Source organism: Muscardinus avellanarius (assembly GCF_963383645.1).
Source record: "Muscardinus avellanarius genome assembly, chromosome: 3".
Taxonomy (NCBI): Eukaryota; Metazoa; Chordata; class Mammalia; order Rodentia; family Gliridae; genus Muscardinus; species Muscardinus avellanarius.
Window position 1 is genome coordinate 40,235,029 of NC_137788.1, and position 112,770 is coordinate 40,347,798.

Below are 112,770 nucleotides of genomic sequence, written 5' to 3' on the forward strand. Positions count from 1 at the left end.
ACTGGGGGAGTCTGAAATAAAACGGAGAGTCAGAGTGCTTCACTGGTTAACCACAGTGTCTCCGTACCCAAGAATGGACCTTATAACTTAAAAGGAAGGGGAGGAGAACAGGGGTCATTCCTTGTCTGCACAGGACTGTTTTCAAGGCCCCACAGAAGGACTAGGACATGAAAAGGGCTTTCCAGGAGCCACCGTGACAGCCTCTCGCATGACAGGATGGGGCCCTGGGATATCTTCCCTCTGACTTCAAAAGCAGAGCCCGATAGGAGAGGGCTGGGGTGACTTAAGGTAGAATGACAGATACATAGAACTCCTGTGTGGTTTGTTCCAGGGCCTTAGAGTCAGAAAACCATATCCTACCATCTGGACTGACACTAGAGATAAACAAGGGGCAGTGGTGCACACTACAAAAGCATTCTTCACTTTATAAAAGGACTTATAGTAGTTATTCCTTTAAAAGGTGAAGGATAAGGATCCCATTTACAAAACTTCCATGTAGGACTGTTGGAGGGGGCACTCCTATGGCATTAAGCCAGCCTTCCACACACACCCTGGGTGACCGAAAACTGCACAGTCAAGGGTATCTAAAGTTCTGCTTGGTGAGTGTGCATGTTTGGGCCTCAGCCAGGGCCTTGTCTCCAGATGCATCCATCCCCCATCCCCTAGAGGTGGGGCTGTGTCCTGGGTCATATTCAGACCTAAAGATTCCACCTGTGACTTAATTTTAAAAAATTCCAAACACAAATAATTCATAGGAGTGTGTGCTCAATTCTGAAGAAAGACAAGACCATCAGCAAACAGCTACGTCTCGGCAGAGCCTGCCCTCTAAGCATGTAGGAGGATGCACAGGGGCTGCACAGCTCCTTCCAGCACCAACACGCGCCCTATCTGGCCTTTGCTCCCTGGCATGAACAGTGACATGCAGGAGTCGAAGCTCACGTGCCCAAAATAGCTCCTGCTCAGTTTTACTCTAATATCATTTCCCTTTCTCCGTCTTTACACAAAACCCAACAGGACATGCAGAAGGCTATAGACTTCATCCCTACAGCCACAGGATGGGAAGGTGAGTTTCAGTGGGAAAAAAGCAAGAGCTCTGATTCCCAGGGTTAGAAGTAAGGGCTACTGGGTTTCCTGACCCTCTGGCCCAGCTGGTCGAGAGCAGGCTGTCCCCTGGCTATCTTCTCCAGCCAGGCCCTGAAGAAGGCACCTTGAGGCTGTGACTCTTCACAGAGGCTGGCATGCTGGATGGATCAATGGGGACCTGGGTGTAGACAGGGCTCAAGAAATGGGCAGCTATTGGGTACCTATATATCTGGACAGAAGCAGCCACAGAAGCCATCCCAGCCATCTCAGGAGGGGCTAAAGGCGAGGCAGAGGTTGCTGTGTGCCTCAGGAGACAGCCAACTCCAGGTCTCAGCAGACAGGGCTCCCAATGCCAGGCCAAAAGCAATGGCAACTGAGCTTCTCTCTTGGGAAGTCTTGGGGCTTGGGGCAGGGGGAAGACCGTGCCATCTTCAGAAAAAGTACCTACCACTTTACTCCATTTTCCTGGTCTCCTACTGAGTCAGGAAACAGAAAAGCCACCCCAGGGTCAGTTAAGGTTTCCCAAAGTTCAGACCGCAAGGGAAGTTCAAGTCCATTGCTCTGCTTCTCTCCCACCTGCCTGGAAGCCCACCATCCCAGCAACCTGGGGTCCTCTCCCAGCTGGTCCTGGGTGGCCCCAGACCCATCACCGGGGGCCAGCTCCATCAGTGGCAGGCAGCAGGGCAGGGTGGAGGCTGCGGGCTGTGTGCTTGGGTGCAGGCTCCTCCGTGTAGCTGTCCGGGCTGGCCGCTCCATCCAAGGAGCTGCCGCAGCTGGAGTTGGGGGAAAGCACGTCTTGCAGGAGGTCATCCGGAGGAGCGCCCACCCCCACCCCGCCCCCGCCCGCCCCCACCACGGGGTCCTTGACGGGCTTGGCCCGCTGGGTGCCCTCCTCCTCCTGGTCATTGAGCAACTTGGCTAGGAAGTTGATGTACTTCATGGCCAGGCGGAGGATCTCATTCTTGCTGAGCTTCTTGTCAGGGGGATGCGTGGGGATCAGCTTGCGGAGCTCAGCAAACGCCCCGTTCACATTCTGCTGCCGCCATCGCTCCCGGCTGTTGGTGAAGATCCGCCGCACGACTTTGGTGTGAGGACCTGGAGGGTAGGTAGGAGGATGCAAGTTAGGAGAACATGCCAGAGCCCCCAAAGGACTCTCCCTCCACTGGGAGGCCTAGAACAGCTTCTTCCCCTTTTCTTGAAAGATACTTGGCCCATGCAGCACATCTAAGACCTATGTCACCTCCTCTCAGCTCTTTCTTGGACCCTCCGGATCCATCTGGTTAATCCCTATGGCCCTACCGCTCCTTTGTCCCGTCACTCTTGATCATTATGTTTGTTTCTCTGCTTGGCACCTTCTTTGGGCAACAGTTGAGCACAGGGACCATACACCATTCATGTATGGTGCAAGAGCATTATGCAGGGAGGCAGACTTGAGCCAGTCTCTCTGAGTTCAACTCCTGAATTCTCACTAGACGAGTCCTCTGGGAAAGGCCCTCTAACTCCCTGCCTTAGCTTCCTCATCTAAGATGGAAAGAGTACTAGTAAGTACAGTCCTAAGACTGTTACATGGCTCTGTGCCTCACCCAGGTGAAGTACTCAGGACAATGCCTGCCCCAGTGTAAACATTCAGTTAGTATCTGTTCATTAACTTGTTACTAACCACCTCGGCACTAAGGAATAATGATGGACAAAGCGAACACAGTCCCTGCCCTCATGGGGCCTACATGATAGTGGGGATGAAAAGTGACGAACAGGAAGCAGGGGGAGAAAAAGCTACAAGGCCGAGTTAAGGCGGCTGGAGAAGGCCTTTCTGAGAAGTGGCATTTATAAAGCAGAGCCAGCCAGGCACAGGGAGAGTAGAGGAAGAGCGACCAAGCTGGGGGAACGGCATGGGCAAAAGCCCGTAGGTGGAAAGGGACTGAGCTATCCTGGCTGGAGTAGTGGGCACAGGACCTCAGTCGGCAGGGTCCAGATCCCACAGCGTCCTGCAGTTAAGTGTAGGATTCATTCTAGGTGTCATGGAAAGCACAGAGTAGGGGCTTAGCACATGTTTCCTGAGTGACCAACCATGGTGGCAGGTGGTGGGCAAGGCAGAGAGCGCACAGCCCTATGGGCTGGCTCCCTGCCTGAGGAGAGGGGAGCGAAATGACAGCCCTGCACAGCCAAGGCTCCAGGAAGGCTTCCGATGACTGCCTCCGTCTACCCACATCGACAGTGCATTGATTAAAGCCCAGCCCAGCTGTCCTGAGCACCCTGGTCCCAAGGCTTTAGAGCAGTGACGGACACCAGCATACACACAGGGGATACTGTGTACGCAAAGAACTGTGCTAAATGCTCAAGTCTGGCCTGAAATTCCCAAAGCCAGGGACGACAGAGGAGAGAGCTGCCAAGGGTCCTGCAAGGACACTGCCTCGCTCCCGCTCCCCACACAGCAGCCCCAGGATGCTCCGTACACTGAACCCTGGGAGTTTCATTTGCCCGCTTCTAGCAACCACTGGATCCAGACCTCAAAATGAATAAACTTGAGAAGAGAGGGGGAAAGGAAGGTAGAGGCCAACCCCTCACCTAAGTCCCACTGCTCACCTTACAGTTAGGCAGGCAGGCCAGGATGGAGGCAGGCCCTGCCTCGTGCTCAGCCTGGATCCAGCTCATCCAGGCGGACACTTGATGCTCAGGGTCCCATTTGTCACTCTCTTGCATGCACATGTGCATACATACTCCACGTTATTCCTGGGGAAGCTCGCTGGGCGCCTGCCCTGCCCTGCCCACAGTGCCTAGGAAACCGTCTTTTCAAACCCCATGGGCCCAGTCCAGCTGATTCTTTGCTAAAGGCTAGATACAGGCTGGGAAAATATGGCACACCTTCTGGGCAGTCCTCCCTGGGCTGCCTCAGAAGAAATAAATTGTTGTCCTGGAGCCTCCGGGCCAGGCGGAGGGAGTCAATTGTAACATAGGGAGGACTAGTCCTGACACCATGGCTAATGTAGTGAGCACCCTCGAGTGGGGGAGGAGGGCATTATGACTGCTGTCACTGCTAGAGCTAGACAGACTGGGTGTGGGGAGGCTAGACACATTCCAAAGCTTAAGACCAGTACTCTGAGGACGGCTGAGAACTCAGCTATATGACTTTAAGCAGGCTGCTTAATTTCTGTAAGCCTCAAAGCAAGCCCAGTGATGTTGATCTCCTGGGCATGCTTTGAGGTTTAAAGAAAAATTAGGCACATGTAGCTGGCCTGGTAGTATGCACCTGGAAACCCAGTACTTAGGAGGCTGAGGCAGGAGGATCACTGGTTTGAGGCTAGCCTTAGCAATTTAGTGAGAACCTTGGTGACTTAGCAAGACCCCGTTTCAAAAATAAAAAATAAGCCAGGCGTGGTGGTACACACTTGTAATCCCTGTACTTGGGAGGCTGAGACAGGAGGATTTCAGGTTTGTGGCCAGCCTCTGAAACTAAGTGAGGCCTTGTTTCAAAATAAAAGAATAAAATAGGGCTGGGGGTATAGCTCAGAGGTAGAATGCCCCTGGGCTCCATCGCCAGTATAAATACACAGTACAAAATAAATAAATAAACAAATAAATAAATATAAAATTAAAAAGCTGGGTGTGGTAGCACACACTTGTAATCCCAGTATTTGAGAGGCTAAGACAGGAGGATCACAAGTTCGAGGCCAGTCTCAGCAACTTGTAAAGCCCTCCATAACTTAATGAGACCCTGGGTTGGTTGGTTGGTTGGTTGGTTTTGTAAGACTAGCATTCTAGCTCTGTGCTACACCCCCAGCCTTATTTTTTATTCTTTATTGTAAATAAAGAATTAAAAATAAGGGTTTCATCGAGTTGCAAAGGACCTCACTAAGTAGGTGAGGCTGTCCACGAACCATGATCCTCCTGTCTCAGCCTCCCAAATGCTGGGATTACAAGCGTGCGCCACTACGCTGGGCTGAAACCCTGTTTTAAAATAAAGAAGAAAATATAGGGTTGGGGGTGTAGCCTGAAGGTAGAATGCCCCTGGGTTTAATCCTTAGTTTTGCAAAAAATTAAAAAATAAAAATAAAAAGAGCTGGGGTATATCTCAGAGATAGAGCCTCCCCACCCCCTGGGGTTCAATCCCCCAGTACCAAAAGAAAAAGAAAAAGAAATAGAGGAAGCACACAAAGTCCACACATAGTGGGTATCCAATAAAAGGTAGCAGTTGTTGCTATCACCTGCCTCCTTCCCTCCCTTTGCCTGAGGACTTTGGCAAAGTGCTGGTGCTAGGAGTACAGTCCTGAATAAGACAGACAAAGTCCCAGAGTTGAGGAGGCCACTGCCTTGATGAAAGCGGGCTTACTGTGTCCCCAGAACCCCTCCACAGCTACCAGACAGGCACAGGAAGAGGAGGAGGAGAGGAGGAGAGGGCAGGGGTAAGAACTCACGCGCCTTCAGCACCTGCCCCAGCCAGGCCCTAAAACCTTGACCTCATGGTTCTCCTGACCAACTGGGAGGAGGCCACTATTATCCTCATTTTACACATGAGGAAACTGCGGTCCAGAAATATTCAGCCACAGGAACCCACAGCAAGTCCTGACTCCAGAGTGTGTATCTAGAGTAAAAGGTCCGCTCCTATGGACTTGTCTTTGTTCAGTCTCTTATTTCAAGATTCCATGGACATGTCCTGGACTCCCATACCCAGCCCTTCACCGGCCGGTCAGCCTGTTCCTCTCTGGATCTTTCCTATTTCCTGAGTCTGTTCACCCCTTAGCATCCTCTGCCTCTCTCCTGCCTGCACAGAATAGGTGGTACATACACTGGTAACATTTATGGGTAGTGATTTCCCTATATTTCTGCACTCCCCCAAACCCCATCGGTCTCATCTGCCTCCTTCCTGGGCTGGTCTTGCCTACTCCCTGTTTGGTACCCCCACCTCCCCAGACTCTCTGATCCAACAGCACCCATTACCCTTCCCTCTTGGTTCTACATGCCTGCACCCCAGGAAAGTTGGGCTTTTGAGGTTTATTCTGTCATCAGACTCCAGCCTGCCTCTCTCCAGAACCCCACAGAGGGCTCTGCCCCTGAAGCTGAAGCTACACACACACACACACACACACACACAATGTGAGCCCCAGTGACTTGCTCAAGACCCTCCGCTCTGAAGAGCTGGCTCTCCCAGAGGAGGAGGGCAGGGCTTCTTCAAATCTCCCCACTCACCTAGCTCTTTCCCAAAGTTCAAGGCCAAACAATATTCAGGTAACTAGCTCACAGTAACAGTGCTAAGGCCACTCTGGAGAAATCAGGGGCCCGAGCAGGAAATCTGGATCTCAGCTCAAAATGTGGAGAAGAAAGTGGGGTACAGGGGACAATACAGAGACCTGGGAGGAGGCCCTTGAAGGTGAGATTCCAGGCCAGAGCAGACTCCAGACTGGTGTGGGGAGAGGCAGAGACTCCCTGAAGGTGGGGGTTGGAGTCGGTGCCCCCCCACTGCTCCCTGTTGGAGTCTTAGGAATAGAGCCTAGAGTGGGAGCCTAGCTTTGGGCCAAGTGCCAGTATGCGTCCCTCTCCCGCGGCCCCTAGCCCCAGGACTAGGAATGTGATCCTCCCAGCCTCTGGGGCGACTTCACCTGGTCCCAGCTCCTTCCAGGGCAAAGGGCTTTGGCAGTTTGAAGTTCCAAGGTCCTGTCCACCTATGGGAGAGCCTACCTAGGCTGGATGTTCCCTCCTGCAGAGGATGCTAACCAGGAAGAGGGGCAGGAGTGGAAGCAGGCAGACTCACCATCTGTAATCTCCATCTCATAGGGGGAGGGCCTCCTCTTCACCCGGTTGTTGTTGGTGAACATAGGAAAGGCATCAGGCTCTCCGAAGAACCCACTGTGGAGAAAGAGACTCCTTAGGGATCCTTCCCCACATGTCCCGAGCCCACCACCACCTGGAAGGGAACCCGGCTCCCTAACACTTGAATTTGATAGGAGAATCTCACACACACACACACACACACACACACACACACACACACCAACAACAACAACAACTCAGTCCTGGGGCAACCAAAGAAAGGAGGAGCCTCATTCTATCTCTCTATCATCTATATTCAGCAGGGAAAACATGGAGCAAAAACAAAAATGATCACACACACACACACACACACACACACACACACACACCAAAGACACCTCCCCCCAAAAAGCATGCACCATGCAGACCGCTCCCCCTCCCAAACAGGTGCCCAGAGCGGCAGACCTGGCGTTCACACTCCAGCCCACAGTGGGGCTTGGTCCCCGCGCACCAGGACCCCCGACTCCACCTCGCACGCGCCCCGGGCTCTCCACCCGCCCACGGAGGCGTCCTCACCCGCGGCCGCCCTCCAGCTCCCTGCCCCGGCCCCCAGCTCCACCCTGCCTCTCCCGTGCTCGGGCAGGGACGCTGTGCCCTCGCCCCGGCAGACCCAGCCAGGCCCGGCCAGGGCAGGGGCGCCACAGGAGCGCGCCCTCGGCGCCACCCTCGCCTCTGCAGCTTCCAGAACGACTCCGCACCGTCCACCAGCCGCAGACCCCGGCTGGGCTCCGGGCGGAGCCCCGGCAGCGCCCGCCCCGCACCCCGGCCGCGCTCACCTGCCCAGCGAGGCCAGCGGCTGGCCCAGGCTGTAGAGCAGCGCGCGGCCGGGGCCGGGGGCGGCCAGCGCGGGCGGGCTCAGCGGCACCATGCGGCCGTCGGCCGGCAGCTCGGCGGGCGCGGGCGGCCTGCACAGCTCGGTGGTGGGCACCCGGTGGCGCGCTTCGGCCGCCGCGTCGCGGCCCTTTAAGTCCCTGGCGGCGCCGCCCCCCCCGGGGCCGCCCAGCTCGATGACCGGGGGCTCCGCGGCCGCCGCGCGGCTCGTCTCCTTGGCGACGCCGTTGAGCAGGACCAGGTGCGGGGGCGCCATGCGGGCCTCGGCCGCGTCCCGTCCCTCGAGCGGGGGGTCACTGCTCGGCGCCTCGCTCGGCGGCCGCTCCGTCATCCTGCGGGCAGACAGACAGACAGACGGGCGGACGCCGCTCCCCGCCGGCCGCGCGGGAAAGGGGGTCCAAAGGACGGAGTGGGGGCCAAAGGACGAGGTGGGGAAAGACCGCACACACATCAGAAGAAAAGAAAGACGGATGGCGAAAGGAAGGCCGGAGGGAATGAAAGGAGGAAGGAAGTGTTCAGAGGGGAGAAAGAAAGAGCGACCGGCCCCTGCCCCCCTCCCGCCGCAGAGAAGGGGAGGAAACGCAGCCGACCCTGCCCTCCCGCCCCGCTTTTGGTTTGGGCGAGGAATCTGTCAGGCTGCGTTGGGGTGCTGGGAACCACCCTCCACCTCTCAGCAACCCCCTACCCCAGCCACCGCCACGCACAGGGCCCCGAAGGCGCCCGCCAGGGCCGGCAGAAATAACCCAGAGCCACCAGCCCCACTCCCGACGCCGCCTTCACCGGGCTGGGCCGGGCGGCGGTGCCGCGGAGCCCTGTTCTGTGGCCTGCTGAATTACTCCCGTCTAGACCCGCAGAAGAGAGGTCCCTTCGGGAAGGAAGATGGTTGGTTGTGGCACTACAGCCGGGATACCCTCCAGCCTATTCTGTTAAGCCACACTCAGAGGTGAGGTCAGTTCTGGCACCGTGGGTGAGGTGGTACAGAGCCCAGACACACACAAAGTGTTCCTGAGCTCGGTGGGGGCCGGGCTCCCCTCCAGAAGCCGAGGAGGTGTCTAGAAGACCCTTGAACTCTTCCCATCCCTCTCCCTCCATCTTGTGTTTTCTGGAAGATGGAACTCTGATCCCACTTTGCACTGTCCTCCTATACGTATCCCAGAACCAGAAACTCCTTTTCTCCCCCACTACCATATCCCAAGGCGACCACAGCCCCTGCACTTCCCACGACTGTGTCAGGGTTTTCCTTCACCCAGATGGAGCCAGATCCCAGCAAGAATCAAAGCAGAAAACCATGAGACTCAGGATCCAGGCTTTGGAGATGCTGATGAGTTGTTTAATAAAAAAAATAAAAATGAATCAACTCAACGGTCTTCATAAATTGTCCCAAACAAGATTTCTGCTCTCAAAATTTACATAATTAGGGTACTTTAAAGCAGAAAATAAATATACAAAAATCTAATTCAGCTCAAAAACATCTAATCATGCCTAGCAGCCAGCAGCCGTTGAGGTCCCATTTTGCCACTGCAGTGCTCTGGCCCTCTCATCCCAGGAAACATCCCTTCTTCCCCAGAAGGTCCTCAGCCTCTACCCCACACCCCGCTGGCAGAGGCTGAGATGCAGGTGTACGCCTGTACTGGGTCTACCGGTCCTTACCTGGAAATGACAAAATTTCCCACGACTTGGTGTACACAAGCTGCAAAGGCAGTGAATCTGCAATGTTTCATTGAAAGTGAGTTTACAATTACAGAGTAGACAAAAGGCCTGCGTCCACAGAATCCCACTGGAAATGCACCAGAAATAAACCAGCCCCTGATGAACTACACAAACCAGAGGTGCTGCTCCCTAGTTCACGGCCATGCACCCAGCATGGCACTTGCTTCTGAGTGACACATGGTGTGCACCACGACCCCCAAGTTCAAGCTCTCTTATGACAAATGGGCACCCTCCATTCATTCTGCCCCACAGCAGAAGCAAAGGGGAACACATATTCCAGCTGAGTTTACCCCAGACAGAATTACTCTCTCCAGATGCCTATAAATATCCATATCTTCAAGGCTTCCTAGGAGAAACATAGATAGGGAGGAGGCCTGTGGCATAGCTCTCCTTGCCTTTCCCCCAGACCTCGGGAAAACCCAACCAGCTCTTCTGAGCCCAGGATTATCCCAGCCAGCGGTCCCCACCCAGCAAAAGGCAACTGGAGAATTCCCAGGCACCTATGGTTGTCAGCAATTAAATTGCATTTCTTGGCTTCAGTTAAGAATACTGCAAGGAAAGCCTGAGTGGTTTTTGTTTATTTGGGGAGGATGACGAACGGGGAGGTTTAGGACTGAGTAGCACAAGATTATCTGACCATCCAAACTCCCCTCTTTGTGTAGCAGAGACCCAGCTTGTAACTCCCAACACACGACCCTCACTCCCTGCTGCCAAATCGTCAGAGTATTTCCATGTGAGTCTGAAGGAGAGGACCCCAGAAGCTCCTTCCTGGGGCCAAGAAAGGGGCCTTGCAGCAGCTCCATCCCCGACTCCCAGCATGGGGAATTTCTTAGCCAAAGCAGCCTCCACCTTGGACTGGCCTTGGGTCTCTTCCACCCATACCGGCAGGACACTCTGTGAAAGCCCCAAGCCCACTCCAGAACCAAATCCCACAGTGAACAGCATCCCCTTGCTGCCAGTGTTACTGGAGGGGTGTTATAGCACAGCACAGCCTGCCCTAGGCCTCAGGATCCCAGCCGGGACTCTGCTAGCCAGGACCGCCTGGGCCTTCTTCCTGCTGGAGCTCCTGCACTACCCGGATATAGCCGCAACAAAGTTATGGGCCTTGTGAAACGTCCACAGAACCCAATGGGAGCTGCGGGAAGACTTAGTCCAACCAGCTGGCTTTACCAGAGGCCGGAAAAAGGAAAGGACCCTACTAGAAGCCCCAGGCAGCCAGCAGCAGTCAAATCCTGAATTCCCAAACCTGGGTTGGTCCTATCCTGGCCTGCCCCAATCTATGACCAGGTTTCTCTCCGTCCTAAACCTCCCCCATCCCAAGCAGGAACCCCAAAGCTTTCACCCAACGCAGCCTCCCTACTCCCTCAAAAAAAAAAAAAAAAAAAAAAAAAAAAAAAAAAAAAAAAACTTAAAACTCACCTGGGGCATATTTAGAGAGACTGGCCCCTCTGAATAGGACCTCCACTGCTCCGCGCCGGAGAGGGATGGAGGTTGGGACCGTGTCTTTGCTTTCTCCCTTTCTTGCCGAGAGAACAGCAGTTAGTTAGGCTGCAGCGTGGTCCTGGGCGGTCTGCCGCGCCCAATGCGAGTTTCCAGGAATGGTGGGGGTGGAGAGAAAAAGGGAGGGCGAGAGGGAGGGCGAGAAAGAAATGGGGGTCAACGATGGCTGGGAATTACCGCTTATACCCCTCCACCCCGCCAATAGCCCAGGGAATCTTAAACTGCTTTTACCCCCAACCTGCAGGTGCTTGGAGTCTCCCCCACTCCCCTAAAATTGAACCCTACACCTGACCAATCAGGAATAACGATTTAGTCCAACAACAACCACCCCTCCCCGGCAGGCTGCCCAGAACATTTTCGAACCCTCCGACTGGAATCCGTTTAGGTTCAGTATGGCTGAGTTTGTTTTCTAAGCGCCGACACGTCTACACCAAACCGAGCCAGGCCAGGCTGAAACCCCGGCGCTGTAGTCCCGGGCGTGGGGAGGGTGGTGGGGAAGAAAACCAGTCTCCAGGCCCCTGTCCGTGGGCAGAACCTCGGACCTGCACCCACACAGTCTTCTTCTAACCTCTGTATACCCACCTCCAGCCCAAATCGAAACCAGAACCCATTCCAAGTACTTCCCCGCAGGAATAATAGATGGGGGGGGGGTTATCTGATCAATTCAGGTCCCTTCTTTTCCGCCTACTGATGAAAGAAAAAGGAAGAAGAACGGAAAAGAAAGAAGAAATAAGTAAGCACGGAAAGAAAGGGAGAGAGAAATAAAGGGGGTCAGCTCTTCACCTTCCTTTCTACCCCCCTATAAAACAATTTTTCGATTTTTTTGGGTTTAGACCGGCAGAATGGGGAGTGGATTCTAATAATTTGCTGCATGAAGAAACAAAGTAAAAGGGGAGGGTAAAACAAACCCGATACGGCTTCCAAGGGTGTAGCTGGATTTAATGATTTAATTTGCTTTTATTTTTTTCTCCCGGTGGATTTTGTTAAATTTGTTTTGCCTAAATCTTTATGATTGTACATCGAAGTCTTGGATTAACTGCGAAGGCTTCCTTCCTTTTGCCGCAGATTTGGTGGAAACAGAGAATTAATTCTTCCCTGGCTTTCGATCCAATGCGGGAGATTTTCTTTCTCCTCTTCTAATCCAAATGGAGGGAGGTGAGGGGGGAAAGGGGGGGGGCACCCGGGGAACCCATCCCTTCCCAGTGTGTTAGTTCGGGGTCAGTATTTGCTTTATGACCAAATCTGTCCGACCCTCTCCATTTTTCTCTCCTTTCCCCAAAACCGCTGCTTGAAAACAGTGCTGGGGGGGGGGGGGGGACTGCGCTTTGTTCTCCCTCCAGAGAAGCTAAAGGGGCAGGATGCTGCACTTTGGGACGATTATTTTAATTAAAGCAGATGTTAATTAATGGCGATGGCCGTGATGAAGATGATGATCCTGTCGATCACAATAACCAGCGAAACAAAACCCTTTCTTCTTGGCGGCACCGACCGGTCCTCTAAGGGGCCGGAGCTCGGCCGCGTCCCCACCCGGGCCCGGAGCCGCGGGGATGTGGCTCCCCCGAGGCGGGGTGCGGAGGGAAGGGGGCCCCCAGGTGAGCCCCAGGGCCCCTCCGCGCCGCGCGAGGCCGGGGAAAGGCGTCCATTGTCCTCGCGCGGCCTCTCCCGACCCCCGCGGCCGCGTCCGCGAAACTGACCAGAAGTGGGCGAAGCGGGTCGCGGCTCCCCGCGCAGCCCCGGGCCCCGCGCTGCCGAGGGCGGCCCGTCCCGGCCCGCGCCGGCTCCCGAGTGCATCACAATATGGAATAAAATGTGGAATCCGCTCCCCGCCCCCGACCGACGTCCCGCCAGCGCTCGCCCCCTCCCGCGCCGGCGATCCCCGAGTGCACCTCTGCAGGACCGTGCGGCCCCCGAGGGCGCGGCCGGCCGGCGCCCGGGACCCCCGCCCCGCGCCCCCAGCCCCGCACCGCCGGAGCCCGCACCCTCCCGCCACGCACACGCACACGCACACGCGCACGAGCCCACCGCGTGCACACGAGCGCGGAGAAGACACGAAAAGCAACCACCGCCTCGCGCGTTTCTGTATATTGCGTAAGGAAAAAGGGGAAGGAAGGGAGTCTCCGAGGGCGGGGGCGCCGCGGACGAGGCCCCCCCAGGCCCGACCCCGAGGGAGCGGGCGCCGAGGCGCTGCGGCGGGCGGGGGGCACCGGAGGAAACGCGCGAGCGATTCCCCGGGAGGCGGCAGGTGGCTTCTCCCCTAGAGAAAGGCCCGAGTGCTCACGTTTTGGCCGGGGGGGCGCGTGTGGCCATCTTGAGGCCGCCGCGCTGCAGCCCCCGCCCGCGCCCTAATCCCGCGCACGTCCCGGCCTCGTTAGCATGGCCGAGGCGCGCCTGGCCGCGTGCGCCGCCGAGATAAGGCACCGCCGCGGGCCCGCCCGCCCCCGATAAGCGCCTCGGCCATTATGGGCCAAATGATTCATTTTAATTTGGCAATTTAACCGGAGGGGAGTGGGGACTGGTTGCGCGGCGCTGGGACCGGCTCCGGAATGTGCGGCGGAGAGACCCCGGCGCGCAGTCAGGACCGGGTGGCCCAGCCCCCTTCCTCATCCCGGACCTCTGAGCCACCCGGCTCCCCACCTCTCAGCCACCCGGCTCCCCACCTCTCAGCCACCTAGCCCTCCACAACCGCACTCAAGCCCTGGGTCTGCCAGACACTTTTCTTCTGTGACTCTCACCCCACACTCTGTCCTCCGAAGGCCACCCTGACACCGCACCATCACCCACACCCTTTCTTCCTTCACTCATTCTCCTTTGTGTGTCCTAAACAGCCACATTTCAAAAGGGGGGGGGGGGATTTCTCTTATCTTAGAAAGACCCCCAGCTGCCCCTGCCTGTCCCCCCACCCCTTTCTGTCTAAAATGGAGTTGGTAGCTCAACCCAAAAGGTCTCTATGGGGGCTAAAGTGATGTCAATAAAGGGATTAAAATATCCATTCTGTCTGGTTTCAAACTGAGCCCAGAGTCCACAGCCCTCCCTCCCCCCTAATTTTTTTTTTTTTTACAACTAAGGTTGAGCTAAGGCCTTGCACATGCTAGGTAAGTGCTGTACCACTGAGCTACACCCCAGACTCTAAAGATGCATATATACAAGTATATATACACAGGTACCACTGAGCTACATCCTCAGCCCTATTTTGCTTTTAATTTTGAAACAGAGTCTCACCAAGTTGCTGAGGGCCTTGCTAGGTTGCTACAGCTGTTCTGAACCTGGGATCCTCCTATCTCATCTACCCAATTACAGTCTGGCGGCCCCCACATCCACCAAATTTTAATAAACATTTTACTCTTGCTACTGAAGTACTGTTGTAAACTACTTTTCAAATACTATTTAATTTTCATAAGCAATCCTGAGGAGCTGGTAAGGAAATGGAAGCTCGGGGAGTAAAAGTAACTTTCCTGATGTTACATTTTTACATTTTTAGTGAGTGGTGGAGCCTAGATTTGAAAGAGCTCCTCCCCCCCCCCCCAGCTCCTGTGAAGCAGGATGGCAGAAAGGGGCTGGAATGGGGGAGTCGGGCCAGCGCAGGGACCAAGGTGGGTACTCTGGGTAGGCATCTGCGTCCGCTGGCTGGCGACTGCAGCTCAGGCCATGGGGACAAATGGGTTCATTCTTTCATGGTGGAGTGGGAAGAACTTAGCCACCAGTTTTAGCCATTTAGCTCTGAACTTTTGTTTTCCTCATCAGTAAAACAGGAAGACAACTTCTACCTTACAGAACTTAGAGGATAAATAAAATGCCATTTAAAAGGAAAGGTGTGCTGGGCGTGGTGGCGCACTCTTGTAATCCCCGCGCTTGGGAGGCAGACAGGAAGATCGTGCAGGTTCGGCAGGTTCCAAGCTGGCTTAGGAGACTCTGTTTCCAAATAAAAATGTAAAAATAGGTCTGAGAGTGTAGCCCCAAGGTAGAAGGGCTTCCAGGAACCCCAGTACCACCAAAAAAGGAAAGGTGTAACCTGGCGTGGTGATGCACACCTGTAATCCCAGTACTTGGGAGGCGGAGACAGGAAAATCGCAGTTTTGAAGCCATCTTCAGCAATTAAAAAAAAAAAAAAAACACCCTGTTTCAAAGAAAAATACCTCCAGAGCTGAGATGTAGCTCAGACACAAAAGACTCCTGGGCTTCACCCTCAATACCAAATAAATAAATAAATAAATAAATAAATAAATAAATAAGATGATCCCAGATGATGCCCTTCCTAGGCATCTGTACGGCTCCCTGAGAAAGCACAGATGATTCAGTGAAGCCCCTTTTGCTCCTCTGTGTTTTCTGATGGAAGGCTGTTATGTGCATCCAGGTAACTTTCATGCAATCCCATGGTGGAGGGCTACCTGTGTCCTGGAAAGAATCTAGTCCCCACCCGCACCCCCACCATAAAGCCCTGCTCAGCCACATCACTCAATAGAATGAGATCCAGGTGACTATGAGTTTGAACCCCAGCTCTGCCTCTCCTGGGCTGTGGGACCCTTTGGTAAATCGTTTTATCTATTCTCCTGCAGGAACAGGCTAGCCTGTGTGTGTGTGTGTGTGTGTGTGTGTGTGTGTGTGTGTGTGTGTGTGTGTCCCAGCCCAGGGCTGCTTTCTGGGAAAATGAAGCCTGGGTCAAGGGCTGAAGTGGAAGGAATAGAGAAAAGTTGAGTCGTGGATGGAGCAAGCCTGTGGACAATCGAAGGATTTTTTTTTAAGTTTTGTTTGCTTTAAGGGTGTAGAGTTCTATATAGTATCAGGTTTGCGTTTCTCTAGAAAGCTCTTGGCTGCAATGTGGAGTGTAGGGATGGGAAGAATGCTGGGTATGAAGATGGCATAAGCCGGGCGTGGTGGCGCACGCTTGTAATTCCAGTACTTGGGAGGCTGAGACAGGAGGGTCGTGGTTCATGGACAGCCTCAGCTATATAGTGAAGCCCTCAGCAACCCAGTGAGACCCTGTTTCAAAATAAAGAATAAAAAAAAAAATAGGGCTGAGGGTGTGGCTCGGAGGTAGAATTCCCCTGAGTTCCAGCTCCAGTAATGCAAAAAGAAAAAGAAAAAATGTGGGGGTGGGGGTTGAAAGGTGAGTCTGGGAATCTTGGGTTCCTGTTATTAAAGGCTTGATTTATACAAAAACACTGTCAGGCCAGGCGGCTGTCCCCCAGGTGCAGAGTAGGGAGGGTATCTGGAGGCCTAGGAGCTGGGGAATGGATTATGCCCTTGCTGTGAACTTGTTTTAAATGTATTTGAATTTAAATGCCGTCTAGGAGCCTGAAGACTGTTGAACTGTTTCAAGGGACATGAAATGACCGCACTCCACCTCCAAGGCCCGTGGTGGAGGAACACGAGTGGAAAGGCTTTGTCAACCCTACGCAGGCGTGCCCAGCGTCTGTCCGGGGCAAGGAGGCGCCTCACCACGGTCTCTTCCACTGACTCCTCTCCCTGGTCGTCCATGAAGCTCCAGATTCTGACAGTCTGTCAGCCTTCGGACCTCTTCCCCAACCCTCCTGGGGCTGCCTGGGGCTGGGGGCTGTGACGTCTACACCCTTCCCCTCCCCAGTTTCCGACGGTGGGTGGAAAAACGGAAACTTAGCACTAAGCCCGGCGCCGCCCGAAATAGCATCTGGTGCCTGTCGGTCAGCGCGTTGTCCGAGCGTCCACGAGAGGGTGCCGGCCTGGCCAGGAAATGCCACCCCTCCTCCACCCGCCCAGCGGGGGCCTCAGTCTGGCAGGAAACCCAGAGCGCCCTGGGGGAGGCAGGGGGAGGGAGGTTGGAACGGCCAGTCCGGTGTCTGGTCCTGGGGTTCAGAGCGAGGGTGCAGATCAGCCTAGGTGGGCTCTGGCCTGAGCCCGGTGCTCTCTTCCCCCACCCCAAAGCGAGGCTTTTCCATTTTTCCCAGCGTTTCTGTCTAGCCTGTCTCTGATAGTGGGTGATCTCTGAGCATGCCCTCTATGATGAAGAGCTGTGTCCGCACTCTGATTGATGGGGGGGGGGGTTCCAATACATTTATATAGTGTTACTAATTGCCTAAACACTACTACATCCTATCAATTTAATGAATCTTACTTGCAACCCAATCTGGTAGGAGCTCCTAGGACCTCCGCTCTGTAGTAGCACTGAGAGCACTGAGAGGTTGTGCCACTCGCAGAGAAGGCCCAGCTGGTAGGTGGGAGGCAGAATTCACCCCTGGGGCAGTCTTGCTTCAGGCCCTGGTGCTTCGAGGGCCAGAGCACTTACAATATAGGCCTAGGTAGGCAGGCCCACCTCAGCGGCCGCTCCCTCCTGCTCCCCTGCTGGCCTGCAGAGTGACTCAAAGCAAGTTACGCAGTCGGTTGCTGGGTTTCCCTTCCTGTCTTTAGAAGGGAGGTGATAACCATCCTCCTGTCATATTAGTGCTTATAAGAACGATTGTTCATCGTAAAAACTTCATTTTGAGGACATGACACTCTTTCCTCCTTCCACTTCCGTGTGTGTGACTTTTCTTTCTTGTCTCTATCTCCTTTGCCCTAAAAGAATTTCTGCACCATCAGTGAAGCCCACAATTCCACGTGTGAGAGTAATTCTTGTGCTTTCAGGCCCCAGCCCTGCGCCAGTTTTTCAGGTATGGGAAGAACCTCACTCTAATTCGTGATTCTCAAAGAGGATCCTCAGTATCCTCCTCTGGGAAAAACCAGTTCTCAGCTGTGGTGGCACACATCTGTAATCCCACTACTCAGGAGGCTGAGATGGGACGATTGCAGCTTCGAGGCCAGCTCAGCAATTTAGCAAGACTTTGTTTCAAAATAAAAAGTAAAATAGGGCTGGGGTTGTGACTTGGAGGTAGGATGCCCCTGGGTTCAACCCTCAGTACCAAAAAGAAAGAAAAAAGAAAAGAATAAGCGAGCTAGCTGCTGGGCCCACCCCAGGCCCACTCAGTCAGAGACCTGAGGGGGAGGCCAGCAGTCTGCTCTCCCCAGCATTCCAGGTGATTTCTGCTGTGTGTGCAAATTTGAGAACCACTGCTCTAGTTGGCGAACTCCATCTATGGCAAAGGCCAAGGTAAAATAATTGGATGTGCTTTCTACTGTTTCAGAGCTCTTTCCTTTCCCCAGCCCAGACTTCTTCCAGAAGCACGCAGAAAACCAAAGCTGCACCCCACCCAGTGGAAAGGTAGTGCCTCAGCTTGTCAGAGCAGAGAACCTCAACACCTCTGCCCCCAATGGTTTTCCTCCCAGAGCTGTTAAGAGAGAAACAGAATATGTGCACAGCCACCAGCTCACTGGCTAGCAAATACTGTGGTCACCAGCACAGGGCCCTGGCCCCGGGGGCACGCCTGTGGCGACACATGCCTGTAATTCCAATGCTTGGGAGGCTAAGGCAGGAGGATGAGAGATTTGAGGCCAGCCTCAGCAACTTAGCCAGACTGTGTTTCAGAATAAAAAATAAATTGGGCTGAAAGGGTAGCTCAGTGGTTGAATGCCCCTGGATTTGATTCCCTGTAGCACAAAATAAATAAATAAAAATAAAAGATAGTGGATGGAGCCCAAGGGGGCATCAGGGGACTGCATGCCCCATGATTCAGCCTCTTTCTATGGCCTGTTCCCGCACAGTAACCCTACTGGGGTTCTGGTGTGACCCCGCTGTGCAGGTGAGGAAACGGGCGGGTTTTGCCCAGCCACTCAGCTGGTGTACACCCAAGCCAGCCTGGCCCCTGTGTCCATTCCATCCCTGCTGGCTGTTAGAAACTACCTGTTAATCTGGGGGACTACATCAGTGCCTTGATGTAGTGCTTTGGATTGCATCATGACCCATTAAATCTTTCATGACCCTCAAGAAGATAAACGATCAAAAATTTCATGAAAAGATGCTCAAGTTTGCATGAGAGAAATGCAAATTAAAACCAAAGTGAGCCAAGCATGGTGGCGCACACTTGTAATCCCCGCACTTGGGAGGCTGAAACAGGAGGATCGCACAGGTTCGAGGCCAGCCTTGGCTACTTAGTGAGGCTCTCAGCAAATTAGTGAGACCCTGTTTCCAAATAAAGTATATTTAAAAAAAAATAGGTCTAGCCGGGCGTGGTGGCGCACGCTTGTAATCCCCGCACTTGGGAGGCAGAGACAGGAGGATCGCGCAGGTTCGAAGTCAGCCGCGCGAGCTGGCTTAGGAGACCCTGTTTCCAAATATAAAATGTAAAAATAGGTCTGGGAGTGTAGCCCGGAGGTAGAAGGGCTTCCAGGAACCCCAGTACCACCACCACCAAAAAAAAAAAAAAATAGGTCTAGGAGTATAGCCCAGAGGCAGAAAGCCCCTGGGTTCCACCCTCAGTACCACCAAAAAACAAACAAATAAAAAACAAAATGAGCTTTCATAAGCACTCATTAAAATGGTTAAGATTTAGCCAGGTGTAGTGACATACACTTATAATCCCAGTAGTTGGGAGGCTGAGACAGGAGAATCACAGGTTTGAGGGCAGCTGCAGCAATATAGCAAGACTCTCAGAAACCTAGGGAGAACCCTGTTTCAAAGTTAAAAAAAAAAATCAGAGCTGGGGGTGTAGCTCAGAGGTAGAAACACCCCTCCTTGTGTTCAGACTCTAGTACCAAAAACAAAAGAAGGTAAATATTTAAAAGATGAGCGGGGCGTGGTGGCGCACGCTTGTAATCCCAGCATTCCGGAGACTGAGACAGGAGGATTGCGGTTCGTAGACAGAGACCCTGTTTTAAAATAAAGAACAAAAAATAAGGCAGGGGGTGTAGCTCAGAAGTCAAATGCCCCTGGATTCCATCCCCAGACCTGCAAAAATAAATAAATAAAATAAAAGATGAGGGGTGTAGCCGGGCATGGTGGCGCACGCTTGTAATCCCAGCATTTAGGAAGCAGATACAAGAGGATCACCATTCGCGGACAGCCTCAGCTACCCCTTAGTGAGGCCCTCTGCAACTCAGTGAGACCGTGTTTTAAAATAAAGAATAAAAAATAGGGCTGGGGGTGTAGCTCGGAGGTAGAATGCCCCTGGGTTCTGTCCGCAGTATTGCAATAAATAAATAAATAAAAGGTAAATAAAAGATGAGGGTTGTAGCTCAGAGGTAGAATGGCCCTGGGTTCATTTCCCAGTACCACCAAAAAAAAAAAAAAAAAAAAAAAAAAAAGATGAGCAGGGTGTGGAGGTACACACTTATAATTCCATTACTTGAGGATCCGAGACAGGAGGATCGCAGGTTCTCGGCCAGCCTCAGCTACTTAGGCCCTCCAACTTGTTTCAAAATAAAGAACAAAAATAGAGCTAGGAGTGTGACTTGGAGGTAGAATGCCCCTGGGTTCAATCCCTAGTACTGAAAAAAAAAAATAAAGACTGACAATACCAAGTATTAATGAGGATGTGGATCGATTCGAATTCTTGTATTTGATGAGGAAATGCAAAAATTATTCAATTCCCTTGGAGAACTCTTTGGCAGCTCCTTATATACATACAGCTCATGAAGATACATATATACATACAGTTGAAAAATATCCACAAGAAATCTTGTATGTGAGTATTCATAGTAGCTTTATTCATAATAGAAAAAGTAAACATACTTTAAATCTCTCAAAAGATGAATAGATAAACAAATTGTGGTATGTTTGTGCAATAAAAAAGATGAGGCAATAAAAAAGGAACAAACTACAAGAATATATACATCCCCAATAATATAGAATAATCTAAAAAACATAATCAGTGGAAGAGGGCAGAAGCAAAGAGTACAGTGGCTCTGTACTAGAAGGGCTCCAGTCAGGGGAGGTGGTGGAGGAAACGTGTATATATATACATAAGGGGATTGAACCAGGGACATTCTGCCTCTGAGATACACTCTCAGCCTTTTATTTTTTATTTTGAAACAGGGACACACTAAGTTGCTGAGGTTTTTGCTAAGCTGCCGGGCTGGCCTTGAACTAGTGATCCTCTTAGCTCAGCCTTCCAAGTACTGGGATTTTGGGTGTATGCCACTGCACCAGGCTCTAAAATTAGCATATTGTATTGTACACCCGCCATGCCTCAATAAAGTTGGCTATAGACCTTCTTGTGGCCCTGCTCCAACCTAACTTTGTGGGAGAACCCCTCTCTGATCAACCTGTCCTGCCCTGCGTGGATTTCCTCTCCTTGCTCCCTCGATTGTCCACCCTGGAGCTGCAGATCCAGACTCCTCAGGGCCAGGCACCGGGCAGGAGGAAAGAGCTGGGGATATGAGAAGAACTGAACTGATGCCCTGGAAGAGCGGCAGGGACCTCCGCCAGGAAGCAGGGGCACTTCTTGCTCTGACCCCGGTGTCCCCTCTGCCACAGGGATGGGTGGGGCCCAGGGCAACTCTCCCTTATCTCTTATCATCTCGCCTGCTCTGCGGCTCACCTCAGCTCTATCTTAAGCTCACCTCAGCTCTATCTTAAGCTCACCTCAGCTCTATCTTAAGCTCGCACTACTCTTTTTTTGCTTGCTTGATAAATCCGCTGCTCTTTCCTGCCTCTGGCCCTGTCTCTCTGTCTGGTCTGTAATCTGTCTCTCATCCTGCCACCTTCCTCCTTTCTGTCTTCTGCTCAGGCTCCCAGTGAGAGCCCTGGTTCCACAGAGGCACCCAGGAAACAAGCATCCTGATTCTCTTGGTGCATTTCTCACAGACTGAGAAAAACATAAGCTGGTCTGTCGATGTCTCTGTGGGGTAGGGGAAAAGGGGAAATGAAAATGAGGGTAGGAGGGAAGGTGTTTTGTTTGTTTTTAAAGAAAGCACCATTAAGGAGACACAGATGCATTAGGCCAACCGGACTCTGCCAGACAGCTGGGTCACCAGGAAAAGCTGTGGTAAGCAGCCTGGGCATCCAGCCCAGAACCTCTGGCGGGACAGAGCCTCAGGGTGGAGAAGGATGCAAGGGGATCAGGCGGCCTGCCCTCAACTACTTCTCTGGGCTCGGGTTCCTCGCCTCTAAAATAGTGGTAAATAGAACACATTGTGAGACATAATAACGAGCTTAGCACGGAGCCTAGCAGCATTTGGTAGGTAGAAGCGATTAGTTTTCATTATGAGCCTCCACCCCGCTTTAGCCCTGTACTCAGGCCTAGGGATACTAAGATGGAAGGGACAGAGGCGAAAGTGAAGAATTACAGAGCAGCTTGATATATGTTCTTCTAGACAGGGCGGTGCATAGTGCTCTGGGAATCCAAGAGAGCTGAGGGGTATGCGTGTGTGCGTGTGCGTGTGTGTGTGTGGTGGGGCAGTGATTGCCCTGACAGGGAACAATCGCACAAGGCCTTACCAAACTGGTGTCCTCTGCTTTAGACTGTGAGGAGCAGGGCAGGCAGTAGGAAGAGCAGCAGTGAGAGCAAGGCCCAGTGGTGGGGAGCAGAGGGCACACCTGGGCATCCCATTCCTTTTTTTTTTTTTTTTTTTTTTTTGTGGTACTGGGGATGGAACCCAGTACCACAGTACTCAGAGCCCAGGGGAACTGCCCTCAGGGAGCTGAGGCTCCTGCCTGCTACAGGCTTAGGCGAGTCAAAAGGAATGGGATGCCACCCTTTAGGAGGCTGAGACAGGAGGATCCAAGTTCACAGACAGCCTTAGCTATTTAGTGAGGCCCTTTGCAACTCAGTAAGACCCTGTTTCAAAATAAAGAATAAAGCCAGGCATGGTGGCGCACGCTTGTAATCACTGTGCTTGGGAGGCTGAGACAGTAGGATCGCACGGGTTCAAAGCCACCCTCAGCTACTTAGTGAGGCTTTCAGCAACTTAGTGAGACCCTGTTTCCAAATAAAATATTTTTTAAAAAATCTGGGAGTAGAGCCCAGAGGTAGAAAGCCTCTGGGTTCCACCCCCAGTACCACCAAAAAAAAAAAAAAAAAAAAAAAAAAAGCATGTACAAAGGCCTTTGGTGGCATGTCGTGGGTAGACATTTTGCTTCTCCCAGGTGAGTTCCTTCATATGTTGTTCCCCAGGCGCTGGGGGAATTGGACCCTGCTGAACTGGAAGTTGGAGGAAGGGGTAGGTTGAATGCCAAGTGAGCCTCCTTGGGGCAGAGGGAACCAAGGACTTTGGTGGCTCTGGAACTCCTAGTGCTGCAGAAACTCCTGTTCCCTTACACATCCCCTCAACATGGTGCTAACCACATTTATCTGGGTGTCTGTGTACCCTTCCAAGACCCTTCAAGACAGGGACCATGTCTCTGGTTTGTCTTTACCCCAGTGTGTACGCACTGTGAACGCATGTTGAAGAAATCGGAGGGCCAGGATGGAGCTGCAGAGAAAACTGGAGGAAGAAGAACTGGCTGGCTCTCCCTCTCCTAGCGTGAAAGCGCATCCTGTATGGCCTGGGAGAGAGATGGTTTCAAGATCACATATGTCGTGAGTAGCAACACCTTCCTGGAACAGCTGGAAGAGGCCTCAAAAGAGGCTGGAGGTCTCCTCATCTCCACAGGTAGCCTCTGTGCCAGGCAGGAAGTGGAGGAGGGCACGCAGGGGCTGGTAGAGTCCCAGCACAGACCCTCCAGGGTCCTTAGGGGCCCAAGACGAGTCACTCATCAGAAGAGACTCAGATTGGTGGCGCACACTCATAATCTCAGTACTTGGGAGGCTGAGACTGGAGGATTGAAGGTTTTCAGAGATCCCCCTGCAAATTAGACCTTTTTATTTTTTAAAGAAAAAAGGGAGATAGATAGAGGGGTGTAGCTCAGAGGTAGACTACCTACTCCTGGGTTCCCAGGGGAGGAGGAGGAGCTCCCAACATGAGCTCTGAGCTCAACAGGCCTGAGCTCAGCTTCTGACTTTACCACCCACGTCACTGGCGTGACCCCGGGACCTTCACCGGGTCCCCATTGTCTCACGGGGTAATCCCAACATGAGGCTCAGGTTAAGAACTTGGGCTCTGGAGCCCATGGCCAGGGTTGAATCCTGGCTCTGTGTATTGGCTGTGTGACCTTGAGGTAAATAGCTCCATGTCCCTGTTCCTATTTTCTGTTCTACAAAGTGGGGGATGATAGTATGCACTTCATGGAGCTGTTGCATGGAGTGAGTGAGCTAACAAGTGTAACGAGCTTAGAACACACAGGTGTGTCAGGGAGGGCGCACCTGCTCTTACATTGCTGCGCTGTTCTGAGGAGATGCGTGCATCTACACAGTAGCGCTTTCCTCTATGACTCCAAGGAACCACAGTGCACCAGCAAAACTACTGGCCCCATGGCAGTCAGTTTCTGGCCTTCAAAAAGGCCTCTAAGAACAGTCGCATCATCCCTCCCTCAATCTCATCCTCTCCCCACTGACCTGAGCCAGGACTTTGTTGCCGGTTGTGGGTCTTTTCATCTGCCTTTGTCCCCGTTCTCTGTACTTGTCTATGGTGCCTGTCTGTGAAGCTGCGTGTTTGTTTACCACGAAGGGCTGCTGGGAAGTCCAAATAGATACTGAGTAGGGTCTGACCACTGGTAGATGATAAGATTCTGCACATGGGTGCTCAGGTGTGCATAGATGCACGCCTGTGACAGCAGGGTCTAGCAGTGCCCTCTCGTTCTTCCTGGTGCTCCCCAGGGTCGGGCACGAAGCCCCTAATGCAGCGGGGTGTGCGGCTGAACGTCTCCCTTGTGGCTCTCGTATGGTCCCTGCCCCTCAAAGAGCTTCTTAGTCATGGGTACCCATCACCAACATACAAACTGATTGTGATGAATTCTCTCAGAGGACAAGAAGAGGCTATGGAATTCAAAGAAGGAAAATACTCCTCCCACTCGAAGACTCCAGGAGCATTTTGCACAGCAGGGAGGGAGCATTTGAGCTGGGTTTTGAAGGGCTTTGAACCTGTGAAGTTTGGAGGCCAAGGGAGCAAAATGAGTAAAGGCAAGAAGGCTGGAAACTGCGTGTGTGAACTGGGGTTTCTTTCCTTTGCGCCTGGGTTGGATTGCCCCATTTTTGACTTGCTGACTCAAATTCCATGGCAGATGCTTTAGTGTGCTCTGGGAGGCTGAAGTCCTGAGTTCCAGGCCCAATAATGCGAGCTGAAGCAAATCCCTTCTCTTCTTTGGCCTGTCCTTACATGTACAACGAGGACCAACGATTTTCTGAGGTCCCTGCAGCTCTAACACCCTTGGATGCCTGATGTCATCTTTTCTGTTGTTTTTAATTAGTGCCCCCTGCTCTCACAGCCCCAGACCTCCCATGAAGAGACAGGACACAGAGCTTTCCCCAAATCCATCCTTTTCCTGGAGTTCAGCCTCCGACCAGGAAGTAGGAAAACAGGATTTCCTCTGAGGCTGTTAACGTGACCCAGGCAGTTCCGGTTAGAGGAGGGGAGAGGAAGAGATAGGGAGGCCAGGCTAACTCTGAAGCACCTTTTCATGTGTTTTGCTTTTCTTCCATATGGACTTAAGCTCTTTAAAAATAGAACATATAATTAATTCAGAGCTGGAGAAAGACATGCTGGTTTCCCTTTAAACAGAAATAATTTAGCCAGGCGTGGTGGCGCAAGCTTGTCATCCCAGCGTTAGGGAGGCTGAGACCGGAGGATAACGGTTCGCGGACAGCCTCAGCTACTTAGTGAGGCTCTCTGCAACTCAGTGAGACCCGGTTTCAAAATAAAGAATAAAAAATAGGGCAGGGGATGTAGCTTGGAGGTCAAATGCCCCTGGGTTCCATCCCCAGACCCACAAAAATAAAAATAAATAAATAATTTCTTAACATTTTTGTGGGGAGAACAGAATTCCCTTTTTCCATTGTGAATATCAAAAAGTAGGGAAATCTTTTCCTCATCTATGGCCGTGGAAATTCTTCAAGATCTTTCAAGTCCTAACTCAAAGCTCTCTTGTAGCAAGCCTGTGTTTCCTGTGGACAAACCACTGTTCACACTCTACTATGAAACTATCACTTTATACAATCATGGCATGTCAGAGATACACAGGAGATCCCTTTATTTCTTTTACTGGGGGTCCTGAGGATTGAGCCCAGGGGTAATCTACCTCCAAGCTGCACCCCTGATTCTACTTTTAAAGTTTTTTTTTTTTTTTTTTTTTTTTTAGTACTGGGGATGGAACCCAGGAGCATTCTACTTCTGAGCTACACCCCCAGCCCTATTTTTTATTCTTTATTTTGAAATAGGGTCTCTCTGAGTTGCAAAGGGCCTCACTAAGTAGTAGCTGAGGCTGTCTTCAAACTGTGATCCTCGTCTCAGCCTCCCAAATGATGGGATTACAAGAGTGCGCCACCACGCTCGGCTTTTTTATTTTGAAACAGGGTCTCATTTAGTTGTTGAGAATCTTGCTAAGTTGCTGAGGTTGGCCTTGAACCCGTGATCCTCCTGTCTCAGCCTCCTAAGTACTAGAGTTACAGGCATGTGCTACCATGCCCAGCCCCTTGCCTTAAATATTGGGAAACTAAAGCCCATGACTTGTCCAGTGTTGGAGTTAGGGGCACAGTGATGAGAACCCAGGTGTCGCTGCCTCCTAACTCAGTGGACTTTTCCGTGTGTTTTCTCTTTCCTCACTGGTTCCCTGTCACTTCCAGGACATTCTCAAAATAACAAAATATAATAATAAAATATTCCTCTCAGCTTCTCTTCTGTTCCCACATTTATGCAGTCTTACTATTGGAGCTCATCTGACTGTATTGCTAGCTAGCGTTTGCATGTCTCCTCACATTGAACTGAGCTTCTGCAAAGCCTGGTTGTCTTATCATCTTCTGCTCAGTGCCCAGTGAGATCAACACGCTATACCTGTTGGGTAACTAGGTGTAAAAAGGGTGCTGGCTGGTGTGGGGAGGAAGGTGGAGGGAGTGGCTGCTACTGGGCCAGAGGCTATGGAAGGACACTAGGCCAGTGTCCTGGGCATTAGTGCTGTGTGAGTTTGGCCCAGTTGTACTTTGTTTCGTCACCTGTAGACGGGCTAATTATGCCTGCCATGCCCATGTCAGTAGTGTTTGCTGTGAAGATTATATACTATGAGGGAAAGCACTCTGAAAAGTGTGAAACAGGCTGCAGATGCGGGACATGACCGTGACGTATGTAGGCATAATGGCTCTCAGTTGTTTGGGGAGGCCAGGAGAGGCCCTGCCCTCATGAGCCAGGCCTCGGAAACAAGGGCGAAGAGAGCTTGTTTTTCTCATTGTCCGGAGCTCTTATGGTACTTAGTACTAGCTTGCCACTAGGTAGTTATGGAAAAGAACCCTTCATTGTTAACAGAGCTGGGGTTACCCCCTTCAGGAAATACTATTAGTGAATATTGTTTTTGTGCTTTCAGCTAAAGGGCAAGAGACTTCTTTATAAAAAGAAAATGAGGTGGCTTGGAGGACAGTGTAGTATTTAAAGACAGCACTAGCTATAGTATTTGAAATCATCCACTCAACTCCAGATATTTTCCTGCAGAAAGCTCTTCCTGAGTTCTTCGGCCTGAGAGGCTTTCTTCTCAGGGGCTTCATAAGACCTCCAGCTCTGGAGTTATAATTGAGCTTGAATCTGGCACTAGATCACATGGGAACCTTCCTTTAGGATAAGACTTAGCAGCTGGGGTTGGCCAGGAGGCTTAAACTAACAGACGTGTGAGGTGCTCAGCACAGTGCCCTTGTGAACACAGGATAAGCCAAAAATAGGTGGAAGTTATCGTGATTCCACTTCTGTGGTTCGGTTGTCTGGATCACTCATTTTGGCTTTTCATTTTATATTCTTAACTGTTGCGACTATTTTCCCTAAAATTTTCACAGCCTTTATAAGGTCTAATATGTTTATATCTACTTCTGTGGGGTTTAGAGCAGGACACACGAGCTGGAATAATTTCAATTGGCCAGTAAAGTTGAGTGAGGGCTAGCTGAAGGAGGGGAGGGGTAGGTGGCCAACTGGCCAGGACTCAGACTCATGGGTTTATTTCTCAGAAGCTTCATCATTGCTCTATTCCATTTGAAGTAGCACTCATCTATCTTATAAACAGGGACTAGATGACAGAAATTCAGAGAAACATCACTTGAGAGGTAAACGTCAGTCTGTAATTCAGCTTTCCCAGTACTAGTGCTCTTTCCAAAGATGCCTATAAAAAGGCTATCATATACCAGGCGTGGTGGCGCACGCTTGTAATCCCGGCATTTGGGAGGCTGAGACTGGAGGATCGTGGTTTGCGGGCAGCCTCAGCTACTTAGTGAAGCCCTCTGCAACTTAGTGAGACCCTATTTCAAAATAAGGAATAAAAAATAGGGCAGGGGATGTAGCTCGGAGGCCGAATACCCCTGAGTTCCATCCCCAGACCTGCAAAAAAAAAAACAAACAAACAAAAAAAAAAGGCTATCATAACTAACTTCCTATAGCAATACTCTTAGAACTTTCTAGAGTAGGTTTTATTGACAGTCCCTTCTTTTGACATGCCTAGGTAAAACAGACACCTTTTGTTGAATTAATCTGTAGTTGAAGTTTGATCTCCAAACTGTTTCAACATCTTATCAGATATGTGGCAACAAGTGATCACATTTTGCTTAAAAAGCCCCCGGTTTTTGTTTTGTTTTTCAGTACTAGGGATGGAACCCTACCTCTGAGCTACACTCCCAGCCCTATTCTTTTTTCCTTCTTTCTTTTTTTTCTCGGTACTAGGGATGGAACACAGGGGCACTGTACCTCCAAGCTACACCCCCAGCCCTATTTTTTTTTTTTTTAGTATTTTTATTTTTATATTTTTTAAACTTTTTAAAAAAATTTATTTTATTGAAAGTAAATGTTATACATTTGATCTGTATTTGGTGCCCCCCCCCGTTTCCCTTTCCCCCTCCTGATACTTAATACCCCTTAATACCCAGGCTAACCTTGCTATATTCGTACTTTTACACCTATTTGGAAACAGCCGCTCATCAATCAAGTTCAGCCTCCTTCCTCTCTTAGTTTTCCATTCAAACTTTGCTGAGATTTCCCTTCCATTACCTGGAGTCCATCTGGTATCCCCAATGCTCACTTGTTTGGGCATATTAGAGGAAACATATGTCCCTTCTCTTTCTGTGTTTGGCTGATCTCACTTAACATAATGCTTTCCAGCACTTTCCATCTTCTTATGAATGACGTGATTTTGTTCTTCTTTATAGCTGAATAGAATTCCATTGTGTGTATTTCCCATAACTTTACAAACCATTCATCTGTTGATGGGGGCCTAGGTTGTTTCCAAATTTTGGCTATTACAAATTGTGCTGCTATGAACATAGGTATGCATATGTTGCTGTAGTTCTCTGTTTTCAACCCCTTTGGAAAAATATCCAGGAGTGGTAAAGCTGGATCATATGGTGGATCTATTCCCATTTTTCTAAGGAATCTCCACACAGATCTCCATAGTGGCTGAACTAGTTTGCACTCCCACCAACAATGTAAAAGAGTTCCTCTTTCCCCACATCCTCGCCAACATTTATTATTGTTTGATTTCTTTATGCTTGCCAATCTGACTGGGGTTAGATGGAATCTCAGTGTAGTTTTGATTTGCATCTCCCTGATGGCTAATGATGAAGAACATCTTTTCATGAATCTATTGGCCATTTGTATCTCTTCTTTTGTACAGTGTCTATTCAATTCGATTGCCCATTTCTTGATTGGGTTGTTTGTTTTGCTAGTGTAGAGTCTTTTGAGCTCTTTGTAAATTCTGGATATTAGCCCCCTATTGGAGTGGTGACTGGTAAAGACCTCCCATTCTGTAGGCTTCCTCTTTAGGTTCTTGATGGTTTCCTTTGACGAGAAGCTTTTTAGTTTGATGCTATCCCACTTGTTGATTCTTGCTTTAATTTCCTGAGCTTTGGAGGTTTTATTGAGAAAGTTACTGCCTGTGCCTATATGTTGTAGTGATGAGCCTATGTTCTTCTCTAATAACTTCACAGTCTCTGGTCTGATTTCTAAGTCTTTGATCCATCTTGAGTTGATTCCTGTGCATGGTGAGATATAGGGGTTTAGTTCCATCTTTCTACAAATGGACAGCCAGTTCTCCCAGCACCATTTGTTTGAAGTGGCTGTCTTTTCTCCAGCGTATGAGTTTGGCCCCTTTGTCAAAGATTGATTGTAGGTATGTGGATTTGTTTCTGTATCTTCTATTCTCTTCCACTGGTCAGTGTACTTGTTATTGTGCCAGTACCATGCTGTTTCTATTACTATTGATCTATAGTATAGTTCGAAGTCTGGGATTGTGATGCCTCCTGCATGATTCTTGTTGCTGAGAATTGCTTTGGCTATTCTGGGTCTTTTCTTTCTCCATATAAAGTTCTATTTTTTCTTAGTATTTTTATTTTTATTCTGGGGTTCCTGGACACCCTTCTACCTTCGGGCTACACGCCCAGACCTATTTTTACACTTTTTAAATTTGGAAACAGGGTCTCCTAAGCCAGCACGCGCGGCTGGCTTCGAACCTGCGCGATCCTCCTGTCTCTGCCTCCCAAGCGCGGGGATTTTAATCGTGCGCCAACACGCCCAGCTAGTCTTTTTATTTTTGAAACAGGGTCTCACTGAGTTGCAAAGAGCCTTAGCTATGAGCTGCGATCCTCCAATCTCAGCCTCCTGAATGGTGAGATTACAAGCATGTTCCACCACATCTGCTCCAGCCCTATTTTTTATTCTTTATTTTGAAACAGGGTTTCACTGAGTTGCAAAGGACCTCACTAAATAGCTGAGGCTGGCAGAGAACTGAGATCAGCCTGTCTCAGCTTCCCCAGTACTAGGATTACAAGTGTGTGGCACCACACCCAGCTTCCAGGTTCATTTTTATTGTGTAGAGAGAGCTTCTTGTTTAGTATAGAATGTATAGAACATATAGGGTTCCCAGCAATAAAGGTAAAATAGCTGACAATGCTGTCAGTTAATTCACTAACATTATTTTTCTTTATTTTGAAGCAGGGTCTCACTAAGTTGTGGAGGGCCTAAGTGGCTGAGGCTGGCTGTGAACCTGCCATCCTCCTGTCTCAGCCTCCCAAGTACTGGGATTACAAGTGTGTGCCACCATGCCCGTCTAACATTGTTTTTTCAACAGTGTGCAATACAAATGATACTTACACTCACTTCTTGGGTGAAATACTAAGGGCCACTGTTAAACAGAGCACACTTGAAAGTGGCATTGACAATTCTGTTCCTTTTCTCCAGTGAAACATGCAAGTGGATTTTTTGCTATTATTAAAATGACTAAAGCTTCAAATGAGGCACATGGAAACATAAGGAAAGATATCATAAAGATTTACATATCTCAGCCAGGCATGGTGGCGCACACTTGTAATCCCAGCATTTGGGAGGCTGAGACCCGAGGATCGTGGTTCGCAGACAGCCTCAGCTACTTAGTGACGCCCTCTGCAACTCAGTGAGACCTAGTTTCAAAATAAAGAATAAAAAACAGGGGAGGTGGTGTAGCTTGGAGGTCGAATGCCCCTGGGTTCCATCCCCAGACCCACAGGAAAAAAAAAAAAAGATTTACATATCTCATTTTTAACTTGAAAGAGCAACACCGTAGGGAAAAGACATGCTAACGTCATAGTCCCTGGCTCCAGTGGGAATCCCTATTTGCTAACTATAAATTGTTTTATCATGTTATTATTTCAGAAAGCTACAGCTGGGTTGGAAAAGTATTTTGAGATTCAATCAGTTTACATACTGAACTTTAATATAAGGCAATTACATGTTTAACTTCAGCTGAAAAGCTTCTCTTGTAAGGACTTTTTGATTTATATTCAGAAATAATTAAAACTTAACACAGGTAGAGGGACGGCAAGACTCAGATACAACCAACCTGGATGGATATCAGGACATCATGCTGAACTAATACAGCCAAATTTCAAGAAAGTTACACATGTAGGATTGTTTATATAACATTCTCGAGCTGGGCGTGGTGACTCACGCTTGTAATCCCAGTATTTGAGAGGCTGAGACAGAAGGATTCAGGTTCTCGGCCAGCCTCAGCTACTTAGTGAGGCCCCCCTTGACTTAGTGAGACCCTGTTTCAAAAAGAAAGAATAAAAAATTAGGCTGGGGGTGTAGATCAGTGGTAGAATGCTCCTGGTTTCAATCCCCAGTACAAAACAAAACAAAATTCTCAAAATGACAAAATTCTGGTAAGGTTCTTTGGTGTCAGGAGAAAGGGCTAAAGGGTGTGCTTTAAAAGAGTAGAAATAGGTGAATCTGTTAAGTGATGAAATTTCATAGTTATACACCAAAAGTAAAGGAGTGCAAATAAAACTCATGGGCTTGGGATGTAGTTTAGTGGCAAAACACAAGCTTAGCATTCACAAGACTTTCTCTCTCATTCTCTCTCTCTTTTTTCTTTGGTACTGATTTTTGAACCTAGGGGCATTCTACCTCTGAGCTACACTCTGAGTCAAATTTTGTTTTGGAAAATAGGGTCTTGCTGAGACTGGCCTCGAATCTGCAATCCTTTTTCAGCTTCCCAAGTACTGGGTTTACAGGCATGTGCCATCATACCTGGCTTCACAAGGATCTTTCAATCCCCAGTGCTTTTTCCCCCTCAAAAACAAAACAAAACAAAACTTGTGAAATCTGAAAGGTCTATAGTTATTAGTAGTGAACCTAATGTCAGTTTTTTAGTTGTGATAATTTACTATGATTGTGTCAGAGGCTATAGTTGGGGGACACGAATAAAAGGTATACCTGAACTCTCTGTATCATTTTTATATCTTTGTGGGAGTTGGGGGGAAAAGTGGGAAAGATAAACTATAGCACAGGACAAAGGCAAACAGAAAATCTAGACATTTTTATTAAGTTGTGTTAAAAATATTAAAGTTGTTTGAAAAAGTCAAGTTTATAAAACACACTCATACCCAATAATTTTCTTATTCTGTGATAGCTAGTGCTATATGTTGAAGATGTTACACAAACATCAACTCACCAAACTGCAAAAAGTTTCAGAGTTTAATATGCATCTTAATTAAGAAGAAATAATACTCCTTGTATAAAACATCTTGAGTAATTTTGAAAAATAATTTTCCCTTTAAACTCAAGAAGGGTTGTTTTGTTGATTCAGCCTGGGTCATGATAAATTTATGTTCTTTATCTGATACTAGGTAGATTTAGAGGCAACACGGCGTAAAACAGCTGTTCAGAGTCAGAGCTGAAGTGTCTGTTTAACTAAATTTGCTGAAATAACTGATCTTTTTTTAAGGTTTCAGTGATGCTGAACAGCTCTGTTTGAACAAGAATGTGGCTTTTCCACTAGCCAGCCACCTCACAACCAAGCCACTTGTTCAGCTCTTTGTAATCAACAGCTACCAAGACACAGATTGACTCCTACAATAATTAGGAATCCCAAAACGATCAAAAGGCTCTGGCTACCCTAAGTACCTTCAGGATACATCTAGCGCCTATATGAGAAGGGAGTGAGTTAAAATAATTTTGGCAACTGTCTAAGATGCTTTACATCTAAAAAGGTACCTACTGAATTCATGCTATTCATTTGCTGTAAAGTTTCAGAAGGATGCGAGCTTTTAGGAAAAACTAGCATGTCCCTTTCATTTTCTTTCTCAGGATGTTGAGTAAACTCTGCTTTTCCAGTTCGGAGGTTCACTGCAGGATTTGATTTGAGGGTCTTTAATAAGAAAGCTGGGTTTTCATTCAACTGCTGTGTTGCTTTTGGCTGCACAACTTCATTTGTAATATTTCTCAGTACTGGTGTATCTGTGTGTGTGTCCACGGAGTCACAGTTATAACAATTAGTTATTTCACGGGTATTCCTAGAAGGCTCTTTCTGACGACCAAGTTGTGTAGGTATGAATAAAGGGTTTGGGCTCAATAAACAGTTATTTTTGCTGTCCTCATGGTCGGGAGGCTCCTCTTCATCTTCACTATTGTCACTGCTTTGGATAAGTCCGTATCTCTTCATGTATTTTTTGGTTGCAAATGACATGTTGTTTGGTGAAATTAAGCTAAGCCCCATGCTGCTTCTGTCTGTATTAATATGTAGGAGGCTAAAGGATGAGTCGCAGTTATTTTGATTTGATCGAGTGAGAGAGAGTTGTGATAGCTGATTTTCATTTAAATATTTCAGAGCTATAGCATTTGCCTCCATGCTCAAATCTGCGCCAGTGGGGCTTAAACCACTCATGCCAACATTAGCAAATGACATGTAGTTTAATCCAGAGATCACCGCTTCTGGGCTGATGCAGGCCAACACACTGAAAGACACAAAGGAATAAGAAAGTAGTAAGCCATCGTTTACCTTATTCAAGTAACAGTTTCATTCTTTTTTTTTTTTTTTTTTTTTTTGGTGGTACTGGGGATGGAACTCAGGGGCATTCTAGCTCTGAACTACACCCCCTACCCTATTTTTTATTCTTAATTTTGAAACAGGGTCTCACTGAGTTGCAAAGGGCCCCACTAAGTAGCTGAGGCTGTTCGCAAACCACGATCTTCCTGTCTCAGCCTCCCAAATGCTGGGATTACAAGTGTGCGCCACCACGCCCAGCTGACAGTTTCATTCTTAATGTGTTCCCTTCTGTGAAAGGGACAAAAAGTTGTAGCTTATATAATTAAGCTCATAGTGCTTTTCATCTGAGTACTGAGACATTTAAGTAGTAATTTATACACACATTCAAGGGGTAAGTATGATAACCTAAAAGGCAATTAATGATTCATAGATTGAAAATGAAATACAAATTTTTCTAAAGAAAAAAAAGTGGTGTGTGTGTGTGTGTGTGTGTGTGTGTGTGTGTGTGTGTGTCTCTCTGAGCTGAGGACCGAACCCATGGCCTTGTGCAGGTATCCTCCCACTAAGCTGCATTCCCAGCTTCTGACTTTCTTAAACTACACATTTATGTGTATATGTGTGTGGTGCTGGGAATTAAAGCAAGGAGGCATAAGGAGGCATTGTATTTCCATCCCACACCCCTAGCCCCCCTTTTTTTTAAATTTGGAAAAGGGGTCTTACTAAGTTGCTGAGGCTGGCTTCAAACCTGTGATCCTCTTGTCTCGGACTCCCAAGTACTAGGATTATATAGCATGTGCCTGTACTCTTGGATTCAATTACGGTTTTAAGAAAAAATACAAGGCTCCAAATGTAAGAGTCATTTTGTATAGTTGTGACATTTTATTTTCAATCCATAACCCAAAATAGCATGTGAGATCAGCTAATATTCAATGTAAAGTAAAACATAAAAGTAAAACCAAACTCAAACCACATTTGATGATATAATAGTATAAGCTTTGTAAGTAGCTCAGAAAATTAAACTGTTCACAGTTGAAGAGATTCCATTTGTAGAAAATGGAAAGCATCATTCAGTCAGGCTCTGGATATAGGCTTATATACACACATAGAAAAACTTTTTATTAGAGATAATTTAAAACTAACTTTTGTTATTTTTAACTTATTTTCCTTCTCCTCTATATCGCATTTATAATCATAATAGCTGCCAATTCTCATTGAGAACTTATATGTGCCAGGTACTCTACTAAAAGCTTTGCATGCATTATCTTTTTTTTTTTTTCCTCAGTAGATGGAATCCAGGGGCATTCTACCTCCGAGCTATATCCCCAGCCCTATTTTTTATTCTTTACTTTGAAACAGGGTCTCATTAAGTTACAGAGGGCTTCACTAAGTAGCTGATGCTGGCCACGAACCTGGATCCGCCTGTCTCAGCCTCCTGATGGAAACCTTCCTCAGGAAGATGTGCATTCCCTATTTCAACTTTATTCTCTACCTCAACACTTTCCATCCCCCTTCCTCTACTCTCCTCTTTTTTTTTTCTTAGTATTTATCTCTCTATATTAAATTCACATGTCTTATTTATTGGCTAGTTCCCATAAGAATGAACAAAGACAAGCTACTCCCCCTCCCCCTGCAGTATCGCCTGTGCCTGGAGCAAAGTAGACACTCGTTTAGTAAATGTTTACTGCATAAAAAAACAAGTAGGTACTATTATTACCCTTATGAGAAAGTTAAGTAATAATTTTACCAATTTCTAGAAAGTTGAACATATAGCAATCAGCAAACTGAGACTGAAACTTGTGACTGCCATATTCTTTGGGACACTACAACTATTTCACTATACTGTATTTAGCACCTTGCTTTTGCTATTAGAGTCCTTTGTGCACCAATGTGGTAAACATTATATTCTAGTCAGAGAATATGCTATGACTTTCTCTCTCATCCTATGAAGAACTTCAGCTGTTTTACATGTGCCAGCCACTATTTAAACCCACAGACCAGCAAAAACAAATAATGATCAGGTATTTTCATTCTAATATGCAAGTGAAATTTGGAAGAAATTATTCCCAAACATTAAGAGTCCCTACTTGGGAGGCTGAGACAGGAGAATTGTAGGTTTGAGTAAAGCCTTAGTAACGTATTGAGACTATTTCATAATAAAAGAAGAAAAAGGGCTGGGGGTGTGGCTCAGAGGTAGAATGCCTCTGGGTTCAGTCCCTAGTACCAGCACTACCAAAATAAATACATAAGTAAATCAATCAATTTCTGAAACCACTGATGCCACCACCAAACAATAAACAGTGCTCAGTAACACTGGTCTTTCTGATTAGGTTGGAATTTTCCCAGAAACAAATAAGATGAAAGAAATGCTACTAGTTTACTTACCTTTAAAATTATATATTCAGAGTGATAATGCCTTCTGAATGTTTTTATTTGCCTGTTTCCTTGAAATAATAAGCAATTTGCATTTTTTGGGGGGACGGGTCTGGGGATAGAACCCAGTGGCATTCGATCTCCTAGCTACACCCCTTGCCCTATTTTTTATTTTTACTTTTAAACCGGGTCTCACTGAGTTGCAGAGGGCCTCACCAAGTAGCTGAGGCTGTCCGCAAACCACAATCCTCCCATCTCAGCCTCCCGAATGCTGGGATTACATGCGTGTACCACCATATCCGGATAGCAATTTGCATTTTAAATGATAAAACTGAAACATATTAAAATATACATGCCTCTAGATATTGTAAAAATTTGATAAGAGTAAATAAAAACTTCTAATTCAAAATATCAGGTATTTAGAAAAAGTAGGTCTGATTTAATTAACTCTCTTGTTCAATGGTTTAAAGATTGATAAAGCAGTCCGTTTCAGTTTAGAAAGTTCTTCAAGTATTACTGTCTAAAACAGCTAGTTAGTCTCAATTTGTAAGAGATAGGACATCATTACTTTGAAAGCAAAATAAATCCATAATACTCAGAATCCAAGCACATAAACACTAGGGCAATTCAAATGAAAGGAAAAAGAAATCATTCCACTAGTCAAACCCTATAAGCCTGGAGCACAAATTGTGTTGTTAGAATTTCATTAGATGTGTAGTCACAACAAGATAGAAGTCTATGATGTATGCCAACAATTAAGGGAAGCTCAAAAATTAGTCCAACTGACTTAAAAGTAAAAAACAACCATTTTCCGGTGTGAATTAAGACTAATTATCTCCTACTTATCCTGTACAGGGTTTTCAAATCATAAGCAGCCAGCCAGGTAGCAAAGAAGCAGCAACTGGAAAGGCTGCTTAAGAAATGTTTTAAATGCAGTCACTCCAATTGAGAATCTGCCTATAGAGGGCACTGCCAGACCGCAAACCCACAATTTCCATCTCCTGTGCAGTCTCTAAGTATGTTGGGGACCCTCTTCATCTCTGCAGTGTTCTGGAATAGAAAAGCAGAAAGGCAGCCTCCCTTCCCAAGCCTCAGCCACTCTTCTGGTAGGAGGAGGTGCTCCCAAGAGATCAGAACTTGGAATGAAGTTTTCACACATTCATGATGGTAACAGCTGGTTTACAGAACTAGAGGAATAGTATGGATACAAGGATTACTTTCATGGAATACTTAACCTATAATTTTTAATAGTTTCTATAGAAAAAACTGTGCCATAAATTCTAGACAATAAACCTTCTGAACTTTTGGATACCAGTTATACCTACTGCCTGACAAACTGTAAAGTGTTGCTAACTGTGGTTATTTGTTGACAAGTTGTGACATGTTTTTGTAATTTTCCTAAACAGTTCTTGCATTCATTATTATGTTATTTATAAGAGTAAGGCCCATGGGATTTGGATGTAAATTCTGGGCACTGTGTAGAATATTGCTATGTAGATATTGCTATTGTAGATATTGCTATGACTTTGACTCATATTGTGGGAAAAGTGCTCAATAAGGACCCTACAATGATCTTTTCCTTCGGATTCAGGTAGTTCTACAAACATTTGAAGTGGAGAATCCACAATCACACTGTTTTTTCGATAACCTATTGGTTATGGCTTGTTGGTATATCTTTAAAATACTGGATTCCAAGCTACAGAACCATGAGGAAAAGCAGACTAAACAAATGTCCTTTGAAACCAACAACATTAATGAAAAAAGAAAGAGAGTTGGTTCAACATAGAAAAAAAATACAGAGTCAACGTGCCTTAACCAAAGGTATGGGGTACCTATAATAATTTCAATGGTGATGTAGATAAACACGCTCAGCTGGTTTCCAAATATTCTATTTCTGTTACAGGTATAATATTGGCTTTTGTTCACTTGAATAATTGATATGTATATTGTAAATGCATGGATTATTCACAAATGTGTGAAAAAAGATAGGAAAGATCTCATGAATCTGTTGGATTTCAAGAGATACCTGCTTAGCATACTTGAAACAATGAGAAAACCATTAAGAGGAAGATATAAGATGAAAAATACTATATTATTCACTGTCCTGTTTACAGAATAATCTGTACGTGTGTGTGTGTGTTTTACTGGAGATTGAACCCAAGGACATTCTACCTCTGAGCTATCTTTCTAGCCCTTTTATTTTTCCTCTTGATTTTTTTTTTTTTTTTTTTGTAGTACTGGGGGTGGGACCCAGAGGCTTTCTACCTCCAGGCTATACTCCCAGACCCATTTTTTATATTTTATTTGGAAACAGGGTCTCACTAAGTTGCTGAGAGCCTCACTAAGTAGCTGAGGCTGGCTTCGAACCTGCGCGATCCTCCTGTCTCAGCCTCCCAAGCGCGGGGATTACAAGTGTGCGCCACCACGCCCGGCTTTATTATTTTTCCTTTTGAGACAGGGTCTCACTAAGCTGTACACTTGAACTTGCAGTCTTCCTGCCTCAACCTCCTGAGTAACTGAGGTTGCAGGTGTACACATCAAGCCCGCCTGTATTTTCATTCTTAATAGCAGACATATAAGAGATTACGATTTTAACATGCTGCCAGTTTTGTTGAAATATTCACAGAATTGAAAGCTTGGAACTCAGTGGGTTAAAACAGGTTGGCCAATAGAATATCAGTAAAGAGCTAGCTACTAAAACTTAGCCAGATGTGGGGGCACAGGCTTGTAATCCCTATACTTCGGAATTTAAAACAGGAAAATCACAGGTTCTCACAACTTGGTGAGAACCTCAGCAATTTAGCAAGATCCTGTCTCAAAAGAAAAAATAAAAAGAGCAGGAAGTGTAGCTCAAGGCAGAATGGCCCTGGGTTCAATCCTCAGTACCACAACAAATAAACAACCCCCCCCAAATTACAACTATCTACTAACTCTTTAAAATACATGTACCCTATGGCTGGGCGTGGTGGGGCTGGCTTGTAATCCCCGTGCTTGGGAGGCTGAGACAGGAGGAGCCCGCAGGTTCGAAGCCAGCCTTGCTGGTTTAAAAGATCCTGTTTCTAAATAAAATACAAAATAGATCTGGGAGTATAGCCCAGAAGTAGAAGGGTTCCATTCCCAGTACCACCAAAACAAACAAACAAACACTACATGTACCCTTTGCAATCTGCCTACCTAGGAATATATATTACAAAAATAACTGTTACAGGACCTTGTGGCACAGCTTAGTAAATTGCTTGCCTGGCATGTGTGAGGCCCTGGGTTCCATCTCAGGGAAAGAAAGAAAGAAAGACAGACAGACAGGTGTACAATGATTTTCACTTAGCATTATCTGAAATAACAAGAAATTTGGGATAAAGGTCCATTAATGGTAGAAGAGGATTCAACATATTATAGTATAATGGATACAGCAGAATATTATGCAGCTGTTGTTTGTTTTTGTTTTGCAGGTCTGCGGATGGAACCCAGAGGCATTTGACATCCAAGCTACACCCCCTGCCCTATTTTTTATTCTTTATTTTGAAATAGGTTCTCACTAAGTTGCGGAGGGCCTCACTAAGTAGCTGAGGCTGTCCGCGAACTGCGATCTTTCCTGTCTCAGCCTCCTGAATGCTGGGATTACAAGCGTGTGCCACCATGCCCGGCTATGCAGCTGTGTAAATGCATGAGAAAACTATATAATACTTATATGGAAAAGTATTCAAGATATAATAATGTCAAGTTAAAAAAATCAACACATAAAACATATACATATATAATTGAACATCACAGAACATTTTTAGAATACAAAAGAAATGATTAAAAGAAGTAACTGAAGGAATCTGACTGAATAGTAAGGAGTTTAGGGGGAGAAGGGGCTTTAGTATTTTATTTTATATTCTTCTGTATTGTCAGTTAAACTTGGAGATCTTATTGTTTTTCTAATAAAAATAGTTAACAGAAAACACAGTAGCCTTAATAATATAATTTCCAGGTTTTCTTTTTGATACTGGGGATTGAACCCAGGAACACTCTGCACCCCAGAGCCTTTTTATATTTTATTTGGAAAGAGGGTCTTTGTAAGTTGCTGAGGTTGGCTTCAAGCCTACAATCTTTTTTTTTTTTTGCAGGTCTGGGGATGGAACCCAGAAGCATTTGACCTCCGAGCTACACCCCCTGCCCAATTTTTTAATCCTTTATTTTAAAACAGGGTCTCACTGAGTTGCGGGGGACCTCACTAAGTAGCTGAGGCTGTCTACAAACCACGATCCTCAGGTCTCAGCCTCCCAAATGCTGGGATTACAAGAATGCACCACCATGCCCAGCTTCAAGCCTACAATCTTATCTCAGCCTCCCAAGGACTGGCAACACCATGCCCCGCTTTATTTTCTTTTTAACAAGCATATAGTGAGGTCATTGTTGATAAAAAGTATAAAGAAGATGACAGTTGGGACAAATTTATAGAAATTAATTAATTAATGGAAATAAATAAATTTATTTATTTATGGTACTGGAGATTGAACCTAGGGGCCTTCCATCTTGGCCTCTCCAGTACTGGGATTACAGGTGTGTTCCACCACGCCCAGCTGGTTTTTGCTTTTTAGACAGCACAACTATGGAACTGTACATCAGTGGTTATCCTATCATCCTATCACCTCCTGAAGGAATCTTCTGAGAATATGGAGGACAAGTGAGGACAAGGTCCAGATGATGCCCCTTGCACACAAGGAGAATATGGACATGCAGGTCTACATGCCCCTTGGTGTAGTTTGAACTCATGTCCCATTATACTCAGAAAGAAGTATCCATTAGGGCTTATAATAAGTAAGAGTTTAATCTTGCATTGCTTTAGGCACATTCTGAGTTGATTATTACCTTCTTGAACCCTGACCCTCTTTGTTTAATTCACCCAATAAAAGTAATGCTGGGTGGAGTTTGTGGCTCTTCTCCCCCCTGGGGAAGTTGAGTACTCTACTCTGGCAGACTCTTCATTCCCCTGTTCAATTTTGACTCCCAACAACCTCCAGAAAGACTTTTCAGATACTATCAATACAACTCATTTCTCTTTCCAAAATATTATGTTGGAATCTTTACCCAGAAGACAACACAAAAATTCTCTCAAATTACTTATGCGTGTAACCTTTTCTCCTATTTAAAAAGAAGAGCCTAAAATGTGAAGATGATCTCTAATTTATCCTACGTATAGCAGACCCTGAATAAATGACAAGTCAACTAAATTGAGGTATAGCTGGGTGTGGTGGCACATGCTTGGAATCCCAGTATTTGGGAGGTAGAGACTGGAGTATTGTGGTTCGCAGACAGCCTCAACTACTTAGTGAGGCCCCTTGCTACTCAGAGAGACCCTGTTTCAAAAATAAAGAATAAAAAATTAGGGCTGGGGATGTCACTCAGAATGCCCCTGGGTTCCATCCCCAGTACCACACACACACACAAAAAAAAAAAAAAAAAAAAAGAAAGAAAGAAAATAGATGAATTGAGGTATAAACTTAAACCTTTGCTCATGAAACTGTTGCAATATATCTAAAATTTATTCATCTTCTAAAACCAAAATTAAAAAATTTACCTGGCATGATCCACCTTATGTGCATTTTTCTTCACTTTGGTGGGAGAATCAATTTTTACTCCCAGGCTTCTTAGTTGCTTAAGAGTTGCATTAAAAACACAGTCTTTGTCCACCTGTCCTGAATTGTGCTGCCTTTTTTTTGTATGATAAACATTTTGGGTTCTGGTACACTCGTGGCTGATAACTACTGCTTTGGTAGATGGCTGCTCAGTTTCTTTGGAAGAGCTATTTAACAAGTGGTTCACTTGACCCTGAAAGAAAGGAAAAGGAAAGAAATAATAATTACTATTAATAATCTCTGGAAAAGATATTAGATAATACTGTAAGGAAGGCCAGGGGAAGGGAATACTATGTTTTCTTATTAAATTCCACAAAATATCCAGTACATTTATAAATACATAGTTTTTATAAAGAAGCCCATCCTAATGATTTCATCAGATCCTACAGGAAATAATATTTGTTTAGAATTAATTGATTTAAAACCAACATATATTGCCGGGTGTATACCTTATAATCCCAACGCTTGGGAGGCTGAGACAGAAGGATCGCACAGGTTTGAAGCCAGCCTCAGCTACTTAGTGAGGCTCTCAGCAACTTAGTGAGACCCTGTTTCCAAATAAAGTATAAAATAGGTCTGGGAGTATAGCCTGGAGGTAGAAAAGCCCCTGGGTTCCACCCCAGTGCCACACACACACACACACACACACACACACACACAAGAATCAGGTGCCGGGCATGGTGGCGCATGCTTGTAATCCCCACACTTGGGAGGCAGAGACAGGAGGATCGTGCAGGTTCGAAGCCAGCCGCGTGCGCTGGCTTAGGAGACCCTGTTTCCAAATAAAAATGTAAAAATAGGTCTGGGAGTGTATCTCGGAGGTAGAAGGGCTTCCAGGAACCCCAGTACCACCAAAAAAAAAAAAAAAAAAAAAAAGAATCAGGTTCCTTTTTTTTTTCTAAAAACATGAATAATCTGTGACACTGTGTCTACCTTCCTAACATTAAAGTCTATTTCACTCCCCTAAACATACAAGGCTAGCCACAGTCTAGGACCTAGCAGAAAAACAAATAAGTATTCACTAATGAGTAAATAGTATCCCACTCAAACTCAGTATGTTTAAAGAGTCATTAATTAAAAATAGAGAAACTAGCTGGGCGTGGTGGCACACGCTTGTAATTCCCGCACTTGGGAGGCGGAGACAGGAGGATTGCACAGGTTCGAAGCCAGTAGCGCTGGCTTAGGAGACCCTGTTTCCAAAAATAAAAAAGTTTAAAATAGGTATGGGAGTGTAGCCCAGAGGTAGAAGGGCTTCCAGGAACCCCAGTACCACCCAAAAAAACAAACACACAAAAATAGAGAAACTGAATGTTCTACAATTTGGATGAAGTCTGAAGTAGCAGACGGGGTCACTTGAACCTCTAAGTCCCAGTTCATGTTCTCAGTTTTATATCCCTATTCATTCTTTGTTCCCTTTGCTTTACACCACTTCTCAACCTGTCCTATAATTGTTACTGGTGCTCTTATGTTATTAATTCTCTTTTGTTCTCAAAGGCAAATTGTCATACTCATTTTTGTGTGTGTGTGTGGCACTGATGATTGAACCCAGGGGCATTCTACCTCCAAGTTACACCCCCAGTTCTATTTTTTTTATTCTTTATTTTGAAACAGGGTTTCACTAAGTTGTGGAGTGTCTCACTAAGTAGATGAGGCTGGCCACAAACCTCTGATCCTCCTGTCTCAGCCTCCCAAGTACTGGGATTACAAGTGTTCACCACCATGCCCAGCTTCAGCATTTATATTTTAAAAATAAAGCTTTTTTTCCTGGCTAAGTACCTGATGATTGGCATGTTTTCCGTAAGTTACTAAATTTAAAATTTATAAAAAGCTAAAAAAAATGTTATATTGTTTACTAGGCAAACATCAGTTTATAGAAAGTTTAACTTACACTTTCTTTTTTTTTTGGGTGGTACTGGGGTTCCTGGAAACCATTCTACTTCTGGGCTACACTCCTAGAACTATTTTTTTATATTTCTATTTGGAAACAGAGTCTCTTAAGCCAGCATGGCTGGCTTCGAACCTGTGCGATCCTCCTGTCTCCGCCTCCCAAGCGCGGGGATTATAAGCGGTGTGCCACCATGCCCGGCTTAACTTACATTTTCTATATTAAATAATCATCTCACAAAGGATTCAGTGTGAGTCAGACATAGCGGTGCATGGCTAGTTATTCAGGAAGCTAAAGCAGGAGGATCACAAGTTCAAGGCCAACCTTGGCAATTTAGTTAAGACCTTATTTCAAAATATAAAGGGCTAGGATATAGCTCAATAGTAGAGTGCCTCAGTTCAATCCCCTGTACTACACCCACACCCACACTCCCTAAAACAAAACAAACAAAAAACACAAATCTCAAAAGATAAATTGCTCCACATTTTCTTACCAATAAATCCTGGTAGAGTTTCTGGCTATCTGAGGGTTGATGTGGCGAGGACTGCATGACTTGCTCAATTCTTCTTTCACCTGATGTTTCACTGTTGTTGTTGGCACCCTCTGTTGGTTTAGTTTGTAAGCACATGCTCATACTCTCTGCCAGCATGGCATTTGGAAAGAACATAGGCATATCGGGTTCTTTTCTCACATCTGAAGAAGAGTTGCTTGAAAGGATATATAAAATAAATGTTAGTTATTAAGGTATCTTTAACTTGTGTTTAAAATATAATAGCCGGGCGTGGTGGCACACACTTTTAATCCCCACACTTGGGAGGCTGAGACAGGAGGATCACACAGGTTCAAAGCCAGCCTCAGCTACTTAGTGAGGCTCTCAAGCAACTTAGTGAGACCCTGTTTCCAAATAAAATACAAAATAGATATGGGAGTATAGCCCGGAGGTAGAAAGCCTCTGGGTTCCAACCCCAGGTCCACCAAAAAAAAAAAAAAAGAAATATAAAAAGAAGAAAAGAAAATATAAAAAAGAAGAAAAGAAAATAAGAAAAAGTGGCAAAGTTCAAGCAACACCTGGTTTGTATTTTCAGTACTTAGTGATGTATATAAATTGGATCATAATTCCTTTTTTTTTGTGTGTGTGGTGGTGGTGGTTTTAGGGATTGAACCTCTGAGATAAAGCCTCAGCCTTATTTTATTTTATTTTTTAAACAAGATCTCACTGAGGCTGGCTTTGAACCTGTTATCCTCCTATCTCAGTCTCTCAAATACTGGGATTACATAATACTTTTTGAAGTTAATAGAATCATTTTAAGAGAAAGTCTCTATAAATGCCAAATATCATTACCCTCTACTGGGAAAATGCAATCAATAACCAATTAAGCTGCAAGGCAAATAAACTTATCTTTCACAGACTGTTTCAACATCACAAAAGACTGATCCAGCAAGACATCTAAAGGAGACTGAGAGCCCAAATAGCCAAGTGACTTATATAAATACTTTGCAGTAGGAACAACAGCATGAATCAAACTAGATGTCTGGGAGGAGCCTATAGAAGCACGAAATCCTTGACAACACTGGAGAGAGTACTGAATCCTAACCAACACATCCTGAAAAAAAGACTAGATTTGCATCTAGTTATGTGCTGGAATCAATAAAGCTCATTATTTGCTACAAAAAAGCAATTACCTTTGTTCTATCAGTTAACTCATCCGTTTCTGAAGTTAAAAACCATAAAGAAACTGGTAATTCTTAAAATTCTACTTGAAACCCCCATAATTCTAGAAAGTATTCTGCAGTATATAGAATTAAGTCAAAGAAGATACCTAAGGACAATTACGGTTCATTCTTTGTCCTTAGTTTCTGTAATTATTTCAAACAAAATTGGCCAGGCGTGGTGGTGCACGCTTGTAATCCCCGCGCTTGGGAGGCGGAGACAGGAGGATCGCGCAGGTTCAGAGCAGCTTAAGAGACCCTGTTTCCAAATAAAAAAATATATAAAATAGGTCTGGGAGTGTAGCCCGGAGGTAGAAGGGCTTCCAGGAACCCCAGTACCACCAAAACAAAACAAAAAAACAAAAACAAAAACAAAATGTGAGCTTACCCTACGCTGCTTTCCCTATCAGTGAATAAGAAGCTAACAGGGAACCAAATACTAGGTCAAGTTCTAAAGATAGAGACACGAATATGACGACTACCCTACAGGAACTCAATGTGGCCATGAAAATGCACAGAAAAAACTTTTCAATACACTGTGGGACATACATTGAGTACTTTACTCAATTATATAATTAAAACATAAGCTATACTGAAAGGGGGAGGAGATGTGGTTTACAGGAGTGGCACGTTTATTGTTTTAACCATCAGTATAATAAGATAATTTAAAATGTCAAATATTATCACAAGGTTATGATAAAAGAGAAAGTAATTCACTGCCTACCTCATGTCATACTGTCAAGTTCACTTCTTTTATTTCATGTGATATTACTTGGCATGTTTTATTTTATTATTATTATTATTATTAATTATTGTGGTGTGTGTGTGTGTGTGTGTGTGTGTGTGTGTGTGTGTGTGTTACTGAGGATGGAACCCAGGGGCCTTCTACCTCCAGACTACACCTTCGGACTGATTTTATACTTTATTTGGGAACAGAATCTCACTAAGTTGTTGAGAGCCTCACTAAGTAGCTGAGGCTGGGTCTGAACCTGCGCGATCCCCATCTCAGCCTCCCAGGTACTGGGATTACAAGCGTGTGCCATCATGCCCAGCACCTGGCATGTTTTAAACCTACATTATTCTTTTACCTTCAAAATGTAGCCTACATCTGATCCCTTCCATGACTTGTGACATCCCTCCACAAGTTCCAGGGATTTCCCAACTGCTACTCTTAACTCCCCTTTAAAACATATAGAAGGTCTGGGTATGGTTGCACACAACTGTAATTCCAGTACTTGGGAGGCTGAGACAGGAGGATTGCATGTTTGAGGCCTCCTCAGCAACTTAGTGAGACCCTGTTTTAAAATAAAAAATAAAATAGGGCTGGGGGTGTAGCTCAGAGATTGAACATGGAATAAATCCAGCTTCCTTTCTACATCCTGCATAGCCCTCTATAATTTGGCTCTAGCCTCTCTATGACTTAATTTCCTGCATTCTTCTCCCTCTCAATCATTAAGTCCAGCCACCCTGGCTTTCTGCTTGACTCTGGAAATGTCAAGCTCATGCAGAGCTCAGGCTCTTTACAATGTCATTCCTTTAACCATACTCTTACCAAGGACACCAAAATTTTGAGTCCCAATATCTATCTGGAACCCAGTACTATCAGAATCTCAAAGGTAAGGACTAAACACATGTAATTTGAAGTTTTCTTCAGATGTTCTTAGTCATTCAGACTGTTAAATACATCTAATGACCGATATCTGGGAATGGTGCTAAGCTTAGAATTGTCTGCTAGGTAGACACCATATTATATAAAGATAACAATGAAAATACCATTTTGGAAAGAGTATCTTCTAAGTTAGAAGAAGAATAGAGTATTAGAATTTAATTTTTAGAGCTGGGCATGGTGGCGCACGCTTGTAATCCCTGCGCTTGGGAGGCTGAGACAGGAGGATCGCGCAGGTTCGAAGCCAGCCTCAGCTACTTAGTGAGGCTCTCAGCAACTTAGTGAGACCCTGTTTCCAAATAAAGTATAAAATAGGTCTGAGAGTATAGCCCGGAAGTAGAAAGCCTCTGGGTTCCACCCCCAGTACCACCCCAAAAAAAAAAAAAAAAAATTTAATTTTTAAAATGCACAGAATGAGCTGGGCGTGGTGGCACATGCTTGTAATCCCGTACTTGGAAGGCTGAGACAGGAGGATGGCAGATTTGAGACCAGCCTCAGCTACTTAGTGAGGCCTTTTGCAACTTAATGAGAACCTGTTTGAAGACAAAGAATAAAAAATAGGGCTGGGGGTGTAGCTTGCCCCTAGGTTCAATTCCCAGTAATGCAAACAAAGAAGCAAACAAATAAACAAAAAAGCACAGAATGGTAACTACAGTAAATAATAATGCATGGTATATTTCAAAGTTGCTAAGAATAGATTTTTAAATATTTTCACCACAAAAGAAAGGAAACCATGTGAAATAATGAATTTACTGATTAGCCAATTTGATTACTTTATAATATAAAGATCTACACATCATAATGTACCCATAAATGTAAATAATTACTGTCAATTTAAAACAAGATGTTAAGCCGGGCGTGGTGGCGCACACTTGTAATACCCGCGCTTGGGAGGCTGAGACAGGAGGATCACACTGGTTTGAAGCCAGCCTCAGCTACTTAGTGAGGCTTTCAGGAACTTAGTGAGACCCTGTTTCCAAATAAAATATAAAATACGTCTGGGAGTGTAGCCCAGAGGTAGAAAGCCTCTGGGTTCCACCTCCAGTACCACAAAAATAAATAAATAAAAATAAATAAATTAATTAATTAAATTAAATAAAACAAGATGTTAAAAAAGAAAATAATAGGATGAAATACTGAATCAAAGACATCTTACTTTGGTTCAGAAAGTGGCTGATTAAATTCTTCCACAGCAATGTTGCTCTCTTCAAAACTGGGAATATCAACTGCTTTTAATGATGAGGCACTCCCCGGAGGACTTGTGACTTCATTATTAATATCAACAGAAAAATTCATGTCCTCACTGGAAATCTTGGTATCATCTTGTTTCAGCTGAAAATCAGGCTCTTGAACATCACCTGATGCATTCCAAAATAAGCTGGCACCTGGAGGTTAAATGATTTAACAGATCTGAAACAAATACTCAAAATATAAAAATAAAAGCTTGCTAAGACTAGCTATATAACTTTTTTTTTTTTTTTGTACTTGGTGTGGAACCCAGGGACTTTATACCTCTGGGCTATATACTCAAAGACCAATTTTATATTTTATTTGGAAACAGGGTCTCACTAAGTTGCTGAGAGCTTCACTAAGTAGCTGAGGCTGGCTTCGAACCTGTGTGATCCTCCTGTCTCAGCCTCCCAAGCGTGGGTATTACAAGTGTGTGCCACAATGCCTGGAGCTATATAACTTTAACACAGTTAACTGCAATTGTTTTGCATCTAATATTTTATTTCCTCTACATGCCATCAAAGGGTAGGTCAATGATAAAAAGATAGAAAACTTGGCTCAAAGGGAAAGAGGAAATCATGGGTCCTACTTCTTCAAAAGGAGTGGTTCTGTTTTACATATTAAGGTTCTGAATACAATTTATGGTGTGTATTGAAAATTGCTGCTGTGAATAACAGGAGAAAATATATATATAAAGCACAAATCCTTGTTATGTTTACTAAGTTCACAATACCTAGAAACTTGTTTACCATCCCCTCTACCTCTACCACCACCACCACTGCCACCACCACCACCACCACCACCACCACCACACACACACACACACACACACACACACACACACACACACGATTTTTCTGAAAATTGTGACTTGCAATTTACAATGGTGGGACTTCAGCAGATAAATTCCAATTATGCATCTCTCAAACCCCTTATCACTGATTAAAAAACTAATACAAACTAGACCACTGAGGTTCTCTGCAATTTAAAACTGGGACTGAGGGATAGTTAAAGGGTTTGTATATATGACTAGTATATGGCTAGAATTATATAACACAAATTTAGCTTGTGTAACACAGCTCTGGGTCTGCCATATTTTAAAATGTAAAACAGTGAAAGCCAGACTCCAGACAGAATTGAGTAAAACAGCCATTAGGACAATACTAATGATATTCTAGTTTCTAACTATTCTTTTCTGAAGCCCAGCTCCATTCTTAGCCTTGGCTTCTGTGAAACATCCCCGTATAATTGCAGAAAATTCCCCCTCCTTGCTTATATTAGTTCAAAGTGGTCTGTGTTACTTTTAACCAAAAAAAAAAAAAATTTTTTTTTTTGGTGGTACTGGGGGTGGAACCCAGAGGCTTTCTACCTCCGGGCTATACTCCCAGACCTTTTTTATATTTTATTTGAAAACAGGGTCTCACTAAGTTGCTGAAAGCCTCACTAAGTACTGAGGCTGGCTTCGAACCTGTGCAATCCTCCTGTCTCAGCCTACCAAGTGCAGGGATTACAAGCGTGCGCCACCACACCCGGCCAAAAAATTTTAACTAACTACTAAGTAGTACCTAAATTAGACTTAAAAATATACTTTGGTCTCTTGCTTTCCTTCATCCTTGCTCCCTTCTACATATAGCTTAGATAATAAATAGGTCAGAAAAAATATGATTTGTCTTCCTTATTCAACCTCTTTTTTCCTTTTCTTTCTTTTCTTTTTTTTTTGTGGGGGAGCTGTAGGAATTGAACCCAGGGATATTCTACTTCTGAGCTACACCCCAGCCCTTATTATATTTTTGTTTTGAAACAGGTCATGCTAAGTTGCTGAAGCTGTCCCTGAACTTCCTGTCTCAGCCTCCCAAGTACTAGGATTACAGGCAAATGACACGGTGCCTGGCTTCTTAGTATACCTCTTAAATTTTTATTCTCTAGCCTCAAATCTTCATCAGTTACTTCTGCAAGTCTATACTGTCAACCCATCTCAATACCTAGTCTTCTGATATCTAAGGCTTTCCAGCTACATTTCCAAAAGTAGCTCAAGCTCCACAGATATTTTACTTACTTATTTATCTATTTATTTTATTTTGTGGTGCTAGGGATCAAATTCAAGCCTCAGACATCTTAGGCAAGAACTATACCGCTGCGTCACATCCCTAGCCCTCTACATATATTTAGATTGATTTCATGTTCTTCTCTGCTTCTGTAACTTGACTCCTATTTAATGGTGCTATCATTTGCCCATGCCATCCAAGCTTAATATTTACTTACTTATTTATTGTGGTGCTGGGGTTTGAACCTAGAAGCATTCTACCTCTGAGCTAAATGTACCTCAGTGTGTGTGTGTGTGTGTGTGTGTGTGTGTGTGTGTGTGTGTGTGTTATTGGGGATTAGACCCAGGAGCATTCTTGTTTCTGAGTTATTACACCCCAGCCTTATTTATTTATTTTGGTGGCACTGAGGATGGAACCCAGGAGCATTCTACCCCAAGCTATGCCGCTGCCCTATTTTTTATTCTTTATTTTGAAACAGGGTCTCAGTAAGTTGTGGAGGACCTCACTAAGTAGCTAAGGCTGGCTGCAAACCGTGATTGTTCTGTTTCAGTCTCCCAGCATGCAACACGCCCAGCCCCAGCCTTATTTTATTTTAAAACAGTCTCACTAAGTTGCAGAGAGCCTTGCTAAGTTGTTGAGGCTGACCCTGAACCTGTGATCTTCTTTTCTTGGCCTCCTAAGCACTGAGATTACAGGTATGTGCCAACATGCTCTGCTTTTTATTTTTAGTAAACTTAATTCTGGAATTGATTGTGGATTTACAGTAAAGAACAAGGGTTCCCATATATCACCTCACCCAGTTTCCCCTAGCATCTTATATCACTAATAACATTTGCCAAAAGCAAGAAACCAACATTAGAACATTACTATTAACTGAAATCCAGTCTTTATTTAGACTTCAATTTTCCCACCAATGTCCTTTTCTGTTGCAGCATTCAATAAAAGCCAAGTACTTGTGTTTAGATGGAATAATATTTGTCTTTACTCTTCCTTAACTACCACATCCAATTTGTTATCATATGTTATCAACATCCCATATGACTCTTCCTCTTCATTCTTATTACTACCACAACTACAACCCAGAGTTCTATATTTGTTTTCTCACTAAATCCATACTCTTTCTTCTAATAAATCTGCCTTCCCATCCCTTAACTGCACCTACTGAAATCCTACATACCTTTCAAGGCCCAACTCAAACTCAAATACTAGATAAGTAAAATCTTACTGTGATCCCTCAAAACTATAGATAACTTTTTTTTTTTTTTTTTTTTTTTGGTGGTACTGGGGTTCCTGGAAGCCCTTCTACCTCTAAGCTACACTCCCAGACCTATTTTTCATACTTTTTTTTAAAATTTGGAAACAGGGTTTCTTAAGCCAGCGCGGCTGGCTTCGAACCTGCACGATCCTCCTGTCTCCGCCTCCCAAGCGCAGGGATTACAAGCATGTGCCACCATGCCCAGCAAAACTATAAATGATTTCTATTATTAGAATTGGGTCCAACTCTAGCTTCTTGGGAGGCTGAGGCAGAAGGACCACAAATTCAAAGCCAGTCTTTGAGACCCTGTCTCAAAATAAAATTCAAAAGGGCCAAGGCCAAGTATGTTGGTATACCCCTACAATTCCAGCAACCCAGGGGAAGGCTGAGGCAGGAGATCACAAGTTTGAGGCTGGCCTTGGCAAGATCCTGTCTCAAAACAAAAAAAATAAAAAGGAACCAAGCATGGTTTATATCAGTGATCCTAATACTTGGGAGGCTGAGACAAGAGGATCACAAGTTTGGGGGCAGCTTCAGCAACTTAGTGAGAACCTGCTTCAAGAGAGAAAAAATGAAAAGGGCTGGGGGGTAGTTTGGAGATAGAATGCCTTGGGTTCAATCCCTAGGACCAAAAAAAAATAAAAAGGGCTAGCAATATAAGTCAGCAGTGGAGCACCCTGAGTTCAATCCCCAGTCAGTCTCTGTCTCTCTGTGTCTCTCTCTTAATATGGAGTTTCAAGACTGTTTTCAGGAGAAGTTTATTTCATAAAGTATATAATAAGACACAAATACTTAAACTGTACTCTCATCACCTTAGTGTTGGTTCTATGATACTGTTCACTAATTTTAGTACAAACTGAAAAACAAACATGAAAAGCATTAAAAACTTCCTTACAAAATTTTTTAAAAAATAAAATTACCTGTGCTCACAGCAATGCTCACACTTTTTCTCATCTGCAAGCCAGGGGAAGACTGTGCTTCCATGGAAACCAACTCCATCTGTCTTGAAGCTTGCGCTGTATCTTCAGCAGTGGTTGTCTTAGGGGAATCAGGCTTCAGAGACTGTGCTTCCAGTAAACGCTGAATCTGCATCAATAAAAAACATATTTTAAACTGACAGTGAAATAATCAACAAAGTTGGCAGCAGAATTTAATAATGAATTACGAAGTGCCCCAGTTATAAAGAGCCAACTTTTAACTATATTTTCCCACATTCCAATTAGATTATACTATGAAACTTGATCTTAAGTAAAAAGTTAAAAGTGTAACATAATGATATTTAGATTAGTATTCATATTTGACACTCATGTAGAAAAGTCTAAATGGTCATTACTTCAACTCAACATTCTAAGCTGGGCGTGGTGGTGCACATTTGTAATCCCTGCGCTTGGGAGGCTGAGACAGGAGGATCGCACAGGTTTGAAGCCAGCCTCAGCTACTGAGTGAGGCTCTCAGCAACTTAGTGAGACCCTGTTTCCAAATAAAATATAAAATAGGTCTGGGAGTATAGATTGGAGGTAGAAAGCCTCTGGGTTCTACTCCCAGTACCACCAAAAAAGAAAAAAAAGTGGGAACTCAACATTCTAATCCTACTTTACTTATAAGAATAATATACTGACTCCAGATACCATATATTGAACTTTTATACAAGATTCTTCTTATAAAAGTTAATCTGAATTTTCTGTTTGGCCATGCTGAAACTAAAACATTAAAAAATAGCTAACACTTACTGAGTGCTTGTTTGCAAGACACTATGCCATAAGATTTTATGTATAATTTTTACAACAACCCTATGAAGAATGTACTACTATAAAACATAGTTTACAGAAAAGAAAATCTGAGGCATAGACAAGTTACTTGTCCAGGTCAGGTAATTAACAAGAAGCAAAACTCAGACTGAGCTGGGTGTGGTGGTGCATGCTTGTAATCCCAGTACTTGGGAGGCTGAGACAGAAGGATCGCAGGTGTGTGGCCAGCCTCAGCTACTTAGTGAGGCCCTCCGCAATTTAGTGAGACCCTGTTTCAAAATAAAGAATAAAAAATAGGGCTGGGGGTGTAGCTTGGGGAGAGACTGTCCTTGGGTTCAATCCCTAGTACAGCAAAAAAACCCAAAAAAAAAAACAAACAAAAAAACCCCACAACAAACAGACTAAAAAATCAAAAGCTTCCCCTCTCCTTTTTAAATTAATTGTTTTGCTTTTGTTTTTGGTGGTACTGGGGATGAAACCCAGGGGCCTTCTAACCTCCAGGCTACATCCCCAGACCTATTTTATATTTTATTTGGAAACAGGGTCTCTTAAGCCAGCTGAGGCTGGCTTCAAACCTGCGTGATCCTCCCGTCCCAGCCTCCCAAGCACGGGGATTACAAGCGTGCGCCACCACGCTGGGCTCTCCTTTTTAAATTGAGATACAATGTATATATGATAGAATTCTTCACTTTTAAGTAATTCCGTAGTTTTTGTAAATAAATTCATAAAGTTTGTAATAACCACCAGTATCTAATTCCAGTATATTTTCATCAAACCCTAAAATACTCGGTATCATTTGCAATCATTCCCCATCACCCCTCTCCCCAGCCCCCAGCAAACACTAATATACTTTCTATCTCCACAGATTTGCCTATTCTGGAAATCTCATATAAACAAAACCAAATAGTATATGGCATTGTGTCTAGCTTCTTTTACTTAGTATAAAATTTACAAGGTTTAACCATTTACCGATAATTTTAATTGCTGGGTATTCCATTATATGGATATGTCACATGTGTTTATTCATTCATCAGCTAATAGACAACTGGGTTATTTAAAGTTTGGGCTATTATAAATAATACTGCTATGGACAATTATATACAGTTTTTTTTTTTTTTTCCAGTACTGGGGATGGAACCCAGGTACATTCTACCTCCAAGCTACTCCCTGAGTCCTATTTTTATTATTTTGAAATAGGGTCTCACTGAGTTGCAAAGGGCCTCACTAAGTAGCTGAGGCTGTGATCCTCCTGTCCCAGCCTCCCAAATGCTGGGATTACAAGATTACAAGCGTGCACCACCATGCCCAGATTATATAGTTTTTAATGGGAACATATTTTTCATTTCTCTTACACAGGAGAAGAGCCTCCTTTCATTTTTTTTTTTTTTTTTTTCAGTCCTGGGAAATCAAACCAAGGGCCTCACATATACTAGGCAAACACTCTTCCACTGAGCTTTAGCCCCAGCTCAAGCATCCCTTTTTAATCTTATTTATTTTACGATACTGGGGATTGAGCCCAGGAGTGCACTACTGCTGAGCAAAACCTCCAGCCTTTTTTATCTTTTATTTAGAAACAGGACCTCATTAAGTTGCTGAGGCTGGCCTCAAACCTGCAATCCTCCTGTGTCAGCCTCCCAAATACTGGGGTCGTTGTTGTTGATTTATTATTATTGTTTGTTTGTTTGTTTGTATAGCACAGGGGATTAAACCCAGGGGCATTCTACCACTGATCTATACCCCTAGTTTTATTTTATTTTATTTATTTATTTTTTTGGTGGTACTGGGGTTCCTGGAAGCCCTTCTACCTCTGGGCTACACTCCCAGACCTATTTTTATATTTTTATTTAGAAACAGGGTCTCCTAAGCCAGCGCGCGCGGCTGGCTTCGAACCTGCGCGATCCTCCTGTCTCCGCCTCCCAAGCGCGGGGATTACAAGCGTGTGCCACCACGCCCGGCTTATTTTATTTTTTATTTTGAAACAGGATCTCACTTAAGTTGCAGAGGGCCTTACCAAGTTACTGAGGCTGGCTGCAAATCTTGTCTCAGTCTACTAAGTACTGAGGTTATAAGGGTGGGACACTGCACCCAGCTTAAATACAGGTACTACTGTACCTGGCACAGAATGAATTCTGGAAAAACTAGGGATGCAGCTCAACAGTAGAGAGCTTGCTCAGCCTGTCTGATGCTTTGGGTTCATCCCAGTAAAGCAAAAGACAAACACATAAGTAGAGAGTATTTTCAATTACCTGTATTCATGGCTTTTGACATCTTATATATTAGTCACCAGAGTTCTATAATGTATTTAAATGTTTGAAAGAGCTAGTATCCAAATTTCAAGGATCATTTGACAGAAGGATTTGGTGTTTTGGTGTTTTTCTCATGCCCTGTCTTCAATAAATTTTTTAAAAAGGCATTTGTATTAAAATATGTTAGCTGGGCATTGTGGTGCATACTTTTTTTTTCTTGTGGTAGTGGGGGATGAAACCCAGGGGCATTCTACCTCCGAGCTATACTCCCAGCCCTATATTTTATTCTTTATTTTGAATCAGAGTCTCACTGAGTTGCAAAGGGCCTCACTAAGTAGCTGAGGCTGGCCTTGAACCATGATCCTCCTGTATCTGCCTCCTAAATGCTGGGATTACAAGTGTGTGCCACCATACCTGGCTATGGTAATACTTTTAATCCTAGTACTTTGGAGGCTGAAAAAGGAGGATCATAGGTTCAAGACAAGCCTAAGCAACTTTGTGAGACCCTCTTTCCAAATCAAAGATACAAAGAGCTGGAGTATAGCTCAGAGGTAGAATGTCCTTGGTAGTATTTATCCAATACTAAAAAACAAAGCAAAACAGAATATGTAGAGTGTATGTACGTACGTGTGTACACACACACACACACACACACACACACACACACACACACACACACACTTTTTTTTGGTACTAAAATTTAAACCCAGAAGCATTCTACCTGAGTCACAACAGGGTTTCTCTAGGTTGTTTAGTCTCATTAAGTTGCTGGGGCTGCCCTTCAACATGCAATCCTCTTGTCTCAACCTTCCAAATACTAGGATTGTAGGTGTGTGCTACCATACCTGTCTAAATACTTTCTAGATTTAGACAATACAAATGCTATTTAAGTAGATATTATATTGATTATAAAATCATGACAAGAGAAAGTCTACACATGTTTAGTACAGGTTTAATTTTTTCTTTTTCCATATTTCTGATGTATAGTTAGCTGAATCCATGGATACACATTCCTTGGATATGAAGGGCCAGCTGTGTATTATAAAAGCTATAATAATTAGATCAAATGGCATTGGTCCTGGAATAGACAAGGCAGATCTATGTGGCAGAATATGGTCTATAAATAGACTCAAACACATTATATTTTCATTATACAATAAAAATAGATTTCTAAAACTGGGTGTGGTGGTGCACGCTTGTAATCCCAGCATTTGGGAGGCTGAGACCAGAGGATCGCGGTTCGTGGACAGCCTCAGCTACTTAGCGAGGCCCTCCGCAACTCAGTGAGACCCGGTTTCAAAATAAAGAATAAAAAATAGGGCAGGGGCTGTAGCTTGGAGGTTAAATGCCCCTGGGTTCCATCCCCAGACCACCCCCCCCCAAAAAAAAAGAAAAAAGAAAAAGATTTCTAGATTATTGCCAGAAAGTCACTGTTCAAAAATAAATCTTAGCTGGGTGTGGTGGCACACACTTGTAATCCCCGTGCTTGAGAGGCGGAGACAGGAGGATCGCGCTGGTTCGAAGCCAGCCTTGCTGGCTTAAGAGACCCTGTTTCAAAAAAAAAAAATAAATAAAAATTAGGTCTGGGAGTGTAGCCCGGAGGTAGAAGGGTTTCCAGGAACCCCAGTACCACCAAAAAAATAAATAAATAAATAAATAAAAAATAGAAGTAACAGATATAGTCCTAGAGGGAGAGAAAGGATGGATAGTAAATTTTTTTTTTTTTTTTTTTTTTGGGTGGTACTGGGGTTCCTGGAAGCCCTTCTACCTCCGGGCTACACTCCCAGACCTATTTTTACATTTTTTTATTTGGAAACAGGGTCTCCTAAGCCAGCGCGCGCGGCTGGCTTCGAACCTGCGTGATCCTCCTGTCTCTGCCTCCCAAGCGCGGGGATTACAAGCGTGCGCCACCACGCCCGGCTTTTTTGTAATCTTGAAGGGAAGATTTTCTAAATATACAGCCCAGAAAAAAAAATGATTGACAAATTTAACTAAAGCTAAACTATTCTGTATAAAACAAATGGTTAAAAAATGCAAAACACTTAAGACAAACTGAGCCAGAAATGGTAGTGCACACTTGTAATCCCAGGATTTGGAAGACATTAAGACAGGAAGAACACAGGTTTGAAGCCAGCCTCAACAACTTAGTGAGATCCTGTTTCAAAATAAAATAGGGCTGGGAGTGTAGCTTAGAGGTAGAAAACCCCTGGGTTCAATCTCCAGCACCGCCCCCCCAAAAAAAGAAACAAAAACAAGAAAAGGAAAAAACTGTGGGAAAAAAAAAACCACCTATATATCTGAATTTTATAGTGCATATAGAATATAGGTAATACTTAACATATATATTAAAGAAATAATGTCCTCAGCCAGGCAAGGTGGTGAATATCTGTAATCCCAATACTTGAAAGACTGAGACAGAAGGATTGCTGGTTCGAGGACACTCTCGCAACTTAAGACTCTCGGCAACCGAGTAAGAACATTTAAAAAAAAATTAAAAAGGGCTAGGGGTGTGACTTGAAGGTAGGATGCCCCTGGGCTCAATCCCCAGTGCCAAAAAAAAGAACAAAGACCGGTATAACCTTTCTGGCAGACATTTTTACTCATACAAGTAACAAAATTAAGCAACTATTACATGTCAAATACTACTGAAGGCACTAAAAAGAGTGATGAATGTAACTGTCCCTAGACTACTTTATATTTCATATAAGCAGACCAAAACAAAAAATAAAACCATGCAATCAAGGCATGAATGATGTGAAGGAACTAGCCATTATAAGAACCAGAGAAGTATTCAGGCAAAGGAAACTCTTAAGTTTTAAAACAAAGTATAAACATGTTTCAAGAACAAACAGCATACCACTGTAGCTGAAGTGTAGTGAACAAAGATGAGGGTAAGAAGAGAGGAACTGACAAAGAGAGACAGAGGCTGAATAAAGGTCTTTAAGGCCCAAAGCGAGGAATTTGGATTTTGTTTGCAATGGAAAATCACTGGAGGATTTTAAGGAGTACCTTGATCTGATCTGGGCTTTAAAAAAAGTCTGTGCTGAGCATAGTGGTGCATGCTTGTAATCCCAGTACTTGGGAGGCTGAGACAGGAGGACTGAGGTTCACGGCCAGCCTCAGCTAAGCTTAGTGAGGTCCTCCACAATTTAGTGAGACCCTGTTTCAAAATAAAGAATAGAAAATAGGGCTAAGGGTATAGCTCAGAGGTCCATGTCCCTAGGTTCAGTCCCCAATACCCCACCACCACGATATATAAAAAGATGTTTGTGGAGTTTTCAACTACAGGAAACATGAGGTCACAGTACTGGGAGCAGCATTCATGGGTATAACTAGAGGATGGTTTAAATTACAATGGTAGAAAGAAAGATAATAGGGTAGTTCAGAATGTATCTAGAAAAAAGAGCCTAGGGCTTTTATTTGTCTTTGTGGTGCTGCAGATCCAGCTCAGAGCTTTATGTATACTACTCAAGTGCTCTACCACTGGGCTACAACACTAGCCCAAGAGCCTAGGATGTGTGTGTGTGTGTGTGTCTGTGTGTGTGTGTGTGTGTGTGCGCGCGCGCGTATGAAACCCAGGGGCATTTGACCTCTGAGCTATACCCCCTGCCCTGTTTTTTATTCTTTATTTTGAAACAGGGTCTCTCTAAGTTGTGGAGGGCCTCACTAAGTAGCTGAGGCTGTCCGCGAACTGCGATCCTCCAATCTCAGCCTCCCGAATGCTGGGATTACAAGTGAGCACCACCACGTCCGGCTTTTGTTTTGTTTTTTTAATTTGGCCTGAGTGACTAGATGACAGGTGATATCATTAACTGAGATAATAATGATAAATGAAAATAATAGTAATGGTTAACATTTATTGTGCACTAACTATATGCCAGGTACCATTTAAGCCTTCACCTAGCAATTTGAAAGTTTAATGCTTAGAAAGCCAACATAGGTCTATCCCTATTTTGAATTCAGGGCTGGAGGCCTGGTTCAGTGGTAGAACACTTGCCCAACACATTCAAGGCCCTAGGTTGGATCCCTAGTACTTCAAAAAATAAACAAGCCAAAACAAAACCAAAGATGAGGAAGGAAAAAACACAGATAAGCAAATAAGGTGACATAACTGAGGGAGATGGGAAGGGGGGTGAGAGAGAAATTCCCTAATATACATGATGTACATTCACAAACATATCAAAGTCAATGTCTAAGCCAAACAAGAAAGAGGAAGGGCAGAGGGAATGGGGTGGGAATTGGGGAAGGGCTTAATGAGTAATGTGTATATGTATGCCTCTACAATCTTATACTCCATTAAGATGTATGACTACAATGCACCAGTAAGGGGGGAAAAAAAAACGTAAGGTAGAATTCCCCCAAAAAAATCTGAATCGGAGAGGTCACTTGTCCAAAGTAACAAAACAATGTCACCGGAAATGGAGTCTAAGGGTCTGGCTACAGAGCCCACTCCCCTGAGCACTATATACCAGACTGAGAGGACAGCAGGAGAGGAGCAAGTCTGGGTATCATTTAGAGCATGTGAACCTTGACTTCACAATTTTACTTCCAGGGATGTACTGTGCAGAGATACTGGCACAATTAGATGTAGTCAGATGCAAGTATAAGGATGTGCACTGCTGCATTGTTTGCAATAACAGGTAACTTCAAACTGACACAATCAGTAAGAGCAATTAGAAAATTAATGTGTATCACCTATGCAAAGCAAGAGAGTTCTATATGTAAAAAAGAAAAATGTCTATTCTGAAGTGCTTTAAAAAAGGTGCCTAAAAAAGCTAAAAAGAAGTTCAGATGGGAGGAAAACAGATTTTCTGTGTCATATTTTGCATTATGATTCAGATAATCTAGACCAGAGCCCACAGTCTATGTTTTTAATATGTTTATACGTATATTTTAAATATACAAGTAACTAAGGTTTCTAAACAATTTAAATGATACTTTTAGCCTCTATTACTTGGTGAAGAAGACAGGAAATAAATTTAAAAAATTATTTTCAATGTGAAAATATTTAACTACATTAAAATTTTTGCTAAGTGTTTATAATTTGTTAAAAATCAATTTATGCCATGTGAATAAAAAGGGGCTCAGAGTGTAGCTCAGAGGTAGAATGTTTGTCCCTAGGTTCAATCCCTAGTATCTGGAAAAAAATCAATTTATATTTCAAAGAATTTTGTGTGTGTGTGTGTGTTACTAGGAGTGGAACCCAGGGCTTTTCTACCTCTGGGCTACACACACACACACACACACACACACACACACACACACACTACATTTCAGGCTGTTTCCACTGATAGTGGGTAGAAAGAGAGATATAACTGGTTTGGGGTAGATACATGGAAGAAGAATGTCAATGAGGAAAGAAAGAAAAAAATGTCCTAATACTTACAAACTAAACTCGGTAAAAGGATGTAATAAAGAACAAAGAACTGCAATAAAACCCTGAAGGAAAGGACTGTTCCAGCATAAAATGAGTGAAACAAGTCCAGTTTAGAAACACTGAGAAGCTGTAGACTATTCTCTTGAGGTACAATGGCTAAGGATTGGTATATATACTAAAGGGTTGACAAAGTAGGTAGATGTGTCAGCCTCTATATTTAGTTGTATATAAAAGTTTAGTGAATTATACAATCTTTTTATTAGGAGCAAAAAATGAAGGAAAAATACAGTTGTGCTGAAAGTTAGGATATGCACAACACAGAAAAGAAGACCTGCCTTCTATCCTGGTTGTAATATTAACTAGCAATGTAGTTTGGTTTTTTCTCTCTAATCTTTATTCTGCTTACATGTAAAACAAGAGGTATTAGAATTCAGCTTCTAAGGTTCTACAGCTCTACTCTATAAGATGTAATTACTGAACAGAGCTACCAGTTTTTAAGAAACCATATTAATACCAAGAATTTAACAAAACAAAGAAATCTCTAAGCAGACCTGTGCCTGAAGTAGTCTCAGCTGTCTGTCTTGTTCTGTGACGAACCGAAATGCATCTGGAGATAGTCCCATCATTCCATTATCTGATTGGGTCTTAGGTGTGTGCATGCACACTGCACAAGGCTGTGGGTTACATGAGTCCAAAGGTGAAGGTCTTGCAACAGGCGATGGTTCTACACTGGTGTGGGCAGAACAACCACCTATTCCTCCCTGAGGTCTTGAGGCTACAGGACTACTTGAAGAATAGAATGCGTTATGGTAGAGAGCTGGACATCCACTCGGGTGAAATAATGAATGTTTCTGAAGGGCTTCAGACTGGAGGTCTTGAATGGATCCTACTGCATTTATTCCTTGCCAAGAATTTACTGGACTATATTGAATATGGCCATGATGCTGAAAACAGTTGCAAATGTTTGTGGAATAGTAAGATGGTAGTGGGGGAGTAGGTATCTGAAGTTCCATTGGTTTTCCTGAATTATGGGGTGAAAAACCAAAGTTCTGTGGGTGGGACTGTGGAGCAAGAGAAGGTTGCCTACAATTAAATGTGGCTGGTCTTAAAGAACAACACTCTTCTTTTTGTAGATTTCCAGTAGAAACAGCTTGAGGCTTCTCGGATATATTGGAAGATGGCACCTTATCAGAAGATGGCTTAACACTTTTGTTCCCAAGATGGAAGTTTCCTTTCTTCCAGGTGGATGGCTGTTTTACTTTGCAGTGCCTCAAAGGAGCAATGCCTGAGTTTAACTGACTGGATATCCCTTTTGAGGAAGGCTCTCCTGCTTCAGCATCTGGACTGTGCTTCTCATGATGAAGCTCAGGTTGTAATGGCTTCACAGAGTGGTTAACCAAAACAGGAGGATTTTCAATATTCACCATTTCCAATGGATTAGACAGATGATTAGATTCTACAAAATTGCCATCCAACACAAGTGAAAGTTCAGGAACTGATGGTTGGATCTTAGAAATCTATAAGTGGGAAAAAAGAGTAAGGAAAAAGATACACACTTTACTTTCCTTAAATCAATATTTCTCCAAATGATATTCATTAATGTATTAAAATTATTCATTATTTAGACCATTAACAAATATTTTCTGGACATCTTCTATATGTTAGGCAGTAGGAATATAAATGTAAGCAAAGTAATCAAGGTCTTTGCCCTCAAATTTCCCAAACTTATTTAATAATGGCACTCCTTTTATCCAAACACTGATTAATATTGCTTAGATCACAGAACACAATATGGGAAATTATTTTATACAATAGTTTTATATCCTCAATCTGAAAAAAAAAAGAAATTACTACAGGCAGAATTCTTCAACGCATCTAGTAGAAAATATTCATGAATCTAGCCAGGCGTGGTGGCGCACACTTGTAATCCCAGCATTCAGGAGACTGAGACCGGAGGATCGCGGTTCACAGACAGCCTCAGCTACTTAGTGAGATCCTCTGCAACTCAGTGAAACCCAGTTTCAAAATAAAGAATAAAAAATAGGGCAGGGGATGTAGCTCGTAGGCCAAAGGCCCCTGGGCTCCATCCCCAGACCCACACACACACACACACAAAAACCATGAAAATATTCATGAATCTCAGTAATGAGAGATCTTCCAATAAACCTTTCAGACTACTTCTCCACTAAAAGAGCTGGAGAAGAGCAGCAAAGAGTAAACAAAATAGGCCTCGTAGTACATTTGATTATACCTCGATAATAATTTTTAAAATTCCTTCCTATTTCTTTTCTTTTTTTGGTGGTACTTGGGGGTAAACACATGGGCATTCTACTTCTGAGCAATACCAACAGTATAGCAAGCAGATGTTACTTGCTCTGTGGCTGGGCACAGTGTTACACACCTGTAACTCCAGAAACTTAGAAGGTTGAGGCAGGAAGATCACAAGTTTGAGGCCAGTCTGAGCAATTTAGCAAGATCTTGTTTCAAAATAAAAATAAAAAGGGCTGGGGATACAGCTTAGTGGTTGAACACCCATAGGTTTGATTCCCAGTACTTCCCCCAACCAAAAAAAAAAAAAAAAAAAAAAAAGTAAAATAATACACCACTGGCTGGCAGCAATGATGGGGTTATTAGTCATTAACTAATAAATGAAAGCAGAGTATTTTCTCAGAATAGAGTTAAAAAAAAAAAAAAAGTCAGGTGTGGTGGCGCACGCTTGTAATCCTAGCACTCTGGAGGCTGAGACAGGAGGATTGCAGGTTTGTGGCCAGCCTCAGCTACTTAGTGATGCCCTCTGTAACTTAGTGAGACCCCGTTTCAAAATAAAGAATAAAAATAGGGCTAGGGGTATAGCTCAGAGATAGAATGCCCCAGGGTTTAATCTCCAGCACCACACACACAAAAAGTCAAGCTTTGATAACAGTATAGAATATTGAGTCTACATGGCTGTTAAAAAGCACCAGATTCTGAAACCAAGCCTCCTGAATTAAAATCCTAGAATGACTACTTACTAGTTGTGTGATCTTGGGCCAGTAATTTAACAATTTTGCCTCAGTTTTCTCTGGGAATAAAAATTATAAGACTTATTACAAATCTGAATATATTATTACATGTAATAACAATTACATGTAATAATTGTATGTGAAGTATCTCTATATCTATATATATATATATTCATATGAATACAGATTATTAGGATGGTACTTAAATAACTTTTAGGTAGTGTTTAATGCTTTAGCATGAAGAGAATTTTAGGTCTGTAACCACAAAGGTGAATTAGTTATAATATCAGTCATACCTTTTCATTCACTGGATGAGGACTAGGAATTGGTCTTGGGGAAAAGTCTTCATCTTCAACACCAGAGTCATGATCATTTATTGGTATAGTCCATGGAGATAACCTTTGGGAAGACCTAAAAAGTAGAGAAGACAAAAACCTTTAACCTAATGTTCTTTCTTTCTTTTTGAAATTGAAGAGTCCTTTAATACATAGTATTTAGACAATTTAACTTAGTATCTTACAACCACAGATTATTTAGTTGCTCAAGAAAGCTGGCTTATTCTCACTCATGTTTAATTATCTACCCTGTTTGCCTAATCATGGCAAATTTAACCTTATGTTGTTAATTTCACACAAAAAAACAACATTCACTGAGCACTTTCTGGGTGACCATGCTCAGGAATGTAGAAATAAGACTTGGTGCTTACTGTAAAATAACATATAATCTGGTGATAGACATGCACATGCCTATTTATTTATTTTATTTTATTTATTTGTGGTACTGGGGGCAGAACACAGGTGCATTCTAGCTCTGAGCTACACCCCCAGCCCTATTTTTTATTCTTTTTGAAACAGGGTCTTGCTGAGTTGCAAAGGGCCTAAATAGCTAAGGTGTCTGCAAACCTGGATCCTCCTGTCTCAGCCTCCTAAATGCTGGGATACAAGTGTGTGCCGCCAAGCCTGGATCACATGACTATTTATTAATTTTTTTATTTTTTGGTGGTACTGGGGGTGGAACCCAGGGCCTTTTTGTACCTCCAGGCTATACTCCCAGAACTATTTTATATTTTATTTGAAAACATGGTCTCTCTAAGTTGTGGAGAGCCCTAAGTAGCTGAGGCTAGCTTTGAACCTGTGTGATCCTCTTGTCTCAGCCTCCCAAGTGCCGGGATTATAAGCGTGCGCCACCACGCCCAGCTCACATGACTATTTAAATACACTGTAGTAAACACTGTGTTAAAAAAAAGAACACCATTAAAGAATTACATTTTCCTAGCAGGGCATGGTGATACATGCCTATAATTCTAGTATATGGGAGGGTGACAGAAGGATCTCAGGATTGAGGACAGTCTCAGCAATTTAGCAAGACTCTCAGCAACTTAGTGGAACCCTATTACAAATAAAAAAATAAAACAAGGCTAGGGGTATAGCTCAGTGATAAAACACCCCTGGAATCAATCCCCAGGTACCACCAGAAAGAAAAAAAAAGGAACTACATTTTCTTATGTATTAGTATCTATGTTGGGAAAATACTTTGAAACATTGAAGTATCACCTCCCATTTAGTCAGCTGTGGCTATGGTATCACAGATGCCATACTCCAGCAGAATATAGAACAATTTTGAGTATCGACTGAGTTCCCCTCTTTTTTTTTTACTTGTTTTGTGGGCCTGGGGATGGAACCCAGGGGCATTTGACCTCTGAGCTACACCCCCTGCCCTATTCTTTATTTTGAAGCAGGGTCTCACTAAGTTGTGGAGGGCCTCACTAGTAGCTGAGGCTGTCCGCGAACCGCGATCCTCCGGTCTCGGCCTCACGAATGCTGGGATTACAAGCGTGCGCCACCACGCCTGGCTACAAAAGAACAAGAAACCACAAAGTAGATTTGAAGATCTAATAGCAGAGAACTTTCCCCAAACTCTGATAATCTGGGAGGCAATCTCTCATGAAGATCTTTCTGTCCAAGGTACTGCAATGAAATCAATAAGAATATCTGCATGGTGTGTTTAAGAAGATGGGTCTGCATCAGTCCCACAAAAATTTCCCCCAACATCCAAGAAGGAAATGTAGAATGCAGAGCATGCTCAGGCAAACATGTCCATGACAACAGGAGTCAGTGACCTGAAGAGGGCGATAGGAGAGCAGGAGGAACTTGCACAAACCTGCCAAAGATTGGATGCAAATGATAACTTCTCAGCACACAGAAACACATATAAGTGAGAATTATGTCACCCCTCATCACTAGTGTTGGCATATCATTAGTCCCTGCTACATTACATATGGCCCCAGAGGAAAGGTGATGAAAACACCAATCGACTAAAATTTTATTTCCATAATCCAGTAGCATGAAAAGGGATTCAAAGTAGATATTATCACTAAAAAAAGTCAGTTTTTTGTACACCTGAGATGTAAAATGGAATTGACAATTGCTACATATTTATTCATGAAAAACACACACAGAGAATTGTTAACATTAAAAAAATAAAATTCAAGCCAGGTATGGTGGCACATGTTTGTAATCCCAGCATTTGGGAGGCTGAGACAGGAGGATCGTGGTTCATGGACAGCCTCAGTTACTTAGTTAAGCTGTTTGCAACTCAGTGAGCTGCTGTTTCAAAATAAAAAATAAAAAATAGGTCTGGGAGTATAGTTCAGAGGTAGAATGTCCCTAGGTTCAATCCCCAGTACTGAAAAATAAAAAAATTTCATTTCTTAGCTTTTTTTTAGCAAAAAAAGGAAAAACTTTAAGATTATTAAAACACCAGTTTTTGAGCCAGGTGTGGTGGCACACACTTGTAATTCCAGTACTTGGGAGGCCAAGACAGAAGGATTACAGGTTCATGGCCAGCATCAGCTACTTCTGAGGTCCTTTGCAACTTAGTGAGACCCTGTTTCAAAATAAAAAATAGGGCTGGGAGTGTAGCAGAATTTCTAGTAACACACACACACACACACACACACACACACACACACACACATCAGTTTTTTTTGGCAAGACATATTTTACTAAAGTCTAAAATTGCTTATCCTTATTAAAAGTTTTGGTCAGGCTGGGTGTGGTGGTGCACTCTTGTAATCCCGGCATTCGCGAGGCTGAGGTTGGAGGATCACCATTTGCAGACAGCCTCAGCTACTAAGACTCTGACTAAGCAACTGATTACGACTCTTTCAAAATTAGAAAAAATAAAAAAATAGGGCTCGGGGTGTCACTTGGAGGTAGAATGCACCTGGGTTACATTCCTGGTACAGCAAGTAAAAAAAAAAAAAAAAAAAAAAAAAAAAATTTTTTTTTGGTCAGCACTGAAAATATGCAAGGTTTTCAACAATATTGTTAAAAGAATTTCAAGTGTCTCCTTAATTTGGCTTTTTCTTTCATAAATCTTTAATGAAATGCTTCATAAAATGCTTTAAAAAAAATGCTTTAAAATTTAAGTCAATTAAGGTGTTTCTTCAAAGTCATTGATCTAACCTGTTTCAAAGATAATTTAGAATGCCCAAAGAAGATGGAGAGAATACTTGAAGCATCTTTCGAATCTCTAATATCTCTTAATATGGTATGTAGTAAAAGGAAGTTTGCAGGTTAGATTCAATTAAGGATCTTGAGGTGGGGAGATTATTTTTGGATTATTCAGGTGGGCCCAATGTATTCATACGGGTCCTTATAAAAAGGTAAGAGAATCAGAGAAGGAGACATGATGATGAAAGCATAGATCAGAGTGGGAGATAGAGACTAAGAAAGCTGGGTGTGGTGTACACATGTAACCCCAGTACTTGGGAGGCTGAGATAGGAGGATTGCAGATTCCAAGTCAGCCTCAACAATTTAGTAAGACCCTGTTTCAAAACTAAAAAATAAATATGGTTAGGTTGGAGATAGAATGACCCTGGGGTTCAATCTCCAGTACTTTAAAAAAAAAAAAAAGAGGTGGGGAGAAAAAGGCATAATACAAAAAATAAAAGTGGTCTCTAGAAGCTGGAAAAGGCAATAAAACAAACTGTCCCTTAGAGACTCCAGAAGGAATGCAGCCCTGCCAACATTTTAGATTCTAGATTAAAGATCCATTTTGCATTTCTGACCTCCAGAAATGTAAGATAATAAATTAAGGCACTATATTTGTGGTAATTTGCTACAGCAGCAACTACTAATAGAGATACTGTCATAATCCCTGGTTTACAAATGGGATACTAATGTTTGGGAGCAGGACTTGAATACAGATATGTCTGATACCAAAATTTGAGCTCAAACTCTTTTATTATGTAGCCTCTACAAATAGTTAAGATAGTTGCCATCTATTGTAAACTTGTAGTTAATTTCTACCCAAAGGATCAAGTGTTAAGAACAGATAAATGAATGCATTAAAAGAAAAAAAAAGCCTGTAATCCTAGCTATTCAGGAGGCTGAGGCAGGAGGATCACAAATTCGAGGTCAGTCTGGGCAAATTAGCAAGTTCCTGTCTTAAAAAAATATTAAAAGGGTTGGGGGTGTGGCACAGTGGTAGAATGCTTGCCTAGTAAGTGTAAGCCCTAAAATCAGTCCCAGTACTGGGAGAGGGTTGTGGGAAAAGGGAAGTCAAGCCATTTTCTCAATAAGATAAAAGCATTCCAAGAATCAATAATGAGTAATATATATATATATATGCTTGTTTCTCACAAAGGAGTCTAAAGAGACTGCTTAAATTAAAGGGACTCAAAGACAGATCCAGATGATAGATAGGTTAACTGCTAGGATGAATTAAATAACAGTAGTTTCTAAAATAAAAAGTCAAAGAATAAAGAGCACCACATCCCCCAACCCTGGTACATTATCTGGTACATAGCACAATAAATGAAAAAGCTGAATTGGTGATGTGATGGTTAATTTTATGTGTCCCCTTGACTAGACTAAAGCACCCAGATATTTGTTCTAGTATTATTCGACATTTCATTATTCTAGATGTATTTTTAGATGAGATTAAACCTTTAAATCGGTAGACTCTGGGTAAAGCAGAAAAGGAGTGAGCTTCATTCAATCAGTTGAGCACCTTAAAAAAAAAAAGATTCTCCCAGGAAGGAGAGGAGATTCTAGCTGATGGCTCTGGACTCAAACTGAATTCTTCCCTGGGTACCCAGCCTACCAGCCTACCCCGCAGATTTTGGAACTGCTAGACACCCATAATTACAGAGGTCAGTTCCTTAATATAAACACCCTTCTACATATACATATTTTGCTATTTCTTTCTCTGGAGAACCCTGATTAACAAAAGAGAGTATCCTCTTTAACACAAAATGTAGGATACAATGATCCAAGAAGTCACAGCTCTTATTTAATATCTCCAAGTGTATTTGCTTTTAAAGTTTTAAAATAAACTACTTCTGGACCCCGTAGTCCGGGCCCTTGGGCCCTGACCCTGGGCGGGTGGGCAGGTGCTGGCGGGGCACCCCTAGGCGATCCCCCTCTCCACCCGGAAGGACCCTGTAAAAAAGGAAAAGAAAAAGAAAAAAGGAAAATATCGGAGAGGGGTCAAGGAGGTGGCAGATACCAGGATACTGGAGATGCAGACAAAACTTATCCAAATGAACTGGAATTATTGGAAAACTTCCCCGCTAAGGAGGACTGTTTCTTCTCTACACTGTTAAGAATCTTGGACATCACCTGTAAGGAGAGAGACTTTAGCGGAGACCAAGGAGAAAGGCGGTGCTGAAAGCAGTCTCCGCGTTGGCAGTGGAGACTTGTATTCAAGAGGAGCAGAAATCGGTGCCTACCAACCTTATTTTTTATTTTTTTGGAGAAATTACACCAAAGGTTGAATGCTACCGTCGTGCATGCTTAGGAAGACTGGACAACATTCAGAGTGGCAAAAGAACTTGGGAAAAATTTGAAATGGTGGAGGCAGTGGCAATGGCAGTGGCCAGTACTCAGGGGAGGCAGAGATCTGATGCATTACACCTGGAACCTTTGAAGTAATGACCCCCGAGGCAGAATGCTACCACCACCACACACCCTCAAGAACGTGGGACAAACAGTTGGGCGAAGAGGGTGCTCGGATTAGAGCCTGCCAAGGGTTGAGGCCTGCGACAGACACAGCAAAGCTGGGATCGGAGCCTGCCAAGGGGTTAGGCCGGTGCCGGTGCCAATGGCTGGCATCGGAGCCTTCCGTGAGGCAAAGCCATTATTGAGGCCCCCGAGGCTGGGATCAGAGCCTGCCGAGGGGTTAGGCCGGTGCTGGGGCCAGCGAGGCTGAGATCAAAGCCTGCCGCGAGGCAAGGCCAGTGCTGGGGCCTCCAAGGCCGGGATCAGAGCCTGCTGAGGGGTTAGGCCGATGCCGGGGCCACTGGCCAGCATCGGAGCCTTCCGTGAGGCAAGGCCGCTATTGAGGCCTCTGAGGCCGGGATCGGAGCCTGCCGAGGGGTTAGGCCAGTGCTGGGGCCAGTGAGGCCGGGATTGGAGCCTGCCAAGGGGTTAGGCCAGTGCCGGGGCCACTGGCCGGCATCGGAGCCTTGCGTGAGGCAAGGCCGCAACTGAGGCCTCCGAGGCCTGGATCGGAGCCTGCCGAGGGGTTAGGCCGATGCCGGGACCATCGGCTAACATCGGAGCCTGCCGTGAGGAAGGCCAGTGCTGGGGCCTCTGAGGCCGGGATCAGAGCCAGCTGAGGGGTTAGGCTGGTGTCGGGGCCAGTGAGGCCAGAACCAGGACCTCCCGTGAGGCAAGGCCACTGCTTGAGCCAGCGAGGTCTTGATCAGTCCACCGGGTAGCCAGGTCACAACTGGGGCCATCAAGAATGGGATCGGTATTTGCAACACGGCATGCACAGAGAAATATCGCAGAAAATTAAAACCAGATGCTTCCCCTAATCAGCAATAACTAGGAGGAAAGGGGCAACAGGAAGTAGTCGAGCTATAGAAAGGGCCCTATAGTGAAGCAATTAAGGTGACTAATCAGAGGGTATGGAATAGGGGAGGATGGAGCCTCTTTAAAAAGCAGGAGGTACATAAACATATGTATCAAAGTTAATCACCAAACAAGCATGGGATCGAGGGAGGGGGAAGGAAAAAGATGGGGACTGGATGAGGGCTAATTGGATGATGTGTGCTTGTATATCCTCTCAAGTCTTATATTCCAATGTGATGTATGATTACAATGAACCAATAAAAATAAATTTAAAAAATTTTTAAAAATAAAATAAACTACTTCTTTTTGAGGTAGAGTTATTTTTATTTTTATAGTACTTTATCTGAAAGGTCCAGGTTTAAAATTACAAAGAAAGGAACAAACAAAAGACACTAAGCAGCTTTTTAGAGAATATGAAGGAATATATTTAATGCAAAGACTCTTCTGGCATGTAATATTTACAAATAGGTTTATCAGAAATAATTGAAGTCATTTTAATAACTCCTCAAATTAATGTTAAAAACAAAAAAAGTACGTATGGCTGGGCATGGTGGTGCACACCTGTAATCTCAGTACTTGGGAGGTTAAAATAGGAGGATTGCAGGTTCACAGCCACCCTCAACAATTTAGTGAGGCCCTCTGCAACTTAGTGAGACCCTGTTTCAAAATAAAACTAAAGAGCCAGGCGTGGTGGCTCACGCTTGTAATCCCCGCGCTTGGGAGGCTGAGACAGGAGGATCATGCAGGTTCGAAGCCAGCCTCAGCTGGCTTAAGAGATCCTGTCTCCAAATAAAATATAAAATAGGTCTGGGAGTGTAGCCCAGAGATAGAAGGGTTCCATCCCCAGTACCACCAAAAAAGTAATAATAATAATAATAATAATAATAATAATAATAATAATAAGTAAAACTAAAAATAGGGCTACGGGTATAGCTCAGAGGTAGAATGCTTGTAGGTTCAATCCACAGTAAAACACACACACACACACACACACACACACGCACGCACACGCGCGCGCGCGGGCGGTAAAAAAAGCTATCATTTACCTCTTGGCCGAAAGATTCTTGGAAATCTTGCTGAAAAACTCTGCTTCTGTATCTTGGGTTTCAGCTCTCAGTTCCAAAAGTATTGGATTTTTGTTAGAAGGGTCAACATTCTGAAGTGAAATAGGTCATACTTTGAGATATGATGTAGATAAAAACACCAGAGAATTCTATATAGATGGAAAGTAGCTCTGCAACACTGGTGTGTGGAGAGACTTCTGCTTTTTGTAACTATGATCCTCTTTTGTAAAATGTTCATTTCTGTAAGTGAAACTGAAAACTTTAAATCACCTGTATCATGTAACTGACTCAGTAACTAGGGATTCGGTGAATGTAAATAACGATGAGCTGAATGTGGTGGCATATGCCTGCAATCACAGTACTTGGGAGTCTGAGACAGGAGGATGTAGGTGTGAGGCCAGCATCAGAAACTTAGTGAGACCCGCAGCAACTTAGAGACCCTACTTCAAAATAAAAAATAAAGTAAGGCTGGGGTATAGCACAGACATACAATGCCACTGGAGTTCAATCCCCAGTACCCAAAACAGAACAAAACAAAACAAACAACTATGAACTGAGTACACCATCTGAAAGATAAAATGATAATCCAGGTGTGATGGCATATGCCTGTTATCCCAGCTACTGTGGAGGCCGAGGCAGGAGGACTTCCAGTTAGAGTCAGCCAAGCAACTTAGCAAGACCTTGTTTCAAATTTTTAAAAAGGCTGCCGGGCGTGGTGGCACACGCTTGTAATCCCCGCACTTGGGAGGCTAAGACAGGAGGATCGCACGGGTTCGAAGCCAGCCTCAGCTACTCAGTGAGGCTTCCAGCAACTTAGTGAGACCCTGTTCCAAATAATTATATATATATATATGGTCTGGGAGTATAGCCCGGAGGTAGAAAGCCTCTGGGTTCCACCCCCAGTACCACCAAAAAAAAAAAAACCCCAAAATTTAAAAAGGCTAGGGATATAGATCAGTGGTAGACCACCTGTGGGTTCAATCCCCAGTAAAACACACACACAAACACACACATACACACACACATAAAGGGAGGGGGGAAGAAGAAAATGATATATTTCTAAAATAGAAAATTATTAATTTCATCAAAGATGATTATAATTATAGTATAAAAACTTTATTCAGCATCAGCATAGTAGTACACTCTTGTAATCCCAGTCATTGGGAGGAGGAGGACAGGAGGATTGCAGGTTTGAGGACAGTCTCAACAAGTAGTGAGTCTTACACCAATCTAGTATGACCCTGTTTCAAAATAAAAATAAAGTAGAAATGGTGGTATATCTTGGAGGTAGAATGCCCCTTGGTTCAATTCCTAGTACCACAAAACAAATATTCAAACAACTTTATTCATGAATTGGTATGAAACCCTGGAGAAAACATAAGATCTGGTTAGAGATATTCAATATTTTTGTTAAAATAAAAAATATTATTATTTGTCAAGAGACTTAAGATAATAACAAATTTTATTAAAAAATAGCCTTAGCTGGGCGTGGTGGTGCACGCTAGTAATCCCCATGCTTGGGAGGTGGAGACAGGAGGATTGTGCAGGTTTAAAGCCAGCCTTGCTGGCTTAAGAGACCCTGTTTCCAAATAAAATATAAAATAGGTCTGGGAATGTAGCCCGAAGGTAGAAGGGTTTCATCCCTAGCACCCCCCCCCCAAAAAAAAAAGTCCTTAAACTTGGCCTGGTGGTACTCGCCTAATAGTCTAGTTACTCAGAAGACTAAAGTAGGAAGATCATTTAAGCTCAAGAATTTGAGGCCAGCCTGGGCAATATAGTAAGATCTTTGGGGTTTTTTTGTTTTTTTTTTATTTTTTTTGCGGGTCTGGGGATGGAACCCAGGGGCATTTGACCTCTGAGCTACACCCCCTGCCCTATTTTTTATTCTTTATTTTGAAACCGGGTCTCATTGAGTTGCAGAGGGCCTCACTAAGTAGCTGAGGCTGTCCTCAAACCGCGATCCTCTAGGTCTCAGCCTCCTGAATGCTGGGATTACAAGCGTGCGCCACCACACCCAGCTGTTTTTTGTTTTGGGGTTTTTTTTTTTTTGTCTTTTTTGGAACTGGGGATGAAACCCAGAGCGCCACATCTGCAAAAAAGGCGCTTTGCCACTGAGCTACATCCCAGCCCCAAGATCTTTGTTTTCAAACAAACAAACAAACAAACAAACAAACAAACAAATCCTTCCTTCAGAGTATTACGTAAAGCCAAAAAACCAGACTCAGAAAAGCAAGGGTTGTTCTGGGTGTGTGGCACTCACTTGTAATCTCAGTACTTGGGAGGCTGAGACAGTGATCACAGATCTCCTGCGACTTAGCAAGGCCCTCAGCAGCCTAGCAAGATACTGATTTAAAATAAAAAATAGAAAAGGGCTTGGGGTGTGGCTAGCATTAGAATGTCCCTGAGGTCAATCTCTTGTACAAAAAAAAAAAAAAAAAAAAGAAAAGAAAAGAAAGAAAGAAAATCAGCCATGGTGGTGCACACTTATAATCTCAGCAACCGGGAGGGGACTACAGTTCATGGACAGCCTCAGCTACTTAGCGAGGCCCTTCAGCACTCTATAAGATCCCCTTTGCTTATAATCCCAGCATTCGAGAGGTGGATCTTGGTTCGCAGAAAGCCTCAACTACTTAGCAAGGCCCTTTGCAACACAGTGAGAACCTGTCTCAAAAAAATAAAATAGCCTGGCGTGGTGGCCCATGCTTGTAATCCCCCGCTTGAGAGGCAGAGACAGGAGCATCACGCAGGTTCGAAGCCAGCCTCTCTGGCTTAAGAGATCCTGTTTCCAAATAAAAAAGTATAAAAATAGGTCTGGGAGTGTAGCCTGGAGGTAGAGGGGTTTCCAGGAACCCCACAGTACCACCAAAATTAATTAATTAATTAATTAAAGACTAAAAAAAAAACAGGTCTGGGGATATAGCTCAGGGTAGAATGGCCCTGGGTTCCATCTCTAGTACCACAAAAACAAACAAACAAAATCAAAGGTTGTTATATATTTTTTCTTGTATATGGAAGCTAGAGCGCAAAAGGAAAAAAAGGGAGGGGTTACAGGGAATCTCATGAAAACAGAGGGAGACCACAGACCACACAGAAAAGGAAGGGTAAGGGAAGAAGGAGGAAAGAGAAAGGAGTTGTATGGAGAATATAAGTTACCAAATTTGTTATGTGTGTACAAATATGTAATGATGAAGCCCACTATTCTGTATAATTACAATGCACTAGTAAAAAATTTGTTTTAAAATGGTCTTTAAATTTAGTTTTCATATACTGACACCTATAGTTTCAAATTTCTACTTTTATGTTTGTTTGTTTGTTTATTTATTTATTTATTTGGTGGTACTAAGGGTAGAACCCAGGGGCTTTCCTACCTCTGGGCTATACTCCCCAGACCTATTTTATACTTTATTTGGAAACAGGGTCTAAGTTGCTGAGAGCCTCACTAAGTAGCTAAGGCTGGCGTTGAACCTAAGCAATCCTCCTGTCTCAACCTCCCTCCCAAGTGCTGGGATTACAAGCGTGTGCTACCACGTCCAGCTTCAAATTTCTACTTTTCTGTGATTAGTGTATATTTATATAATTTATTAGATAGAGCAATACTTTATTCTGATTTATTAGATCATATTTTTATAAATGTTGGCTTTTTTTTTCTTGGTGGTACTGAGGTTGCTGGAAACCCTGCTACCTCCGGGCTTCACTCCCAGACCTATTTTTATACTTTTTTATTTGGAAACAGGGTCTCTTAAGAGCACGGTTGGCTTCAAATCTGCGTAATCCTCCTATCTCCACCTCCCAAGCGCAGGGATTACAAGCGTGCACCACCACGCCTGGCTAAATGTTGGCTTTTAAGTGAAAAACTCCTATTATTTGTTATGCTCACATATTATAAATGTTAATAGTCATTACAAACACTAAAATCACAAAATTGATCCTCAATAGTACAACAAAATGAAACAACATATAAACTATTATTTAAATGTTACTCAAATATTTTATTTATTCATTTATTTTATTTTATTTTGTTGTTGTTTGTGGTACTGGGGATGGAACCCAGGGGCATTTTACCTTTGAGCTACAACCCCAGCCCTATTTTTTATTCTTTATTTTAAAACAGGGTCTCACTGAGTTGCAAAGGGCCTCACTAAGTAGCTGAGGCTGTCCGTGAATCGTGATCCCCCGGTCTCAGCCTCCCAAATGCTGGGATTACAAGCGTGTGCCACCACACCTGGCACGCAAAGATTTTAGAAAAACACAGGCAAATTATTCTGTGGATAACCTTCTATTATAGTTGGTTCTGGAGATATGGTCTAATATTTACTAAACAAAATTAACCATAAATGAAAATCATTAATGCAAACTGAAACAGTCATTAATGTACTGAGTAATCAAATCACTTACATTGAAAAGATGCAACATTTCCTTGCTGGTTAGTAACTGAAATCGAAGGTCAGGCGTCTTGCCATCACAAGGAAGGCACTCATAAAACTCAGGTTCTTTATGTGTCAAAGAATAAAGAACTATGATAAAATATCCAGATTCTGAAAAAACCCTGGATAAAAATATTACTTAATTAAAATTTAATAAAAATAACAAGATTATACTCAAAGAACTCACAGGCACTAGATTTAATCCAACCTAGTTAATGAATTGACTAAAAAGCCCAATTTTTGAAGGACAGCTGGGAAGTAAATTTATGCTTACTTTATAATACAATTTTAATACTAAAGTTTATTATTTTATTTATTTATTTATTTTTTGTGGGTCTGAGGATGGAACCCAGAGACATTTGATCTCCAAGCTCCACCCTCTGCCCTATTTTTATTCTTTATTTTGAAACCGGGTCTCACTGAGTTGCAGAGGACCTCACTAAGTAGCTGAGGCTGTCTGTGAACCTTGATCCTCCGGTCTCAGCCTCCCGAATGCTGGGATTACAAGTGTGCACCACCACGCCCGGCTTAGTTTATTATGAAGTACATATTCCTTACAAAAATATCAAACAAAACAGGAACATACAAAATGAAAACTATGCTACGCTATTTTCCCATTTATGTACCTATTTCCAGAACTTGGGTGTGATAAGTACTTATGGTCCCAAACACTCAGGAGGCTGGGGAAGTGGGATTGTTAAACCCATGACTTCTGGATCAGCCTGGGCAATATAGAGAGACCCCAGCCCAAGAGTGGTGAAAAATTGCAACTCTTTTTTTCTTTTTGGTGGGTACTGGGGCTTAAACCCAGAGGATTCAGTACCTGTGAGCTATACTCCCACCCTATCTTGAAACAGGGTCTTGTTAAGTTACTGTGAGGTGGCCTTGAACCTGCAATCCTCCTGTCTAGCTGCCCAAGTACCAGGATTACAGGTGTGTACCACCATATCCATATGAAACATTGTAACTCTTTCCCTACCATTGTCATTTAGACACACATCTAAAATATAGTTTCCCTAGCTATTAATTCTAATCTTATGCTTTAGCTCCAGAAAGAAAATTTAACATCTCATCTCAAATGGTTCTTAGTGTACTGATAGTAGCATTATGGATGTGTGTGTGTGTGTGTGTGTGTGTGTGTGTGTGTGTGTGTGTTACTAGGGATTGAACAAAGAGGCAGTCTACCTCTGAAATACACCCACAGCCTCATTTTATTTATTTTGAAACAGGGTCTTGCTAGGTTGCTAAGTCTTACTAAGTTGCCGAGGCTGGCTTCAAACCTGTAATCCTCCTGTCTCGGCCTCCCAAGGAGTTTGATTATAGGTGAGTGCCAACATACCCAGTTTGTGGAATTTAATATTTGCAAGGTAAACAAATCCAAATTCATTTTTAGATACTCAGCTGAAAGTCAATTAAATCCTATTTATAAAATAAGATGCTATACTAGATGCTCTCTGGAGCTTTTTTCTATCCCCAAAAGTGTATCTTCTGTGTTGTGGTTAGGCAAGTAAATTCCTTGATATTTCCAGGTATAGGCTACATATCTTTTTTGGTGAGATTTTATTTTCATTTACTATAAAGTATGTTTTTAGTAAGGTACTTGTTTAGAAGCATTATAAAAGGTTAAAGCATTACATGAATTTTAAATGAGATCAATAAAAGACAAATGGAAGAAAGATTAAAATAAAATACTACAGAATAAACTGTCACTTACCTTTCTTGAATAGAAGAACTGAACATGTATCGCAAGCAGCAAGCCCATACCTGAGGACTATAGATATGTATGATTCCAGAGAGCCAACTAAAAACAAACCAAAAAACAATCAGAAATTAAAAACTATAACCATTTACAAATTAATATGCATTATGTCCTTCTCAAGGCAATAAGGCAGATCCTTGATATTTACCAACAATTCATTAAAAGGTGTCACAAATAAAATGAGGCTATGCTGACAACTTATAGGGAGAATATATAGACAATATATTATATCTACATATATAGAGAAAAAGAGGAAACAAGTACATGTTTTTCTTTTTCACCTGAGATGTGGGAAAGAAAATGGTTCATCTTGAAAGCAAGATGCCAGAATGAATTAGCTGGGCCTGGAAAGGATACACTGAATTAGAGGAGACTGAAGTTTATAGTCTAAAATTTCTTTATAGAGTTACAGAGAGGATTAAATACTGTTGACATACACAGGCAGTCTGAAGTACAGCAGACTCTTAGTAAATAGTTTAGGCATCAATAACCCATAGCCAATCCCAGGACCATGGCAGACAGAGTATAGGTAGATTTCATGGTCCAGAGCACATACGTGTTCTCAATGACTTTGTACATGCCATTCTCTCATGTGGATACCCTTTCCTATCAATTCTCCCTTTTACTTCCAAACAAGTTAAAGTCAAGCTCAAGTTTGCCTTCTGTAAGAAAATGTTCCCTATTAATTCTCTCTTTTACTTAGAGTGTTCATTGTCTATACTCTTCATTTAAAAGTAAATGATATGCTTCATTTACTTTTATCATTTTACTTTTTATATCATTTTAAAGTAAATGATATACTTCAGTATTATTTTTCTATATATGATTTAAATTTTATTGACTCACTGATTATAAATTCCTTGAGAAAGAGCTTTAAACTCCAACACATAATCCAACAATGTTTTTTATATAGAAAGCACTCAATAAATACTGAATAAATATAAATTTATAAATAATCAGTTTAAATGCAATTAGCCACTAACTCTAAAGAAAAAGCCACTGATACTAAAGGGAATTTCTGTAGAACTGTCTGACAATGAACTTTAAAAAATATTTTGCTGGGCGTGGTGGCACATGTTTGTAATCCCAGTACTTGGGAGACTGACAGGAAGGATCGCAGGCTCATGGCCAGTCTCAGTTACTTAGACCCTATTTCAAAATGAAGAATAAAAAATAGGAGCTGGGGGTATAGCTCAAAGGTAGAATGCCCCTGGGTTCAATCTCCAGTACTGCAAAAAATAAAGAAATGAATAAATACTCTTAGTATAACTGATTGACATGTATATCATACACATTTGGACACAGATTTGGCTGAAAAAGGTTTTCACAGATAGTACAATACTTACATTCCAACTAATGGTAGAGAATAAACCTTGGGGTCAGATTCCAGTAAAAGCAACAATTTGCGTGTTTCATCCATGGTAAGATATCTAAACAGAGGACATTTATATAAAAATAATTAAAAGCATTTTATTAAGCCAGGCACAGTGGCTCATGCCTGTAATCCCAGTACTTGAGAAGCTGAGACAGAAAGATGACAGGTTCAGTGCCAGTTCATGGTAACTTAGTGAGACCCTGTTTCAAAAACAAAAAGTAAAATAGGACTGGAAGTACAGCTCAGAGGTTGAACACTCCTGGGTTCAGTCCCCAGTAACTAATTAACACACACATACATACACACACATTTTTATTAGTAAATTTTACTTCAAATAAATAATCTTTTTTTTTTTGGGGGGGGTCTGGGGATGGAACCCAGAGGCACTGGCCTCCGAGCTACACCTCCTGCTCAATTTTTATTCTTTATTTTGAAACCGGGTCTCACTGAGTTGCAAAAGCCTCACTAAGTAGCTGAGGCTGTCTGTGAACCACGATCCTCTGGTCTTAGTCTCCCAAATGCTGGGATTACAAGCATGCGCCACCATGCCTGGCTTAATAATCTAATTTGTAAAGCACTTTTCTCTAAAAGAACATTATACCCTACTTAAAATGTTTTACTACAGCCGGGCATGGTGGCGCACGCTTGTTATCCCCGTGGCTTGGGAGGTGGAGACAGGAGGATCTCGCAGGTTCAAAGCCAGCTGTGCTGGCTAAAGAAAATTTTAAAAAAGTATAAAAATATGTCTGGGAGTGTAGCCCAGGAGGTAGGAGGGTTTCCAGGAACCCCAGTACCACCAAAAAAAAAAAAAAAAAAAAAAGTTTTACTACAGTCGGGCATGGTGGCACATGCTTGTAATCCCAGCGCTTGGGAGGCTGAGACAAGAGGACTGCACAGGTTTGGAGCCAGCCTCAGCTACTGAGTGAGGCTCTTAGCAACTTGGTGAGACCCTGTTTCCAAATAAAGTATAAAACAGGTTTGAGAGTGTAGCCCAGAGGTAGAAAAGCCCCTGGGTTCCATCCCCAGTACTACCAAAAAAAAAAAAAAAAAAAAGTTTTACTATATTTATAATTGACAGTAAATCTTAAGAATATGAAAAAACTGTGGCTGGGGATATGGCTCAGTCATAGATACTTGTCCTATCCCTGGATTTCCAGTAGTGGAAAATGGAAAAACACACTACAGTTGCAGAATTGTTCATCTTACTGTTTCAGCTTTAAATTATGGACATAAAAACAATAAAACAATGTCACTAGTGACAATAAGTTTTTTTGTTTGTTTTGTTTTGTTTGCAGTACTGGGGATGGAACCCAGGGGTGTTCTACTTATGAGTTATACCCCCAGCCCTCTTTTTTATTCTTTATTTTGAAACAGGGTCTCACTGAGTTGCAAATGGCCTATAAGTAGCTGAGGCTATCTCAGAATTGTGATCCTCCTGTCTCAGCCTCCCAAATGCTGGGATTATAAGTGTGCGCCACCTTGCCTGGCTGATATGTCTTAATATCACCACTGATATATTTTATTGCTATAATAACAGTAAAACACAAACATAATAAATTCACCAAGTCATAAAAATTAAGCCTGAGTTGGCTTAAATATTAAGCTCTTCCTCTGCTTTGTCCACCTGATAAATTCCTATTCCTTAAAAGAATTAGTTCCAACTTCCCATGATTTTCCCAGGCAATTTGGACATATATTCATGTTTGCTAGCAATATATATAAACTTCCATAATAGCACATCTTGTTTAGATGTTAATATAATTAATGAACAGCAAGTATTATTTAAATCTGTTCATTTCTAGTGCCCAACATACATACCTATTTCATATAGATTCTAATAAACATCAGGGTAAGTTAATGTGTTTAGAGAGAAGGGCAAATGTCACAAATGGGAAAGATAATTCTAGATAGAAAGTAGCAAGGAGAATAGGCAATGGGATACATTACTGAACATCCTGCTTACCAGAATGCCAGGGGTCACAGATTGACAGGGTGTGGTGGTCCACAAATGTCATCCTAGTACTTGGGAGGCTGAGATAGGACAAGGGCAAGTTGGAGGCCAGCCGCAGCAACTTAGCAATTCAGCAAGACCCTCAGTAACTTGGTGAGACCATTTTAAAATGTGCCATTTCAAAATGGTACTTGGGAGGCTGAGAATGGAGGATTGCAGATTTGAGGCTATTCTTAGCAGTGTAGATAGATTCTGTCTCAAAATAAAAAGGGCTAGAAACTGTAGCTCAGAGGTGGAATGCCCTGGGTTCAATCTCTAGTACAAAAAAAAAAAAAAAAAGCCTGAGGAAGTAGCTTAGTTCAAGGGTAGTGCTTGGTAGTAACCCTAGGTATCAAAAACAAAACAAAATAAAATAGAGCTGGAAGTGTAGCTAGGAGGTAGACTGCCCGGGGTTCAATCTCCAGTACTCCCAACCCCACACTACACACATGCCTAGGCAAAATAATATAGAAGATAATTTCCTCTTACATGTTTGGCAAATGTTCTACCACTGAGCCACATTATCATATTAAATTTGTGTGTGTGTGTGTGGTACTAGGGGTGGAATCCAGGGGCTTTTCTACCTCCAGGCTATACTCCCAGACCTATTTTATACTTTATTTGGAAACAAGGTCTCACTAAGTTGCTGAGAGCCTCACTAAGTAGCTGAGGCTGACTTCAAACCTGTGCGGTCCTCCTGTCTCAGCCTCCCAAGCATGGGGATTACAAGTGTGTGCCACCATGCCCAGCTTATCATATTAATTTTAATATAATTTTTATTGTAAATTTTTTATAAAGTGGTGGGTACAACTCTAAAAAAAACTCTGTCGGGTGTGGTGGCGCACGCTTGCAATCCCCGTGCTTGGGAGGCGGAGACAGGAGGATTGCGCAGGTTCGTAGTCAGCCTCGCTGGCTTAAGAGACCCTGTTTCCAAATAAATAAAAAGTATAAAATAGGTCTTGGAGTGTAGCCCAGAGGTAGAAGGGCTTTCATGAACCTCAGTACCACCAAAAAACAAACAAACAAACAAACAAAAAACCAAACTCCAATCAGCAAATAATAATGAGACAGGGGTTGGAGCTCAGTGATATAACATGATGCCCTGGGTCCAATGTCTAGTATTAAAATACAAACACAGCCGGGAGTTGTGGCGCACTCTTGTAATCCCAGCATTTGGGAGGCTGAGACCGGAGGATCGCGGTTCTCAGACAGCCTCAATACTTAGTGAAGCCCTTTGCAACTCAGTGAGACCTGGTTTCAAAATAAAGAATAAAAAAAGGGCAGGGGCTGAAGCTCGGAGGTTGAATGACTCCGGATTCCATCCCCAGACCCTCAAAAACAAAGCACAATTTAAAAATTATTTAATATTCTCTGGTTATTGATCTAATTATTAGATCTCTAATGTGTAAACTAAACAATTATTTCATATGTAGAGATCCAAAAAAAATATGAATCCAACTGATATTTAAAATTTTAGATTAATCTTTTACTTACCCATATTTATAGGTCCCTTGAACTTGAGAAATATTCAGATTACTGCTCAAGTTTCTTGCCAGAGCTGTTGGTATAATGGGGATGGGCTTCACAGGTGTACATTTAAAGTTATTTGCTAGAGTCAGTGCTGCCCAATGCAAGTCAAAATCCACACTGTCCAAACTCTCCCTGGAAGTGATATGAGCTCTTATGGGAAGCAGCTTACCACAGTCCAAGGAAGAATCTTTGCTACATACATAGTGTTGTAGAGCCTGAGGAAGTAATATTAACAATTATTTTAAAATGTTAACATGTGTCCGTATCTTTACAGTTTATTTTTATGCCAGCGTATATACATATATATCTTGAATTAACAAAATTAGTTCTAGTTTACATTTCAATTCTCATTTCTTCCATATGATCAAAAGATAACATGAATAATTATATCAAAGCAAGACTTCTGTTTCAAGCTCCACCATGCTCTAGCAGCACTTTGAATTCTAATTTGGGGCATGGTGGTGCATGCCTGTAACCCTAGTACTTGGGAAACCATGACAGGTTCAAGGACAGCCTCAGCAAGTAGTGAGACTCAGCAATCTAATAAGATCCTGTTTCAAAACAAAAAATTATTTAAAAAATGGTTTGGGGTATAGCTCAGAGGTAGAATGTCCTTGCGTTCAATCCCCCAGTACCACACACACATACACACAAATTCTGTTGTTGTTGTTTTTGGGGGGAGGAGGGTCTGGGGATGGAACCCAAGGGCATTCAACCTTCAAGCTACACCCCCTGAGCTATTTTTTATTCTTTATTTTGAAACAGGGTCTCACTGAGTTATAGAAGGCCTCACTAAGTAGCTGAGGCTGCCCACGAACTGCAATCCTCCTGTCTCAGCCTCCCAAATGCTGGGATTACAAACTTACAAGTGTGTGCCACCATGCCCAGCTCATAGAAATTCTTATTGGGGAATATTGCCCACAATATGTATTACTACACGAGAAAAAAATAGGCATAAATTAATTCTGATCAACCTTAGAGAACCTCATAGTCATTATTTTTGAAACAGGGTTTCACTAAGATGGGGAGAAACTCACTAAGTAGCTGAAGTTGGCTGTGAGTCTGAGCTCCTCCTGTTTCCCCTAAGTACTAGGATTATAAGCATGCACCACCACGACCAGCTCTTTTTTTATTTTGAAACAGGGTCTTGCTAGGTTGATGAAAGTCTATCTGCTGAGGCTGTTCTGGAACCTGCAATCCTCCTGTGTCAGCCTCCCAAGTATTGAGATTACAAGCATGTGTCACCACATCCAGCTATGGTCATTCCTTTTTTAATTCCTTTCTTTCTTGTCACCCCCAAATTGTCAAGTTAGTTCCCCCTTGAGCCCACTGTATTCTTTCTAGTCTTAAGGCCACCACTCTAAGTCCAGCTAACATATTCCTATCTAATACATATCTGACTATTGCAATGGCCTACTACTCTCTCTAATGTGATTGCCCACAAATCCAGCAACAATTAGCTTGAATATACCTTGAATTTTCCTATCTTTTTTCTTTTTCTTTTCTTTTTTTTTTTGGTGGTACTGAGGTTCTTGGAAGCCCTTCTACCTCTACCTCCGGGCTACATTCCCAGACCTATTTTATACTTTTTATTTGGAAACAGGGTCTCCTAAGCCAGCATGGCTGGCTTCGAACCTGCGTGATCCTCCTGTCTCCGCCTCCCAAGCGCAAGCCACCACGCCTGGCTGATTTTCCTATCTTAACACTGTTTCCTGTTCTGGAATGCTACCCATATTACCTACTTAGGACTTTTGCCCTTGGAAACCACATTTATTTGCATTTTAGGTACACAACAATTCAATCAGAATTATGACTACTTCTCAAATATGGGCCAATTAAAATACTGTACACTATAAGTAATTTTTATGTTGACTCAAGTATGATGGTATAAACCCTGTTATTTCAGTACTTGGGAGGCTGAGATAAGACTGTAGGTTCAAGACCAACCTCAGCAACTTAGCAGACTCTCAGCAACCTAGCGAGACCCTGTCTCAAAACAAAAAGTAAAAAAGGGGCAGGATGTATAGCTCAGAGTTAGAATGCCCCTTGAGTTCAACCCCCAGTACCACAAACACACAAAAAATATTAAAGTTATCACTGAATCTCACCTTAAGTGTTGAACTGAACTCGTCTACATTGTGAACTACCTTTTCTTTTGAACAAAGTTCTTGAGTATGAACTCTGCAGGGGATCAAAAAGTCCCCAGGAAGAGAAGCAGTAGGAGTTCTTTCTTTGCATTCAGGTACTTCTCGACCAGGATCAAAGCGATCTACTGTCACAGTCACTCCTTCTTCATCTGAAGAACAAAATAACTACTATATAGCATGCTAATAAAAAACAAATCAACCAAGCAAGACTACATTATAGCAAAGTGCTTTGTACATACTAGTTGTAAACTAAAATCTTATTTTAAAAAGCGATTTACTTGTATATTCTTGAACCTGACTGGATTGTAAAGTCTGTGATGGGTAATTCTATTCCTCTTCACATCCTTGCTATACAGCAAAGAAAATTAACACAAAGCACATAAAGTAGCTGACTGAATCAATCAAAGTAAATTCCACGATAGCCATTTAACTAATTTTTAAAAGCATATTACCTTCATCCACTGTGAGAGAACCAAGTAAAAAGCATGTCACATTTTTGTTATTCTGCTTAGCATGACGATAAGCAAGTCGAATGGTCTTTTCAGTCACTATAAGCTTTGGATTTCTGAAAAATAATACAAGCCTTTTACAAATGTGGTGGATCTGATATCCTAAAAACAATAACAACAACCATGTATCATAAAATGCTGCCTAAACTATTAAACACAATTTTTTTTTTGTGTGTGTGTGGTACTGGGGATTGAATCCAGGGACATTCTACTCCAAGTCACACCCCCAGCCCTATTTTTTATTCTTTATTCTGAAACAGGGCCTCACTAAGTAGCTGAGGCTGGCCACAAACATGCAATCTTCCTGTATCAGCCTCCCAAGTACTAGGATTACAAGTATGCGCCACCATGCCCCAGTTAAAGTACAACTTTTTTTTTTTTTTTTTTTTTGGTGGTACTGGGGTTCCTGGAAGCCCTTCTACCTCTGGGCTACACTCCCAGACCTATTTTTACATTTTTATTTGGAAACAGGGTCTCCTAAGCCAGCGTGCGTGGCTGGCTTCGAACCTGCGCGATCCTCCTGTCTCTGCCTCCCAAGCGCGGGGATTACAAGCATGCACCACCACGCCCGGCAAAGTACAACTTTTAAAATGTACAAAAAAGCTGGGCATGGTGGCACACGCTTGTAATCCCAGCATTCAGGAGGCTGAGACCGGAGGGTCACGGTTTGCGGACAGCCTCAGATACTTAGTGAGGCCCTCTGCAACTCATTGAGACCCGGTTTCAAAATAAAGAATAAAAAATAGGGCAGGGGGTGTAACTTGCAGGTCGAATGCCCCTGGGTTCCATCCCCAGACCTGCAAAAATAAAAATAAAAAAATAAAATAAAATGTACAAAATAATCACTGTTCTCAAATCCCAGGGTCAAAGACAAGGGGTAGAGAGGGCCACCAGAAAACTAGAATAGCAATAAGCTGACACAGAATAGTTGTCCTCTGGGAACTTAGTTAACTTTATGAACTAGAGCATGAATTGACAACTATGAGTCTGATGTATTTCTGTAAATAAAGTTTGAATGAAACAGTTAAAATCATTTGTTTTGTTTACACATGGTCTATGAACTTCATATAATATGTTGAATACAGAATATAAGTATGTTTAAAGACATAAAGAGGAAAATCAAAATATAAGCAAGGACAAGACACTATTAAAAAAAGATAAGACAAGCTGGGTGTGCTTTACATGCCTGTAATCTCAGTACTTATGAAACAGACAGAATTGCAAGCTCTACACCAGCCTCAGCAACTTAGCAAGACCATGCTTAAGAGAAAAAAGGGGAAACACGGACACACATATATAAAGAGCTAAGAGTGTATCTTCAGAGGTTGAACGTCTCTGGGTTCAATCCCCAGTGCTCCCTACCCAAAGACCAGACAAGTTTGAAAAAGAATCATACAGAACAAGCAGGAAAAAAAAAAAATCACTTAAAACCTCAATGGAGAGCCAAGCGTGGTGGTGTACACTTGTAATCCCAGCACTTGGGAAACTGAGACCGGAGGATCACAGTTCATGGACAGCCTCAGCTACTTAGTGAGGTCCTCTGCAACTCAGTGAGACCCAGTTTCAAATTAAAGAATAAAAAATAAGGCAAGGGGGTATAGCTCCAAGGTTGAATGCCCTTGGGTTCCATCCCCAGACCCACAAAAACAAACAAACAAACAAACAAACAAACAAACAAACAAAACAACCTCAATGGATTAGCCGGGCGTGGTGGCACAGGCTTGTAATCATTCCCAAGGCTGAAACAGGAGGATCGTGGTTCCCAGGCAGCCTCAGATACTTAGTGAGACCCTATTTCAAAATAAAGAATTAGAAATAGGGCAGGGGGTGCAAATGCCCCTAATGCCCCTGGGTTCCATCCTCAGACCCGCAAAAACAAACAAACAAACAAAAAAACAAACCCCCCCAAAAACCAAAAAACCTCAATGGATTAAATAAGCAACTAGAGATCAGTACAGGAATGTATGTTATTCACTACACTAAACCCACAGATTGTGAACGCTCTTTCATGTGTGGTATATGTACTTCCACCTGTAAAGGGCAAAGGCGTACCTCCATGGCAGAATGCTTCTAGCATGCCTGAGGGCCTGGGTTGGATCCTCAGCACCAGTAAAACAAACAAACCTTGAGTAAAACTAGTACAGGTAAGCCAGGCCTGGTAGTCCATACCTGTAATCTCAGTACTTTGAGGCTGAGATAGGAGGATTGCAGGTTTGAAGTCAGCCTCAGCTGTCAGCAAACATAGTGAGATTGTTTCTAAAAAAAAAAAAAAAAAAGCTGGGCATGGTGGCACATGCTTGTAATCCCAGCATTCGGGAAGCCGAGACAGGAGGATCACTGTTCACAGAGCCTCAGTTACTTAGTGAGATGCCTTGTAACTCAGCGAGACCGTTTCAAAATAAAGACTAAAAAATAGGACTGAAGGTGTAGCTCGGAGGTAGAATGTCCCTGTATTCTATCCCCAGTATTACAAAAAAAAGAAAACAACAGGCGTGGCACATGCTTATAATCCCAGTACTTGAGAGGCTGAGACAGGAGGACTGCAGGTTCATGTCCAGTCTCAGCTACTTAGTGAGACCCTTTGTTTTAAAATAAAAAATAAAAAATAGGGCTGAGGGCGTAGCTCAGAAGTAGAATGAATTCAATCCTCAGAACGATTAAAAAAATAATTAATTAATTAAAGGGTTGGAGGGTGTAGCTCAGAGGCAGAGTACTCCTGGGTTTAATCCCCAGCAACACACACACACACACACACACACACACACACACACACACACACACACTCACTCCCTCTCTCTCTTTCTCTCTCTCTCTCTCTCTCTCTCTCTCTCTCTCTAGTAGAAGAGAAAATCAAAATACTCAAAATGTAGTAAAGAAAGACAACAGAAAATATAAAAGACAAGTTAAGAGACATGGAGAAAAGAATCAACTGGTCCAACAAACAATTAAACTTCTACAAGACCCTCCCTGTTTATTGTCAATGGTACCACCCTTCTCTGCCAACTAGTTTAGAACTTGAACATCTGACTTTTTATATAAAATTGCTAGGCTTGGTGGTGTACACCTGTAGTACCTGGAAAGCTGAGACAGGAGTATTGAAGGTTCAAAGCCAGTGCGCAGTAACTTTACCAATACCTTGTTTCAAAATTAAAAAAAAAAAATAGGGCTGGAGTATAGCCCAGAGGCAGATGACCCTTGTGTTCAATTCCCCAATACTACACACACACACACACACACACACACACACGACAGAAAATGTTTTTTGAAGCACTTGATTTTGTTTTTTCCTCTTGATCAGAATACTGCTATACTACTCTAATTCCTTACAACAGATACCATTTATAGAATACTTTTTATTCTGGGCACTATACCAATTGCTTATAGACTATCTCATTTAATCCTTACAAGAATACTATGAGTGGCTGGGGTGTATCTCAGTGGTAGAGTGCTTACCTAGCATGTGTGAGGTTCTGAGTTCAATCACCAGCACCACAAAAGCTACTATTGAGTATTACAGCCATTTTATGAATAAGGAAATATCCTTGGCTACTTTGTTAAGGTCACAAATACAAGTAGTAGAATTAGCATCTGATATCCTAGGCAGTTATACAGCACCTTCAACCATTATGGCATAAATCTTTATGATTACAGAAAACCATCTCACGGCTAATTAGACTCTAGGCTCTCCCGATTGTACATCCTCCTTAGAATACTGCTTTTAGCAAGCCCTTATATATATTAAAAAAAAAACAATGGTTCTATTATCTATTTTTTAAAATTTCTTATTGGTACATTGTAGTTAGACATCTTAACGGAGTACAAGATGGTGGAGGCATACATGCACACATCACCCAATTAGCCCTTACTCAATTTCCGCCCCATTCCCTCTCCCTCCCTCCTTCTCAGGTTCTATTATCTATTAAAGTCTAAATTTCTATGTCTTTCTTTCAGGGTCCTAGATGGAATTATACTGCTTCCAATCAGACCCACTCAAAATCAGCCCAGTCTTCTCAATGATCTCCAAAGCCACTATGCTGAAGTATAGTGAAAAACATTTTCAGTTTTTATTGTATTTCAACTCATTTTTCCCCCCTCTGTCATCAGGCAGCCGCATCGCCTGACAGTTCAAGGCAGCCACAGCACCCTGGGATGTTTCTCTGGCAGAGAGAAAAAGCACCCGCCTGGAGTTGCAGCCAGGTGCAGAGTGAGTCTGCGATATTTCAACTCTTTTGAATTCCTGCAATACTCAGAACTTTAGATTTGCGCATGTGCGCGCGTGCACGTGTGTGTGTGTGTGTGTGTGTGTGTGTGTGTGTGTGTGTGTGTGTATAGTACTATAGGACTAGGAATTGAACCCAGGGGTATTCTACCTCTGAGCTACACCCCACCCTACTTTTACTTTTTGTTTGGAAACAAGGTCTCATTAGGTTGTGGAGGGCCTAAGTTGCTGAGGTTGGCCAAGAATTTGCAATCCTGTCTCAGTCTCCCAAGTACTGGGATTATAAGTATGTGCCACAGTATTTGGCTGCAGAATACTTTAACTAAAGATTAAGATTATTTTTCAAAAGCACATGGACTTAAAAAGAAACAGAATTTTTATTTGAGGGGAGCTTTTAACAGAAAAGTAAAGAAAAATAAATACGGGTTGAGTATCCCTTATCCAAAATTTTTGAGACCAGAAGTAGTTCAGGTTCCAGAATATTTGCATATACATAATGAGATATGTTGAGAATGAGATACAAATCTAAATGTGAAATTCACTGATGTTTCATATATATCTTATACATATAGTCTCTATTTTTTGTGGTGCTGGGGACTGAATCCAGGGGCATTCAACCCCCAAGGTACATCCCCAGCCCTACTTTATTTTTATTTTGAAATAAGGTCTCACTAGGTTAATAAGAGTCCCACTATTTGCTGAGGCTGTCCTTGAATCTGTGATCCTCCTGTCACAGCCTCTCAAGTACTGGGATTATAAGCATGTGCCCACTTCATCCAGCTTAATCTGAAATTAATTTTATATAACCATGTGTTATGAACCACATTTGGGTCAGATATGGAATTTTCCACTTATGGTATCATATTGGTGCTAAAAAACTATGGATTTTGAAACATTCAGGACTTTGGATTAGGAGATTAGGATGCTCAACCTATAACTGATCACAGTAATCAACTTTAGTATCCTTTTATGACCTGGGTTTATACAGTTTTGCTTTGAAAAGAGAAACACTTATACCTGTAGCAACCGAGATGTAAGTAGATAAGATCTCCAATTGGCACTGAGTTCCAAAGTGCATGCTTTGATGGAGGAAAGTGGAAAGGTACCATCTTGCTTGAAGCGAACCTTTAAAAAATTAATTTAAAATTAAAGCATAGGAAAAGCAAACTTGGTAGGAATTTTATAAGAAACTGTTAACTGTCTTTGATGGGCTCAAGAGGCTAAGGCAGAAGGACTTGAGTGCAACCAAAAAAAGAAAAGAAAAAAAGAAAAAAGGAAGATGGAGGTTTGAATAAGACAAAAAAATTTAAAAAGCTGGCATATGTGGAGAAGTGAGAATTCTTTTACACTGTTGTTTACACTGAAACACAATTTGGATTTACTAAATGAAAAATAGAATGAAGTTCCTCAAATTATTAAGAATAAAATCACTATATAATCCAGTGATCTACGAGCTATTTATCCAAATAAAATAAGATCACTATGCTGAAAAGATGTCTACACTCCCAAATTTATTGCAACACTATTCATAATAGCTATTAAGGATTGTAAGTAACCTATATGTCCATCAAGAGATAAAAAAAATGCAGTACACACACAATGCAATACATTTCAGCCATAGAAAAAGAATGAAATCTTGTCATTTGTTGCAACATGAATGGACCTGCAGGATATTATGTTAAAAGCAATATGCCAAGTAAAGAGACAAATACTGCATGATCTCATTAATTTGTGGAATCTATTATAGTGATTATGAAAGCCTGGGAATTGAAGGGGAAAAATGAGGAGAAGGAGATATTAGTCAATAGATAACAAAATTACAGTTAGAATAAGTTCAGGTGTTATATAGCAAAGCAGGGTTACTATAATTAATAACATTATAGAATATTTATTTCAAAATAAAAGGATTCTAAACATTATAAAAATAAGCAATATGTGAGATAATAAATATGCTATATACCATTATTTGACTATATACAATGTAAAAATTTATATGAACATCATACAGTACCACTAAATATGTACAGTTATGTGTCAATTAAAAAAACAAAAAAAACCTAAATATTGACTAAATAATAAAATGGAGGTTGGTTGGGAAAGGAAGGGAAGAAAAAAAGCAAGAAGCCTGGGAATTAACTGCATAAAGTCTAAAATTTGGCTTCTAAATATGCTAACTTTGTGACCTTATTCAAATTAATTTACTGCTGGGTATGAGGGCACATGCCTGTAATCCCAGTACTTGGGAGGCTGAGACAGAAGATCGCAGGTTTGAGAACAGCCTCAGCAAGTACTGAGACTCTCACTAGTAAGGCCCTCTGCAACTCAGTGAGACCCTTTTTCAAAACTTAATAGGGCTGGATGTAGCTTTGAGGTAGTGCCCTTGAGTTCAATCACAAAGAAACACACACATACACACACACACAAAAGAATCATCTCCATCATCATCATACTTAACCTCTCTTTGACTCAGATTGCTCATTTGCTAAATGAGATATCAGTGCTTCCTTACAGAATTAAAATTACTATTAAATAAATCAATATATTTAGACCACTTAAAATATTGTTACTTCATTGTAAGGGCTGAGCATTAGCTATTTCTTTTTCATTTTTAGTAGTCTACAGACCTTCTTTCTTTTCTTTTTTTGTGGTACTAGGGATTAAACCCAGGGACATTCTGCCTCTGAGCTATACTCCCAGCCCTTTTTTTATTTTTTGTTTTTGAAAACAGAGTCTCACTAGGTTGCTGAGGCTGTCCTCAAACCTGTGATTTTCCTGTCTCATCTTCCAAGTACTGGAATTACAGGTGTATGCCACCATGCTCATCTCCACAGAATCTTTAAGGCCCAATTTATAAACTTCATGTTTACTTCCTCAGCAGTATAGGGTAGAAGTCATGTTTAAATCCTGACTATACTACTTACTAACTGTATGACCTTGGTTTGACTAGTCTCTCTATTCTATACTTTCCTCATTAAAGAAAAAAATAGGATGGATAATAATGGTATCTATCTTATTGGCTGGTTGTGAGGATTAAATAAAAATAATATAGTCTCAAGTGTTCAGCACAGCACTTGGCACATAGTAAAACTTAAATAAATGTTATTAATCTTTTGTTTTTGTTTTTTGTGGTAATGGGGATTGAATCCAGGCTATCTCTGAGCGATAGCCCCAGCCCTTAACAGGTTCTCACTAGGCTGCTGAGAGTCTTGCTAGGTTGCTGAGGCGGTCCTCAAACCTACAATCCTCCTGTCTCAGCCTCCCAAGTACTGGCATTACAGGTGTGTACCACACCTGCTGGCTCTGTTATTTGTCTTTTTGTTACTCTGAAGTCTACAGGGAGACTTTAGAGGCAAGTCTAAACTTATACCCTAAAACTGACTATAAAATGTTGCATATATGTATGTAAATGCTTTTTCTTAGAAAATGAGATGCACTCTTATCAAATATTCAAAGAGCCTGGCTTGGTGACATATACCTGTAATCCCAGTATTTGGGAGGCTGAGACAGAAGGATCGCAGATTCAAAGCAGACTCAGCAACTTAGTGAGGTTATCTGCAACTTAGTGAGACCCTGTTTCAAAATAAAGGAATAAAATAGGGTTGAGGGTGTAGCTTAGAGATAGAATGCCCCTGGGTTCCATTCCCAGTACCACAAAAAATATTAAAAATTAAAAAAAGTTAAGAAATAACTAGTTTAAATCACATAAGTATATATCTTATTTAGAATGAAGGAATGAATTTGACCCATAGTCAATACAATAATAAAATTAAGAGAATATACTAAACTAGTTATACAACTATACCTTTCAAAGAACAAAAGTTGACAAAATTTCAAAGAACAGGAGGTGGTGAAGGTGGCAGGGGGAGTAGAACAGAAGGGCCAAAATGAAAGCAAAAGAAATATGATCACTTTGTTGGATCACATTTCCCATTGTCTTCAAATCTGGCACAAAGAAAGATAATACAGAGAATAAAGGGTCCCCCATGGGTTTAATTATAGCATGTTAGCATTGTTATTCCTTTGTGGGGAAGAAGCTATAAATGATCCAAAAAGTCAATTAATACAAGCCAATATGCCTGGCCCCAAAAGTAATGACAGGCTGAGAAAATTAGGAGACAGGTGGCAAGCTCCTCCTTCTTACTCCACAGGAGTAAGAAAAGCTTTGAGAAGATTGCGAATATGGAATACCCAATGTAAAATGATTCCCATCAAGGAATTAGTGTTGAGAAGAGAAACCCAACCACTTTCCATCATTTGTTTATGACATAAACACCTATGTAATGTTTCATCTCAGGAGTTCAGGTACTATTTCCTATCAAAACACTATTGCCTGTGTAGCTAAAATAAATGAAGGAAGATATGGAACTAAGATTTACTGGGTATCGCCGGGCATGGTGATGCACACTTGTAAATCCCTGTGTTTGGGAAGCTAAGACAGGAGGATCGCACAGGTTCGAAGCCAGCCTCAGCTACTTAGTGAGGCTCTCAGCAACTTAGTGAGACCCTGTTTCCAAATAAAGTATAAAATAGGTCTGGGAGTATAGCCTGGAGGTAGAAAAGCCCCTGAGTTCCACCTCCAGTACCACAAAAAAAAAAAAAAAAAAAAAAAAAATCTACTATGTACTGAACCTTTTAAGAATCTTATTTAACCCTTCAAATAAGCTTATTAGATAGATTACTATCCTCATTTTACAGATGGGGGACTTGATATAAAGGTCACCAACCTATCAAGTGGTAGAACTGGAATATGTGGAATATGTGTCCCAGATTTTCCTGATTCTAAAGATTATATTCTTTTTTTTTTTTTTTTTTTTTTTGGTGGATCTGGGGATGGAACCCAGGGGCATTTGACCTCCGAGCTACACCTCCTGCCCTGTTTTTTATTCTTTATTTTTGAAACAGGGTCTCACTACATTGAAGAGAGCCTCACTAAGTAGCTGCGGCTGTCCGCGAACTGTGATCCTCCGGTCTCAGCCTCTCAAATGCTGGGATTACAAGCGTGCGCCACCACACCCAGCTGATTATATTCCTTCTCTTTCAACCACTTTCCCAAGTTAATGTGAGCATCTGTAAAAAAAATTTTGTAAAAATATTTCTGTACCTGGTATTCATCTGAGGCCTTGTAAGAGGATATGTAGGCTCCATTTATTTGACAAATGACTTACTCAATTTCAAATTCTCAGTATCCTAAAGAAACAGAGATATTACCAATGAATAATAAAAATAAATTATTTAACCTCATATTAACAAAACTACAAGCAAAATTAGGTTATTATGTTACTTACGTGAAGCGTGACTATAGTTTAATAAAACTAAATGTTTGTAGCCAGGTGTGGTGGTGCACGCTTGTTATCCCTGCACTTGGGAGGCTGAGACAGGAGGATCTCACAGGTTCGAAGCCAGCCCCAGCTACTTAGTGAGGCTCTCAGCAACTTAGTGAGACCCTGTTTCCAAATAAATTACAAAATAGGTCTGGGAATATAGCCCGGAGGTAGAAAGCCTCTGGGTTCCACCTCCAGTACCACCAAAAAAAGGGAAGAAAAAAAAAAAAAAAAAAAGCTTATAGACTCTGCCGATCATTTTCAGACTTTAGAGTCATTCTACCTATTAACTAATTGTTAATATTTATTTTAGGCAGCAAAATCTATGAGTGTATCTATTCATTACGTATAGATTTTGCCCCAAAATTTCTGAGGAACTTCAACTTAGCTGGGTAGAACAAGTAATAAATGTGTGAGATTTTTACCAACAGCCTTATAATCCTCAGAAAATCACAAAGCAGAAGAAAGGAAAACACTGGGCTAGATATCTATTGGACCTATAATAATAATAATAAAGAAATCCTCAGTCCTGTGGCAAAAGAAGATAAATCGAGTATCCTCACAAACTGATTTGTATCATTAAAAAAAAAAAAAAAAATCAGCCAGGCGTGGTGGCACACAATTGTAATCCCAGTATTTGGGAGGCTGAGACAGGAGGATCGTGGTTCACAGACAACCTCAGCTATTAGTGAGGCCCTTTGGAACTCAGTGAGACCCTGTTTAAAAAGTGAAGAATAAAAAATAGGGCTGGGGATGTAGCTCAAAGGTAGAATGCCCCTGGGTTCCATCCCCAGTACCGGAAAAAAAAAAAAATCAGTGTTCATTTTCTTGGATCCACATGCATGCGCTCTCTGGGTACTATCATTCACTCCCATTGTGTGCACACCCATCTACTGACAGCAATACTTTAGCTTCCATGTCTGAGTTTCAAACCCACATTTCTAATTGCCCAGTATATATTTTTGAGGCAAAATACAGACTTCATATAATTTCTTTATGGTTTTGATGTTTCCTTAAATCTTAATTGTTTTAGGTTCTGGACACTGTTTCAATTCCATCAAAAAGGCATTGTTTGAAGGGAAATAAAGGGGGAAAGAACTACTAGCATAGGTGCAAAAATCTTAGAAGACACTTTTTAGATAAATAAACATTGGAGATAAAGTCTGCAGCTAAAAATGTTTGGAAGAACAAAATCCTATTGAATGTGTATTTGTAAGGTTAACTAAAAAGTCTCTCCTACAGATAACTTTATAGGCTTAATGTTTCTATGGAATGCTGGCTTTTAACTCTACAGCTCTTCTATAGCACTTTGTTGTCATAAATAACAGTATTCAGAGTGATAAAAAGTACCTATACAGATTATTCCAAGTGCCATTTTTTTCTTTACTAAACAGAAGTGTTTAATTTAGTTTTTATTTTTTTGGTGGTATTGGGGGTGGAACTCAGAGGCTTAATCCCTCCGGGATATACTTCCCAGACTTATTTTTTAATATTTTATTTGGAAACAGGGTCTCACTAAGTAGCTGAAGCTGGCTTCGAACCTGTGCGATCCTCCTGTTTCAGCCTCCCAAGAGAGGGGATTACAAGTGTGGGTCACCACACCCAGCTAAACAGAAGTATTTTAAAATTTTTATACTTGTCTTTACTTTCTTTATACATTTGGGTAAAAAGAGAGGAATTGCTGATTGGCTTCTCACTTTAAAACAAATAAGATGGTTTACAGTATTACACAAGCAATTAAAGCTAATGAAACTAAAACCATACAACACCTATACCTAACACAACGGTAAAGGTATCACTGTGCATCAGATGAAAACCAACAAACCATCTTCACCTCTTCTCCCTTATAAATTCTCTTTCCATCCTACCTTGGCTGACTTCGTCGGCTTCCACTAGATTTACTGATGAATCTCTCAGTGCTCCTAGAGAAGGATATTTCTATATAAATCGGCACACACTATTTCCCTGTTTAAAAAGCCGGTGGTTCTTCTTTGTAAACAGAATAAAGGGCCTTCACAATTAGACCTTAGCCTATCATTCCAACCATATTCCCTATCCATTCATTCTATATCCCAAACTGGACTACTTGCAGTCTCCTGGTTGCAGGATCTGCACAGGCTGTGCTTGGAATGCCCTGGCAAAACCCCGTCATTCTTCATCATCCAATTCAAATGTCACACTTCCTCTATGAAATCTACTCCAAGATCCCACAATGTCACTACTACCTCTGAGTTCACACACATATCATGTTCACAACTCACTGTACACAATACTTCCAGTCGACCACAATCCCTTATTACATATCAGAACCTGGGCCAGATATGGGGAAATTCGAATGCAAGAGCGAGCATTCGGGGTTTCCGTCAAGAAATTTCCACAGTAAAAATAAATTAAATGGCACGTCATCGACTACAAACCTCTTTCACATACCTCAAAACTCCCAAGGAACGCGGGGTCCACTTTACCTCTCCCACTACGGTCCCGTCGTCATCGGCCCCAGGCTCCTGAAGGACTGAACCCAATGCAGGGCCCAGATGGTTGGCTGCCGCCCTTCCCCCGGCCCCGCTGCGCCCCGTGAGGGAATCGGGAGCACAAAGCCCCAATCCCAGCTACCTTCGCCGAGCTGAGGGCTGTTTGTTGGGTCGGAGCTGAGCCCGGCTCCTAGGAGCGCCAGCGCCCGCTCCGAGCCCCGCCTCTGGGACGTTGGGGTCGCGGGAACCAAGGCGGCAAACGCCCGCTCACTAAACCGAAGGGCGCGCCGCGCCTGCTGATTGGTCAAAAACCCGGCCAGTTCAGGGAGCAGGGGCGGTACCGAAGGCGTCACGCAAGATCGCGGCGACGTGCTGGTGTGCTACCCAATCAGAGCCCAGAGAGGTTTAGCATCCGACCAATCCCAAGGCTCTTTGGAGAGCGGAGTGCGCCACCGCGCCGAGGCTCAGCCTCTCGAAGGTTTAAAACCTCCATTTCATCAACGGTTAAGTTCCGGGGTGGGGCGGGGCCTGCGCAGGCGCAGCCCAGCTGGCTGGCCCAGAGGCTAGGGAGGCGGAAGTGCTAGCCGTGGTTCTCCTCGCCCACAGATTGAATTTAAGATGTAAAAGAAAAGAATTTTACGTAGACCCATCCTGAATAATGAGTTTCTTTAAAGCTACTTAAGTATAAAGGGAGAGGGTGAAAAGGCGGTGGGAAGGAAAGAGTAACTTTATACTGGAGAAACCTAATAAACACTACTTCAGCCAATGAAGGCCAGCACGAAGACTCAGTCGCAAGCCATGCTAACAGTGTGTGTGAGCCGGGTATGGAGGCACGCACTAGTAATCCCAGTACGTGGCTGAGACAGGAGGATCGCAGGTTCATGGCCAGCCGCAGCAGCTTAGTGAGGCTCTCAGAAACGTAGTGAGACCGTTTCTAAATAAAATATAAAAAATAGGTCTGGAGGTGTAGCTTGGAGGTAGAAGGCCCCTGGGTTCCATCCCCAGTTACCACACACACAAAACAGTGTGTGTGCCTGATAAGATGTGATGGTTCTGTGATCTTCCCAATAACCTACAGCTGTATAAGAGGGACAAAGTATGATGATGTCTCATAAGAGAGACATCAGACAAATTCCAATAGTGAGAAGTCCTATAAAATATCTTACCTCTACTCCTAAAACTTAAACTCAGTGGGGATGGTGGTGTGCACTTGGAAGTTCCCACTACTAAGGAGGCTAACGTAAGAGCATTGCTTGAGCTTAGGAGTTTAGGGCCAACCTAAGCAACAGAGCAAGTGAGATCTTAAAATTTATGAAAGGGCAAGTCTGAGAAACTACCAGTCAAAAGGAGCCTACAAAGATAAAATAATTAAATGTAATGTGGTATTGTGGATTAAAAAAAAAATAGGACATAAGGTTAAAAACTGAGAAAGTCAGCCAGGTGTGGTGGTGCGTGCTTGTCATCCCAGTACTTGAAAGGCTGAGACAAGAGGATTGCAGGTTCTCAGCCAACCTCAGCTACTTAGTGAGGCCCTCTGCAACTTAGTGAGATCCTGTTTCAAAATAAAGAATAAAAAATTGGGCAGGGGGTGTTGTTCAGAGGTAGAATGCTCCAGGTTCAGTCCCCAATATGGCCAAAAATAAAATCCCCGAGAAAGTAAATTATAGACTTTAGTTAATAACATCAATATTATAGGAAATGTACCTAATAATGGAATATATTAAGCCGGATGTGGTGGCACATGCTTGTAATCCTAGCATTTAGGAGGCTGAGACCGGAGGATCACGGTTCGCAGACAGCCTCAGTTACTTAGTGAGGCCCTCTGCAACTCAGTGAGACCCAGTTTCAAAATAAAGAGTAAAAATGGGGCAGGGGGTATAGCTCAGAAGTAGAATGCCCCTGGGTTCCATCCCCAGACCCATAAAAAAAAAGAATATATTAAAATAAGGAGGCTGGGTGTGGGGTATGGAAACTTTCTACTATATTCTCAATTTTTCTGTAAATGTAAAACTGTCCTGGAGGCTGGAACAGTGGTAGAGTGTTTGCCTAGCATGCACCAGGCCTTAGATTTTATCCCCAGCACCACAAAATAAATGAATTAATTAAGAATTAAGCTGTTTTTAATTTGAAAGAAAAAAGAAAGCAACAGGAACGTTAAAGCACATACTAATTTCTTTCCCTTTTTTTGCGGATTTGGGGATGGAACCCAGGGGCATTTGACCTCTGAACCACACCCCTACCCTATTTTTTATTCTTTATTTTTTAAACAGGGTCTCACTAAGTTGCAAGGGCCACACCAAGTACCTGAGGCTGTCTGCGAACCGCGATCCTCCAGTTTCAGCCTCCCGAATGCTGGGATTACAAGTGTGCGCCACCACGCCCAGCTTCTAATTTCTTGAGTAACTAAAGTCTTCCTTTTTGTTTAATAATATCAAATACCAGCAAGATTACAATGAAACACTTTATTATCACTAGGCTTCTATACAGGATATACATTTTTTGTGTGTTGGTCTGGGAATTGAACTCAGGGACATTCTACCTCTAAACTATACCCCCAGCCCTACTTTATTTTTTATTTGAAAACAGTGTCACTAAGTTGCTGAGGCCAGCTTTGAACTTGTGATCTTTCTGGCTCAGCCTCCCAAGTACTGGCATTACAATTATGCACCACCATACTCCGCTCAGAATATACACTTAATATGATGCACTGATTTCATTTTGCTTTATATTCAGGAGAGCTTGGAGGTGACTAAAAAGCTGTATGTCTATAAATATTTAAAAATTTTTTAAATTATTACATAATTTGCATACTGTACTTTATCATGAAAAAGTTAATGCACAATGAATGTGAAAGTTAATTGAAAGGGCTGCTCAGATTTTACTATTAGTCTAGGTGTACTAGCAATTGACATTATAAATAAATAGACAAGACACTGCCTTTAATTCAAAGAGATTAAGAGCACCAATTTGTAAAATTAGAAGGTTTAATGAAATAAAATCTACAAATGCTGAACCAAGGGCCTATTACACACTGAGCTTTGTGCTAGACTTTATGGTGAACTGAAAGGACATTACAGTCATAGATTAAGGAAGGTACAATTTTATAGGCTAGGTAATAACAGGTCATGGTCCAAAGTAAATATAAATTACTCAGATTACAGGCTAGTTTAAAGATACACTGAATATAGAGTATGCTATTCTTTGGTCTCTGTTTATATACATTTTTTGTTTTTGTTTTTGGTGGTACTGGGGGTGGAACCTAGGGGCTTTCTACCTCTGAGCTATACTCCCAGACCTATTTTATATTTTATTTGGAAACAGGGTCTCACTAAATTGCTGAGAGCCTCACTAAGTAGCTGAAGCTGGCTTTGAACCTGTGGGGTTCTCCTGTCTCAGGCTCCTAATCACGGGGATTACAAGCATGCACCACCACACCCGGCTCTTTATATACATTTGTGTGTCATTTCAAGGAACCTAGAATTACTATGACTATTAGCTCCTACAGAGAAAAGATATCATCTCAAGCGCTTTAATTGATTCCACAGAAAATCATTTTCAGTGTGTCATACTTTTTAAAAAAGTGAATGAACTTGTTGCAAAATGTTATAATAAGGAAAACATTATAGAGGGAAGGATTCATCCACAATTCTGCATCCTAACTGCTGTAGGCTGAATGTCTGTGTCCCATTCAAAATTCCTATGTTGAAAGCGGGGCGTGGTGGCGCATGCTTGTAATCCCAGCATTCAGGAGGCTGAGACTGGAGGATCGCGGCTTGCGGACAGCCTCAGCTACTTAGTGAGGCCCTCTGCAACTCAGTGAGACCCGGTTTCAAAATAAAGAATAAAAAATAGGGCAAGGGGTGTAGCTTGGAGGTCAAATGCTCCTGGGTTCCATCCCCAGACCCGCAAAAATAAATAAATAAATAAATAAATAAATAAATAAAATTCCTGTGTTGAAATTCTAACCCACATGTGATGGTAGCAGGTGGGACCTTTGGGAGGTAATTAGATCATGAAGGTAGAGCCCTCATGAATGATTAGTGCCCGTATTAAAGAAACATCCAGAATGATCCCTTGCCCTTTCTACCATATGAAGTCACAAAAACATGGCTGTCTGTCAAACGGGAAGCAGGCCCTCACCAGATACCAAATCTGCCAACGCCTTGACTTTGGACTTCCCAGCCCTTAGAACTACAACAAATAAAGTAGTTCTGGTGTTTAAAAGCTACCCAGAGGAGATTATATATATATATATATATATATATATATATATATATATATATATATATATATGTGTGTGTGTGTGTGTGTGTATACGTATACGTATACATATATATGTATGTATGTATGTATGTATTTTGTGTGTGTGTGGTACTGGGGTTCCTGGAAACTCTTCTACCTTCAGGCTATACTCCCAGACCTATTTTATACTTTTTATTTGGAAACAGGGTCTCTTAAGCCAGCGCGGCTGGCTTCAAACCTGCGTGATCCTCCTGTCTCCGCCTCCCAAGCGCTGGGTTTGTAATCCCAGCATTTGGAGGCTGAGACCGGAGGATTGTGGTTCACGGACAGCCTCAGCTACTTAGTGAGGCCCTTCACAACTCAGTGAGACCCTGTTTCAAAATAAAGAATAAAAAAAATTGGGCAGGGGGTGTAGCTTGGAGGTCGAATGCTTCTGGGTTCCATCCCGACCCGCAAAAAAAAAAAAAAAAAAAAAAAAAAAAAAAAAAAAAAGCTACCCAGACTATGGTACTCTGATATGGTGGTCCAAATGGACTAAGATACTAACACAAAATAATTCATGTGATTAGACTAGGTAAACATTCAGTGTTATAAACCCTGACATGCCTGCTAACAAGCTGTTTGTGAGGATTAAAGAGCTATCCTTATCACTAGGATCAGAGAAGTTGGAATCAGTCATTTCTCTTCTTCTCAGTTCTGTTATTTACTATATTAAGTTTTTCCAAATATCCAACTTTCCTTTTCTCAATTTATACTTCTGAGCTAAGTTGTACTACCACTTTTTTTTTTTTAACCAGAGATTGAACCTGGGGCATTCTACTTTTAAGTTATATTCCCAGCCCTATTTTATTTTTTATTTTGAAAAAGGGTCTAAGTTGCTGAGGGTCTTGCTAAATTGCTGAGGCTGGTTTCAAATATGTATTCCTCTTGTCTCAGCCTCCCAAATACTGGAATTATAGGCATGCATGTACTACTGCTTTTCAACAACTATAGCTTTGCTTTTTAAGGAATAGTGTATTTAAGGGGGATTGCTAATCTGTCATTTTACGCAAAATTCCTTTCAGATATTAATCACATATTGGTAACTTAGTGTATGTGTGTGTGGTAGGGTACTAAGGATTGAACCCAGGGACATTCTACCTTCGAGCTATGCACTTTACTTTTTGTTTTGAAACAGGGTCTCCCTAGGTTGCTATAAGTCTTGCTGAGTTGCTGAGGCTCTCCTCGAACTTGTGATCCCCCTGTCTCAGCCTCCCCAATTCTGGGATTACAGGCATGTACCACCTCATCTGGCTCACTGGTACTGTCTTTTTTTTGGAGGGGGGGTACTAGGGGTGGAACCCAGGGGCTTTTCTACCTCCGGGCTATACTCCCAGACCTATATTATACTTTATTTGGAAACAGGGTCTCACTAAGTTGCTGAGAGCCTCACTAAGTAGCTGAGGCTGGCTTCGAACCTGTTTGATCCTCCTGTCTCAGCCTCCCAAGTATGGGAATTACAAGCGTGCGCCACCACACGGGGCTCAGTTTGCTAGCTGGGTGTGGTGGTGCACACCTGTAATTCACAGTACTTGGGAATGTGAGACAGGAAGATTACAGGTTCAAGGACAGCCTCAGCAAATAATAAGACTCTCATCAACCTAGTGAGACCCTGTTCCAAAATAAAAATAAAAAGGGCTGGGTGTATAGCCTGGAGGTAGAATGTTTGTGGGTTCAATCGTCAGTATTTAAAAAAAAAAAAAAAAAGAGCCAGGTCGTGGTGTCGCATGCTTGTAATCCCTACGCTTGGGGGGCTGAGACAGGAGGATCACACAGGTTTGAAGCCAGCCTCAGCTACTTAGTGAGGCTCTCAGTAATTTAGAGAGACCCTGTTTCCAAATAAAAATATAAAATTCGCTGGGCGTGGTGGCACACGCTTGTAATCCCCGTGCTTGGGAGGCTGAGACAGGAGGATCACACGGGTTCGAAGCCAGCCTAAGCTACCTAGTGAGGCTTTCACCTACTTAGTGAGGATTTCAGCAACTTAGTGAGACCCTGTTTCCAAATAAAATATAAAAAAGATCTGTGAGTATAGCCTGGAGGTAGAAAGCCTCTGGGATCCACACCCAGTACCACACAAAAAAAATACATATATATATATATATACATACACACACACACACACACACACACACACACACACACACACACACATATATATATTTGGTGTGGGAGTATAGTCTGGAAGTATAATCCTGATTTTTCAAACAAGAAAGTTAAAGATATACCAATCTACCTAAACTTTCAAAGTTTAAGGAACAAAGATGTTTTAAGATTAGCTTAAGACCATCTCTCTTTACTGGTTGGCTGGCAGTCCAACATTATAGAACTGACTAAACTCATCTGACAGTCACTCTAAAGAGGGTGCAGTATATTTTCTTTTGCCAAATTTGGCACATCAGATTTTTTGTGTGTCAGAGGCGAATGAACTCAGGGGCATTCTACCTCCAAGCTACACCTCCAGCCCTATTGTTTAGTCTTATTTTTGAAACGGTCTCACTGAGTTGCGAAGAGTCTCGCTAAGTAGCTGGGGCTGTCCCCAAACCAGGGTCTCTGCCTCCTGAATGCTGGGATTACAAGCGTGCGCCACCATACCCAGCTACTTTCAGAATCTTTGATAAAGTCTGACAGCAATAAGCAGGCAAATATGAGTAGTGGGAACCTTTATTTTAAAATCTGGATTAAGCAGCAGCTTCTGCAAAGGGCTAAGCATCACTGCAGGAAGTAGACCATAATTTAACAGATTGGCATGAAGGCCTGAATTCAAAGCCTGCAGCCTATATGCTTAAGAGAGAATGATAATGTAATAACACATTACCATACATTTGGTTTAATTCTGTGCTGTACAAAGAGCAAGCAGATACAGTCCCTTTAAGGAGCCCTGCATTTAGTATAGAGATGCCCAATACAACGCAGTGTAAAAAGGGAACTGGTGGGGGAGATACAAGCACAAGATAGGTGCAACTAATCCAGTTTGAGGAATTCCAAGAAATCTTCCTTGAGGAGGTAAAATATGAGCTAAATCCTGAAAACTGAATAGAACATAGCCAGCCACTTGGAGTGATAATATACAGATGAGCTATCTCTGTTTTTCAATATTTTTGTGGCACTGGGGATTGAACCCAGAGGCATTCTACATCCAAGCTACACTCTCAGCCTGATTTTTATTTTTCATTTATAAACAAGGTCTCACTAAGTTGCTGAGAGCTTCCCTAAATTGCTGAGGCTGGCTTTGCACCTATGATCCTCCTGTCTCAGTCTCCCAAGTACTAGAATTACAAGTGTGTGCCACCATGCCCAGCCAGATGATCTATCTCTAAAGGGGAATAGTTTCATGCACTGAATATATGTGTAAAGGCCTAATGTAGTAGTTGGGAGGATGTGACAGAAGACTCTCAGCAACTTAGCAAAACCCAGTTTAAAAATAAAAAGGGTTGCACTGGGCGTGGTGGCGCACGCTTGTAATGCCCACGCTTGGGAGGAGGAGACAGGAGGATCCTGCAGGTTCAAAGCCGGCCTCTTTGGCTTAAGAGACCCTGTTTCCAAATAAAAATATAAAATAGGTCTGGGAGTATAGCCTGGAGGCAGAAGGGTTTCCAGGAACCCCAGTACCACCCCCCCAAAAAAAAGGTTTGCCAGGCGTGATGGTGCACACTTGTAATCCCAGCATTTGGGAGGCTGGGAGACTGAGACCAGTGGATCTCGGTTTGAGGACAGCCTCAGCTACTTAGACCCTCTACAACTTAGTGAGACCCTATTTCAAAATAAAGAATAAAAAATAGGTAGGGAGTATAGCTCGGAGGATGAATGCCCCTGAGTTCCATCCTCAGACCCGCAAAAATATGAAAAAAAGAGCTACTCTTGAAACACAGTCCTAACCACATGTGTTTACTTATCATTAAGTACATTAGGTCTTTTTTGGGGAGAGAAGGGATGCTGGGGATTGAACCCAAAGGCATTCTACCTCTGAGCAATACAGTAAAAAATGCAAACATTGAACCCATTCACATGAATTTGATTTGTCTTTTACTACCTTTATTTTTGGTACTAGGCATAGAACTTAGGAGTGTTCTATCTCAGAATTATACCTCCAACCCTATTTTATTTTTTAAATTTTTATTACTTATTGCTAATTTTTTTTTTTTTTTTTTGGCGGTACTGGGGATGGAACCAAGGGACATTTTACCTCCCGGCTACATACCCTGCCCTATTTCTTATTCTTTATTTTGAAATAGGGTCTCACTGAGTTGCAAAGAGCACCATTAAGTAGCTGAGGCTGCAAACCACAATCCTCCTGTTCCAGCCTCCTGAATGCTGGGATTACAAGTGTGTGCCACCACACCCGGCCCTACTTATTTTTTATTTTGAAACAGGGTCTGGCTAAGCAACTGAGGATGACCTTGAGCCTACAATCCTCCTGTCTCAGCCTCCCACGTACTATGATTACAGGTGTGTAGCACCACTCCTGGCTTACCTTGTAGACTTGAAGAGGGTAAGAGAAGAGAAGAAAAGTAGCCAAAGGAAAAGGAGAGTGACTGTAGTCAAAGAGCCTGTTAGACTACCATCTTCCTCCAGTTTGCTGTCATTTGCCAACCTTGGTTACTCTGCCCTCAACAACTCAGTTCCTCTCTTGTAGTCTCTGTTCATTGTAGTATTTGACTTTTAAGTTCTACATGGGTGATGAAGCTAATACCCAGGCCTCTCGGTTTTTTGTTTGTTTGGTGTGGCACTGTGGATGAAACCCAGGGGCCTTCTACCTCTGGGCTACACTCACCAGACCTGTTGTATATTTTATTTGGAAACAGGTTCTCACTAAGTTGCTGAGAGCCTCAGAGGCTTCGAACCTGTGCGATCCTCCTGTCTCAGCCTTCCAAGTACTGGAATTACAAGCGTGTGCCACCACGCCCGGCTTGCCTCTCAGTTTTAATAACAAGGGATACATTCTTCATTAGCCTTTGATTCTTAGAGTCTCACTTCACATGGGTTCAGTCTGGAACTAGATATCATCAGGAACTCACAATCTGAAAAATTTCAATTCCAAACATCCCACTTTGGCCACCAGCATCTGTACTGCTAGCTGACTCAAATGGCCCACTACAACCATTCTCCACCCAATTCTCTAATACTTGGTCCCTCTCCCTGTCACCTTCCACTATCAGCCCTCACATATCATTATTTGCTTACTTGAATACTTTTGATTCCAGCTACATAATCATAAACATTATCTTGCAAACACCCTAAACTCTCTTAGCCCTCTCTTTATTATACTTGCCAGGAAAATCCAACCCTGAATGAACTCAACAATTTGCCTTTTCTATCTGCAGCTGAACAGCCAAACATCCTTGTCTGGCCTTTTAGTTCTAACTTATAATCTTTTTAAAAATATATTGGTGCATTGTAATCATACTTCATTATGATGTACAGGATTATAGAGGCATACATGCACACATCACTCATTTAGCCCTTCCCCAATCCCCGTTCCCTCCCACTGTCTTTGATATGTTTGTGAATTTACATCATGCTCACTAGGGTGCTTCGCTCTTCCCCCACCCCATCTCTCTCAGACAGGTTGCCTTCTTTACTCCTCTAAGGCTTCTTTGTCTAGAGTCTCTCCTATGTCCCATTTTCTCCCTAGCTTCTGAATATTAAGGAGAACATCTGACTTTTCACTTTTTGTGAGTGGCTAATCTCACTTACCATAATGTTCTCCAGTTCTATCCATTTCCCTGCAAATGACAAAATTTTGTTCTTCTTTATGGCTGAGTAGAATTCCATTGTGTACATATCCCATAGTTTGGTAACTCATTCATCTGTTGATAGACATCTTGTCTAGTTCTATAGTTTGGCAATTGTGTATTGTGCAGCAATAAACATAAATACACATGCATTAGTCTGATAGTTTGACTTCCATTCTTTTGGGTAGATACCCAGAAGTGGTATTGCTGAATCATATTTTTCTGAGGATCCTCCACACTGTTTTCCAAAGTGGTTGCACTAATTTGCAATCCCACCAACAGTATATTAGAATTCCCATTTCTGTACATGCTCACCAGCATTTTTTTTGTTGTTGTATTTTTAATGATTGTTATTCTAATTGGGGTTAGGTAAAATGTCAGGATAATTTTGATTTGCATCTCTCTAAATTTTTTATTTTTTATTTTTTATTTTTTATTTTTTGCTGGTCTGGGGATGGAACCCAGGGGCATTTGACCTCCGAGCTACACCCCCTGCCCAATTTTTTATTCTTTATTTTGAAACAAGGTCTCACTGAGTTGCAAAGGGCCTCATTAAGTAGCTGATGCTGTCTGTGAACCGCGATCCTTCAGTCTCAGCCTCCTAGCCTCCTGAATGCTGGGATTACAAGTGTGCGCCACCACGCCCGGCATCTCTAATTCTTAATGATGTTGAACATTTTATTTTATTTTATTTTATTTTTTGGGTCTGGGGATGGAACCCATGGGCATTTGACCTCCGAGCTACAGCTCCTGCCCTATTTTGTATTTTTTATTTTGAAACCGGGTCTCATTGAGTTGCAGAGGGCCTCACTAAGTAGCTGAGGCTGTCCGTGAACCGCGATCCTCCGGTCTTGCCTCCCAAATGCTGGGATTACAAGTGTGCGCCACCACGCCCGGCTCGATGTTGAACATTTTAAAATAAATTTATTAACCATTTGTAATTTTTCTTTTATGAAGTGTCTATTTAGTTAACTTGCCCATTTATTTTTCCTTTGGGTTATTTGTTTTCTTAGTGGTGAATTTCTTGAGTTCTCTGTATATTCTAGATATTAATTCTCTATCAGAGGAGTAGCTAGCAAAAATCTCCCATTCTGTCAGCTCTCTGTTGAGGTTCTTAATAGTTTCCTTTGCTGCACAGAAGCTCGTCAGTTTAATGCAATCCCATGTATTGATCCTCCTTTTAATTTCTTGTGCTTTTGAGGTCTTGTTGAGAAAGTTTTTTACCTGTTCTTATGTGTTAAGTGTTGGACCTATGCCCTCTTCAAGTAGCTGCAAGGTCTCTGGTCTAATTTCTAGGCCTTTGATCCATCTTGAATTGACGCTTGTGCAGGATGAGAAAGTGGGATTTATTTCCATTTTTCTGCATATAGTTAGCCAGTTTTGCCAACACTATTTGTTGAAGAGGCTATTATCACTACTTATTTTCAATACAGTACTTGCAACTCTAGGCAGAGCAATAAGGCAAGAGAAGAAAATCAAAGGAGTATAAATAAGAAAAGAAGAACTAAAACTCCCTCTGTTTGTAGATGACATGATATTATATTAGAAGATCCAACATATTCAACCAAAAGGCTTATAGAACTGATCAACAAATTCAGAAAGTTTCTAGATATAAAATCAGTCTTAAAAAATCAGAAGCTTTCCTGTATGCCAATCATAAATCCACTGAAAAAGAAATCCAGAAAATACTTCCACTCACAATATCCCCTCCAAAAATAAAATACTTAGGAATAAACCTAACCAAGGAGGTAAAAGATCTCTACAAGAAAAATTATAAAACATTGAAAAAAGAAATTGAAAAAGACATTAGAAGATGGAAAGACCTTCCATTTTCTTGGATAGGCAGAATAAATAGTCAAAATGGCCATTCTTCCAAAAGTGCTCTATAGATTCAATGCAATACCGATTCAGTTACCAAGGTCTTTTTTTTTTTTTTTGGTGGTACTGGGTATGGAACCCAGGGGCATTGTACCTTTGAGCTATACCCTCAGCTCTATTTTTAGCCTTATTATTATTATTATTATTATTATTATTATTACTATTATTATTATTTTAATTTTTTTTGGTGGCACTGGGGTTCCTGGAAACCCTTCTACCTCCGGGTTACACTCCCAGACCTATTTTTATACTTTTTACTTGGAAACAGGGTCTCTTAAGCCAGCGTGGCTGGCTTCGAACCTGCGCAATCCTCCTGTCTCTGCCTCCCAAGTGCAGGGATTATAAGCGTGTGCCACCACGCCCGGCTATTATTTTTTTTGAAACAGGGTCTCACTGAGTTGTGAAGGGCCTTGCTAAGTAGCTGAGGCCATCTGAATGATGGGGTTACAAGCCTGTGCCACCGCACCCAGCTACCAAGGTCATTCTTCACAGACATAGAAAAACCAGTCCTTAAATTCATTTGGAACTAAGTAGCTGAGACTGGAACCGTGATCCTCCTATTTCAGCTTCCTGAATGCTGGGATTACAAGCGTGTGCCACCAAGGGGAAAAAAAAAATTAATTTGGAACAACAAACCAGAATAGCCAAAGTAGTTCTCAGCAACAAGAACCATGCAGGAGGCATTAAAATACCTAACTTAAACTATACTACAAAGCCACAGTAATAAAAAAAAAAATGATATTGGCACAAAAACAGACACATAGACCAATGAAGCAAAATAGAAACAAACCCACACACCCATAGCCTTTTGAGTTTTGACAAAAGGTTTGCCAAAAACATACATTGGAAAAAAAAAAGCCTCTTTAACTTATAATCTTAAATACCATAAGATTTAACCATAATCTTAAAGTATCAAAGGAGCTCTTAACATTACCCAGAAGTCCTATTGATTAATACAACTGTGCCCAGCTTCTGACTAGCTTTCTTTAGAAAACCAAATATTCTACTATGAGGTTTCTATTTCATATCTTTTCTTTCTTCAATCATTGTATTCTGTTTCTCCTTACCCTCTGGTGATATTGTCTTTTCTTTACTGAGAAAATATGTTATCAGATAGGACCCTTATCATCTTCCTACTGTTCATCAATCTTCAAACTTTCCTGCAACTGTAATTTTCTTGCAATTCCTATTACAAATAAACTTTATCCTCTTTTAAGAGTTTTATCTGAGGCCCTCCTCATATATTTTGCAACCCATCTGATTTTGCTTTGTAAGAAAATGGTTCTTGCCCAGCATGGTGGCACATGCCTCTAATCCCAGTACTTGGGAGGCTGAGACAGGAGAATTTCAAGTTTGAGGCCAGACTCAGCAATTTTGCCAGACCCTGTTTCAAAATAAAAAATAAAAGAGATTGGGGGGTAAGTCAGTGGTAGAGCACAACTGGGTTCATTCTCTAGTACTCAAACATATACAAAGACACACACAATTTGATTCTCTTCTTTTCTTTCTTTTCTTTTTTTTTCTTTTTGGTGCATCTAGGGATGGGACCCAGGGGCATTCAACCTCCAAGCTACACCCCTGCCCTATTTTTTATTCTTTATTTTGAAACAGGGTCTCACTAAGTTGCAGAGGGCCTCATTAAGTAGCCGAGACTGTCTGCGAACCTCCTGTGTTAGCCTCCCGAAGGCTGGGATTACAACCGTGTGCCACCACGCCTGACTGGTTCTCTCCTTTTCTATCAAATAATTCCTATTAGTTTAAATACAAGCTCTAGTGTAGCACTGCCCAATTGAATTGTGATGGAAAAGTTCAACATGTGCTTTGTCTTGTACAGTTGTCACTGGCCAAATGCAACTAGTGAGCACTTGAATTATGGCCAGCAAACCTAAAGAGCACAATTTTTAAATTTTATTTAATGTAATTACATAACTAGAGGGGCTACCATATTGGACAGCATAGCTCCTATCTCCTAAATAAATTCTGCCTTGACTCCTGTTTCCCCTCTCTACTCTCCTCCAGCCCTATTTTTCGCTAAGTGGCTGAGGCTGTCTGCGAGACGCTTTCCTCTGGTCTCTGCCTCCTGAATGCTGGGATTACAAGTGTGTGCCACCACTCCAGGCTACTCCTTTTGCAATCTATCTTCAAATTAAATACAGACTGTGATCTGCTTTAGGTGGTGTCTCCTTGTTACCAACTCTGATTTAACTGTTTCAATCTGATCTTAATAATGTTCACCACTCTACCACCACAATCCCACTCCGAACACTCTTTTGGGGGCACCATTCTTCTGGTCTCCTAGTACCTCCCTGACTTTCTTCTCAGGCTCCTCCTCTTCTCTCCAACTTTTAAAGGTTTGTATTCACCAAGGCTCAGTTTTTGGACTTCTATTCTTTTCCCTTAAGATATTTCCCTAATAAAGGGGGCAGGGAAATGGGGTTATACTTAAAGGCTTAATCCAAATTCCTTTCTTCACTTCTTTACCTTCCATTCCCCCCTCATTCCATATAGCCCTGGTCTGTTTTCCTTCCTTTGTGGGACACTTTATCCTAGTCATACCTGCCTTAGCTCTTTCCTATCTGCGCTATACTCCCAGACCTTTTTTATATTTTATTTGGAAACAGGGTCTCACTAAGTAGCTGAGGCTGGCTTCCAACCCGTGCGATCCTCCTGTCTCAGCCTCCCAAGCGCGGGGATTACAAGCGTGCGCCACCACGCCCGGCTTTTAGAGGGTATTTCTAACTACCTTTTTTCTGCAGGACTGAGGACTGAACTCAGGGGCATTCTACTTTCGAGCTACACCCCCAGCTTTATTTTTTATTCTTTACTTTGAAACAAGTTCTCACTAAATTGTAGAGGGCCTCACTTAAAGTAGCTAAGGCTGGCCACGAACCCGTCTCGGCCTGCCAAGTACTGGAATTACAAGGATGCGCCACCACGCCTGGCTCCACTTCTAAGTACTTTAACCAAATTATATTTTTT

General features: G+C 42.7%; 2 protein-coding genes across 3 annotated transcripts; both read right to left on the minus strand.

Annotated features, from left to right (window-relative positions):
* Positions 1-1,729: 1,729 nt before the first annotated feature.
* Positions 1,730-8,050, minus strand: TAL1 (TAL bHLH transcription factor 1, erythroid differentiation factor; the record flags this gene model as incomplete). The annotated part of the gene is made up of 3 exons (XM_080692976.1): positions 1,730-2,178; positions 6,830-6,924; positions 7,665-8,050. 3 exons carry the CDS (start codon positions 8,048-8,050, stop codon positions 1,730-1,732), a joined length of 930 nt encoding a protein of 309 aa, XP_080549102.1.
* Positions 8,051-33,247: 25,197 nt separating this feature from the next.
* STIL (STIL centriolar assembly protein) lies at positions 33,248-95,250 on the minus strand (the record flags this gene model as incomplete). Of its 2 annotated transcripts, XM_080691255.1 has the most annotated exons (17): positions 33,248-34,037; positions 42,003-42,253; positions 44,439-44,652; positions 48,478-48,706; positions 52,772-52,937; positions 61,774-62,739; positions 64,521-64,635; positions 72,135-72,244; positions 76,548-76,698; positions 78,291-78,377; positions 79,682-79,765; positions 83,195-83,258; positions 83,400-83,445; positions 85,339-85,526; positions 85,830-85,942; positions 91,123-91,230; positions 95,207-95,250. In XM_080691255.1, the coding sequence occupies 17 exons, from the start codon at positions 95,248-95,250 to the stop codon at positions 33,248-33,250; spliced, it is 3,726 nt and encodes a 1,241-aa protein (XP_080547381.1). The 2 variants fall into 2 exon arrangements, with proteins under 2 accessions (XP_080547381.1, XP_080547380.1); XM_080691254.1 differs by having other exon boundaries at positions 83,195-83,445.
* Between the last annotated feature and the right edge of the window lie 17,520 nt (positions 95,251-112,770).